Here is a 125,136-nt window from a genome sequence, read left to right as displayed (position 1 = left end):
GGAGAAAAACTATTTTCCTTGTACCGAACCACACTCTAAGTACAAACCTTAGCTTATAGAGTAGCCTACAATTGAAATAAAGCCGTGCTGCATCCTGCATGCCAAAAGGTGCAGAAAGGCTTGCCCAGTGCGATGCAGATGGGAGTTGCAGGAAGCCTAGTGCGATGCAGATGGGAGTTGCAGGAAGCTCTTCGAGTTCAACATTCTAAACGATTGTTGTATTCTGAAAGTAAAAAAGTACCAGTTCACCTTCAAACCATATCATTATCTAGACGTTTCAAAGGCAAGGAAGCACAAGTGGCTGTTGGAGCCATGCATTAACAGACAAAATGTAATCATCGGTGGTAAAACTTACAAAAAAACTGCTTGTAGCAGTTTTTGTAGCAAAAAGATGGCTTTTGTAGCATGCAAACATTTCATTTCATTTATTTCACACTACAAACTCGTGGACATGACGTCCAGAAACCAAGAGCACACGCAACGAAAATGGCACAACCAATCACTGGGGCACTATACCACTAGCAGACAATAGTAGCTTGAACGACGGCAAGCTGAAGTATTCATATAACAAACCTGGAGCAAAAAGATGTCCGAGCGCTTCATCATGGCTGTGGTAGCGTGCCTCGAATAACTGGCACGGGATAGCGGCTTTTGTAGAGGCATCGTAGTTGAAGACCAGTGTTGGCAGGCTCCCATTGCTCCCAACATAAATCCACCAGGATGGGTCCTAGGAGCCTTGTTTTCCCGTGGCTGGCTCGAGAACGATCGGTTCAGTGGCGTCCCGTGGTCCGTCCAGCACATGGGCTTTGTCATTGCTGGCGATGCTCAGAATTATAATCTGCAGCAAAAAGATGCGTAAGTGCTTCATCACGGCTGTTGTAGCGTGCCCTTCACATTTGAGCTTTTGGAGGAGGCGATTCTGGTTTATCACCTTGTAAAAAGCGATGCTAGTATTATAGAAAACCCCCGCAGTTCCTCAATGTGTCATAAAAACTATTTTAACTGAAATTATAACACAGAGAGTTATTTGAAGGAAAAAGGATTGTTTTTGGATGAAAGTGTTGTAATAAAAGGGGATAAAAAGTAAAACACAGAACTTTGGCAAGGACCTCATTACCTTTAAATCTCAATGCAATTACTTAATCGGTCCCATCTTTGACAACTGCAAAGCAGCAAAACTATTTTAACGTAGCAAAAGAACCCCACATGTCACAACATGCCTTTTCCCTTAAAATAAAAATAATGGAAGGAAGATTCATACGAGTGTTCCTCAAGTAATCGGTGCCACCGGAACAATGATTGACACCTTTCTTCCTCCCATGCAAGGCATAAATAATCGTTCCATCCAATGAGAGGCTACTATTCGCAACTCCAACGCCCTATAGGTGGCGGGGCGGTAGTTCCAAGATGGCGGAAGAGACGGGGATAGATTCTCCTGGATACCCTGTGCGCCTGCTCGCTGACGCTGTTCAGCGCGCTAAAAATGGCTTATTTGTCTACAAGTGCAAAGCGGTTAGGGAGGGATCATAATACAGGCGACGGAGATGCTGATGCACCTTAGGAAAACGAGCATGCTGTTATTTTAAAGTTGCAGAAACCTCAAAGTGCGAAGTTTTGTGGTAAGCGAGCGCATTTTAGGCACCGGCCACGTTACTGTTTGTGGCACAATATTTTTGAGGGTGATGAAGATATGTTTGCGCTTTGCATGGCCTTTTGAGCTCTAAGGAGAGAGCCGCGAACGGTGACCGTCAAGCTTCGGAAGAGCAGCAATACACAGTATTAGTGTCTTCGGGTCACAGCCTCTCAAATCGCTGATCACCGTCTCAATTTTAGTGTATTGCTACACGTAGTCAAACTGCTCTATGGTTATTGATAGAAATTTTATTACCGCAGGCTACCATGCGGTGTAGCATTATAACCGCAAGCTCGCGCCGCGCCTTTGAAGCACAATTTTCAGTGCGCGCCAGAAACGTTGCCGTGCTCATCACTCTAAAAAAATTTTTTGTAGTCCTTACACTTCTTGTCAGATATACGACACTCCGAAACTTCAGTTCGCCGTGCAGCCCACGGACGTCAAACTGGCGGCCCCAAACTTTCACGAGGGGCTTGATGACGGCGCAATGTAAGATATTAAACAGCTAACGTACGCATCAGAGTACCGAAAATCAAAACAAAAAACACCGAGGTTTTGCAGTAGGGCCCCGATTACTTTTTTTACAGTCATTTACACTTACTTAAACTACTTTAATAAGTTGCACAACTCGGCTATCAAGCCGCTCGTGAAAGTTGGTAGCGCCGGTTGAACGTCAGTGCGCTGTACGTCCAACTGAAGTTTGGGGGTGTCGGACGCTATACAAAAACTGCCTATTAATATAATCAGCGTGTTTAGGGGTTTTGTTTATTTCTCTATCAAAAACAATATTTTAATACACCGTAAATTTGTTGTGCCTTGTTATTTGGAACATTGCGGTATCTCTGGCCAAATCTGCGCGTGATAACCTCTCGCCACAAACGGCTGGAAACGCGCTTAAAATGCTTCGAGCATTTTTTTATTTGATTTGGAATTCCCTGAAGCACGTACGGGTATTCTCTCTTTTTAATGTGCTTGGAATCAATGGTCATGTCCCTTGTAACGGCCTTAAAACGGGAACCTATTCCCGATTTGTATTGCTCGACACCGTACCTGGCGCATCATAGCCTAAGATGCTTTTGCGCCATAAAACCCCAACCAACCAACTATTGCATCGACATACCCTTGCGCGACGAGTTTGCTCCTACTTATGGCAAAATATAGACTTTCCGTAGACCGTACTATAGAGTTATTTATTATTACCGGGAGCGTTTTCAATCACGTTGAGCACAGATTGAGCTGGCGGCCATGCACAAGACCAGAAACCCACAGAGTGTGCGATACACGAAAAGTCCCTAATGAAATTAGACCTCCCGGTCCTTTGTGCAAGGCTGTTGCAAAGCGGAGCACAAGAATTCCACTTTTAACGCGCTCATTTTTTTCGTTAAAACGGCTTCACGCATCAAGGCCGACAGTCCCTGCCACCGTTTCCGCGACGCCGTCGCCGCTGCCGTCCCCACTGCTCTGGTTCTCCGTTCGTCCGCGGGAAGGCGGGCGGCGCGCTGGAGTTGCGAATAAAGGGAAACTAAGGGTTGGACACTCTTCTCGGAAAGTGGCCACTTTTCGCTCGAGCACATATTTTCATAGTCGCTTTTATGTAGGGAGTAATGAGCGAGTAATTCGGGGTTAGCTCACAAAGCTCACCGTGGGATGAAAGTGGTTTGTGTACCTCCCTCCTATTTATTATTGAGCGGTAACACATCATATCTGCTGAGAGTATTTAATAAATCATAGCGGCAAAAGCAGGTGGCATGTAGTCGCCTGCTTCCTGGCAGCATTTAATAGAGAGCCTCAAGAGTGTGTTCAACTGCTAGATTTAGGCACGTGTTTATGCGTGCCATTAAACTGCAAAATTTTGCTGTGGGTCTAGGGGGCTATGGCTGGTTTTTAACGTAAATTCAGTTATAAACAGATGATTGAAGATTTTACGTGAAGAATAAAATAACAATTTTCTATAGACACCATTTTTGTTCCGATAGGATGTCATTTTTAAACGCGAAAAAGTGTATAATCCGCCATCTCTAAAGACTCGTTCACACTCTTGCAACCTAGTACGACCTAGAGAAACAAGACCGGTTTTTAATCCTATTGCGACGTCTTAGGACCAGGCACGTTGCTGCGGAGATGGTTTTAAGACGTCGTAAGAGGATTAAAAACCGCTCTGGTCTCTCTCGGTCCTACTCGGTCGCAACAGTGTGAACGGGCATTAACGCAGTTGTTTAATTGCCACTTTATATTACACCAATGACATCTGCACTTTGGGCACCGGAAAGCTACGTCAAATTAGTTATCGCAATAGCTTCAACAAGCAAGCGGAGCGCAGCATATTCCACGTTGCTTTTCATGAACTGCTTTAAAGAGCACTTTAAAAAACAAGAAAGATATTCTTTTTCAGACAATGATAAGCAAACAACAGCAGAGAGCTCCGGAATTTCCGGCAGATGCTAATAAAATAAAATTATAAAACATACTCTTCAGTTCCTTTAAAACAAGTATCAGTATGATTGAATCAAGCGCATGCGCACCTTTAAAGGTCACGTTGCTGTACATGGTAGAAATACTTGTAACGCATCCGCAGTTGTGAGTTGTTCTCGCCTATTATCGCACATTTTCTAAGAGCCATGAAAGTGGATAGCAGAATATTGATCCTTCCCTCAACAATCCTTGTGGTCGTTTGTGGTACGTATGATCTCACTTATCTCGTGTAAACAAGAACTTCACTGCTCTTGCTTTGAAAGTACTAAAATCTTTGCAATTGATATTTGCTTTTTCAAATTTCAGAAAGTGGTTTTTTTTTTGGTAACCTGAAATCAGGCTGATTAAGACTGCTTCTATAATTTTCTGAACAGCATAACAATGCTGAAAGACAAAAAGGTGCTATAATAAGGATAGTGAAAAAAAACGCATTAATGATGTATGCAACCACTGTACTGAAGTATTATAGCTAAATAGTGTAGCAGCTTTTGAATATATTTTGTTTAACTTTCGGTCAGAGCATAACCGAAGCTGCGATTTGCAGAGGAAAAAAAAACACACAATCAAGTCAAAAAAGAAAAGGGCGTTCGTCGCCCAGTCGTGCCCTGTCTCTCACAGGCTCAAACAACCAAGTCAAATGGGCTGTGTGACTTTGTTTTTGTAAGTTTGTCAGGGTTCTGGGCACGCACGTCTTCTAGCACTTACTTTACTTCGGTCTGACTTAAGGTGAAAGGAAACCTTAAAAATTTTAAACCACAATTTCTTACATTTTGAAGACCATTCATATAATTATTTTTATACGTGGCATAAAATTCAGTATTAGTTAATCCACATTAATGTTAGAGATAACATTTTGTTGGCGTCTGCTAACCCAAACGAAAATTGGGAGACCGATTTTATGGTTTTGGTCCCACCTTGGGTTTTGAAACATTTTAATTGTTCTCGTTCTTTTCTCGTGCGTGTATTTTGAATGTGTCTGAGTTTCCCCAAGTTGGTTTCGTGATTAATAAATGTTAAATTCCTTTTTTTAGAAAAACTACGGGGAAACGAAAATCTTTTTCGAGATTTAAAAAAAAAAAAAGCTACATGTTCCTCAGGAGGCTTCGGTCACTTCGATATACACTTAGGGGTGTTACGACACCCCAAGAATAAAATATGAGACAGCTAGAAAGCTATGACTTATGACGAAAATATTCTCTGGAGAAGGGGAACCAGAGGGACAATGGACAAACACAAATCTCCAAACACAGCTAGGGGACTGGTGCCCGGCGGAAAAAAATCCGCCTGGTCTGGGTGTCGAACCAGGACCTCTCAGTTACAGGTGTCGAACCCGAGACCTCTCCATTACAGATGGAGAGGTCCCGGGTTCGATACCCGGACCCGGGACCAGTCACCGCGCTGTGTTTGGAGATTTGTGTTTGTCGTTTGTCCCTCTGGTTCCCCTTCTCCAGGGGTTATTTCCGACATTCTTGTCCAGTTGGCTTGCATTTTTGCATTGAATTGCATTATAATTATGACCTATTGTATGATTTTATGTAAACCTGCTAGATTTTTTCGTTTTTTTAATGGCCCTATAGTTTCGCGAATAAATTGACTTATATGCGGTCACTCAGATCCGCCTCATTCGAAAAGTGCTTTCATGATTGTTGGGTCGGTGACGTCATCCGCTCAACACGCGTCGTCCTCTTGCACGAACTCGCAGACTTCACTCTCTCGGCGCCTCGAGCCTCAGCTTCCACGTTTACCTTCCGCGTTTAGAAGACGCGTCTTCGAGACATTGAGGTCTACGACATCACACAGCTTGTAATAGTCTCTGACACTTATCGGATTAGGCACGATAGTGATATTATTAAAAGTAAGACCCGGGGGGGGGGGGGGGGGGGGGGGGGGGCACCAGCCAGAGAAACTTTCCCAGCAATTTCATTTCAGCTGGAGAGTTGTTCCCTAACTTTATCTAGATCCTCGCGCTGCAACACGATTTGCTGAGGTAGAGCCCGGCTCGAAATGGAGGAGCGACGCTGACAACTCGGAGATGTTTGAAGCGGCATCATACAATCAGGGGATGTAATATTTTTAGGTGACACCCCTGTGGCAATGATGATGGAAAGTAAAAACATGGTTCTTGTTTGAAATATATCGTTTTTGGGAATAAATCGTTTCAGATAGATGAGGTAGTAATCTCAAAGCCCTTTTGAGATACAAAAAGACGTTTATTAAGTTCACCTCCGTCTATATAGTGGGAAACAAAATTTAATCATGATGATGGCACATTGTAGCAATTTGGTCTATGGGTCTGAACGCGGGCGGCACGGCCCGTCTGGCTTGTGTTGTGACGTCAGGTTGCTGGGAGAAATTGCTCCGTTTGAATCGGGCCATAAATGCTGGTCTTTTTTACTTCGACCGGCTTGCGACCAGCTCCAGCGATGACCACGAGATCGCAAGGGACCGACTCGCCGTCGCCTACGAATATCGCGCACGTAAATGCAAGTTGGAAGATCAAAGGGCAAGGGGACGGTAGCAAGAGTATGCATTAGCGTAGCAAAATAGCTTGAGAATGTGTGATCGTAACTTGGCGACGCGAGCTGGGCCAGCATGACGAGCCTAGAATGAGTAATATTATGGTCACGTTGTTTATGGACACCGGGTATGACTAACTTGGGCGGTTTTTGCTCGTCGCCAGAAGAAATTTATCAACATTCGAGAATTGATGACTGCAACTACTAGTGCTCTAAATATCACGAAACTTGCGAAAGTTGTTGTTTATTCTAAGTACCGATGATCATTCAATTTCAAAAATAATCTATAATGTTCATGTGTTAACACTTAATTGTATTAATAATCTTTAAAGGCATCCACGTGAATTACTGTATCGCTTCTTGCTACATTGCAGATACACGACTACATCACTGAAAGTAATCGCCCGTTTTAACATCGATAGGATATGTCTAAAGAGCCCGTACCAATCATATAGTGAAATAGCAGGAGAGAGGAGAATGCTCACATTATCAGGATTATCAGCGATTGTCAGTTATGAATGTCGTCACAAGCGTTTTACCTTTACAGTTGTCGTGTCCTGTTTCATTAACTGGCGTCTCTGAAAAAATGAAACCTTATATTATTTTGTTCTAGATTCAGACGATGCGGACAGTGATGAATTTTCGGAGGAGTCCTATTGAACGAGGGTGTGCGAAATAGGTATGATGTTTCTGTGAAGGCCTTGCATGATGTTAGGTTCTGGATAGTATAGCCGTGTGTGCTGCACAGTGTTAAGATCAGGGTATCGAACCGGTCATATTGAGGTTGTGTTCGGGTACGGGGTTTTGTTTCGGTTCGGTTCCGGTTACGCTATGCATTCAATATGTCGGTTCTGTTACCGGTTCACATAAGCCCGAACCGCTTCAAACCGGTTCATAACTCTACCTTAAGCCCAAGGCCCCCGTGGATTTCCTGCGCTAGACAAAAAGAAGAATTAAGAGCTACCAGTGGTTAAGTAAACAAAACATTCTTCAGCTCGGTGTCATTTGCACTAAAAAAAAAGTGGTCATCAGACGCCGTGCCGCGGAAACGAGGAGAGCAAAACAAATAGATGCCTAATTTTGTTTTCTCATGTTTACTTTTTATCGTAGATACCATTGCATGCCAATTCAGCAGCGACATCTTTCTCTTTTCACCTTGCTTTTTCGGACGTCATTTGATGTGTACCGCATAAAAGGCCCTGAGCTGTTTGTGGCAGTAGTGGCAGTAATAGCAGTTGTGCCAGTAGTAGTGGTAGCACTATCTTTGTGACCGATGTGTAAAAAATCTTCATTATTTCTTTAGTGCTGTAGTATGCGGATGATATTAAGATATTCAATGAGGCCCGCCGTTATGTGGATTGCCAGATGCTTTAGGCGAGTGTGTGCGCACTCGGTAACTCTGTTTAACCATTAATCTTCTCCTAAACAAAGCTAAAACAAAGGTAATAATTTATAGGCGAAAAACGCATAGCATAAATTTTTCCTATCAGACTCGTTCTGAGGTATTATGTCGTGTTAGAGAGATCCGGGCCTGGAGTCACACCTCCGTCCGTTTTGAAGATCCCGCGAATGAAATAATCATGTCCTTGTTACATACTCCCGGACTCGCCTGTAGAAGTCAAGAAAGCTGACGAATCCTGACTTATTGCTTATTAAATACTGCGCCCTAACTCGAAATCAGTCCTAGGTGGGATTGTTGTTTCCTTAAGAAAATAATGGTGGGCCTCAAAACAAGATGTTATTTTTTATTACAATGAATGTATTTTTTTAAATATTTAAAACTATAATTATTATCTTGGTCTTCTAGCATGCTATATAGACATCCTTCCAAAACTGACAGGCAATTTATTCAAGAGCCTAAGGGCACCCTCTCCGCGCGTTGTAGTCAGAGCTTATTTTGCATAGTACGAGACATGAACATAAATCTCCTGAAATATGACACGTCAGAGGTATGTGATTTAAACACTCTCGTTAGCGTAGGTATTACAGCTACCATCAGCAGTCCAACTTGACAGGAACTGATGGCCGGTAAGCTCGTGTCATCCTGTATCGACCAGATTTTAGTTCGGACGCAATACGTAATGATAAAGTCGTCAGAAATCTCACAAACATTGTTTGACCACCTTTTTATTGGATACCAGATAGTCCGACCCACTGCCTCGGCAGCTGTTTCAAATGATATAAAGTCCATTAAAAAACAAATAAAAATTGCAGGAAGATCTATTGATATATTCTTAGGGAATTCGATAACATGACCCCTGAAAACGCGAACGCTGACCCCTTCACTTTTCTCTTTGGCTTTCCCTTTTGCTTCCTCTATGTTTTGCCGCCTGCTTTTGGCCTCGCTACGGGGTCAGTTTAGCGTTTGCTAAAGGGGGACGTGTGTTCCGTTTTCCAAAGATTCTCCTAACGGATTCCCTCAGAATCTACCAATGGATCCTCCTATAGTTTTCTTTCGCCCCTTTTTTGTACTCTGCCTGTCAAAGTACGTTGACAACCTTAAATACGGTCATCCATATTACTCATGGAAGGAACCACATCAATGCCCTTCCCATAATCCCCTTCTCCCGTCACGATTGGATGACTTTATCAAAAAATCGTGATGTATACCATTCCTTTAATAAATACGTTTTCTCACTCACTCCCTCGTGGAAGGAACTGCATCCATGTCACTCGGGAAGGGAACCGCATTAATCGTTTTAACTACACGCGCACACACACATCACAACCGACGCACCACTACTACGGAAACCAAGAACGAAGAACAACCGTCGACGGTAAAGCAGCAACTGAGCACGCCCGCATTCCACCGCGCCGGGCGGCAACCCCTCCTCTCTGTCTTCGCGCCAGCGTTGCACGCGACTGACGAGAAGGAAGGGCCTAGTTTTGAAGAAAACCTGGAGCGCAGCGATGCCTGTAAGTTTGACAGCGCCTAGGAGAGAAGGAGAGGTTAACGCGTGTTGACGTCACCGCTTAGGACCAATAGGCGCTTCCCACGTGTCACCCTCTCCCCCTCCTTCTTCATCTTTCCCCGGCGCTGACGGACGCAAGAGCGCCGATTTTTCATCAAAACTAGCGTTATAATGCACCTCGTTTCATAAATATGTGTCCTGTTCTGATGCTTATTCCAAGTACATACATTCTCACGATTGATATAAGACTAAGGCACAGTGTAATGACGTGGTTAAAAGGCGAAGGTCAGATCGCGCTTGGTTGAGCCCTCATATTTTCGGTGCAAGCTCAGAAAAAGATAAGGTTTCGTTTCGTTGTAAGCGACCGCCTGAAAGTGTCAAACTACGAGCAGAGTTTGGTTCGGCTAGGAAGAGGGCAAACGCCGAAAGGTTCTCGGAAAGTCGTTCTTCCATCGCACAAACCTAGTCTCTCGTAAATGGGATTCGAGGCTATCAAGGCCAAAGCTCCCTTGATGACGTGATAGTCAATTTTTTAGGTAATATTTCTAACATTGCGGAAAACTTTAACCGCTTTTTCGTAACCTTTGAGCAATCAGTGATTGTGCCTATTAGGTATTGCGGCACGCACCGTTCTCCAGTCGAACTCACTTGAGTTTGGTCTCCTTTTATGATATTTCCTGAATCTATCGCATTGGCGACGAGGTAAATTAAACAAACTACGCCATCAAAGTCGTGGACCAGGGCTGAGAAGCAACAGAGTTTTTGGGGAGGCAAGCGTTTTCTTGATCTTCTGCAGTCGCGCTATGCCTAAGCTCGAACCGTTTCTCGGAGAGTGCAGAGAAGATTGGGGAGAGTATGCGGAGGTACCGCAGGAGTACTTTTTCACTAATAACATCACGGAAGCAAAAACGAGTGCAGTATTTTTGTCAAACTGTGAGAAACGAACGTACTGACCTTTTAGTAATCTCCTGGCCCCGTAGAGACCATGGGAGGTTGCCATTTCCGCCATTATTAGGTTCTGAATGGACATTACGCTCCTAAGCCCTCCATATTCATTGAGCACCTCTAGTTTTTCTGGAGAGGTCGTCAGCAGGGAGAGTCTGTGAGCGACTTCACTGCGTCAATACGGTAGTTAAGACTCCTCCGACTTCAATACTGTCCAGAACGACATGCTTCGACAACGGCTAGTCTGCGGAATCATTTATGACAAGATGCAGACCCGCCTTCTAGAGGATGTATAACTGACTTTTGATAAAGCGATTAAGGTTGTCCTTTTGCCATAGAAGCCGCCACAAAAGACGCCCAAGAAACTACAAAATCAAGATTTAACGACATCAGCTGTCGAGGCGAACCGCCTGTCAGGGCAGGCTCCCAAGCCAGGATGCTTCCACTGCGTGAAAACACATAGTTCGACTGCGTGTCGCTATGCTAATATGACATGCCACAACTACAAGAAAATTGACCTCTTGGCTACAGTCTGTACAGCAAGACCATGTGACGAGCCAAGTGGCGTAAACACAGGCAGGAAAGCCTCGTGGGGCTCCCGGGATTCACCAGGGGAAAGGCCAATGAAAGCTGCCTCGGCAGTTCCAGTTAACAGCCCGGATGACCCCCACAATCACGACAGTGCCGATGACCAGCCCACGTACAAGATGAGGCACTTGAAAGAGGCATGTCTTCCACCACGTATCTTAACTGTCATTGCTCAAGACCAATCCATCGACATGGAGCGGGGCACTGAGGCCGGCGTCTCCGTAATAAATGAAAGACACTTGCCAGTTACATTTTCAGAAGTGCATGTTATTCCCTTCAATATCGTCCTGAGAGGATAATCCCGCTTGTTGAATGCTGCGCAGAGGTAACCGTAAAGTAACAAAAATCGTGGCGCTCTCCCTCCTTTAGTTTGCTTGTTGTGAGTGAAACCTCCCAGACTCTGCTAGCACGAAATTGGGTTCATGCTTTGAAACTTCCTGTTGCTGACGTCTTCAACATACACAACAACACTAGGGAGATTTTCCTTCGCAAGTTCCTAGGTGTATTCTCCAAGGGACTGAAGCTGTTCAAGAACGTGGAAGCCAAGATTGGCGTCCCAGGTGGATTACAACCACGCTTCTTTAGACTGCAACCAGTCTCCTTTGCACTGTACGATCTGGTGGTCCAGCAGCTTCAACGACCTAACCGGGAAAAATTATGCAGCAAGTAAAGACGTCAGTCTGCGCGGCACACATTGTACCGCTACTCAAGAAAGACGGTCGGCTGCGAATTTCCGGAGGTTTCAAGGTTACCCTAATTGCAGCGTTCAGTTCGGTGTCGTGCCCGATTCCGAGAGACGAGGAGCTGTGGATGAACCTGTCCGGAAGCGTCAAGTTCAGTCAACTTGATCGCAAAGTTGCATACCAGCAGGTTATTTTATCTCCAGCACCAAGAAAGTGTGTGACAATACACGCATAAAAGATTACTTTAGTACACCAGGCTAACATTTGGTGTATCAACGGCGCCTGCAATTTTCCAACGAAAAAGGGAAAATCTGCTTTGCGACATAAAGCTCGTGGTCGTCTACTTTGAGGACACATTAATAGTGGAAGGGGATGACTTTTACAACGCCAGAAACCTCGAAAAGGTACTTCAACGACTGGCAGAATCAGGCCTGAAGTTGATGTGTTAAAAGTGTGAGTTTTCCTTTACAAAAGTAGAGCGCTTAGGGCACTTGATCGAGCACACCGGTTTTCACCCTTCCCAGAGAAAGGTAGAAGCAATCTTGAAGGCACAGAGCCCACAAGGCACTAAAGAGCTACAGTGCTTCTTGGGCCTCATTAACTTTTATAGAAGATTTCTGCCCAACGTATTAAGCGTCCTGCAGCCTTTGAATCGTCTGCTTGGAAAAGGAGCAGGTTGGAAGTGGTCCAAAGAGGGAGAGTCTGCTTACCAGCAAACCAAGGACTGCTGACTTCTGCTGGTGTCCTCGTGCATTACGGTTCCACAAAGTTCCTCGCGTTAAGCTGCAATGCTTCGCCTTACAGAATCGTAGCTGTGTTTAAACATGGGAAATCAATGGTCAAGAAGAAGCTCAATGCATTCGCATGACGCCGGTTAATATCGGTTGAATTCAACTATAGCCACTTTGACAAACAAGCCTTTGCCCTGATGTTTGGAATAATTTAATTTGATCAATTCTTATGGGGCAGACACTTTGAGGAAGTCACAAACTACAAGCTATTGCTGGGAATGTTCGGAGATGAGAAGGGAACAGCCCCTCAGTGCTCACCAAGAATCCAAAGTTGGGCATTGAAACTCCAAAGCTAGAGCTATGACTTGGACTACCGTTCCGGAAAGAGCCTGGGCCATACGAATGCATCATTTAACTGCCACTGTCAACCAGTGTCGCGGAATGGGAACCCCCTTTCAATTCCAATTCTATTCCGGGGAATTAGAGTTTTCGATAATTCAATTCCTTTCAATTCCTAGGAATGGAGACACTGAGCCCATTCCCACTCCTGGAATGGCTGAATCGTTCCATTCCATTCCTTTAATTCCTAAACGTAAAGATTGGCACTTGACAGCTACATTTTGTTGCCGGCATAAGCAGCATAATGCTTACATTATCAAATGCAGAGACAATTGCAAAAAAAAAATGCTGAATTCCTCAAAAAAGCACTGATTTTTGCTAAGCGGACCGCTGGTAGCAGAAAGTGTTTATTTACAATGTACCGCAAACATCTAGAAAGCCCCTTGAAATGTCGATGTTTCTTTAAGACATCGGTCTTGCGACTACATGGCTCGCAACAAACAGCAAAACTTAAATCCACTCATTTTCTTTTCTTTTTTTTTAGCTGTTTTGCATTTGACTTTTAAGACATACGCGGCCAGCGTGTTTGTTTGATAAGACCATAAAAATATCCAGTTCGTGCGTGGCGCAGGAATAAGCTATATTACTGTATTCTTCAAAAACAGCTGCACGGCTAGTTCACTGCTGGAAGCGACTCCATGCACAGCGGCAAGAACACGTCCTCTGACAAAATGCAACCACTGCGGCGCAGCACGAGGGACCGTATAGACCATGTCACGAAACCTGTTTTAAAACGCATAAGTTCACTCTTGCTTTACGAATCTCGATATTTCGTCTAATATTCAATTCAATTTTCGGCTGGTTCGCCTGCCCTTTTGCACCCCACGCATAATCATTGTCCTGTTTCCTCTTCAGATGGCGAATAAAGTTCGATGATATACGCCGACTCCACCGTGTATAGTTTCGTTGCACAACTTTCAGCGTGCAGCTTGTTTATTTTCTTCGCAACTAATGTAAAAAAATGTCTACTACAATTCCATGACTCGACCTGTATTTATCTTGTCTTCTCGTCCGAATTGTGGTGTTCCTCTTCGCGCTGATCAACTGGCGGGTTCAGGCAGCAGACGGTACCAATCGATTAATTCTTCTACCTCGATGTCGGTTGTTCGCGTTGTAGCGACGGGTCGGGAAGTGAGCGTTGACAAAACTCTTCACATCAAGATACAATTAATGGGGGAATACCGCACCGTTCGAATTGACATTTCCCGTGTTCCTTTAACAACACCGTCCAACTGACTTCTCACCGCCTCAAATAGGGTCCAGGACAAAAAAGTGAAAGCCGTTTACAAATCCCTGTAACGCCGAATTGGAGCGCAGCTCTTGAGGAGGAGGAGTGAAGGGTACTGAGGGGAGGGTAGACCCCTCCCCCTTCTCCTCCTCCTCCCCTCATTCTTTAATATGCTCCGGGGGGGGGGGGGTGTCACGTGACTTCGGGGAGGGGGTCACGTGACCTCGGGGAGGCGTGACCTGGGGGTGACCTCTAGGCCACGTGACCCCAAAGGTGACCCCCACGTGGCCTTGGGGTCACGTGACCTGGAGGGGTCACGTGACCTCGGGGGGTCACGTGACCTCAGAGGGGTCACGTGACCTTGAGATGACCTTGGAAGGGGTCACGTGACCTCGGGGGTCACGTGACCTTGGGGAGGCAAAGTGACCTCGGGGGTCACGTGACCTCAGAGGGGTCACGTGACTTGGGGGTCACGTGACCTTCAAAGGGTCACGTGGGGTCATCTTGGGGTCACGTGACCTTGAGATGACCTTGGAAGGGGTCACGTGACCTCGAGGGGTCACGTGACCTTCAGGGGGTCACGTGGGGTCACGTGACCTTGCGATGACCTTGAGAGGGGTCACGTGACTTGGGGGTCACGTGACCTTCAAAGGGTCACGTGGGGTCATCTTGGGGTCACGTGACCTTGAGATGACCTTGGAAGGGGTCACGTGACCTCGAGGGGTCACGTGACCTTCAGGGGGTCACGTGGGGTCACGTGACCTTGAGATGACCTTGGGAGGGGTCACGTGACCTTGGGGGTCACGTGACCTTGGGATGACCTTGGTTACGCCGACGGCGACGGCGACGGCGACGCCGCTCAAGCCGGGAACGGGCCCCTAAGAGCTGCGCTCTAAAAGCACGAATGAAGACCGGACAGCCGAGACGCGCGGAAGCCAAAACCTCAGTGACAGCTAGCACCCAGCTCTCCTTCTCAGTTGCCCTCACAGCAACGGTTGCGCCTCGTCTGGCGCAGGACGATCTTTCTGTAGGTCTAGTCAGTTCGGTCACACCAAGGAGCGGTGACGATAGTCTACTTCGCCTTGCGGTGGACCTCAACAGACAGCGCAGGAGCCATCGAAACCAATCCAGTGCTTTCTGAGTGTCGCGTGACCCTGCGGTCCCGCTCACGGTGCTGGATTGCCTAGGGTGACTCGTAGCGCCCGCAGCGGTCCATCGCAAGGTGAAACGAAGTATGCAGACACTAAAGTCAAAGGAAATGAGCGGGAATCCACTAGCCTGCTTGTAACCCCAACCCACTAAAACCTATAACACAAAAAACGAGCATCGGAACAAAGACCAAGTAATAGGCGGACTTACACTACGAATGCAGTATAAAAAACAAGCCTCGGAGCAAAGCGCAAGAGGAGAAGAGGGAAGTGAATTTCGCTTTGGTTTTAATGCCAAAGCAAACCCACATTTCGCACTTCAAAGGAGTGCGCACGAATGAACGTGGAAGGCAGCAGGGTTGGTTGCCTGCTAAACAACGCGCCTCGAACTATAACAAAAGAATACCTGATCATCTGTCGACGGCGCCCGAGTCAACGATCGAGTTATCAGAGCTCTGCGAATTATGAGTCGCTTCCGCTCCCAGATCTCAGTCAGTGGGCGCGCGTGCATTCTACAAACCGCCGCGACAACAACAAAAAAAGCATGACAAAAAGGACGATGAGGAGTTGCGCATGGCGGTTTCTTTCGTGCCGCTCCCTTTTCTTTTGCTTGGTGCTTGGCTGCTTGTTTCGCTCTCGTGTAACGCCATCGAAGATCGACGCCTGCGCGTCCGTCAAAGGCGCCACTTTACCCCCCTTTCCCCCTTTGCTCTTTGCTTTGACGCTTGTTTTTTGTATTGCATTTTTTTCTTCTTTTTTTTTTTGCGTATAAGTCTGTTGGGGCTGCACGCGGGCTAGCAGTTTCCCGCTCATTTTATTTCTGAGCAACTGACTCGCTGACTGGCTCGGTTTAGCTAACCGTAAACACTAAAAAAAAAAAAAGGGAAGAACCGTGCCCATTTCATTTCCATTTCATTCCGAGCAAAAGGCACCTAATTCCATTCCCATTCCATCCCCCTCAACGTTGCCGGCATTCCATTCCCATTCCATTCTGGGGTCGTAAAAATGCGGAATGATTCCGGAATCATTCCAACTCCGGAGTGGCCCCTCCGCAACACCGCTGTCAACTAGAAAATTTACAGTGTCCAAGCCTGCTTTGTCTTTCTCCTAGAACATGACTACAAATGTATTTCACTTGAAGTGTTCGCAAAAGCCACGGATCGAGATCCCGTCTTGTCAAAAGTGTGGGAAATTTCTGTGGGCTGGATCAACTTGTCCTGGTACCCCGTAGTGGCAACCTTCCTCAACAAAGACGCAATAGCTCAGCATGCAGGGCAGCTGCGTACTACGGGGTCCGAGAGAGGTCGCTCAGAGGTTGCTGATAAGAAGCGTGCTGGTTATTTTTCATGCGGGACACATGGGAATAGTTAAAACGAAAATGGTCAGAGGAGGTCACGTTTGTTGGCCTGGAGTTGATGAAGACATAAAGCTAAAGGTCGATAGCTGCTTGTTGTGCAATGAAAACTATCGAGCGCTGCAACCAGTGCCAACAGCACCGTGGTTTTTTCCCGAAAAACCGTGTCGCGCCCTCACGTCCATTTTGGAGAGCCATTTCAAGGACACCAAGGATATTATTTTTTGGTCCTCGTGAATTGTCATTCGAATTGGCTGAAGGTGATGGCGGTTCCGACACCTTCGGTGTCGGAACGTGAATTGTGAAGTGTGAACGTGAAGAGTGAATTGTCTGCGAGAAACATTTGTAAAGCATGGGTTGCCTGAATTATCGTCAGAGACAACAGCATGCATCCACAAGTTTCTTATTTATGGCATTCGGAGAATGAGAATTCCCTCCTACCACCCTGCATCTAATGGTGCCTCAGAAAAAGCTGCCCAGGCAATCCAAATGCTCAAGAATTCGTTGGTGGGACACATTCAGACAAAGATTTCACGTGCCTTCCTGCAGTACCGCAGGACACCTCATAACATTACTCGACACACACCTACCGAAATCCTTATGGCACGAAGACCGAGGATTGCAGCCGACTTACGGCATCCTGACGTCCATTCCAAGGTTCTTTTCAGACAGCTGCAACGGAAAGAACGTCACAATCACGGAGCTCAACGACAGACGCTACTACGACCAGGCGAACACGCTTGGGCAAAGAACTTTCAATCGGGGCCTGCCTGGGTTCCCGCATCGGTATCACATCCAACAAGCGCTTCTTCTTCGCAGGTTTTTCTGGAAGATGGAACCAGTTGGCATCGCCATAGGGACTAAATTTGAAGACGAGTCAGTCTCCCTCTTTAGAAGGATACGTTTACAAACATTCCACCATAATCCACTACATCGCATGTTTCGTCACCGGCAACCTCGAGCTTCCTCAGTACAACACCGCCCAGCACCCGAGCCCCAGGTACAGCTGGCCATTCCCAATCAACATGACAGCCTTACACTTGGAGCGTCCAGCACTCTTATGGCGCATTCATAATAGAAGCGGATTCGCGTTCGCGAAGCGGTTGCCGATGCGGTTTGCGAGCGACCCGATTTAAGGCCCATACGCACATTCGCGTTTGAGCGCGGTGCGTTCCGTAGCGGCAAGCGGACGCGTTGCGTTGCGAAGACCGGTTGCGCCAAACTTGTACGCACAGTTGCGTTAATACACAGTCAACCGCAGTCAAGAGCCAATAAGAACGCGCTATCGTCGCTAGTGGCTCACCAATAGTAAGCGAAATCCAAGGCAAAATGGCGGCGCACGGCGACAGCGTCGAAGCGTTCGATCCTGGGACAAACTCGCCGGCTTCCCCGACGTTTTGTCAAGCTTGAACCATCGCAGCCTTGAAAAATACAGTGTCCACCGCCCCCCAAAACGAAAAAGCAAGTGCGACCGGCGAACCGGATACGTCTCGCCTAGTCGGCCGGAGCGAACACGTCACCCCCTCTTCTCTTTCGGCTTCTGATTGGTCGAACGCGCCCGAACGCACCGCAACGCTTCGGAAAGTTGAACGAGTCTCTACTCGCTTGCGTCGCGCTACCGAGCGTTGCGGGAAGGCGCGCGTCGGTCCGCAAGCGACCGCGCCTGGCCGCAAGGACTCCGCAACGCACTCAAACGCGTTCAAACGCGAATGTGCGTATGGCGCTTAAGGCACACCGAGAGGTGGTTGGCGGCTGGCGGTTTCTCGGCTATCACGCGTGATTTTTCGAGACTTGCGTTTGGCAACCCTGTTTTGCAATCCAAAATCCACGATCCAAAGCAAACATTTTGCTCTTTCGGCGGGTGCTTTTCTTCGGCACCGATTTGAAGTCCAGGGGGCGTGGTCAATGACGTCACACATGTCAGAAGTATATTTGCTGTTATTTCGACGTAAGCGTTTTAGTTTGGATGCCGCCGACTGCATATTGAAACGTCGGTCGGCCGGCGTGTGCGTGGTCGGGTGCTCGGCGGTGTCCGCGCTTGTGTGTGTTGTCGACGAGCCTTTTGTGCTCGTCCTGTTCTGTTGCGTATCAATTGACAATTGCTGACATCCAGGAACATCCGGCTCCCCTTTTAAGAGTGTCGTGCGCTGCCTCGCCTCTTTGCGTCTGGTAGTGCTCTCGTCGACCATAGGCTACTGGCTGTCTGGGTTTGGCGTCTCTGGCTGGTTTCTTCGCCCATATGTCGCCAGGGCGTCCCAAATTTGCTTGTTTGTAGGTTCTGCCGGTAATCGCTTGTGATGATAATCAGGCTGCTCACACTCGTGGCAGTGGCCGGCGGGAGGTGCCTGCCTAGGCTCTCCCGTACCCAGGCTTCCTTTGGATCGCCTCGCATCTGAAGTTGCTCTCCGCAGTGAACGATGAAAACAAAGAAGCCATCAGGTCGGCGAGAGCAACACCAGACGCGAAGACGCAAAGCAACGCACGGCACTTGAACAATGAAAGGAAAGTCGGCAGCTGAATTTATTGTACCGTGTGTGCGAAAAGCGCGAGCTAGATGCTTTAAATGACGCCGCACGAGCGCGCCTGCAGCGGGTGCTCCAGTCATGCAGTTTAGGCTGCTGACTCTCCGCTTGCACGGCCTTGGCAGCTATTCTATGGAAGGGTGATAATAGGTCGTATTACGCAGAGGTACAGCTCCAGAAAAATGGGTACAAAATTACTGCGTCTGCGCTCTGTCGCCTCCGGTACACTTCTTCATTCGCAACAGCAGTGACCGACGGCACTGGGCGAAATTTGAGAATGTAAAACGCTCCTTGATGTTCCTGAGAGCGCGACGAACACAGGAGGCACGTCGACAACACACATTAGCGCGGACACCGTCGAGCATCCCACTACACACACGCCAAGCGACCGACATTTTAAATTGCAGTCGGCGGCATCCAAAATAAATCGTGTTGTTTCCGTCAAAATAAGAGGTAACATTATTTGACGTCCTAGACGTCGAAATAACAGGTGCCGTTATTCTGACGATCGTGACGTCAGAATAAAAATATAGAAATGACGATGTATTCCCGAAGAATGCTTAATTTGTGACTGTTAATAAAAAAATACTTACACCGGTGACAAAACATATCTTTTTGTGGACAGGATGGAACATGTCGCGGTATTTACAGCCGAGACACCAGCGGTACATTAATAGTTCAATCAATCAGTTAATCAATCAATTGGCAGTTATTTTCGGTGTTATATGATGCAGTATGTTCACAAACCATCTGGGCTATAGCCATGCTTCCAGGTTTAGACTGAGCTCGGTTGCATCGAACAGCTCGATTTTTGATAGATGCTGAAGTCACAAAATATGACTAAGCTATGGTTTCCCTATTAAGAAATTTAGACGGCACGTATAAGGTGCATATAAGTTCTTATGCAATATTATACGTTACCATAGGTTCATTGAAATTAGAAAGAAGTTTTCTGGGTTAGTTTGAGATGTGGCCTGACATCAGTTATTTGCTTAGTGTGCCATTTGCTTAGTGCTCGTTGGGAGAATTTGCTTCTGATTCATGCATTTTGCAATATATTTTTGTGATATGGACACCTCCTTACCAGACCGCGGAATGCTATTGAATAAAAATATACTATGTTTTCTTGTGAGAAATTCTATAAACACTAAAAATGTTTAGACAAGATTCTGCAAACAGCTAAGTAATACAGACTATACTATAAAGGCTTTCAAGGGAAGAGGGCGCACTTCTGCATTCGAGAAAAAACACTTGAATTGCATTCATTGCCTCTAGAATAACAGATATCACAATTATATTTCATTTCGACACACCAAAAAGGCATCAGAGCAATTTCAAAACAGGGCTGAAGCCCCGCCTCCCTACCCTTGGGCAGCCAAAAGATCCGTCGATGACGTCACTTACAGCGACTGTCTTTTGCGTTTTCTCGCTTTTAACAACACCTGCGCAGAGAATGGTTTGGGTATCCGAATTCACGGGGTAAGAATACACTAGAATGCACTTTTGACTCATTTTTGTTTCAAGAAGCTCCACAGCGTCTTGCTTAGAGTAAAACCCATGCCACCAGGCGCAAGGAACACGGACGGATAATAGCTAAAACTCGAACTAACGAAACCTCTATTCTATTGAAACTATATAATTGAAACTATGAATCACGATTCGCGTGATTTTTTGTTTCTCTGTTGAGTTGATAAAAAAGCAAACTTGGGCATTCATGTTTGTTTTGTTTATACATTAGTCGGCGAAAAAATATTCTGTTCTGGGCAAAACGTATATTAAGCGTGAACTGGAGTTACTATATCTAAAGATATGGGAAAATATTTTATGGTCTTTTAAAGTTACCCCTTGGAAATCTCGACGCTCATAAACGCTTACAGGGGCTGCACTTTACGTTCAGTCTGATTTGACTGGGACACTATGTAGAAGAGAAAAATTGCTTTTAATTATATGTACTAATTAACGACACCTACCAGGTCAAAGAGCTGCAAGAACAAGAAGCAAATACATTTAAAGGGTTCTGAGCAAAAATGTAGTCAAAAAGTTTCATTTTCCTTAACACCTCTTTTTTACTCTATGCATTTGGAACTGCCAAATATCAACCTATTTTTGGTGACTAATATTTGCAATTTTCGACATTCCCTAATTTCAGCGCGTCCCCACCACATGGGAATAACAATTGTAGCCGATGCGGCTTTTCAAAATGCACAAGCTGAAACTGGTTACGATCAGCATTCGTACTTACAAACTTTTGTGGGCACGGTAAGTAGCCCGTGATAAACGGGAGAAATATGACACCCACTTGAAATAATAAGCATAATGTTCTTTATCTCCTGCTGAATCCGGAGGCCTGATGCTTGTCCTCGAGGCTGAGAACGAGCAAAATAAAACACTGAACACGCAACTATACCAAGCACGACACTTCATAAGGAGGCAAATTTGAGGACTGCTTCAAATAAAGAACGTATTCTTATTTTAATCTTCTATGTTTCGCTCCTTGGGCTATGTATCAGCTTTTGAAGCTATAAACAAAGATCTTTATACCAAAGCCTGCTTATTTTTCTTTATTTTTTTAAATGGGATAAGGAATGAAATTTAGATAGAGAAACCGCAGTCAATACAAAGGAAGTTGTTTTTGTTGTTCACCAGCACGTGCGTTACTTTTCAATATTAATTCTTTCCCTGGCACGCAGCATATGTAGTGATTCGAAATCGAGCACTTTTCCCTCCGTGCTATCATGTAGGTATGCTTTACATAGACTGGGATCACAAGCTAACCTCAGGGCGCATTCCTTTAAATACAGCTGCTTCGCGTTTTATTAAGAAGACACGATTTGTAGGCCTGGTAGGGTTGTGTTTCAACAAAGCTTCGGTGGCCGTTAGTTCTTTTCATCTACTTAGAAAGACGTTTTCTACTTTCTTTCCGAGTTTTATTGTATCTTGGCAAAACGTTTCGATGTCCGCAGACACCCTTGCTTTTTTATACAAATATCTAAAATAAGAACGACGACTTTTATCGTTCATTGACCAAGTGATTATCAGGAGTACTTTCTGATCAGGAAAGTCGAAGATAAAAGAAGGTGACCTGGTTGTGTTCCATTTACAATTTTTATACAAATTTACACACCATTATTAGCTCACATAATGAACTGCTTGTTTTTACTGCGAAAGCATTACCTGTCTCATGGAGGGAGCCGATATCATCCGCTTTGAAACCATGCACAACGGCACCTTAGGGAACCCACGCGCAAAGCTAGCCAACGGCACCTTTTACACTTCTCTCCCATTGGCTGGCACGCGTCGATGAGTCCTCCATTGGCCGCTGCGCGTCAGTTTGTCTGGTGTCATCCTGACTGTATTTTCGCACTGTTGCGTTATCCGTAATCACAGCGTTCGCTCGCCTCTTATCGGTTGTACGGCGCGTGACAATTTATGCGGCACATGAAATAAAGTAAAGGGTTCTTCCTGCTGGGAACTACGTTGCTCTCTGTTCCTTCCTCGCGCCGCAAGCACACGACAGTTGGAACGACCGCTCACCCGATGGCGCTGCGTGTCCGCGAGGCAGCGGCTCCACCGTTCCATGCCCAAGGTCAGCGCGTTGTACGCCGTAGATTAAAGAAGAGAGCGAAGAGCGGCGTGCGTGCTTTCGCATTCACAACTCGTAAGAAGTGCTTAGGTGTACCTCGAGCTTTTCCTTTTATTTTTCTTTTTTGTCTAACAGCTTTATTTAAAATTTCTATTCAAGGCAAGTTTTAAAAGGCTTCACTTGTTTATTTTTTTCTTCAGCAAAAAGTGTGTGGATAGATAACCAATGTGAAGTTTACACATGGTTAGACTACTGAATCCCGTCCCGCTTCTTTCTAACCGTCGAAATGAGCTCGATTAAAGTTTTCTGTATGCTCAAGATTGGCATGCTTAATATCAACTAAAATCTCTATATGAGAGCCCGCTTATCTACGTTTCTCAGAAGCGGCATTTCAAGCAAAATTTAATTCGAAGTCAAAAAACGATTTTTTTAGGTACTCATTCCTTTTTAGAATATTATCAAATTGAAACATGATACCGATAGTTATAGTAGAAAGCGACAGTGTAGATGTGTTTAAAATAAATTGCATACCAACACTGTTGTACAAGCTCTCGAACCTCTGACTATATGTTATTTATTTTATGCATGTTGGCGACCATTCTGTCCAAGATCCAATTTTACATTTACATTTTTAAGACGCCAGATAATTCATATATTGCGATCGTTATTTAAAACAAATATTTTATGGTATTGGTCTTGCATTGTTTGTCTTGCACTACACTTTTTTTTTCAGCGCGAATTTTTATGTTTTCTTTTTTTTTGTAATTCCCCATGGGCTTCGAGGGTATTAACATTAAACAAAATACATAAATAAATATGAGTTCTGAGTTTGACTCGGCACGCTAGAAAAGAAATAATTAACTGAATACTATTTCTCTGTACTGAGGATGAGAAATTTTATTTTTTTAACGCTGATGTTCATTTTCTAATCTTGACAGCACCGATAAAACACTAAAAACGTCGCTTTGCAAAGAGCCACAAATATATACACCAAAAATATATCAGCATAAAGTCTGTAAGGCGAGTTAAGACCTCAATGTTTGTTTCTGTAAGTTAAACAATAACGATCCCAGCGCTGTTCCCTGGGGTACTCCTGATTGTATAATATTCTGTGAAAAGCAAATGTTATTTTATAACATCGTGCGTTCCTCTAGGGGGACAGTTTTGAATACAATTTATCACAAACATTTATGTCTGCCGAGAGCCATTACATTCTAATGGGACGGCACTGCGGAACTTTGTCGTGGGACTGCTTATATTATTGATTTTCCAGTGAAAACGAAATTATAGGTATGTTTTCAGGAATTTTATTGGAACATATGGGGTTACATAAGAACTCACATACAACTTACATTCTTTGTATAGATAATAGTATGTTTCTTTAACAAATATAAAGCACGTTATTATATTTACCATATGTTATGACGGTGCATTTAGTAGTCCTTACCTACCCTATACGCGTACATTAAAAGCTCCGCTTCGACCGATGATATTCTGGCACCAAACGTTTAAAGGGAGAGATGTCAAATAAGCAGAGTTGAATGTTGTATGGCTGCCCGCTGTGTTTTAATTTTACCGGCACCTTCTAGCCTACACCTATGTGGCAGTGAACGTGTAAGGTGTCGTCCGAATTATCATGCCCATCTTCACCGAGCAACCTAGCCTGCTGCAGGCGCTGGTCTCGCTCCATCAAGATTGTTTCGTTGACATTTTTGCGCCTACTATTCAGCTTATGCAGCTAGGAAAATGAGATGATGAGTTTTTGTTCTGTTTCTTTAAACCTTAATGTTAGTTTAGTTAGTCTAAGTGCTCCTTGCAGTTTACCCATTCTTATCGTAAAAGGCTACACAATTCTTCTTACATTTATTATAAAGCATTTATTATAAAAATTTACTTCCGGGAGCCTTTTTGGCTTTTTGAGAAAATGCCTGCACTAAAAACAGTAACGAATGCCATGCCTCAGGTAACACAGCTTTCTAGACCAAGATTTGATTTTTGTCGGTTAATTTAGGGACATTAAAATTCAAACCGTCACGGCTTAACCAAACTTCATATTCTTTGGCCAGAGTCCGGGTATTTCGGCTTTAAATTGCATAAACCTAATATAGCAGTATAGTCCTCATGGTAAGCCGAATAATTAACTTGAATACTCTATCGTATTTATTAGTGAAAATACAGATATGGTATAACTATACACTTGCTAAGGTCATTTTGAACCACTAAATCAGTTGATTTTAGAACACTTTGAAGCACGTGAGGAGAGCGGGGGTACACCAGCGTTACAACTCGCGCAAAACGCGCAAAGGTAGTGGAGGTCGAACTCTTATTTCTTACTTATATAAACGACCGTCCCGCACGTGTCTCCTCTTCCATAACAGTGTATGCTGATGATTGTGTTATTTACAAGAAAATTCTTAACGATTCTGACATCACCGTCCTTCAATCTTATATTAATAATGTCGCTCAGTGGTGTGCAGATTGGCTCAAGGAAATTAACATTTCTATCTAGAAAACTATGAAAGTGTTCCGTCAAAATAACACGTGTTCTTTCTACTACATCAATGATTCAATTCGTATTTCTGTTTGCTCCTATAAATATCTTGGTGTTCACTTAGCCAATAATCTATTCTTAAATATTCTTGTCGAATATGTCACTAGAAGTGCTAATCAATCTACTATACCATGTTTAACCTTATGATGTACCGCAGAAAAGACCACAAGCGCGAGCCCCGTGCTCCAGGGCACATCACGGCGGCTCAAGCTATCGTGCGTTAAGAGCAGCTCCCAACGCCATGAGCTCGCGCTTCTGCGCTACCACATCAGGTGAAACGGAGTTTAGGTTATCTCAAAGAGAACATTTCGCTAACACCTGCGCCTCTCAAGCTTTTTTTATACAAAACTTTAGTTCGCTAGAACCTTAAATATGCAGTCTTTATCTGGAACTCTGGTAGCACCCTTGCGCCTGCTGTTGAAAACATTCAAAATCTGGCCGCTCGTTTTCTTTTTTTTAGCTATCATCGCACAGTCAGCGTTGCCTCAATGAAAGCATATCTATCCTTGCTTAAATTATCTTTAGCGTATCTTTTTTGTCTGAGGACGACGCTTCGATCTAATATAAAACAAACTACTTTAATTGTCGGACATAAGGTACAGAAATGTCTTTTTCGTTCGGTAGCAATTTTCTTCTGCCTTGTCCTCTCGTCGTAGTGCACAGCTCGTGATCAAGCGGCGTGGTCGTCGCAGCTCCAATGACTTGTCCGCGTGCTTGCTCCCTTTTTCGGTGTCCTCGCCGCTCTGAAAATTTCGAACACTCTTTTCATAAAAAAATTATTTCGTTAATGTCTTTGTTACGAGATTTATCGCTCTAATCCCACACTTCGTGAAACATTGTTTATAGAGCCATCTTACATATTATCACGAACAATCACCAGTTATAGATAGCCATCACCCCTCGTAACATCCGCTCGTTTAATGCCCCTATTTTACCTTAACCTCAGTAGTTTGAAATGGCCTTCCCGCGCCCATAGTCTCGATCATTGGTGCTGTTGACTGCAACATTGCTCTTACTAAATGTCTTGTTCTTCCTTAGTCATCGTTCCTATTTTGCCTTGTTCGTCCATATACTGATATATTCTTGTGTTAAAACTCACTCCTTTCTGTAATGCCTTCGGGCCTTGAGAAAAAATTAACAAAATGAAACAAAGTCTGCGTTTTCCAATCGCCAGCTCTGCACCTATTACACGAGTGGTAACTTTGCTACATCTCTGCTCTCCTCAAGTGCTTCTGGTCGTTCTAAAGCTAATTGATATTGTGGTTTCGGTGATGTTAAGAAAGTTTTAGATATAACTATATCTTTATTTTCCATCATTGAACAACTTTATAACATATTTTACCATATTTTTCAACGTATCGCGAGGATTAGAAACTTATATAAACCCCCTGACCTTATAACTCTTCTGCGCAGAACCACATGAGTGTAGCTTTAACTCATAAATCTGTTAAAATTAAAAATCATACGCCCTGTATTTATTAACAAGTAAACTCAGTTTGCTATTGTATTCCAGTAGCTTGATGCACAGCAGCTCAAGCGAAGCACAATTTCAATTTTTTAACGACTATTTAACATCATTCGCCAGAGAAAATCATCCATATATATGCAAAAAAAAATTCTTTATTCCAGGTAAACCTATATTTTGCGGAACTGAGATGCTCCAACGTCAAGCTCGTCTTAATACAAGTTGTAAATTCGACCGTAAGTATAAACAAACACATTTCGGACTAAAATTTGCGTTCAAAGCCCATCCCATTAAAAAAGACTATGGATCTCCACAAAATCAAACTCCTAAGAGCACATTTTAATGCACAAGTCTGTATTTGGAAGTTTATCTTAAGTTTTTGCTAGCGTACAATTACTATTAGCTAACAAGTGTATGACACGCTACACACTGGGCAATCGAAAAAATGCTCACAAGAATTTAAGAACAACGTCGATACTAAGAAAAGGTTTACTTTTCTTAGTCCTTCCGGCCCTGCTAGGTCACATTTCAATCCTGGAAAGAAGAGCTATCACCAAGGCATTCAGTGTCTGAAAAGGGAAAAAATACCACCTCGTACCTTATAGAGAGCGAATTCTTGACATCTTAAAGCATCAGAATTATAACCGGACTACATCAAAGTGAAAAAGAAAAAAAAAATCATTCAAACACTTCAAAAACGTTTGCGTCCCTACGGTTTGGACAATACCGAGGTTCATGGCCCTGACGACAACGGCAGCGATGAAGGCCTCAAGCCGTCTTCCCTCACGCGAGAACAGTTATCGCGGAAAAAAGAAACGAGGAGGATGGCCACGACGTTACTGCCGTAACCAATTATCTGAGTAAATCGTTCAGAGAGAAAGTTCGATCGCTTCTGGAGTTGCTGAACACCGTGCTTACATGGGATATGCACACCTTAGACATAATAATAGAGGACAACCCCTTCAGGACTCAAATATTGTGGATTTGATTCACTATTTAATCTCACGGGACAAAGATTTGCTTGTTCCCACCCATTTCGATCGTGTCACGACGCTGTTGGTCAAGCAAAATCCGTCAATGAGCATAGTAAGTTATGACCGTTTTAAAAAGAAGGATGGCCAGAGCACATTTGAGCCATTCGGCGCACATCATCGACTTCGCCCACTTCACCGAAGCGTCTTCGTGAAGTTTCATCGAAGCAGAACACCAGATCTTCGCCGCCGTCGCCGCCGCCAGCACCGCCACCACCGCCACCGCTGCCAGCCTTCACTCTTGGTACTGCTGCTGTCTTGCTGTCTAAACGACTTGCCGGAAAGGCATGGAAGAAATTTTATACTACCCAAAAGATTGCTCTGACGACAACAATATGTTCTCGATATTGCATCACCGCCTAAGAGAGAAGGTCAAGGCCCTCTTGAAGGCCATTTTGTCCGTGTTTGCGTACACCTCAGATGGAAAGTTGGTCGAAGAATCCAACATCATCGATTTAATACCTTACCAGCTCTACAACCGAAAACCTCTCTGGTTGAGAGGTGCCATTTCCCCCGTAATCAATTGCTACCTGGATCTTTCACTGTTTCGAGCTCGCTCATACCAACCAAGGCCAAAAAAGAAAACATGGTGCATCGCCAAAGAAGAGGAGCAATGCCGTCTACTACAGAGTCAGTCATCGTGCATCCTTCGTTGGAGTCAATAGACCCGCGCGACACAAAGAACGGAGTATAGTGGAAACGTTTTTAGAAGGCTCTGAGACGTACACCTCGTTTAGGGAAACTAAGCGTCCTCAATTATACCGCAACCGATTGTCCATGGGCCTCAGACGGGTGTATCACGCGCACATTGTGGAAATTAAAAAAAATATTCAAAAGTATAACGATGGGAATAGCTACATTTTAGTTGTAATCGGCACGTTTTCGTGATTTTTTTTTTTTTTTTGCAGTCCAAAATTTTCAAGAAAAAAAATTAATAAATATAAAACGGGACAGAAGGTTGTGAGAGCGCTTAAAATATAGTTTCGTAAGATGAAGAAAATCAAGTTTTTATGCACATACCATGGTCCTAAATTTTACGGGAAATTAGTGAAGTCGTTTCTCACTAAGAATGCTGTTAAGCTATATTTTGTGTATTTGAAGCAAAAAGCTGCGCTAGCGGAACGTATACAACGAACCGTAATGAGTCGAGTTTTCAGTACCTTGAGTATGCAGGAATGAGGCGATCAATCGAGAGTCTTCCTAACCTCATTAAATCCTACAAGTCCAGCTGCACGGTACGCTGGGTACGCCACCCATCGCCGTCAACGAGTAGAACCAGTCCGCATTTCTCCTTCGCATGTTCCGTCTTTCTGGACCTGCCAGAAAACCCACATTTGATGATGGCAATCGCGTGCTCTTATCGAAGTAACGCCACGTTCACTTCAAGAAGTTAGAAAATATTTCACGGACGAGAAATTTATCGTCGACAGAATCCGATTATGCGTTCCAACAATCTACCACCTCATTGACCGAGTCACATCCGATCTGGCCTCGTCCTTTAAGGCACGCATGTGCTTTCCTTTGAGGCAAAATTAATAAAACACGCGGGTGACTGTTATATTACAAAGGGGAACTTGGTGAGTGCTAACGTAAAATGTTTAGTTGTAGTAAAAAATATGAATAAAACTGCGGCTAATATTTTTGATAAACTGGGATATTCTGGCTACATCTCTCTCTCTCTCTCTCTCTCTCTCTCTATATATATATATATATATATATATATATATATATATATATATATATATATTATTTATTTTTAGTTCAGTTTTTAGCGAGGGTATTCACAAGAAAATGTATATGAACTGCTCTGTAGATTTCCTTTTGATTTCAACTCGCTTGTTTAGTTGTCATCTTTACATCGGTATTATCCGTTCTAGATACATTCAAGAAAACAAATTAAAACAACATTACGCGATGTAGTGTGTTTAATGTTTTTAATGCACCATTCGTGCAGAGATTGGGGAAAAGTCATGAATGCAACTGATCAACAACTAATGCTTGAGGTCGTGCTCTTCGGCTGAAATTACGCAGTTACGGCTTTTGGTTGTGAAAAAAGCAGACCAAAAAACAAAAGGCGGGATTTAAGAATATTATTCGCTTTACGAAAAACTACGTTTAATTTTGTCTAAATCAGTTTAAATGTGAGCGCAATCAAAGCCTCGCTCGTTGGAATGTTTAGATTGCTAGTTAAAGCCCCATCTGAATCTAGATTTCTTCATTGATTTGCGTTTGTAACTTCTAAGTTTAAAATAAAAAAGTATAATTTTGTAGCGATTTCATATGTATTCAATAATATGATTATTCCCTCCTTTATTTTTATTCATAGGCTGAAGACGAATCGATATTCGAGATGTTTAAAAACACAACCAAAAGCAGTGGAAGGTCTCTGGACCCACACCTCACTCTCGGAATGTTCACGGAATGGGCAACTAATCAAAGTTTCTTTAACAATAGTGATGTCGTCTATTTGATAACAAGGTAGGTGTGCCTTTTTGTGCATTCATGTGTAAGCGCGCAATAACGGAGAGAACTACTTTCAGTCAGAAAATTTTTGACTTTGTCATGGCGTAGCGACTGGAGATGAAAGGTAAGACTTGCTTTATAAAAAGGGCAAATGACACAATGTCGCAGAGCTTTCGTAAACATATTATTTTGAACTCTAACATTTTCGTCGCACAGTTAATCAGTTAGACGTGCATTTCAAAAGAATTTCACGAAGTAGGTCAAGCCATCCATCAACCCGAAGCAGCGCGCGAATACGAACCTTGCTCATTCGTTACTAATTTTTTTTCTCTGCAATATGAACGGGTAGATATTATAATCTTCCATTTGCAAACGTACCTACATGCAGCACTACTTCTATGAGCCTATGCAACCACTTTCATTGATATTCCAAATCTTTACTCTCGTTTAAAATGTTTTTTCCTCAATGGTGTATAAATCAATTAGTCAATTCATTCTTAAAAAAATTAAGTGTGAAGCGTCTTAATGTATATGAAATTTTATTAGAAATTAGTTTGAAACAAAGATAAATATTTAAAGTCATTAAAACATCGTTACCATAACCGATCTCAACAATCTTTCAGGAACTACAATATTCAAAGAGCCGCAGCTTTTTTTTTCTGGGTCTATGTGCACACGCAATTTTTTTCGCTTGATTAGGGCACAAATGGTGGTTTAATTGTATCAATTGTGAGCAGAATAAAACAGATGAATGCCGTTTTTTAGTCTCGCAACAAAACGTCATTCACAGCAATACAAGCACAGCTACTCCCAACTAAAAACTGAGTTTTGCGCTACCGCCCATGCGGAGGGCAATTAGGGTAGCCATGTTCTTTAACAATGAGAGCGTCATTTTCATTCACTGTGTCCCGAGGGAAACAATGGTGACGGCCGCATTCTATAGATGCGTTAGGAAGAAGAAGATCTTTCGCCGGTATTATACAAAGAAAAAAAGAACACTTGACGCTTACGGTGGCATTTTATTTTACCTTCAGTATTCAGACCAGCAATTGTCCGGTGTTACCCAAGAAAAAAAGGTAAATTTGTGTGCCTCGGTTAAAGTTGAGGAGAAAGTTGTTAATTATTTTTAATAAACAAAGGGTGTTTGAAACTCGGCGTGCAACTGCCTGACCTCACACTCATCTTTTTGCACTCTCCAGGGTTGTAAACGAAAGGTCAGAAAAACATACAAATCTTCGAAAGATATGTATTATATTCAATCCGCAATATACTACCGAAATTCAAATAACATCTTTAGTCAGCAACAATCTAATGCGAAGCACTCTGTTCGCTTAGGAAAAAACCAAAAATATAAATACATAAAAATAGCATTAGTGGTGACTTCTAGATAGCAAAATATAAGTTAAATATTTTCTCGAATTCGTGCTTTCACCAAAATTGACAGCTAGCAAAGCATCCGTTTAGATGCGTTGCGCAAAACGTCTAATTAATTACGGTCAGACGGGCAAAGAAGTGAAAAATTATAGTGTAGCACGAACATGACATTAAGGAAGCTAACCTGAGTTGTCCTTTACAGGTTAAACCATAATCGTCACATGAAAAATATTTATTGACCGTAGAAATTAGTGACGAATATGTCTTTTCGTAATTCGCATAGCAATCTACGAACATAGATTAACCTTAATTGATTTTCTAAAGACAAATGTTATTGGAATGATCCATTTTCGTAAGCTGCTATGCACAGTCTAGGATCTCTTTGCTGGGATGTATGCAATGTTCTGGCATCTCTGTATTACCGGCAGCCGCGTCATACGCCTACGGGGTGTGTTCGAGGTGGCGGATGGCACTTAGCTTGGATGACGGCAAGACATTTTCGGGCGTTCCCGCTGCAGTTCAACAAATCGCCAACTTGTGAGTCAATATCGTTTCTATAGATTGCTCTTATAGTGCCTTGGGGAGGTGCACCAATCAAGACACCCTGGTGTTTATTTTTGGGCTCCTTAAATAAAGCTTATTATTAATTTAGCATTATTCTTACAAATATTAAATCCCATGTCACTCCACCTTAATAACCTCTAAAACATTCTAAAAGTAACCGCTCACATAAACAATAAAGTAATAATGAATATAACTGCAAGAAAAAATGTTTGCAGGTTTTTACATAAGTTTTTGGGATGTAAACATGAAATAAATACTATTAAAATCTCTACAAGCTACAGCCTTTCATTTTGCCCTAAATATTGTTCATAAAATGATAGAAGATACTAAACATGAAGACACATCATAATTGAATCCGCATGCTTGAGTAGACACGCTCAACGTCATGAATTATTCGCTTTTTGTGCAAAAGTGTAATTAAGAATTGAACCGTCACAAACCCAAAATTGTATTTTTTTATATATCTTATTCGAAGAGACACAATCTGCATTATATTGAGCAGCTTGTCAAGTCAAAACGACTGCTGTCTACGAACACCAGGCTGAACTGACATCATTATTACTGGGTCTTTTGAAATGGTGCATATTTACGCACCCCTATTATGCTTGATCACTTGCAAAATTATACATTTAATTCACAAGTTTAAACAATAAATTCCTCGTGAGCCTCGCTCGTCATTTAAACGTAACCTGGACCACTTTCTGTACTCTGTAAGGGTCACATGGTAACATGTATTTTCCTGTGTTTTATTTACAGGTTGGGAGTTAACTGGGACGATGATAGGAATAAGAAGGGGTGTACTCCTCAGGATGGTCATGTGATGAGCAGAAATGGTGAACCCACCCAGTATCCAACCTTCTCAAATTGCAGCAAAGACTCGTGGGATGACCGGACTCTGATGTCTCTTAGGTAATATTCTCATTTTTGTTGCAATGTTTTCGTGTGTGTTAACCAGGTGCTATTTTAACGCTCTAAACATTGCGTTTAACTACGTTTATTTCAATTTCAATATCGCTGTTAGCAAATAACCAATTCGAATTACAGGACTTGTGTCACGCCGATTGCATGCATTTCCTCGTATAATTGGGGTTTTAAAATAAAAACCTATTTCAAGAGAATGCATATTTTCTTAAGATATTATTAAGTTTGTCCGCCAATAAATCTTACATTCACTTCTTGAAAGATTTTTATTCTATAGACATTTTGCCAGAGCTGTCGCTATCCGAATTGCGTTACTCGTTCTAAACCTTAATCGTTGACAGCGACGGGAACAATATGGAGCCTAAGGTAACTCCGTGAACCAGTTCGGCTCTTCTGTTGAATTTTGACCCAGTCGAAATTTCTTAGATCGAATCAGTTTAACTTCTACAGTGCAGATAAAGCTACATTGTTTTGCATGGTTTATTCTTCATAGTGGGCCGCCTTTTCCTCGATTTCTTTATGAATCATCAAATACGGTGAAAGAGACGAGTGCAATGACAGGTGCAGATTCAACCACCCATCTCAAAAACTGGTCTTCACAAATACACGAGAGTAGGCGTCTTGTTCGCACATGTAATACTGGTATTTTTACGTTGGTGAATCAAAGTCGCACAATTTCTGCGAAATAAACTATCAAAAGGTTCAGAAAAAATCACAAAATTTCAATCTGAAATTACAATTATATTTAGGTTTATTGCTGCGCCAATCTATTAATTCAAATTGATTTGAAATGGCAGAGTGTATGAAAAAAATTATATTCTCAAAACAAGAACATTAAGCAGTATTGAAATTCACTATCCAGTGTTAAAAACATCGATTTTGAAAACAAGTTTATAGAATGTTCCGTTTAGAAAAATAACAATTTCCTTTTTTTAATTTTATAAAGATTCAAATTTTCCACCATCCATGTAACTTCATGCCCTAGAAAAGCGATATTGTAAATTTCGAAGCAACGTGGAAACGAAGAGGTTCGAAAATTTTATGCTTACTGCTCTAAATAAAGAACTCAAATCTAAAAAGATTTGAGATTTTCCAGCGAGTTGAAGTTTCAGGCGGGTCGTATTTTTATACAAACGTCAAGGCGCTGTTATAGTGCAACGTCTCTCGCGCGCATGCGAGCGCTGACTGAAGTCTGCTGCGTCACGCCGGTTACGCTGGGCCCATCAAAAAAACCTTACCGTCTACAATTCAACCTGCTTCAACTTCTGCGATGTCCCACTGCCGTCGCGGCGCATGCGAAGAACCCTACCTCGAGCGCGCGCTTTTCCGTTTTTCTGCGAGGCGCCGTCACGCAAATTCCAGTACTGCTATCTGCTGTGCTGTGCTCCATCCTAACCAAATGCATTGATAGTTTTTGTTTTGTGTGTGTGTGTGTTTGTGTTTTCTTAATGCGATAGCATTAACCGTCCCATGGTGGGAACCGACATCATCAGCATTTGAAGCCTGTCGTCCGTAGCAGAAATCTGATGGATAGGATTCCATTGGCTGGCGCGCGTCATAGTTTCAAGGAACGAGGCTCCCATTGGCTCTCGCCCGCCGTATTTCCATGGAACGCTCCCAGAGATGCCCTCTCCATGGCGGCGCTGCGGCCCGGCCGCCCCTAAGAAAAAGCGGCTGGCCGCGGAGCCCGCAGAGCCCGCACGGGCAGACTTCGGAGTGGCTGCACGGCCGACCACAGCGCAGCGCGGCCACTTCACGAGAGCCCACGCTCGGCTGTCGGCAGACTTGTACGTAATCCGTTACAAGTAACGAAATTACTTGTAATCCCTTACATTTATCAGTAATTTAGTAACGGAATAATTACATATTTTCTAGAGTAATTTTAAAGTGATTCCCTTACATTTTTCACGTAACGGATTCCTTGTAATCCGTTACATTTTTTTTGTCAGAACCAGCCCCCCCCCTCCCCCCTTTCCAAATGAAGTTTTTTGTTTGTTTTTTTTTGTTTTTTTCATTTTTGTAAAGTCGAACGCAGTGACACTGTCACGCGAATCGACCAGCGCAAAGGGAGGCTTGGCACTCTTCAGTTCCGCAAAGCCTCTTTTTGCAATACCAAGCCCCTGAATCTATCTTTTTTTTAGACCCTAACATCAATGTCAAAAAATCTAAATAAGCAATTCTACAACAAAAAAAAAAAAACAAAGGGGGGGGGGGCAAGTTATTTTCGCTTTTTTTAGTCCCTTTGTTTTTTCTTTGCGATCGAAGACGGGGAGAGGAGGACACCAAGTGATTGTGCGCCTCTTCGAGAAGCTCGAGGAGGTAAGTGCACAGACAATAACTAACAATGTCCTTCTCGGTTATAGTGGCCACGACCATTTTCATAATGTCACAACAGGTGACAACGCTCCGTCTACCCTACCCTTTTCGTGAGTCAGCATTTTGCGAGCACTTAGAAAATGGTGATTGGGGGGGAGATCGAACGGTGGCGCTAGCTAGCGACCGCCGTCGGAACTATTCTGCGGGAATAACAATCCCGCCGCTAGTATTCGTTCAGCCATGGAGGTCGAGGACTTGAGGCTCGTGAAAGGTATGTGGATAATATTTATCTGCTCGAAAAGCATCTGCGTAGGGGTAGCATAGTCTCTGCTTGTCTCATCTTGCTTTAAACGTAGCCGCATTCTCGTTGGGATCAAGTACCAACCCACGGGTAGGCGCTCGCGATCGGCCGCGTTGCTCCGGCTGCGCGCGCCAGGTCGTGCGTGACTGACGCTGTGTGGCGATGTTTGTGCGCTTCCTAGCTTGGAGAAACCGTATTCACGAAACACACGCATTGCTTTTCAGTGTCCATGTCCCTTGCAACGATCAGCAGCCACATCGGCGAGAGCAACAGGTGCCTCGTTGAAGGCGAGGACGTACTGAAATCTGATAACGTGACCGAGCGCAGCGTAATACAGAACACACTGGTGAACATTATAACGTAGAATGTGGCTAATTAGACTGCATATTGGAATTAAATGTAAGAAGTTGTCTTTTTCAGTTTAATTTATCGGTTATTTAAAGGTGCACGGTTCACGATGAAATATCAATGAGTTCTGCACGACGAGGCCTTAGTCATACACACATTTGCATTGCTCAATCGAAATTATAGGAATCGCAAAATGATTCACGCAATTGCGTAAATATCACAATATCGAACTGATACTGCTACCTAATATGTTCCAGTGTAAAAGCTAGCATTAAATGAAATAGTGATCAAATGATAGCAGTGCCTCTCGGTGGCTTCCGAAGCCTCACTACCCGGTCGCGTGATTCCTTCGGAAGATACTCCGACGGAACGGTGTTCCGTATCAAGAACATCATTTTGTGCCCTGTCGTGAAATAAGGTGGGAATATTTTGCCGGCAGCCGGCACTACCACTCGAGAGAAAATAAAATTGCGGGGAGTTTCGAACGGCAATGATTATCCTAAAAAAGATCAATATTAATCGCCAAGGGTTTCACGAGGAAAAAAAAAAGTTCTACCCTGATTTGAACCTGGGCCCCACGGCACGTGCAACGGACACCTTTCCACTCAGTTACTCACGCAACGTAAGTTCCTCTTTTGACTATTCCTTTTACACGAAACCCAATAAAAACAACTACCGGCCAATTTTTTTATTTTTTGCTCGGTTTGTTGTGCCGGCTGCCGGCAGAATATCGACTACCTATGAAATACAATGTACGGTTTGAACGGATGTCGATGCAAGCGTAATTTACGCGCGTACATGCCTCGTCCATTAGCGTAATTTGTTTGGAAGACATCGCTTGAGAAGTGACGATCACACCACGTCGACGGCACTCAAGTTCTTCCCTACTCTTACTTATCCACTGCGATTTGAATTGTTTGTTTTTTTCGGCAGAAAAGCGGTGATAACTGATTTCAGGCTCTAAAGCATGCACTGAGCACTGCGGTGCGCAACAAGAGCGTACTATATTCCAACAAACCTGCAGGGAACGCGGAGACAACACGGCAGCCAACGGCAGCACACTGGGACGCCGGAGTAGTTTTCCACGCAGGCGGTATTTGTTTTGGTGAACGCAGCGCCCCCTATAGTTCGATCTCCTCACCAATAGTCTTCCTTTCTTGTTCTTAGTCCTGTTTTGAATCAGAGTAGCGATGTGGGCGAGTTGGTTCATGCTTAGAAATAATGGAAACAGCGCGCAAACGACAAGGACGGGAGGAAAAGGAGTACACAGGACGTTTTGCCTGTGTACTCCTTTTCAGGCATTTAATGCCTGTTTTGCCCCAGCAGGACGCATCTTATCTCAGGCAGATATTTTTACAAATAAAACATAATGGTGGCTGACGTAGGCTTGATATTTTGGGCTTGAAGAGAGTGAAATTCGTGAGTGGGGCCATAGCGCGGCTTACTTAGTAGTCTACCCTCTGCTGCCCGTGGCATCAGCGGACGTCTATCTGGAGAGCACCGGAGTAAACTGTAATCGGTCCGTGCTCCGTGCGTTTTTGAATGGCACCAAGAAAGTTACACACGGCAGACGTGCGTTTACATTTCCTTGTTTTAATCGACGTTCTAATTAATTGTTGTTATGAGTGTCCTTTTTCTTTTATTACTTATATTTATATACTGGAAACATTTTTTTTTTATTGCCCAACATCTCCAGTGAGGCTCGAACTGTTCAGAACCAAAGGAAGAAGAATATCGAGCCAAACCTTATTTATTATTTAATTATCACCTTACTGTTACAATTATGTTTTGCTATTGATGACTTCTACAGTTTCGCGATTTAAACAATGGAGAATTTTTGTAGATCGGTCCGATGACTCCGATAATGATATCCGATACTTCACCGCCGTCTTTGCGTATGCATCATATCGTTATCTGGTACCGTTATCGCGGCTATCGAAGGTATTGGAAGGATCTACTAAATCTCTCGAATAGCAGGCAACAGCTGCAACGACGAAGCTTTGTTCTAGATTCGAGGTAAATAGTAGTTCCCTTGCTTCGCTGAAAAAGCTCAATGCAGAGCATGAAGTATTCGTGAGGAACAACATTGCACTCCCCTCCAGTGCCTCAGCTCAAATGGTGTTCAGCGTAGCGGTCGACATATTGAAAAAGAAATAACGCAAAATGTCTGACGAGATTTTCGAGAGCGAGCTGTTGCTCAAACTACTCAAGGTCATTAAATGGAACAGGTGGCAAGAATAAGAACTTGAATAACCCTCGTCCCTTTGTTTCTTACTTGAGGAGAATAATGTTAAAAGTAACGCCACGAAAGTAACGGATTACTTTTTGGGGTAACGGTCAGTTACTTCCATGGGAGGGAAATTGTAATTGTAATAAATTACAATTTAGCCTCGAGTAATTGTAAATGTAATTCCTTACTATTTTTCAGTAACGTGTACAAGTCTGGCTGTCGGGAGGCGCCAGCGGATCGCGATCCAAAGCGTCTCGGGCGGCAAGAGGTGGAGGCCCTTCGACAACGCGAGTTTAAAGCAATAGGTCGCAGGCAGCATGCTTTCGCTTTCACAGCTCATAAGAAGTGCTTAGGTGTCTTCGGAATTTTCTCTTCTTTTATTTTTTGTAAGCGTTGGGTTTTGTGTGTGTGTGTGTCGGGGGGGGGGGGGGGGGAACTGGATGTACCCAGCACGCAGAAAGATGGCGATGGCACTGCGTCTGCATCTCCTGCGCCGCAAGCGCAGTCGGTGCGAACATCTCAACTGTGTCGATGCCAATTTGCTCCCGAATCGTTCCGATGCTTTTTCTTTTTAGAGCGCAGCTCTTAGGGGCACGTTTCCGGCTTGAGCGGCGTCGCCGTCGGCGTAACCGCCAGGTCACGTGACCCCCCCAAGGTCATGTGACCCCCCAAAGTCACGTGACGCCCCCCGAGGTCACGTGACCCCCCCCAAGGTCGCCTCCAAGGTCAAGTGACACCCCAAGGTAACGTGACCCCCGTGGTCACGTGACCCCTCGATGTCACGTGGCCCACAGATCACGTGATTCCAGGTCACGTGGCCCCAGGTCACGTGACCCTTTAGATCACGTGCCCCCCATGTCACGTGACTCCCCCATGGTCATTTGACCCCTCCCTTCCAGGGTCACGTGACCCCCTCCCAAGGTCGCGTGACCCCCCGGAGGATATTGAAGAATGAGGGGAGGAGGAGGAGAAGGAGGAGGAGGTGTCTACCCTCCCCTTAATACCCTTCCCTCCTCCTCCCCCTCAGTACCCTTCCCTACTCCTCCTCAAGAGCTGCTCTCTAATTCGGCGTTACAGGGAGTTGTAAACAGCTTTGCAATTTTTTCCTCGGTCTCTATAGTCATTACACTTCGTGTAAGAGACACAGGGATGTTGCCGTATAACTTCGAGCAGCTTCTCGAGCACGGTGGCCGTCCCCTCCAGCATGGCTTCAAGGCTTTCCGCTGGTCGTGTCGGGATAATGTGCCGCCATTTTCCACATGCAGCTGCTGCCCGGCAACCCCGCGAGAAATGCGTGCTCATCCCACGGCTTCGACGCAGCCGGCGTGAAATGACTGCGAACCCATCTCCGCGCTGACGACGACTGCGCTCGTCGAATGCGGCCGATCGCGTCGGCTGCGTCAGGACGCCGGCCTCTAGTCTAGAGTGTCTGCTTTTCGTCGTCAATGTAGCCTCATTGTGCCACGCGCTCAATCGTGCGAGCCTTATGTTGGAGTTTAAATGGCTTGATATAGTTCGACATATTCGGCGCGGCCGCCAGTGGTGCTCGGCGCTTGCTGCGCTGGCCACGGTGATGGCGAATTCACACTGGAAGCTGATCCACGTTCGCGAAGCGGTTGCAGACGCGGTTCGCGAGTGACCCCGTTCAGACACAGGGAGAGGCGGTTGGCGGTTTCTCGGCGATCACGCGTAATCTTTTGAGAGTTGCGTTTGGCAACCCTATTTTAAAATCCAAAATTCACTTTAATCCACGATCCAAAGCAAAACTTTCGCTATTTTGGAACTCTGAATATTTTTCTTCGGGATGTTCGCACACAGTTCCGGGCAGCGAAATAAGAGGCATGGAGCCGTAAAACTCGCCTGCGATTCCCTCGACTTCGTCCACAAGCAAAGCCCAGCTAAGCGCACCTTGCTGACTCAGAACAGGATGCCCCCCGGATTATAGAGAGCCCTTAACAGCGCCTTAATAGTTAGCACGTCATCAGAGTTTTGAAATGGTAGATAAGGCCATTCATCCCCACATATTTCAATAACTTAAGATGTAAAGTAATCATAATATCATAATTTAGAGCAAAGGCTAAAAAAAATGATGGGTCACAAAAAGCAAATATATTGCTTGTATTCCATAATTCCCGTGAATAAAATCCACCTTTTGTACGGATGGCAAAAACGTCACACGCGTCTTCATATGACTGAACAATTCTGTGACGATTTATGTAAGATTTTCTTATGCATTGCGAATGTAAATTATTATTTCATTTAGTTTAAGTTATTTTACCACCGAAATTTCACCATACGTATACTGCGTATACTCTTGGTTCCTGCGAAACTTAAATTAAACCCGATTTTCGCGGGCAGACTTACGTTGACGATTTTAACCCTTTAGATAAACAGGATATTCCAGGATATCCACGCATGCTTGTATCTTTTGATGGGAATGAGGTCCGTGCATTGCTTGCTGAGGTCAGCGAATTTCGAACTATTCGAAGGTTTTAAGAGCGCATGATTAAAATAATAATATTACGCCACTAATAATATACTAATTGCATAATACCTTTCTAAGTTCGTAATTAATAAACTTTGCTGCCGCAAATTTCTCTCTTATCGCATCTGCTAACGTGCGCGACTCGTATTATCTTTGCCGACAGCCTACCGCCATGCTACAAGTTGAACATGTCCCTGATATCCACTTCAGAGAGAACACCGTATACACTTTTTAACTGCACGGAGCCATGCAAGAATATTACCGAAGAAAGTGAGAGCAATCTACTCAATTTGGTAAGATTGTATTTAGCGCATTTTTAAACTATTACTTTCCACCCCTCGTTCTATAGAACTTCTGAACTAAAAAAAAGTGTTTATATATATATATATATATATATCCCTTGAGGGCACGTCTCGGCGTATTACACAATAATTATTTAAATTCTTCGAGTAAATGGTAATGAACAATTAGATTTGAACCTATGCCGCAACGCAAGCCGGCGTAATTTCAAAAACTGCAATTGTTAAATAATCTAATACATAACAAAAACTCTAAAAACGATCCACGTATGGGCATATATGTGAGACAAACACTGAATTAGAGCTCTTCATACAATTTTCGTTCCGACTACTATAATTACAAAAGACAGTCAGCATTTTTTTTTTTTTTTCAATTTAGCTTGTTCGCTTTTGTAACAGCCCTAATTGGCGAGAGATTCCGTTCCGCAATTGCCAGCCGTAGTGTTGTATTTGCAAAAAAAGATGCACAAATATATTTAATTTCACACTCACTGTCAACTCGGGGGGAAATTCGGTTCGGGGTGTTGGGAATTGTACCGTTTTCCTCTTCGGGTGGTAATAATATATCTTATAAGGAAGGAGTAGTCAGGAAAACTTATCTCTCAAAGGAAGTGTTTGGAGGCCCGCACAATTATGAAATGACGTGACGCTGCCATATGAAGGATAATCTAAAAAATATAAAGCGCACCTTAAAGGGTATCCACACGAAGGAGAACTCCGCGGACGGAGGTCGTGACGTCAACAACCCGGGAAACTCCGTCCCCGGCTCCGCCGCGTGCACCGGCGGAGCTCTCATGCTAAGAGTACGAAGCCTCCGCGCCTCCGCCACGGAGGAGAACGGTGGCGCGAGGCGTCAAAAAGGGATGGCGTATGTCTCACGTGATGCGAGCTCCGCGGAGGAAAGGGGCGGGTTTCTCCTTCGTGTGGATACCCCATTAAAGGGACACTGACACCCCAAAATTGTTTTTGCTTTACTTTTTGCCATGCGATTTAATATGGTGTCAGAAACCTCTCCAATCAGTATTTTCTACCGCGTCACGTATATTTTAATTAAAGTTAAAGAACGCGACTGCTGGAAACCGAAATCGAAACTGGACTGGGGAGGAAGAGGAAACGTAGAGAAGGAGAGGGTTGCCGGAAGTGACGTGGCTACACCTGCCTCTCATATCTTGTAATATCTCATGAGTGGAATTAAGCTTTTTAGCAGGTTCTCTCTGGCAACATTATTTCGCAAGCTTAATAAGCTACCGTTTACGTTACCTACTGCCAGACTCCTAGGCTGGCCCCCTCCCCCCCCCCCCCCCCCCCCCCCCCCGGCCTGAACCATCCTTTTCCTCAGAAGTCTGAAGTTAGGTCCGAATCAGACTCTAATTTATTACCAAATAAATCCAATTCCATGTCATCATCTTCACGATGTTTTGAGCCTTTAATATATATCCCTCAATTGGGTCTAGTGCGGTATCACACTCAGTATCTTGTGCATTTGATAAAGCTTTAAGCTCGTCATCTGTAGTTAACTTTACAGTGCTAGGCTATATCGCAGGTATGTCTCCAGAAGAGCCTTATATCTCTGTAGGTAAATTCTGCACTAGCTGGTATTTTTTACTTCTGTTTGTTATCTTGCCAGTTATTTCTAGAAAATGATTGCACCAACTTTTTAAATCTTTGTCATTGCTCCGGGTGTTATTCTAACATAACTCCTTTAGAGGTTGAAACTATAACTACCCCTAAACCTCCAGACATTTTTTTCTAAATCACCAACCGCTGAATAAACCTTGCGCCCGGGTCTAGATATTTTCTGCACTTCTTCTATGACTGGTTTGCCTCTATAGTATTTCAAATCGATCTTCAACATAATAATCTCAGCACGCTGTTACCGCGCTTTCTTTTTTCCTTTTTTCTTTCCTTCGTTTTTCCGGCCGTGCAAAGCAGACGAAAAACCCGCACCTCGCACGAAAATCGCAAAAGTGAGGAACTTCGTGTTCGACCTTTCAGCGTTTCTCAAACTCTTGCTAAATCTTGTTCGTGAGACAATCGTTGTGCGTTCGGGCAGGAGAAGAGGCGACGAATCGGCGACGTCTTCCTGGGAATCAGCTTGGATGTCGGGCGTGTTGTACGTAATAAACCCTAATTGTTTCGATATGCAAAGGATTTCTCTTATGAAGCTAGACAGATTCGCTGGTACCGCCAACAACTGTTCTGAAGTAGAGGTCTCACGCTCGTCGTTCGCCGCCACCACTCAAAGCCAATTCACACGACAGACCGAATCGCGATTTTCGCCTGCTGACCGCGTACCACGTGACCGACACATCACCCATTCCTGTGATCCACGCCTCGTCCCGACACCTCCTAGACAGCAAAGCCTGCGCGTCACGTGACATCACGTCACGTCCGGGAGTCCGGCATGGGCGCTGATTGGATGCGAGTGCCGCATCAGCGTTCACGTGGGGCTCGTTTCTTATCATAGTCCCACGCGGACGCTGACGCGGCACTCGCATCCAATCAGGTCCGGTGCGGGACTCCCGAATGGGACGTCATGTGACGTAACGCGCAGGCTTTAAAGCTGTCTAGGAGGTGTTGCTCCACCGTTGACGCGGGAGCTCATAAAGTTGAACGCCTTTTAAACTCCCGAACATTTGGCGGAGATTGAATTGAAAAGCGTTTAGTTTGACAACGGTACAACGTTCACCTTTGTTTGTTTTTTCTGATTTCCTTTGTCGCCCGATTCCTAGTTACACGAGTGAAAGAAATGGCGGAAGCTTTTTTCGGCTCACGCGACGCAAGTTCCGGTACTCCTCCGGGTCCGTGTGAAGAATCTCCCGTCAAAACTCGTCTAGCACGCCGCGATAATTCTTGCACGTCCAATCAGGTTTTTACCGACCAAGAGATTTCTCCTATCTACGGTGTGCTTGAGTGCTATGCACGAGCACGGAGTGCATGAAAGCATCTCCAAACGTCCCTCCGTGGGCCCAGAAATTCCTCGCTTCTACACGCCCAACCCCTCCCCAGCAGAACCATGCCTGTGCCACTCTCATGCCTTGGATTAGTAAAGCTATATGGCACTTCGCGCGAAGCCAATCACGGTGTTTTGTTTCGACCTGCCTGTAACAACGGCATATGATTCTTTATCACGGTGGCAAACGTCGATTTCTCTCTTGGACAAACGCGCCAAGGTGCGTTGTTGGAGTTTCGCGGCAATGTGGGGTGGCGAACAGAACAGATTCGGTCCGTCCTCGCTGGCGTCTGCTCGTCATATCCTTCGTGTGGATGCGCTTGGGAGACGGACGAACCGCGGACATGTCGTCACGTGATCAATCCTCCGTGAATTGGTCCGTTGTGTAAATCGGCCTTTAGTTGCCGCTTTGTTCAGTCGTCCAGCCTTCAACGCCATGTTGAGAATTACGCAAGTAATGCACAAAGTGCTTCCGCTTCTCTGAGCAACTTTTTTTTTAATCAACAAATTTCCAGTTCTTTTGAAACTACAAAAAATGGACGTCCGATTTCTTTATTTTTTTTATTATTGAGTGTGTGCATTTAATGACCCACGGCTTTCATTATATTCGGTGTGTTCGCCTAAATCATAAACAGCCGCACGTGACCCCGGAGAATGGAGTGAGCGAGATCTACACTTGCCAGTTTTCGATCCGCGGTTTTCTGGCGGAAAGGAAACGGATTTCGAGCTGCAAATTGTGTTCTGGGAAGTTGTGCTCTCATATTGCATGCTCAAAGAAAAACTTGGCGAGCATAAATACTCTCTCAGTGTTCCTTTAATGCCCTACTTTTATGCTTTTATTTCGTTAGTGCGATAACTATGAAATGGCGATCTGATTGATGATGCATATTCAATTGTGACCCCAGAGGGTCGTCTAGGATAACATTTTTTAATTATTGTATAGCAAAGTAAAGCTCACTCTTAGATACCTAAGTGCGCGGCTAGACTTGAAAATCATTTCCCTAATGTGGTTGTTTTTTTTTTGTCGCTGCTGAGGTGAAGTCTTAAATACTTTTCTAATGTGAAGTGACCAATGCTAATGCTACTAGGTTACAGGAGGTGGCACTGCTCTGAACGTTTTTAACTTGAATTTTTTCATGTTGATGCTCATCTGTCACTCATGAAACTACTGTTCGGTAATGTTTGGTCGTTTTGAAGCGCAACTTGATCATCTGGGCTTGCGATCGATATTTAACTGACGCAGTCATCTGCAGAAAAACGCACAGGGATGATTTTATATTTGCTAAGTCATTCATATGTTAAAATGATAATAGGCCTAAACGATTCACTACTGGACTATACTACGTTTAAGGTAACTTAGAAGGCATCTTGTTGTTAATGAAAGTGTAGTAGGAGCAATTCTCGAGGAACTTCGTGATTTCATTATTTATGGATGGATAAATTATAATAAGTGTTAGTTTTTCAATGAGGCACTGATAAGGAACTCTATCAATCGCTTTCATGAAGGCGAAAAACATGATGTCAATTTGAACAGTTTGATATCATTTTGCAAGTTTGCAGCTACTAATTTATAAATGTATTCAACAATTGTGCGCTTTTGTTATCTCCAATTTTTAAAACGTGATCATTAACTAAAGCAAGCGGGTGTCTATCGCTCGTTTAGGATTTATAATTATCCTAAACTTTACAGGGTTGATAGGAAGAATATTTTTAGGTCCTCAAAAAATTTCGCTCTTGTTTGCGCAATTGCTATTTCCTATTCCTTTGAGTAATTTCAGTATTTTCCCAAAGGCGCATAATGCTTGGTGTATATGATTGCATGTAAGATTTAAACCAATAAGTATTGATAATGTTTAAATGAAATGCCGGTGAAAAAACTAGATATTTCGATTTTTATTTGATAGAAATTTTAGTGGTGCATGTTAATATGTAAACTTTGAAGGCATAGCTTCGTTCTTGACAAAAATGAAGAGATCCTGCCTCACACTGCCAACGACAGGCACAGACGCAGACCAAAGTGTACTGTTTTGTGTGGTGCTCCTATTTCAAGCGATGTATTTAGACATGACAGTATCAGTTTTGCAAATTAACAAAATTTCTGAAGAGTTTAAAACTAGTACTTTCATCTAAAAAAAAGTAGATCAAGTGCATAGTCTTCTTTAGACACAGAGTAGTAGCTCAAAAATAGCAATGTAACACAATTATGCATTTGTTTTCAAATGAATCGATCAAGATCGAGGAGGCCGGGAGAAACGCTGTAGGATAGCTTGACGGGTCGTTGGTTTCGTCAAGTTGCTTTCTCAAATGGTGGGAAAGAATGAGCGAGATGCAAATAAACGTTTTGAAATGTACACAATCAAAGTTTTAGAGCGCCTTGATTTTAACCTCATGGGTCAGCGTTAAACAGTAATAGTCTTTTTTCAATAGCTTTATTAGTTTCTGGTCTTCACACTCGAAAGATTGTTTTGTCTCAATGTAAACAGGATCTACTTTATTCATTCGAAACTACATACATACTAAGAGGCCCTATTCCCGAAAGTCAGGAATGACCAACTAGGCTGTCACTTTATTTTACTCAGTTTTAGTCTCCAAAGATACAACTCTTTTGCAGTTGTTATTTTTACTGAAGTGTTCGGCAAGAAAATACCAAGACTGGAAACTCCTATGGTTGTAACCTAGTTTTGTTAACATAAACAGATTCTACCCAATATTATAGAAAATTGCGAACATCAAATTGCAATACTCAGATGCGGAGGAAGTCTAAAATTAAGTAAAATAAATAGGGCTACGTATTATATTTCAAATGTGTGAATAAGAGGATTAATTTCTATCAGAAAAGAAGTTACGGGCGTATCACTTTCCCGATAACTAACAATAGGTGATATTTTGGCGATTATCTCATAATAATGCATATATAGATACAATTAATTACTTCGGAAAACATTATCTTGAACTAAATTGTATGCAAAGTAATTTTACTCGTATAATGAAACAACAGTGCGCAACACCCAAAAAATAATACACAGGTGGGATGAGGGACCGCCTATAGATTCTTTCACGGGAACAATTTCTGTGTCCCTCAACAGAACCAAAGCACTTGCCAGTCTAAAACAGGGCAGCAGGATTTTATTTTTTTAAAAACTGAAGTACGCCGGAAAACATTCAGGTGCAACTGAACGTTAAACTACGACATGGCTTGGAGTTTGTGCTGCCTGTTCAGAAACTCGAGAAAGAAAACGGACAAAAACTCATGGCGCAAATTTGTACTACTACAGGTGCTAGGAGTTGTAATAGTAGTACAGGTACAATAAAAGCCAAGCAGTAATGGCAGAAGAAAGAATATTTTCGCAAAATATGTGAAGAGCGCGCTGGCGGTTTTCTATGCATATTGTGAAGCTATCTTCATTTTGTGAGCAAAGCCAGCAAAATAAAAGCTCTGGCTACCAAATCGAGACTACCGTTTTGCCTACAAATGCCAAGTTTAAGTCGGTATAGGGAGTGAAAAATAAAATCAAGATGATTTAATCCTAATTTACAGCAAACCTTTTCTAATTATTTAGATAATTCCTTTGTAGAAAAATAGCCTTGAAAATATACATTTATTTACCGTTTGAACAAATTTTGATTCTTTTACGTGCATAAATTTGTTCTAGCCATCAAAATAAGTTTTGAGATTCAGCTTCAAACAAGTAAAAAGTAGTGCTCTTCTTGGCAAAGAGCAGCGTTGACATTATTTTCTCAAATATACTTTGTTCGTCAGTTACGGGAGCACTATTGTAAGCAAAACAGGACGGGAGAGAAAAACAATAGTGTACGTGCATACACACGCACACGCACACACATGAAGGAACGAAGAGAGATTTTCAAAAATACAGACACAGACAGAGAGACCGATGCGTCTAATGTTAATCTGGCATCGGCAGTATAGCCCGCTTGACGCCCCTGATCTTGCCGCTAGCTTTTACGAGATCGTAAAAACCGCATTTAGCGCTTTGAGTTGTGCTCGAACTCAAAAGCCAGTATTCTATGTTGGTTAATAATTTTGCTGCTCCTCCCTCTTGATGCAGCCTAGAGAACGTTCATATTTTGTTTATGGCAGACCACAGAAGCGTAAGCAATGGCCAGATAATACTTCGGCTGAATGCTTTCACAACAATTAATTAAAAAAAAAACGGTCGCAATTGTTTCCATGGGTATTTTCTGTATTTAAATTCAAAAGTTGCTTAGGTATTGATTTTCCGATGTTTTCAAGCAAATAGACTTATTTCACTGACTAACACATTTAGCTGATCCTGATCTAGAAAGCGTCTGGGGATTGTTAAGTCGCAAAAAAAAAATTATGTTATTTCAAATTTTATTTAAACCCTGATAAACAATGAAAGGTTAATAATTGCCTTAAAACGTACCTCCATTTACCGCGACTTTCTTTTTGTACACTGCTGCCTGAGACCGGCGCATTAAAAACAAATCCTTTTGACAGGTTAGAAAGACATTTAATACAGAAGAAGTATTTTGAAATAAAAAAAATTAGGTAAATTTGAATGAAATTATTTCCCTGGTTTAAACCAAATCCATTTGGTTTAAGTCCAATAAATTTGGCTTATATACTTTTATCATATACTTTTTCTACAGTGATGCACTTCGTGATACATAGCTTGCTTCAATCACGCAAAACATAGTCGCTGCGCTTTATGTCCTCTCATTGTGAGGAACTAGACTCTAGGTGCCGTGGCCTCTGCTTAGATTTTTACATCTAGTCACTGGTATAAGCCGTACACTTGAAGCACCCGCACGGGGCGTTTCGAGCGTTGTCTCCCCCTGAGAACCGGGCTTTTGGAAGCTACTCATCTCGATATCACCGGGGTGTACGGAACTTTTTGTCCGCATTTCTAATTTTAAATCTTGACTTTGCAACAATGCCAATGACAATCGCGCGTTTCCTTGTCAGCATCGTGCGTGAAACATTGATGTAAACTGTTTATCATAGCTAATCGTATGGTATATGATAAGCTTCTTTTTTTATTTGCAAATTTATTGCTCGCTAACTGTGAGGTTATTTTTTACTCAAGATTTTGTGCTGTTTTCTCGAACTCAAAGTGGGCAATGCTAGGTTATATTTTATTAATTTCGTTGAGTAGCAAAAGATATAAAGAAAAAAAAAAACACCCGTCGAAGCAGCCTCATGGTTAAGGCACATTTCAATATAATAAATATAAGCACATGCTATCCAGGACTCTAAAGCCTCGTTTTCAGTAACGTGTCGCTTCACAGCCAGATTTCAAAACTTTTCCCAAGCATCTCGGAAGAGATGACTAGAGAGCTTATCACAAACATTTGTAGGCTCTCTCGCTGCTACGTTTCATCCTTCGAAGACAGCGGTCCAAAGCTGTTCATAGCAAGCGCGGTGCAGGTGAAGCTTCGACAGGCCCTTTTTCATCAATCCCCAGATATTTTCTACGATCAAGTTCGAGGACTTCGCGGGCTATTGAAGGTGTGCAATACACAAGTCCTCCATCTTTTTTTTACGTATATCAATGTAAATCATATAAAAAAAAGTTTATTTGACATCACCAAGCACAAAGTAGAAAGTAAAAATTGATGTCTGGAGCACAGACAAAAGGCCACAAGACTGCGGTTTGACTGGAATATTGAAGCTGGACTGGACGTCTGCACCGTGCAGCTGTCTTGCTGCAAGACAAAATAAGTAGAGGAAGGGCCCGTTCAAAATAATCGGAAGCTTGACGTTACTTAATATCTCTCCGAAATTCTTTTTTTTTTTTTTTTTGAAGTCAGCCTTACATTAATTTTGGTCATGGGGCCGAGACCCTGGCTGCTTATGGCACCACAGACGTTGATAGAAGAACGCCCGCTCCGTTCAACTTCCTGCCTGTATCTGGCGCCACAGCTGTAATTTTATAGACACAATTTAGTTAGTAGTTATTGTGACTTATCCCATATCTAAAAGAAGCCGTGAAAAAACCTTTGCGTTTGTAGTTATGGAACCACGTGTTTTAGATGTTTTCATAATTTGGATATGTCGGCCGATTTTACCTATTTTTGTTGGCCGTATAAAGTGCCTTAAAAGCGTTAGTTTAAGTGCTGGAAAAACGCGTCAATATTCAACTTTTTTTTTTGGAACGCCTTAAAATACTGCCACTATCTTATATCTTCCTAAAATGAGTTGATTTGGTTTTCGAATATACTTAGCAGGTTTCTTATTAAACAATATGCTTATTCTCACTACTTAAAAAGTTAATAACTGAACTTTATCTAATGATTTAGCTAATTAGTTTGTTTCTTGAAATTGTGGCGTCCGTTGTCGCTGGCAGGTTGTCTCCGTAGATATATAATCTTTTTTTTAGCCACCCTATTTTTAGGGATTTTTGATAGATTTCGCTAAAACACCCGTATACGCAGCATACGCTCAGATACAGTGATTATTAGATGCTCATTACTGATGCGCATAAAGCGATAGTGCGTGTACATAACAGTTTGAGTAAGTAAATTACTCTCCAAGCTGTTTTTTTTTCTTTTTTATATATTGAACATGCGTATAATCTAAAGCTACTATTTATGTGAATTATTTCGAAATATCTCAAAATACTCGTTTGGAACCAGCTCAAAGGCAAAGCTTTTCACAGGACATCAATTAGAAAATACCTATAACCAAGTTTTTCTGATTTCAATTTTTTCATTTAATTTACCAAGCCATCAGAGGCGAGAGAAGATTCGAAGACCCTGGATATCTGTAAAACTAGTTGTTGCCCAGATTACAACAAACAGTTTCATGAAACGACAAAAGGAGCTCCGGATGGAATGCCGTGTGGATCGCATCAGGTGGGCTGTTTTTTCTTCTCACTATTCCTTGAACAGACGCACAATTCCCTTCAAAGTATACACGAACTCTCAAGATAAGTTCCAAAGGTGGGTAAATAGTACTCCAGAAAAAGAAAAAAAGATACATACTAAAATACACGTTCAATAAAGTTGCGCGCTGCCTGCAGTAGTCAAACTGAATTAGAATCATAATTTATTGTGTGAACTAAAGTTTTAGACAAACTAACAATTTATGAAAAACCTGATGCAAGATAATCGAAGTTGAGTAATACCGGACAATATAACACAGCCACTGAAAACCCCAACATTGATGCTTAGTATTTTGTCGAACGCTTCTTGATGGCGTAATCGGCAATGCCAATAATCGCCTGCTGCGTGCTGCCATCTTCGCCAAATGTGCCGTTCAAGGCAATTTGAGGGTGCACAGTCTTCTCCGGAACATCAACGCACCGCATACATTCACAGTCCAGTGACTAAGCAGTTTTCGAACAGGTAATAAGCTGGAAAAGTGCAGAGGCAAAAATAAAATGTTTAGTACGCGGACGCGGTCGTCAAACATTCGTGGCCTCGTCCCGAGGCGTGCTTCTCCTCGCTTTTATTTTTATTTTTTGTGATGACGTAGATCTTTAAAATATCTAGAGCTTCCGCATAGATCATGTCTGCAACAATTGTTAGTGCAGTCATCAAATATTTACAGCGATGGCAACCACACGACGCTGTCGATTTTGAGATAAGAAATTACAAATTTAGATCCCGGAAGCGATTGCAAAACGTTGCTAAAAAAAACTATATATATTGCGGGGCCGTCCGCTTGCGGAAAATGGATACATGGTACGCAAAGAGAAAGAGGCACGCGGTAGGTGGGCGAGCGTCTACGCCATCTATGAGTAACAAGAAAGTTTAACAACAGATCACAGCTTACAAACTTTTACTGGCTCAAAAAAAAATTATAAATACAGGGTGTCACAAAAAAAATACCGGCCCAAAAGTAGCGGCAGAGGTCACAAACAGATGCCAAAGTTTCAGCCCGATCCGATACCTTATTCAAAAGGTATAAGGGATTTTTTTTTTTTTATTTCAATGAGAGAATGGAGCCCATTTTTGCCCGTTTTCGGTTTCTGTTGCCCATAGAGCCCCATGTACTCGAAAACTCCGTTGGCCGCTATTTTTCCTTTAAAATTTTCAGAAAATCACATAACTTTTGAATAAGATACCGGATCGGGCTGAAATTTTGGCATCTGGTTGTGACCTCTAGCGCTACCTTTGGGTGGAGAATGAGCGTTCGGCGACGCCTAGATTATTTTTGCGGTAAACAAAACTATCTCTTTTTTTTTTTTTTGTGACACCCTGTAGAGTAAAGCGCTTTGGCAAGGAGGGTACCATTCTGCCATCAATTTCGTTGGCACACGATGGAGCTTTAAATTCTTGTTTCTAGAAATTGTTTTTTTTTTTTTTCTTCTAAATCTGCACCTACGCAGCTTTGAATTTTGAGGATGATATCTAGAGATCATTTCAAAGCAATTGCAAGTGTACACAAAACATTCGGTGCCAATAGCTTTTTCAAAAAAGCCCACTGTAGACGAGTCACCTTGAAGCCGAACATGAGCGAGCCTCAAAAATGTGTAGGAAAGAGATTCAGGATAACAGGATAATTGCGATTCAGGATAACAGATTCAGGATAACAGGATAATTACGTTGCGTGTATGTTTATACGGCAGGAAGTTTGACGGCCACGATGAGCACCGGGGCAGACTTGCTAGAAACAGAGTCTTAGCTGAAACTGGGGAACGAAAGCATTGCCAAATCCAGCGCGCGACCTGAGCGGGACACAAGCCACGTCTCGAGCCGCTCGCGCGCACCACCCTTCGCACTGCTCTTTTTCACCAAGTTTCAGCTGAGATACTGTCTCTAGCAAGCCGGCTTTGGTGTCTCCGTTGTAAATAAGAAACTTAGCTGGTGCAGTGGCACTGCTAGACTGTGGTATAGCCTCCTCTATACTCACGAAACTTGGCAGTTAAACGATGGAGCCATAGTGTGCCCGGTCGCAGATTTGGAGCACGAGAATTTGGTAGCACAGAGCATCAAAGAGCCATTTCTCGGGGAAGTTGGACGTCAGCGCACAGCTTTTGCAGCTACTAGGACCCGAAACACACTTCATCACTCAGAAGAAGTATGTTTCAGCGGCTCACCGCAAAGGGGGGGGGGGGGGGGGGCGCCTGTCACGTGGCTCTCCACTCATCCGTCGGCTGCCGCTTCACCTTTTCCATTTCGGCAGCCGCTTCTCGTGGTGATCTGCCAGGCTTTGTCAGTATATAGGAGGCTATGACTGCGGTCTTTAGCATGCATCACGCAGCGGCAACCGTCATACTGAACGGCCCGCTGGTACGATGCAGATTCGGATCATAACAGGCAGGGGTCGGGATTGAACACCTAATTCCTGGGCTCTGGAGCACGAACTTTCGTTAAACGCGTCCCGATCTGCAGGGCGTTGACACCCTCGACCATCAGTCCCCCGGAAAAAACGACAAATACATCGAGGCAAATGCAGAGACTGCGTGGGAGAGGATCACACTATACAGTGGCGGTAAAGGCGGTTTAGAAAGGCTAGAAAGTGTTAATTGTAGAAAATAGAGAGTGATGTAAATGGATAAAGAAATTGAACGGATAGTTATTAAAAGGAAGGCGCCTACACAATCGAAACAAGCAACCAATGTTATAAACAAATGCTTTATTATAAGGAATACACCTCACACGACTCATTTCCGTTACTCCACCCGCAAACGGGGACGAATTCTTTCATAGAATGATTGATACCCCAGGCTCAAAAGGGCTCATGCACACCGCTCTCCGCGCCGTCAAGTCGTGGAACGAACCCGCCGAAAAGAATCCTGTGCGCCTTGTCTCCAAGATCATGTTTGAAAGCTCTGCACTTTTTTATTCATTCAATCTGCCCCGTCGTTTTCTCTTTACGGTTAAAGGGGTAGGGAAACGAAATTCCTGCTCTCATTTTCTAGATTGAATGTATTGCATGTTGCACCCTAACCTCAAAAAACACCAGTTTTCCGTTGAAAGGCACAAGAAAACTAATTTTAAAGCTATATAAAAGATCTTTCAATGCGCACCTGGTGGGTGCATGCGGAGCCTATTTGGGAGATAATCTAGCAAGGCTGGGGAACTTGCTACGTAGTCGTGACGCCGCAGATCCCTTCGGAGCAGCGCCGCCCTTTGGAATTTCAACATGTTCCTTCTTAGCTTTCCTCCTAGCACACCTCACAAATCGCGCATTGAACTAAACAGCCCAAGAATACGGAAAGGAAGGACTCCCCTGTGATCGAGCCCACGTCGTATAGCACGAGCCCGCCTCGATGGGCCCCACGGTCTCCCCACCGCAAGACCGCAACGCCAAACCACCAGCTCACCGCAAACACATGCTTCCCAAGCCTTTCCCTCTCGCCCGTACGCTCTCGCCACCGCCATCTCAAGTGTCTCCCCTCCGCATTCCCAGACAGCTCTCCCTCGCCTTCTCCGCTGTGTTCTCGTGCCGTTCCCACCGCTTATTTCGCTTTGTGTGACAGACCGCCTTCGCCTCTAGCCCTCTTAACATGTAATCCTTTAAACGCTTCAATAAAGTCCCTAATTATCACTTCTACGCCCTGCCTCAGCCCTGCCATGCCTCACATATGGCGCAGTCGACTTCAAGAACTTTAGACTAGCTTTCGAGTCTTTCTAAAAGTCTTTCTCGCCCTTGAAACCTTGCCGACTCGCCCACTCGCCTCAACCAGCCAACGCCCTGTTCGCCTCTTCGCCTCTTCTCCCGTCCGTCATGCCGCTCATCAACTGGGAGGAAGCCACTGCAGCAGAGCTCTCCGGCTTCACGGCGGATCTCATCCGTGAAGAACTTGGTCGACGCCAATAAGACAATACTGGCAACAAAGAGGAAATTATTCAGCGTCTTCTAAACAACATCGCCGAAACAAAGTCACTACCCGAAGCCAACGCCCATGGAGTTCTTCCGTCCGACTCCACTTCAGCGGGGCAGCCAGGCGCATCAACCATGCCTACCTTTACAGCCGATCCCCTCCTCAATATGCAGTTGTTGACTGCATACCTACAACAGAGCCTCCAGATCCCGGCAAGATCCGTGAACGTAACAACCCTTCCGGATTTGTCTTCTACGATCCCTAAGTTCAGCGGAGACGGGGGAATTTCCGCTCGCCGATGGCTGAAAGACCTCGAGCGCACCCAACAACTTGCTTCGTGGGAGCCCTCAACCCTGCTAGCCATCGCGCTGGGGAAACTCCGAGGACCAGCCCCCGATGGGAAAGTCACAACCGGGAAGCAATTCAAGACCTGGCCCGAATGGAAAGAAGCCTTCCAGGCACAATTCGGCGAACAGCTTTCCCTCATTCAGTGGCAGACACAAGTGGCCGCTCGACAGCAAGCACAGGGTGAGAGCCTCGTCAATTACACGCTCGCCAAGCTCAAGATCATCGCGAGGTGTCCCGTCACCCCAACCAACCTACAGCGACTCGAGTACGTGATTCAGGGTCTCCACGATAGGCAAGTCGCCACCGCCATCGCGGTGCAGCGTCCAAGTACCGTGTCACTCTTCATGACCATCGTCACGGATCTTGACCGCACCCTGGATCACAATCGAAGCCCTACGACGCCCCTTGCACCCAGAGCGTCCGCCGCTCCAAAACTGTCCTGGCCTCGACCACGCCCATCACCGCCTTTCGCCGCCGCGCCCGCGCCTCTAGTAAGCCCCGGCACTACTACATCGCCAGTCCCGCAGCCCCAGCGACCGCAACGAATCTCAACACTTCATGCAGTTGAGCAACAAAATGCTCGATACCGGGACATTGAAGCGAGAAATGGAGCCCCAGCCTTTCGCTCAGGACAGGACTTGGCAACAGCCATTTGTTACAACTGCCAAAACCCTGGCCATCTCGCCAACAAATGCCCCCTGCGTCGATAATCACAAACCCCAAATCAAGTCACCCCAAGCACACAGCCTAACGCCAAAGCCTTCAGCATCTATGCTCCTGAAGAACTCCCCGGCTCTAAATTCGCATGCATGATCGTCCCCGTCACAGTCGCTGGCGTGGGCCCGGTTGATGCATTTCCCGACAGCGGCTCGAAGATGAGCATAATTTTTTTACATCTCGTCAGACATCTGAACTTGCTCCCTTAGAATAAACCCCCACTCGTGGTGGTTGGAGGAAGTTCTGTGACCCCGATCGGCTTCGTTTGCATTCGCATCTCCGTCGGAGCCATATCCGGACTGTTGGAAGCAGCAGTTTTACCCCAAAACGCCTTGCCATTGATCTTAGGGGAGGACTGGTTCTGTGCGTCACAAGTGGAGCTGCTCGTCCGTCCTCCACTTCCATTGCAGCTTCACCACCCAGGCAACAACATCATCATCGACTGCCAGGAAAATCTTTGGCCGCGAATGGCCAACGCAGTCTTACTCGAGAACTCCGCCCTGAGTAAGTCTCGCATGCCCTGTGCTCCTGACGGACTGCAGAATTTTTCAATCTTCCCATAAGAACAGCGAGCATGGTCACCGCTAGGAATAACTGCAATGCACATAGCGCCTTGCCAAGAACCACAAATCAGTGCGATTCTGCCCCAGCCGGCGGTAATCGGCGCACAACTAATCTCCGATGAAAGATCTCAAGTTGAAGTCATTCTCGAACGACACGCACCACCCTTTACCACCAGTGATCATGACTTCGGGCCATATGAAAAGGTGGAGCATACCATTGATCTTGTGCAAGGTGCACAGCCCTACAACCGTCAGCCGGACCTTACAGAATCTAATCTCACGGTGCAGCACCGGCCCGGACGTCAGAACGTGGTAGCAGACATGCTATCTCGCCTTTCTTGTGCTACGGTCACACCTACCACTGCGCTTGTTGACATGCAAAGAGAAGACAGTGACTGCTCCGTTATTCGCGAAACAACTCACCTCGAGCGGTGATGCTAACGGCGAGTACCTCATGCTAGACGACGTCCTCTACCGCCGCCTTTCCGCTGACCTCAGCGTCATCGTAGGGCCGGTCAAAATGCGTCAACACGTCTTGGAACTTTGTCATGATGGCAGCGGACACATGGACCTCACTAGAACCCTCGCCAAGGTCAAGTGCCGCTACTGGTGGCCACGCATGTCAGCGACCGTCTCGCACACGTCGAGTCATGCCTCACCTGCCAGCTGAACAACAGGCCTACAACGAAATCGCTCGGACTCATGGGCTCCATGCCAACCACCGAACAGCCTTTCAGCATAATCGCAATGAATCACGTCTCCATGTGCTCAGCCGACAGTTCCAAGTACATTCTGAATGTTATCGACTTCGCTACTCGGTACATCGTCCCTGCCGCAGTAGCAACCACGTCGGCATCGGAAGTCATACGCCACCTCCACGAAGTATTCGATGTGTATGGCGCCCCTGACCACTGCCAGACTGACCACGGACGTGCATTTGAGTCCAGGCAGTTCCTGCGCTTCATGACCCATCATGGAGTCACCCTGCACTATTCAGTGGCTTACAGAGCAGCCAGCAACGGCCTCTTTGAAAGGAACAACGCAACCCTCGTCGTAGTGCTAAGAAAGCTTTGTGGTGCTCAGCCGGAAACACGGAAAAGGCAGCTTACGCAGGCTACCTTCACAGTGAACACTGCATTCAACGCCTCGTTGCAGTTTTCGCCCTTCGAGCTTCTCTACGGCTATACGCCCAAGCTCCCCCGCCAACGACATTGCACTGTGAACACAACCAGCCTTGAGGATCGTCTCCTGAACCTCTGCGCGACTAGGTCGCAGGCTTCCGCCAACGCGGAGAGTGCAAGAGATGGTCGTCGTCAGCGGTACGACCGCGCACATCGCGAGCAACAACACTTTCATCCCGGACAGCTTGTTTGGTTACGCCATCAAGAGCCTGTCGGAACCACCTGCGAAAAGATGGCACCCCGTTTTAAAGGGCTCTACCAGATTCTGGAACTGAAGACGCCGACAACGTATCTTCTACAGCGTGTCTCGTACAGCAACGACGGCGTGTCATCAAGCCGTTTCATCACCCGTACGTCGACGAAACCCTGCTCGAGCCCTCAGGAGAATCTCCGCCCGACAGCCAAGACGTACTCCTCAAACGGGACAGTCAAATGGTTTCCCCCGCGCATCCCGAAGATATGCAAAATGACTCCCACCTAACAAGCCCCGACTCCATTGACCCAGTCGCGGAAGATCAAACGCCTCTAGCGCGCTCAAAGCGTGCTCGAAGGCCTCCTTCCTGGCTTCGAGACTTTTTGAGTGACTAATGCTCTCCCAAGTGGACTTGGACAGCTTTGGCAGGGGTGGGATGTGAGCGAGCCCACGTAGACCGACACGCGCAGCGGCTCTGTTTACCAACACGGCCGGAAGGCCGCGCATGCGCGGTAGCTATGTGGGCAAAAGCGACTCGGCCCTCCGTGTTTTCGCCATTGCGTTGTGTGGCGTGCGCTCGCTGTTGACGTTGTAGGGACGCTTCTAGCTTTATTTGTGCGTCGTATTTCCTGGCAACGCATGTCGCATGCTCTGTCCGACTATTTGAGCTCGCTACCCGAGCCTGAACGGCGGCATATCGAAACAAACTATGCATGGACGGCGCTGCCTACGAGGATCCGTACGTCGTAAACAAGGCCTGCTGGACTTCCGACGTGAAGTTACTGCCACCGAAGTCGATGGCTCATGTCGTCATTTATTTAGTTTTTTCGCCAAGCCAGTTCACGGCCGACACGGAGCAGGCATACAAGTATCTCGAGGCCTACGATTACTTCGAGTCGGTTTCCGCACTGCCGGCGGGATCAGCAGACCGTGGGTCTGCGGAAGTGTATTTATTAATTAAATAAATACACACAGCGTCTTCGAGTCAAGGTATGCTATTTTTCCTAGTCTCATGACCACAAGGCATGACAAGCAGGAACGCTTTGTCCGTTCTGCAGTCTGGGCGGTAACACGTTACAAGTAACGGCGTTACCAGGAACGCGTTACTTTTTTCAATAACGTAGTAACCTACTCGTTACTTTTTCGACACAGTAACGGGTAACGTACTTACGTTACCATTTCAAGTAACATAGTTAGGTTATTCGTTACTACAATTACACTTCAAGTTTTTTCTGTGTTTGAGGCGTCAAGCCATGTTTTTCTTTGCGTTTTTTCTCGTCAGTATTTAAGTGAAACCGCAAAAAGAGATAAAGTAAATATGTTCTGTTTCTGCATAAACATAATATTTCTTGATATATGAGCTTAAGCATACCTGTATCGTCAAAATCATAAAACGTGTTAAATCATAACTTAAAAAAAGTAACGCAGTAGTAACGTGCCTTACATTTTATCGGTAGCGGTAACGCGTTCCTTTTATCTTTAGGCAACGTAGCTCAGTAACGCGTACCTTTGATTTGCAAGTAACGAGTAACGTACTTCGTTACTTTTTTTTTTTTTTTGGCGACGCCTACAACACTGGCGTTCTGTCGCCGATCCCCTTCTGCTTGGTAGCACGGGCGTAGCGAGCCTCCGATAAGCGCTTGGCCGGTGCTTTGTGCGCGAACACCGTGGGAACAAAATCCGGGTGGTCTCGATCAGACGACGGTTTCCCTGTAAGCAAGCCTCGGGACGGAGATTGAAATGGAAGCCGGACTTGCTTCCAAGAAAGTTCTTGCCGCACAAACGCGCGAGGCGACCATAATTTTCGATACACGGATATTATCCACCTTCTATGACTTTCAGAGTCTGCCGGGAACTTGTAGAACCTCACTCCGCTACTTTTCTTGTACATTTCGGTGAGATTAACGGCAACACAGCTTCGCGGCATGCTGAAATACTATGACGCCCATGCGAAACGTGCGCTCTTTTGCCCACACCCTTCGGCTCCGGCGCGATCGCAGCGCCGCCGCAGCGCCGTGACGTCAAGCCCGCGTGTCGGTGTTCTCGATGGGCCCCACGGTCTCCCCACCGCAAGACCGCAACGCCAAACCACCAGCTCACCGCACACACTATGCTTCCCAAGCCTTTCCCTCTCGCCCGTACGCCCTGGCCACCGCCATCTCAAGTGTCTCCCCTCCGCATTCCCAGACAGCTCTCCCTCGCCTTCTTCGCTGTGTTCTCGTGCCGTGCCCACCGCTTATTTCGCTTTGTGTGACAGACCGCCTTCGCCTCTAGCCCTCTTAACATGTAATCCTCTAAGCTCTTCAATAAAGTCCCTAATAATCACTTCTACGCCCTGCCTCAGCGCTGCCATTCCTCCACCCCTCTTTCTCGGACCCTCGTTCGTGCAACCGGAAACAGCCATTCTCCCCATGAAATTAGGCCGTCGCTCAAATCTCGAACAAAAGTTACTTTCCACACCCCGTTCAGCCCTAAGCTGACAGTGTTGTAAAAGCTACGTGCTTCTTGGGCCAGCCACACGCTGATCACCCCACAAGTAGTTCGAACGGCTCGGTTGTAACGCGCTGACGCTATTGACACCACCACAATGCTGACAACGCCACCAAGGGCGAAGCGCGTAACCACGCCAGCATTGGTACGTCACGAATGCGGGGAATCTTTTCTTTCTGTTTTTGTTTGCGCCGGATATCGCATGACGCATCGCGCTCTCCGTTCGCTTTTCTTCGAGCGCTTGCGCGAGTGCACCGTTTGGAACGAAATATATAGCCAGTCGTTCCAAATACAAACTTGCGATTATTATTTACGGTTATTATCCGTCATGCTTGACTCAGTTTTGAACCAAATTTGAATATTTAAATTTTTGCTTCCGTACCCCTTCAAAGCATACGGAAATAATTATTCAACTGTAATTAACTAAAGCAAGATTTGTATTTTACTCAGTCGTATTTATTGTCCCTGCTGAAATAAAATTGTGTGTGTTTGTGTTTTTTTTTTTTTTTATGATATGCAAGTTTTAGAAAACGCAGGCCAAATCGCTCCTGCAAAAACTACTTATCACAACAAAAAAAGGCTTGTGGCGTTTTGGTCCTGGGCCAGGGGCCCATTTAAGAAAATTATTAAAGTCCCGGATAATCAACTTGCTAATTATTTTTTCGTAATTAACTTTTTTAATGTTGTGTTTAAGGGCATGGCTTAAATTAGAAAATTGCTCAGCATCATCGAAAACCACCAAATCAACAAATTGCAGAGCGATAGAAGGCCACGCGAAGCTTGCCTTCTAGCGTTCGCGGTGCCGTCGGAGCGCATCTCCGCCCCGACGGCACCGCGCCCCGCGAAGAGATAGTGCTACCAACTTTTGCTGCGCTGTCATCGCGCGACGCAGCAGAGTCTGGTTGCACTATCTCTCCACGCGGCGCGGTGCTGACGGGGCCGAGATGCGCTCCGATAACAAACCGAAACTTAAAAACCCGTTGAATTTGTGCGGTTTTTCAGAAGGCCGTAAAATGCTTCGCGTGCATTCTATCGGTCTGCAATTTGTTGGTTTAGTGGTTTTCGATGATGCTGAGCAATTTTCTAGTTTAAACCATGCCCTTAAACACAGTATTAAAAAGTTAACTAGGCAAAAATAATTAACAAGTTAATTATCCCGGACTTTAATAATTTTCTTAAATGGGCCCCTGGCATAGGACCACAACGCCACAAGCCTTTTTTCGCTGCGATGAGTAGTTTTCGCAGGAGCGATTTGGCCTGCGTTCTCTGAAACACCCTGTATAAATATTTTCTAGAATTAACTAACTCGTTTTTGTGTGCCTATTGTATAGTGTGTGAAAACAATAAATGATTAAGGTGATCCTTGTTTTTAGATTAAAAAAAAAACAGTGAGCCCCTGCTTGCTGTTACGCTTTGATAAGTTTTATGAGTCCGAAAGACTTCGAAAGTTAATGAGACGAGCTCCGACATTCTTGTTTAGATGGAAAGTGTTATCAAGACACGCTATCCTTAGTTTATTTTATAGAAAAACTAATCTGGTGCCGTTTTCCGTTCCTACACTAGACTGGGAAAGGTTTTATGCAAACATAACATTCCCGCGTGCATGACGGAGAAGGAGCGCGTCTTCGTACTTCTAGAAGATTCGAGTTTACTCTTTCTCCGAGTGTAAAAGATAAAAAGGCCATCATGACCTTGCTCAGTCAGTCTCACACTAGCTCACTCTCGAACATTCCAGGTCGAATATTCCAGATACCGAGAGCAGTAACTAGATAAGAAGCCGATCGCGGTCTTGCAGACTCACTCAGACTCTCCTGACGACGACGCATTCTCTCTCGCGCCGTCAGTTCACCAGGCGCCGTACCGAGTTTGCTTACAAGAGAGCGACGCTGTTTAAGAGCAAGAGCAGGGCATGCTCAACGACGACATCATCCAGCCTGCAAGCAGTCTGTGGGCTTCCCCGGTTGTGCCAGTCAAAGAATAAGAACGGAACGGAAGAATAAAACGCCTATCCACTCCCTGAATTGACGACACGCTAGACCGGCTTCTCCAAACCAAATACTTCTCGTCGATGAACTTAAATATCGGCTACTTGCTGATCGAAGTCGATTAACGGGACCGCGAGAAGACCATATTCGTCTCGCCCGACTTCTGAGTCAAGACCAATAAAGTGTCAACGCTGGCCGGTAGAACCTCCACCGTCGTCACGTCCACTTTCAACCCGAAGACAGAATATGGATGTGCACATCTATGGACCGACACGCGGAACGGCTCTGTTTACCAACACGGCTGGAAGGCCGCGCATGCGCGGAAGCAATGTGTGCAAAAGCGGCCCGGCTCTCTGTGTTTTCGCCACTGTGCGTTGTGTAGCGTGCGCTCGCTGTTGACGTTGTACGGACGCCTTTAGCTTTATTTCTGCGTCGTATTTTCTGACAGCGTATGTCGTTTGCTATATCCGACTATTTGAGCTCACTACCCGAGCCTGAACGGCAGCGGTATCGAAACAAACTGTGCGTAGACGGCGTTGCCTTTGGGAATCCGTACGCCCAAACGAGGCCTGCTGGAGTTCCGACGTGAAGTTTCTGCCGCCGACGCCAATGGCTCACCTCGTCATTTGTTTAGGTCTTTCGCCAAGCCACTTCACGGCCGACACGGTGCGGGCGTACACGTCTCTCGAGGCCTACGATTACTTCGAGCCGGTTTCCGCACTGATGGCGGGATCAGCAGACTGTGGGTCTGCGGGAGTGTATTTATTAATTAAATAAATACACATAGCGTCTTCCAGTCAAGCTATGATATTTTTCCTACTTTCATGACCACGAGGCACAACAAGCAGTAACGCTTTCTCCGTTCTGCAGTCTTGGCGGTAACACGTTATAAGTAACGGCGTTACCAGGAACGCGTTACTCTTTTCAGTTACGTAGTAACCTACTCGTGACTTTTTAGACACAGTAACGGGTAACGTACTTACGTTACTATTTCAAGTAACGTAGTTACGTTACTCGTTACTACTACCCAAATCTTAAAGTAATTACACTGCAATTTTCTCCGCGTTTTTAGACGTCAAGCCTGCGTTTTTTCCGTAAGTATTTAGGTGAAACCGTAAAAAGAGATAAAGTAATTATGTTCAGTTTCTGCTTAAACATAATGTTTCTTGATATATGAGTTTATACATACCTGTATCGTCAAAACAGTAAAAAGGGTTAAATTATAATTTAAAATGTAACGCAGAAATAACGTTCGTTACTTATTATTGGTAATCCGTTCCTTTTATTTTTAGGTAACGTAGGGAGGTAACGCGTTCATTTTATTCGCAAGTAGGGAGTAACGTATTTCGTTACTTTTTTTCGGTAACGCCTACAACACTGCCGTTCTGTCGCCGATCCCTTACAGAAATATGTATGGACAGTTCTAGGACGTACTATAGACCAGCGTCTATAGGGAGAACAAAAGGCATCTATAGGCAGACCACGACCTCTGTTGCCTCCGTGAAGTCGTCCTATGGCTGCCCTATAGAATATTGGCCAACGGACGTTCTATGGACGTCCTATTCTATGGATGATGTGTTGTCATCCTATACCCTCTCTATGGCAAGGCGCCATATAGAGTCGTAGGGACTCTATAGGGTGTCTACACAGGGTCTTTACAGTGTCTATAGGGTGCCTGCAGAAAACCCATACGAAGTCTACAAGGAGTCCATAGGGAGTCCACAGGGAAGCCATACAAGGTCTACACAGGGTCCTCATGGGGTCTGCAGAAAAGCCATACTAGGTCTACCGGGAGTCCCTACAGGGTCCGCAGAGAAGCCACTCAGTCTGCAGGGGGTCTGCTATGGGGTCCGCACCGACCAACGTTTCTAGAACAAGACAGTTGGGAAACTGCTAAAGAGTTTGCTCTGAAAAAGCGGCACTGATCTGTACTCGAAAACCAAACTAATTGCGATCGCAACGCCACCATTCCACCCGCAGCGGCCACTTGGATAACTGCACGACTGCGTGTGTTGGTTTGGGACTATCGATATTCGACAGCATGTGACTGTTCTGCTTTGGCTTTAATCGGCCACTTCGGCGCCGAAACATATACGGTAGAAGAGGGGTTTCAGGGATGATAACCCCCGTCTCTCAGGCGGACACGCCGCGAATTGCCACCGAAGTTAGGACGCACCCAAGTTGGGACGCGCTACCTGAAGTCGCCGGTGAGGCATGGCTGTAAAAAAAAATATTAATTGTGCCGCGAAACCCTGTAAGCTAAAAGTATGCAAACATCACGCTCTTGTCATTTTGTACTGATCTCCGATAAAGGATTCTACAAAAAGAGCTTTTCCCCATTTGTTTTTACGCAAAAACGTGCTCTGTAAAAGTCATTTTAAAGAGTGTAGGGTCCTTAGGGGTCTGCAAAGAAGCGATACAAGGTCTATAGGGAGTACGTAAGGGGTTCACAGGGAAGCCATACAGGGTCCACAGGGGAGCCATACAGGGTCTACACGGGCTCCTTAAGAAGTCTGCAGAGAAGCCATACAGGGTCTGCACGGAGTCCCTACGGGGTCCATAGAGAAGCGACTTTAAGTGATGGTGGTACCGCGGTGTGGGAATCGCACTCCCTAGCTCCTAAATGATTGGCCTCATAATAAAATGGCTTGCCTACACTTTCCTGACGTGAAAAAAAACATAAAGTAAGTCTCTGATACTGCGCGTATATAGCAAAACTACAATTACTTACGCGTCGCGCGCAGACCCAGCCTAGTATACCGCTTTTTAACGACGATCATCCAGATGACCGCAATTTTGTTAGGCACCAGTGCGCCCCCTATGGGTTGTGAAAGTTGCGAATATCTACGGGGGCCGCAGCGACCCACATATACGTACCTCCCACTGAAAAAGTAAAAACATTATTCCGGCACATACTAAACACTTCCATCTCCACAATAAGTATACCCTGAGGTTGGATATGCCTCTAGACATGAATGTAACATATTGATACCCGGAACTTAATTAACAACTCTTTAACTCGGACACCTCGCTACATTTAAAGAAAACGTCTACCCGGCATCACTTTGTTAATGCACCAATATATAGCTCGCACCATAGAGAGGCAATAGGATGACCATAGACTCACCGGGACCATAGAACGGTAATAGGAAGGAATGAAAAGTTTTTCTTTCGCAAAGATTTCTATAGCGTTTCTGTGTCCATTCTGTGGCAAACCAATCGTACATAGACGGTCTAAGAACTGTCTACAGGAATCCAAAGGATGGACAAAGAGGTAGTAGAACGGCAAAAGTATGGACATAGGACGTCCGTACATATTTTTGTAGGGGATCCCCTTCTGCTGGGTAGCACGGGCGTAGCGAGCCTCCGACGAGCGCTTGGCCGGTGCTTTGTGCGCGAACACCGTGGGAACAAAATCCCGGAGGTTTCGATCAGACGACGGCTGTCGTGCACATAAGCAAGGGTCAGGACAGAGATTGAAATGGAAGCCACACTTGCGTTCGAGAAAGTGTTTGTCGCAGGAACGGTCGTCCGCACGAGGCGACTATTATTTTCGATCCACCGATATTATTCACCTTCTGCGCCTTTCAGAGTCAGCCGGGAACTTGGGGAAACACACCCCGCTACTTTTGCTCTACCTTTCGGTGCAACAAACGGCTACACAGCTTCGCGGCATACTGAAATGATATTGACGCCTATGCAAAACGTGCGCCCTTTTGACCACACCACACGGCTCCGGCGCAATCGCAGCGCCGCCGCAGCTCCGTGACGTCAAGCCCGCGGGTCCGTCTAAAAAAAACCTCGAGAAGCGTAAAATTAAAATAAAGTTTTATTAAGCAAACTTATACCACAGCCAAAAAAAAAAAAGAACGATCGTTGAAAAAGCAACAGCGAACATCGCAGCGTATTCGGCCTAGCATGCTCGGGAGTGAACAAGGGCGAGACTGATTCGGCAAGGTCATGTTGGCCTCCTTATCTTTTACAATCGGATAAGAGTAGCCCTCTATCTTCTAGAATTCTAGAGAAGCGTTCATTTTCGGTCATGCACACGGCGAAACAAAAACCATACAAGACTCCCTAAAGTTCAAGATTTACGCAGATAATATTAACGCATTCTTTAAGGCGAGATCTAAAAGAACACTTGAAACATGCTATTTAGCCCAAATAACAATAAAAAAATATTCCATTCCTACTCACTTTTATGGAGTGTCTGTAGAACACGTCAATAAGAAAATATTTATGGCATATGGTTTTGAAAATTTTAACTTGTCGACGCATACACAAACTCTGCTTTGAATAATCTAAAGCGATAGGATGCCTATACGAAATTCATAAACTCCTCCCAGCTTGTTTAAACAAATTACTCTATTATTCGTTATGTGATTGAAGAACGTCATATGGCGTAATAGTGTGAGGTACAACAAGCAAGGTGACCTACAACAAAATAATAGTCTTTAGAAAAGATTACTTCGTATGTTTTAACTGCTTTCGGGGGCACCGGCATTACCTACGTACAAACACACTCTTTAAAAAGGCGTCATTAAAAGCTGTCAAAACGAATTAATTTTAATTGCTACTGCCGATATACAAGGCGAAGCTCCACCTAAACCCGAAAAGTCTTATCTCATATTGAATATGGGGGAAAAACTTCACACCCAGAAAACACCAAAAATAAGAACCAACTAAGCCAAGCCACGATTCAATCACCACGTTTATTCTTCGTTTAATAGATCTGAATACCATACCAGCATTCAAAACTCCCCTATCATATTCAAGAAAAGGACGCAAGAGCACTTGGTGCAGAGCGATATCGTTCTGGAATAAAAACGAAGATCTAGTAGTGAGATAAAAGAAATATATATAGCGTCTATATTTTTTCGTGTTTTGTACTGTTTTAAGCCGTTCTAATGGGCAAGATACTTCATAATATGCATTTTGCCCTCTAATTTCCACGATGCCCTGTCTAATACATAACTTTAAAGGGGCTTCTAGGCCAAGTCCATCTGCAACAGAAGCTTTTCCCTCTACCTCTCTTCTCCCTTTCTGTTTTTTGGTGAAATATAAAAATTACCTTGTTATGGGCTTAAGCTGAGCAAGTTGGTTCATTGCTTCTGAATGGGGCCAGCTGAACATAAAAAACTCACAGAGAAAAATATAACATTCGCACCGCAGGACCAGAAACATTTAATGATGCCTCTTTTTCCTTTTCTGTTAGTCCTCGGTTGCGGTTTTCTTTTTCTTTACACTAACTTAGATTTTTTTTTAATTCTTTACACTTGATTTAGGTTTTCTTTTCTATATTTTTCTCTGTGTGTTTTTCATGTTCAGCTTGCCCCATTCACAAACAAATAAAAATTACAAGCTACGACACATCTGCCTAATTATCTGCGGCACGCACACAAAACCACCCCCCCCCCTCCCCCCCAAAAAAAACAATAAGGAAGAAAAACGACCGGTAGTCGAGTGATGCATGACGATAGATGTCGCTTGCGAACCTCCGCAATCAAAAGGCGAAAACGACGAGACTTACGCGCATACAGTCATTCCCATTACATAAAATCTGTCCTTACTTATTTATTGTATTTTTGTTCATTGAGATGTATGCCCTGAAAAAAGCAGGGTATTTTCGTATGAAGTGCGCCAGTTTCACTTGCAAGGTCATTCTGTGAACTGGTGGCAACGTTACTAAACCACTCAGTTGGTAAACTGCCGTAGAGACTGCTCTGAAAAAGTGGCCCCACTTTGTCCACCAGAATCGAGCTAATGGCGAACACAACGCCGCGATTTCTCCCATAGCGGCCACTCGAGGAACTGCACTTTACTTCTATATTGGCTTTAATCGGCCATTTTGGCGCCGAAACAGATCCAGCGGAAAAGGTTACAGGAGAGCCACCCCTGCCTCCCTAGCGTACGCGCCGCGAATTACTACCGAAGTTAAAATGCACCTAGGTCGGGACGCGCTACCTGAAAGGACCGCTGAGGCATGGTTGTATAAAAACAATATTAATTGTTCCGCAAAACCTTGCAAACTAAAGATTCTAAAAACATCACGCGCGCTTCATTTTGTACTAAACTCCAAAAAATTTCATACAAAAAGAGTCTTTTCCGTTTGTTTTTACGCAAAAACATGCTTTCTAAAAGCTCAAGGTGACCACAGTACAGACAAATGATAAAGAGTGGCGCTGTTGTCGTATTTAGCTAGGTCTCGGTGAACGCCAGCGGCCCAGGTTTCGACGGCGAGTTTCCCAACTGAGTGTTCTAGTAACGTTGACTGGTGGTATTATATGTAATACAGGGCTGCTTAACAAATGCAAATAAATTGAGGTGTGCCTTCTGCAGACAATATGGGAAGAAATATTGTTATTCTAATTATTATCATTTGAACTTGAACGACTACTGAAGCGATATAGACTGCTTGGATGTCGGTTGCCCACAGAATGTGTGCATTCGTCCTAACTCTATGCTTGTGGGTGCCGTTAAAATCCTACAAAAACGTACAATTTAATGTGTGCCTTTCCACAAGGTTTCACCCCAATTATCTGTCATACACACTTAAAATTTTAACACCCTTATTGGTGTAAATGGCTTGTCCTATGGGGAGCACCCTTATTCGTGTAACAGAACACCTTAGGAAAGGGGCGCAACTCTTAGCACCTTAGGAAAGGGGTGTGATTTCCGGACACCCTAAAAAAGGGGTGTGATCTTTTCACACCCTAGAATAAAGATGTGATTTTTCTAACACCCTTAGTCATGGGTGTGATTTCTAACACCCTAACAAAGGGTGTGATTAATGTCTAACACCCTAACAAGGGGTGTTACTTTCTAACCCCCCCCTCCCCCCCCCCCCCCCGGTAATGTCCACCTCTCAGAAATTCCTGGGGAGAACCCTGCTTGCGACATTTATTCTTTCTAGCAATGGTGACGTAAGCAAAACTCGACAGGCTTGCAAAGACGGAACGACCGGAAGTTACTTGGGACGCAAGCGGCAGTTCATGTTTTTAAGCATGCTTCCAAAGTACTTACAAATAAGAGAGCGATCTCATGTAATCCGTGATAGATCCATAATCCGATTCGGGCAGCACAGAACGATTCGCAAACACAATGCCGGGTATGAAGGCGGTCGCTCACATTCAACGGAAGCCTCGCGGTCACCGATCAGCAGCTCTCTGTCGTGATAGATGCACAATCCGATTCGGGCAGCACGAAACACCGCAAACACAATGTCGAGGACGAAGGCGGTCGATCACATTCAACGGAAGTCTCGCGTCCGCCGATGAGCAGGTCTTTGTCGAAACTCGTCCAACAAACACAGCACAATAATTCCATAGACTCCGGCGAAATAAAGGGCCAATAGATGAAAAAGTTGGCATTGATGTATTCCGGCCGTTCACGACGAAAAACCACGGTCGCGAAATGGAATCGTCAGGACCTGCTTGCACGAAAAAGAGAACACTGACGGACGCTTTTTGTAAACCGGATTCACGTGGTCCCTACAACTCACCATAAACTGGCAAACGGCGAAGGCTATGACCCCAGTAAGCCATCAGCGCGTCAGAGCGAGTCGCGTGACGAATGTTCGTCCAAGCGTTTTTGTCCTACGGAGAGCGGTCACGTGTTTCGCTCCACACCTCTGATTCGCTAGAAGCGGCCTTCGCACTCGCTCACAGCCACACGGACACAAAAGAAAGTGGGGAGGCTTATCAGAAGAAGAGGTAAAAGGGGGGTGGACAAAGCTTCTAATCTCCCTCTGCTGCCTCCTGGGCTGCACAGGGAGGGTCGCCTTGTATGTGGGACCTTGAAGTTGTTGTTCGAGTGGTGGTTCCCTTTCGAAAAGTGTGGAGCCGTGGAGTGGCTTATGCTTTCTGGGTAGAACTCGTTGATCGTCGTCTTGTTTATGCGTTTCAATTCCTTCTTCCTTTTTCCTTTTTTCTTCATGTGTTTGGAAGTGTATTTATTAATTCAGTCAGGTGAGTTTGTGCTACCCCCCCAAAAAAGGCGCCACTGTTTGTTCTAAGCTTCAGCGCAGTTAAAAAGAAAATGAATAAAAAGATTAAGCAAAGCGGAATTTGCTCGCTTTTTTCCCAAGAAAGACTTCTCGGGCTAAAAGCAAGCAGATTCCGTTTTGGCTAATCTTTTTTTTATTTTTAACGTCGTATTTTAGGTGGCAAAGAAATAGAAATACCTCTCCGGCATAGCCGATTCACGCAGGATACTCTCAACATTCAACTAAAAACGGCGTCGCGTACGTTATGTCAGGATATCGTTGGCGCGACTCATCCCATCCGTTAAATATTGGCTAAACCAAAATGGTGTGGGCACAATCTTTTCGAATAGATCCAATATCGGTGTGTTGCCTGGGCTGTATATTTACACGTCGTCGGTCACCTTTTGCGAGCGGAGATGATTTTTTAAATCGAAGTTGAACTGATAAAACTGATGCACGCGCGACACGTAATTTTCGGCTCCTCTCGAACAAAGACTTCGATCGGAGTTGAAAAAAACATTCTCTAGCACTTTCTAATAATGCGCGCCTTTGTGTGGCGATTAATTATATTCGATGTTGGTACCACGGTACATCAGCAACCGTTTCATCAAAGCAATAAACATGAACGGTTATTAAATCATGGGTATAATCGACAGTATCAACATTACGCCCGTCTCACACCGTGTGAGTGAAAAGTGTGTGGGCGTCCGTTAACCACTAGACCGAGGACGGAAGCATAGAGCACTGCTCATCGCCATTTGCGCCAGGTTTTCGGGCAAAAACCGGTAGGAATAAATGGCCTCTCCTCTGGCGTGAAGAAAAACGGCGTCGATGCAATGATATTGACCGAACAGAGGGGAAAGCGGATTTGTGTAAGATTAATGTGACGCGCATTCTTGCACGTTCTTGTTGGTGTCCTGAAGTTTTGACGGGACCCGGACCGATGCATCGCTACATAATTCCAAGCAATTTGAGCTACATCTTGGTATTGCACAAAGTATAAAATCCACCGCTTAAAGCACATATTAGATAAAAATTCAAGCTTGCTAATGCAGCGACATTTTTTTTTCCGACTGATTTCATAGCTTGCTCCTCAATTTGGGGCACATGCTGCTATACCGCGATGACGATCAATCGATGTCACGATGTCCTTAGCGGTACCTCTCGTAGACAAGGGTTTCTTCGACGTGATTAACTCCGACTCCTTGAAATCATATAAGTCCATCACACCCTTTCTACACGTTATGAACGGGGGGTGCTGCGACGAGTGCGTACACCCTTCGAACACGATTTTCTGAGCATATTTCAAATTGTGGGTGTGATGGGGGTGTAAGAGGGGTGTATGTAGGGTGTAAGCCTTCTTGTACACCCCTGTTACACCCACCAATACTCAAAATCGTGTAAAAAGGGTGCAGGAAGGGTGTAGGAAGGGTGTTGGTTAAAACAAACACCCTTTTAACACGATTTTGGGTGTTAAAATATTTACTGTGTATACTGCGGAAATACAAAACACCTTGCAACATGTCTGAAAATTTAGGTAAAACTGATTATCCATTAGCCTTTCCACAGTTCCGTGGGCTCAGTCTGTGAAAGTGTTCTTGCACCCGCCTAATTTGGGAAAGTTTCTGATCTGGGACGTCTAGATTACATGTATATGTCTTAATAACGAACTGATTGTAAAATTTCCCAGGCGACACGTAAGAAATTTATTTGTTCGTCATTTCATTTCGTAAATATTGTTTAAAGATGTTGAGTTTGTGAAATATGCCAAACCTCTCGTTTTCTGCCTTCTACACAGGTATGTCTTCAGCAAGTGTGCGTCAACCTGCCGGAACAAAGGAGGGAAGTTAGCACAGTTCCAACGAAAAATGACACGTGACTCCAAATCAAAAAATCACTATGAAACCTTAGACATGCAACGTGCACACTTTCTTTACGCGAAATAAACTATTCGCACACTTGAGATTACTGTGGTCTGTCAGGGTTCTAGCTAGCACTCGCCAATCTCAAACATTTGTGCGCACATTCGCGCGTGCGTGTGCGTGCGTGTGTGTTTGTGGGGGGGAGGGGGGGGCGTGTATTTCTGGGTGGGCATGTATTTGCGTGCATGTATGTGTGTGTGTTTGTGCGTCCAAGCCAGTTTCTTCCTGCTTGATTGCGTGTTCGGGCGTGTCTGTGGATGCATGCGTGCGCGCATGCGTGTGTGTGTGAGTGCGGGCGCGTGGGCGTGCGTGCGTCGGTACTTGAGTGTGGGTGTGTATGTGTTTCTGCGCCTGTGTGCGTGCGTAAGTTGGAGCATAATAAATGAAGGGCCTTCTTCGTTGTCGCGAAATTCAGTGGACTTTTTTTTTTATTTACCTTGCTTTCTTTGTTTCCTGTATTCGCAAGTGTTTCCCGTTGATACTAAATTTGATATCCCTCCTCTTTCGGGATTATCTTTGGGAGCTGAACCCCCTGGCACTCTGTCGCCGGAAGAAGGGTGTGTTGAAGAGGTATTCATGAGGCAGCCATGGAGCTCCCAGGTAATTGCCTTCACCGATATCGCTAACAACAGGAACAACTGTTTGGCAGCTCGTTTCCGAAGGGGATTCTTTTGCAAACCTCACTAGGTCAAGTTTGGTCATTGCGAGTGTTACATATTTTGATTCTATCAGCTGGGGTCATGTAGGACATATCGAAGAGACCTGGCCCTTGGCTGATAAGTTATTAGCCCGGGGGTCTGGCCGCAGATTTCTTCTACATAGAGTACTCCCAAGCAGCACTGAGTTGGCCAGTCATCGGCCAATGGCTGGCTATGGTCCTTGGCCAAGTGGCCAGACAGTGGCCAGAGACTGGCCGGTGACTGGCCTTTATCTGGCCATTGGCCAATGGCCACTGGCCATCACCCATCGGCCAAGCACTGGCCAATGAATGGCCACTCTCTGGCCACTGGCCAAGAGACCATCGCCAGACATTGGCCATTGCTTGGCCAAAATCCATGCTGCTTGGGCTGTTAGTCCCAAGTTGACCTGGAAGGAACGTGGTGGTCTCCCAGCACTTCAGCTGTAATAGTGATAGGTTAAGGATTAAGTGGCGAATCGGTATCACAAAGTTGCATATGACTCCGCTAGCTAGTCGCATCAACTCGCTTCTTGACGTCACTGACGTCAAGAAACTATCGTTTTTCAACAAAGAACGCGCTGTTTTAAACGTTGGCCCCGCCGACGTGAACGACGGGTTCTCAATGTTGCCTGGGTTTACGTGACAGAGCCGTGGCCTTATCCGCTTTTGTGCACGGTACACGGTAGTAACGATGTGAAAAATGAACCTTTGTCTCGCCGTCCAGTTTATCGCATTCACGTGGATGGGGGTTTATGTTTAGAGTACGGAAAAATGGGCACAAAACCCGTTTTCAGTAGGAAAGGCTGTCATGCTAAATCAGTAAAAACCGGTGTAGATAAATCTCTAATCAGCAACGCACTGGACGAGATGTCTACATATTTTATGGGTTGTGCGGCTGAGAAGCAGTGGTCAAGGTTAGACCATGCAGGCTATGACAGTAAGTTCATAAAAAGACAATTAGAATTGCAGCAAAGGGTAAAACAACGACCAGAAAAGGAAGCGAAAAAAAACATTATATGGTTATTTCGTATTTTCACACAATTTCTCACAACCTGGCAAATGTGTTAAGGTATTTTAACACAATTTCTCACAACCTCGCAAAGGTTGGTGTAGCGTTGAGGTCCGACATTAAACTGAACCGTTTGACACCGTTTCAGACAAGTCAGGACGTATGTCAAATAGCGCCCCGCGATAAAACGGTTGATTGCAAGGAAGGGGTGATCTTTGAAATACCACTGGAATGTGGTTTCACGGCAAAATGTGTAAATGATAAATTGGTAGAGCGCAAACGAAATGTAAAAGTAAACGCATCCATTTCAGAGATTGCTAAATACATTGGAGAGTGCAACGATTGTACGCGGTACTTTGGTCGCAAACTGAAGTAGTACACAGAGAGCGTTACAACACTAAGAGGCTCATAAGTCAGACAATTCTTATAAATCCATCGGTAACTCTAACAGCCGGGTTCCGAAAGGAAGTTCCCCGCAAAAAAACGTTCCGGAAAAAATGTCCCTGTAAAAAAATGTCCCCGAAAAATGTGTCCCCGGAAAATATAAAAAAATATCCTCAAAGGGATATTTTTTCCGCTTTCCTGGGTTTTTCCTGATTCTCATGGCCTTCAGGAAGTTCTGTCATTGTCCGGTCCCAAATGACCTGAGTCCACACTCATCGAAATGCAACGCCGTTTTCACAACCTCTACGAAATGTACGCCGCTGGGGCAATCGGAATTGAAAATTTCATGTGTGCCGTCGGCCGTACGATCCGCTTTTGACTTTTGTTTAGGAATCTAGAGCGTGACATTTGATTTTGTAACATTGCTTCTCAACTTTTTTTTTTTTTTTCTTTTTTTTTTTTTTTATTTAGAAATAAACTTTTGTAACACTTCTAGCCAAAACCAAATTATTTTGTTTGTGCGAATTTGAGAGGCACTTGTGTACCGTTTCCAAATAGGTAAGAAGCGCGACACTGTCAGCACCAACAAACGATCGCTAGTTATTATTTTTTATCGTTTTTTATGGAAACGTTTCGTCAAAGTTCTTATAGGCCCTGAAAGTGCTTATTTTGGAATATAATGCAGACGGTAAAATTTTGTACCCATTAATACTCTTTCTAAGTAAATTGTGGAAGTGCGCCGATTTCGTGTTCGCGCTAGCAGTGTCGCGATGTGTACCTCGGGGAATCGTATATTTCCTTATTTGTTGAGGCCGTTTTGTCCTACTTGCAACACGGTGCCTTTTTTCCCAATGACATATATTTCTTTCTTTCTTTCTTTCTTTCTTTATTGGTTTCCATTTCATACAGAATGGAGGAGGCCGAGGAAAAAAGCTACAAATGCACCTTGTGGGGCCCTCGGCCCACTTTAAATGATGGCAGCATTGGACTCACAAAACACTCACACACAGTAACAAAACACTTCCTGGTCAATCAGATTCACTCATTCGATACAGCTCCACACATTAGTATACAGTTGCAATTTAACATGATTAGGTCGGGTAAGGAACACAAAACAATTCTAGGAAATAGCTTGTTTTCATCTCAGGCAGTTCTAAGGGCACCGGTATCAGAAAATGAACTTAAAAGATATCTCAGTTCAGAAGGGGTTATAGAGGATATATCGGTGCCAGCCTCCTCAAATGAATTTAGTAGTCGAGGCAAAGTATTCTTAAGCATTTGGTCACCATAATTTGTCCGAGAACGAGGAACTATCCATGGTTCTGGAGTTCGTGTGTTATGCGAAGGTTGCCTTTTTTCTAAGTTTCCTATTTCTAAGAGTGTAGAGGTATTTTTCCTAATGCTATAATAAAATCTCGCATAAGCCTCCGTCGGTATATGTCATGAACTTTTGGAATGTTATATTTCTTGAAAAGGTAGTCAGTATGTTCGGTGTATGAGACATTGGCAATAACGCGTATCATTCTCTTTTGCATTAAGTGTAATTTATGGAGGTTAGATTCTGTTGTTGTGCCCCAGACAAGATGGCAATTGTTAATATGAGATACAAATAGCGTATTGTAGATTAATAATTTAACTGATTCCGGAAGAATATACCTATTTCGATTCAGTATACCACCTATTTCGATTCAGTATACCAGCTATGACCAGAGCGCCCGAAGGCCACGAGAATCAGGGAAACCCAGAGGTAGAGGATCTTTCGGGGACATTTTTTCCTACTTTCCACCTGGAGCAATAGTGGCAGATGGGAAACTTGGTGCATGACTTATTTTGGCAAAATGGGCCGCGAGACAAGGACAAAGTAAGTAATACAGCACGAGGTGCTTCGTGTTGTCTTACTTACTCTGTCCCTGTCTTGCGGTGCATTTTGTCAAAATAAGCCACCTGGGGCTTTTTTTTTTTCGGGACATTTTCTCCGGGAATTTCTTTTCCAGGGACATATTTTCCGGGGACATTTTTTCTACACCCGTATCAGTCAAGCTTCGATGCAACTCGGTAGTACTTCCAAGTACTTTCTTAAAATGTCATGTTTTTTCTTTTTTTTTTCTGTTTTCTTTTTTACAGTTGTAAGTGAACATGCAATGGAGTCATTTTGCGGGCAAGGGATCAGTTGGAGGACGGATCAGTCCACGTTTGGATAAAGCACAGCCTTTTCAGACTCCGGCTGGAAAGGAAGTAGGTCGGTGGGATCGTTTTTCTTTTTTTTTTTTTTTTCAAGGTTTCAAGTTTTCTGTTTGGGATTTGGGTCACCTTTTACCATTCAAGTAAAGGTCAGTATTGTTAGGATTGTATAACAATGGTTGACTTTGTGACGTCGGTGGTCGGTGATTAGATTGTAGATATATAAGGCTTTGAGGAAATAAACGCAGTTGCTGTGTTTGATACGTTCTTTTCCCCTGTCTTTTTTCTTTGACAAAGTTTCTCAGCATTTACCACAGTCTCGGGTATTCTATATCATTATCAACATCCACCAACCCTTCTGCGCACTCAGTTTTTTTTTTTTTTTTTGTCCAATTTAGTCATCGTCAACGTGGTCAGTGCCCCCGTTGGACGATTACGGAAGTTCCTCACGACGAGAACGACGGAAAAGGTGCCGATTGCTTATCTTCATTTATTTTTACAGTACACCAGCCCTTGAGACTTATGGTACTTGTTTTTGGAAATGTATGTGTTACAATTGAAAATTCTATTCTATTCAATTATTACTTTAAGGTAGCAATTTGGGCCAGTTGGTTCATGACCACCTAAAGAAGCGCAAAAAATACAAGGACGAGGAAGTAGACAGAAAAGAGCTCTTCTCTGTCTACTTCCTCATCCTTGTATTTTTAGCGCTTATTTAGGTATTCCATTATTTTCGGTGTTCGCGCTTGAAACAGGTCACGTTGCAAAATCAGAGCGATGTGAACAGTTTTACGTACTAGTTTTGTCTGACCGGGTAAGAATTCAACTGTGATGTGCTTGGCGTCGAAATGCTCCCTGACCTTGCTTGGACAATCGTGTAAGCCTTGGCGCTGGAGACCGCCGCAAGCTTTCTCTATTGGCGACTCCAGCGAAATCGACGCTGCGTAGCAGTTACGTCGAGAAGCTCAAGAGAAGAGGTCGTTTCGACTCCGTCGTTTGCTATCGCTGCTTGGTTCCCGTAGGCAGAATAAAAACAAACAACGTTTCCAGTAATTATTTTTATCCTTCCGCCGAGTCATTCCTACGCACTGACTACAAGAAAATTTCTGTTTCCAAAAATCGTTTCTTTTCTTTTTTTATATGTAACACCGATTTTAAGCTGCAGTGCAAGAAATTTATGGTGGTACATGGGCTGAACTACGAAAGCGACCTCCTTTCGTCCTCTATTTTGCCTGACCAGCGCGCCCCCTATAATTCACTGGAGTCGTGAATACCGGTCCCTTATTTTCTTTCGTTTAGCGCTCGCGCCTGTTACAAGGTTTGTCCAAAAAATCGCAGTGGTGTGAGTGCTTTTGTTATGTTTTGCTGTGAGGTGACAGTGCTGCTGTCACCACTAACGATACACAGCGTTAAATAATGGAGTGGCGAAAACACTATGCGGCCTCACCGAACTCCGTCTGGCTTGCTGCTCGGTTTTAAAAATTAACTATGTCGACTGATGTGACGCCTTCCAAGATGTATTTATTTATCCATGAAACTTGCACCCTTGCCAAGTCACACCGTGGTGACAAGTCGGATTGTAAAATCGCACAAGAAAGAAGTCCTGGAGTCACACTATACAGCACGAGGTAGAATATCTTGTGGGTAGCACAATTGCCCCGCGTGCAAAATCTCTGTCGCAAAAATCCCGCGTCATTAGCCCCACGTTTCGAAAAAAAAAAACGTTTAATTACCCCCTGCAGTATTCACCGCGTGCCAAGAGAACCGTCCTCCACTGCCCCGTCCCACCCTCTTCGTGCTTCAATCAGCACTGTTCCATGTTCCATGTACAGGGTCTACTAAAGATATTTTAAGTGAAAGAAACAAATAAATAAGGTTTACTTGAACTGCCGAAAAAATTAGAACGACGTACAAGTGGCCGATTGCATAAATCGGCATCCCTAGCGATGCACTCCTCTGTCATAAAGGCGTACTCAGACGCAAAATTGTAGATTTTATCTACCTAGATGAGTACAAATATTTTATTAGAACGGCGTAAGAAAAATGGAACTGATCTTTGGTGTTGTGATAAGTAGAGTGTGGTGAGCTGCGGTTTAATGGTTTTGACAGAACCGACTTCGTTGAAACTGTGAATCCGCTCGTGCTTCAGAGTCAACGAAAGCTTCGATTCAATGCTTATTGATAATAGCTGTAACTGCATATGTTTTGCCAGTGACTGCTATTTTTTTCCTTATTTTTACTTCTAACGTCACAAGACGTGAATATGTTTAGGGCACACCTGAAGAAGCGGGAAGTTTTATCCAGTGATTCCTTACTTCAGTCCCGGGTACGGCATGATTTCGTTACACAAGCTCGCGTACACACTTACGGTGTCTTAGTTTAAAGCGGAATGCTACGTTGTTACGTTGAGGACCCGGCCAGCCGGCACGAGGGATTCGCGTAATGGGCTTCTGAAACCAGGGCTTTTGAAAGCGGGGCGAAAAGGACACGGCGTTTGCCACGGGGCATTTGACACGAGGCTTTTGACATCGTTTGCTTTCGTGCACCACCTAAAATCTTCTAGAACTTCACATCGTATGAAATAACACAGCTACCTCTGCTACCTCGAAATAACACAGCTACCTCTGCTACCTGTTCGAAAAGTAGCGAACTTAGCTCACTCCGTTCGCCCCTACAACGGACGCTGCCGATGCAGCCATAGGGTGGAGCAGACGATAGGCGCACTACTTTTCGACAGCGGAGGCACTTGAAGAGGACGCATTACGCCTGTGGGTGGAAGCATCTACTGAACTCTAAACCTGCCGCCGACGTCAGCAAAGTATTTGGGATAGCGCTGTATCTCGACGCTCCTCGCCCGCTCACCTGCTTTATCCTGACTCCTTCAAGGTCGCCTTTGTGGTCTGCGACAGCCTGTTCTGCACAGGCTGTTCCCAATATTCCTATCGTCACCGCGGACGGTGCTGCGTCCTTTGCAAATGTTTATTTCTCAGCCCGCGATACGTGTCACCGAGCGGCTAAGCCAACCAGCGGCAAGTCGGTAACGGCAGGTCGGCTTTATTTACGACTGACATTTCCTACTGCTGGTAATTCAACCAACATGACCACGGTCGCTGCGCTGCCACACAGTTTTCTGCGGAGGCAATATTAAATGCTATCAACAGTGTCTATTTTTTTATTATGAGCATCACACCGATATCAAAAAGCGGCCGAAAAAGATATGGTCTGAAAGCACAATATAATGTCACTTTTGGCATGACAGGTTCGTACTGTTTCACGCCGGCTCGAGTGGGTACACTCCTGTCTGTTGATTGTGTTTACGTTTCCGTAAACACCAGGCGAATATTATAAGGATTCTTTTAACACAAAATGCGATTTATCAGCCGATATAAATGAGAAAGCCGTTCCAAAGAACCCTCACGTCAATTTCACTGTTAATTGATGTTTAGGTGACCACGTCACACGACCTAGAGTGAAGTGGTGCTAATTTACGAGACTTGACTACATCATGCTACCTCGCTTTACGTGACGTAAATTTCTGAGAGCTGGTAGTTTGTCCTCAAAACATCCTCTACTTTCCGTTTTTTGTCTACGTGACAACGTTTTTTTTTGTTTTTGTTTTTTTGCTTTTTAATGATGCAAGAGGAAGTCTCTGCAAAGCAGACCAAATTTGTAGGTGGGCGGAAACAAACTTTAAAGCAGCGAAATGGGAAGCGTACCGTGATTTGAAGGACAACACCGTCGATGGCACCCGATCGGCGAACTCTCTCTCCAAACGAGAGCCTCCGACAAGCGACTGGCCGATCATAGGCTCAGGCGTATGTTAGGTGGTCACTTGTCGCGTGCCACTAGCCGTTCGTACAACTGCTGCCCCTCGGACATCTTAACGCGGTTTCACTTTCCTTTCAAATCCTTTTATTTGTTTTATGCTAAAAATTATATTGTTAGCAAACATCGAGAGCCGTAATCACATAGTCTGGCATTATAGTACTAAATTCATCTCTTAAACATCTCTTTTAAGGGGTTCGACAAAGGTCTGTGAGAACGTAAATAAGTCAGCGTTCGAAATAGTAAGCGTATGCTGATACTGCTTCAGTCGAAAATATAATCATCGACCCGACGACTCTTTTAAAACATTCTTTAAAAAAAAATAAGATTCGGACATAGTGATTTATTTTACCGAATTATTTTTCTTAGTTATATATTCACACCGTGTCAGGTCGTAAATGTACGAGCTGTAATTCGTGTACCATTTTGTTCGAATAAACTTGAAAATGTGATTAATATAACGCAGTAGTTAAGGGCAATGGCACCGCAAAAACCATATTGTCACTATAAAAATTTCCGACAAAAAAAATTCCTCTGGCAACTAAACGCTGATCTCGCTCAGATTCAATTTCATTTTTGTTATCTTTGATTAGACAAGATATCAACGGCCAAGACAATGAACGACGCCAAATATACGTTAAACATTTCTGTCAGGTCTTCCCAACGTGATGAAAAAAGATTTCGAGTTAATACCAGTTTCAAAGGGAAACCTTTATATCATGTATACGATTCACTCTAAAAGGGTTGATAAAAGGCTAGTTTGTATCTGAACATCTAAAAGGTATTAGCGCACACGTGAGAGGAGAGAAAAGATACAGGAAACAGCGCTCTTTCCAGTACCTTCTCTCTTCTCTCACGTGTGCGCTAATACCGTTTCGATGTTACACGATTCGCTTTATTTAACTTTATTTTACATAAATGGAGACCCCGTTAGAGACATTAAAGAGAACCTCGACTTGATATCTCTAAAAGTAATTAATTCACTTAAGTAAGTATTTGCCCGAACATATCTTCCTAATCCAATCAGCACAATAGTCGAAGTTCCACAAACGTATTTTTCAGTGTTCGTAAACACCAGATGCCATTATTTAATAATTGCCTATAAGCGCTGCACGTGTGGATAAAAGTTAATGCGCATGATTTTGAAAGCCCTTGGCATTTAAAGGTTAAGGTGCAGATTCCACATTCCCAGTTGTGCGAGCAGTCGTGGCGAAGCAGCGCGCAGCTATTTCTGTTTCAGTATCACATAAAGGCCTACCAGTCTTCACAAATGACGCATTGTCAGCACACGAACTTTAATTTAAACGCTTAAATATCATATAATGCAGAGCCGACTGCAGAAAAAAATTAAACGGATCTCATCCGATTATTAGGGTCATTGTAGAGTTTGATATATCAAGCCTTGGCGTGGGCTAAACAAACTGCAGTGCTTCCACCTCATAGACTAATAGCCCCTCCCCTGGCAAATGCCGAGCGCTCCGCGATAGCAGTCGTCGAGCGGTCGGCCTCCGTGAGTGATCGGTCACGTGATCCATCCCAGTGGCACGCGCTGCGGAGCAAATCGAGCGTAACGCTCCCAGCGCCACCGCTTCCAGAGCGTCTGCTCTCGTTTTTGAACAGTTGCGGTTCCCATTGCTATCTTGCTGAAAGCATGAAGTTCTGATCGGAACTTTATACTTTGACAAAATATTGATTGTTTACTACTTGATTAACGGTGACCCCGACGTTAAGACACAGTTTATTTTTCCTTGCGGTTATATAAGCCCGATGAAGAGAACTAAAAGTACTTGTACGAGCCGTGGGATACTATTAAGCAATACCAAACCCGTATGCCGTAAAGCGATCGTCATCTCCGAAGGCGACTTTCATCTGCGGAGTATTTGGCGTGTAGTATTCTAATTATTCCAATTACATTACAGAGACCACAAAACAAACAAACGACATAAGTAATGTTTCTTCGTCTATCGTGGGGTGCTGCGCTGGCTGGAGGGTGGCTCGTTCCCGGTGCTCACAGGGATGCTCAGGACTCGTTGATGAGTAAATAAATATATATTTACAAACGAAGAACAACTTTTTACAGGACAAAACAGAAAAATGTCGCGCTGCTGATGCCGCTCGCGGCAACCCTACGCCAACAATAGCGCCTCGGCGCCAAGTCCCTTGCCGCGCACGGCAAGGCCTCTGTCTCGCGAGACAGAATACGCGGAGCCCTCGGGACCGCGGGAGAATAACGTCTTGCTCCGCGCACGGGCTCGTTCAGACTCAATTTCTCCAAAAGGCGCGCCGACATCTCGAAGGGACTCTCTCCCCGGAGTCGCCGACATGGCCCTGACAAGGTCGCCTCCCCAATTACCACGGCGGCAAGGGCGACCACCCGCGAACAGAGGTTTGTTTACTTCCCACGCGGGAAATCTGCTTCCACTTTCGGGAGCTGGCCGCCGCTTGCCGCCAAAGGGAAAACGTGAGACATCGGGCGCCTCCGAAGGACGCTTCGGGTGACCGCGCCGCCAACTCCCCGAGCTCTTTCGGCTAAGCCCCTTCGGCCATCCCTACACGTCCCCCCGAAAACTGCGCTAAGACTTCTGGACTAGCCAGCAGTTACAAAAAACAGGATGGCCGAAAACCCAACAAGAACACAAAAACAACCCTCTTAAACTGAGGCGAAAAATAAAAACAACAAAATACATGGCTGGAAATAACGAAGCCAGGCACCTCTAGCACCAATTGCTATATAAAACTGAGAGAAAAAAAAAAGGACAACACTTCTTAGTACACTCCGTTTCTCAGCAGGCCTCTCGAGGACCTGTACCGCTCGCAACAACGACACCGTTGGTGCCGCAAGAGCTTCCGCAACCAAAAGACCAAAACATCAATAAATCACGGCGAACCAACAGTCAAGGGAAAACTGAAAACGCTTGGTGAACACTGAACAAAGCTGAAACGTTCGATTACGCAAAATAAAACACAGCCACGCTCCTCTACTACGACCTGCTAAATGAAAATTAAAAACAGGAACAACACTTCTTTCTGCTCGTGGAGACAAAAACCTTGATCACCCACTTAACTCTAGACTCTGCGGACCTGTCTTGGTCGCACCAACGACATCAAAAGCGCCGCAAGAGTTGCCGTAAACAAAAACACAACAAACAAAAAGCGCGCAAACGCTACGAAGGTGTAAGTTCAATGGCACCTCGCAAGGGCCGCGGCAGTGATCGCTTCCCCACATGCACGCCCGCTGACACCGCGTGTATGAGCGCGACAAAGCGCTCCCTTGCCGCCCTACAATCACCCCCTACTCGGGCACCTGTGTCGACTGTCACGAGGACAGCGTAGCTCGCCAGAGCTTCATTAGGCCCACGAAGGCGTGCTCGGCTCGGCCTCTCCACGGAACCGCGTTCGGTACTCGCTTCGCAGTCGGTTTGGTCAGAGGAAGGACCAACTCTGCGCCCATGGCGCGCCATCGCCGTCCCCGCTCCAACATTGCCACCCCACGGCGATTCGTGCTCCTGCACGTGCACCTCCCCGCGCCGCCCACTTGGTGGCACCCACGGTGTCACACCCTCACCACAAGGCCCGTCGTGGGGACACCGAAGTCCAATCTGAACAACTGCAGTAGTCCCCCTCGCGACATCGGCATCTACCAGCCTCCCCAGTACCGGGACCGACCCCTGGCTCTCCGGGAGCTCCTCCCTTCCAGCTGCCCGAACGCAGGAAGACCCTGGTTCGCAAGCGGCCCGATCGCCCTCAGACCCCACGGCAGTCTCCGGTCCCAATACGGCACGATCGGCCTCGAACCCTACGACAGTGTCCGGTTCCTGGAGAGCGCAATCGGCGTCGGACACCACGGCAGTCAGCGGTGCCAGTACGGCACGATCGACATCGAACCCTCTGACCCTGTCCGGTTCCTGGAGAGCGCGATCGGCGTCAGACCCCCCGGCAGTCTCCGGTCCCAGCACGGGACGGTCGGCCTCGGACCCCACGACTGCCTGCGGTCCCGGTACGGCTCGATCGGCCTCAAACCCTACTTCTTGGAGAGCACGATCGGCGCTGGACCCCACGGCAGCCTTCGGCTCCTGAACGTCACGATCGGCCCCGGACCCCACGACTGCCTCCGGGTCGCCTCGCGCGTCCGGTTCTGTCTCCCTCACCACCCGAGCCTCGGGCGCCGTGTCTTCCGCTGTCCGATACTGCGGCTCTTCACGGCGCTGCCTTAGGAGCCGCGCTCTCGCTCTCCGCTCCTCCGCCCGGAGTTCTGCCTGTCGCACCTGCCGCTCCAGCTCCTTCGTTTTTTCCCTCGCAAGGGCTAACCGAACGCTCATCGGAATCGCTTCCCTATGCGACCTCTCGTCGCCTCCGTCCTTAGGGCTCCCCCTCCTACGCAAGCTACACTCCGCCATGCAGCTAAATACGCGGGTGTCAGCCGGCGACGAAAGGGAAAGCGACCACGTACCTGCCGGTGCTGTAGAGCCCACGAAAGTCGTTGACGCCGCCGAACTCGCGAGTCCCGGCGTCGATCACCGCACGCAGAGTCTGTTCAGTGAGACCCGGCTGCCGCCGCTGAAGGCCTCCGGTGTCGCCAAGCTGCTTGTTGACAGCTGCTCGTTGTCTCGGCAAGTCCTGGACACCGCCACACTCCGCGCCAGCACTGGCCTCGTCATCTTCCTGGCACACGATGTTGTCGAAGTGGCCGACGACGTCCACGATCCCCGTCGACTGCGCCAGTAATGTTTCTTCGTCTATCGTGGGGTGCTGCGCTGGCTGGAGGGTGGCTCGTTCCCGGTGCTCACAGGGATGCTCAGGACTCGGCGGTTCAGTAAATAAATATATATTTACAAACGAGGAACAACTTTTTACAGGACAGAACAGGAAAATGTCGCGCTGCTGATGCCGCTCGCGGCAACCCAACGCCAACAATAGCGCCTCGGCGCCAAGTCCCTTGCCGCGCACGGCAAGGCCTCTGTCTCGCGAGACAGAATACGCGGAGCCCTCGGGACCGCGGGAGAATAACGTCTTGCTCCGCGCACGGGCTCGTTCAGACTCAACTTTTTCCAAAAAGAGACACGCCGACATTCCGACGAGAGGCCGGATCTCCCTCTCTCCCCGGAGTCGCCGACATGGCCCTGACAAGGTCGCTTCCCCAATTACCACGGCGGCAAGGGCGACCACCCACTCCCGCCTGGAAGGTTTCGTTTACTTCCCACGCGGGGAAATCTGCTTCCACTTTCGGGAGCTGGCCGCCGCTTGCCGCCAAAGGGAAAACGTGAGACATCGGGCGCCTCCGAAGGACGCTTCGGGTGACCGCGCCGCCAATTCCCCGAGCTCTTTCGGCTAAGCCCCTTCGGCCATCCCTACAGACATACCTAGCTCTTCATCCGAATAGGCGCGCACAACGCCTTCGACGTAACGCGGTATCTTGGGCCTCTTCACTGGCCATCCAAATGACTCGGCAAACACTCCGCCGAGAACGGCTGCCTCGTCGTCACTCGAGCTGGAGCTAAGCTGGTATCTTCGTCGCTGTCAGTGCGTTTTATTAGACCTCCTGAAATTAACTGCAACGATGTCATCGCCGCAGTATGCTCGGGCGAGTCGGTCATGACGAGGGGAACGAAAACAAACGCACCAAGAAAGCCCAACCAGCAATCCAAACAAAAAAGCCACGAAACTCCTTCACTCCCCCGCGGGAATGTCGATAACGAAACTGAAACGTTGCGAGAAACGACTACAGATCGTACTCCTCCGAGAAAGGCTGTGCGGAGAACTACTCTGGGCCGCTCGACGCGCTCCGCCACTTTTCCACGGAGCGGTTGGAGCCGCTCGGCGAGCACCCCACTGGCTCCAGATCTACAAGCGGCACACGGAGAGATTGCTCTCATCTCGCGAGGGAAACAAGAATCCGCTCGGCGAGCGCGCGCCGAGCGCTCGCTATTTGCCAGGGGAAGGGGCTATAAGCGTTGCGGCATTCGCTTAACTTCCTTTTTTATACATAAAAAATATATTCCTGCTTGTTTGTTTGCTTATTCGTTTGTTTCTTTGGTAAATCGGGTTGCGCTAGAATTTGTAGTTTAACTATTGGAGGGTCTACACTAGAGCACATTCAGAAGTATCTTTCGTGCATATGGTGAGGAAACAAAACCGCGCCGCGCATCTGGAGTTTTTTTTTTTTTAGTCGGAAATTTATATCGGTTTAGGCTTTACAATAATACTGTTTAAAGTTAATATAAATGCTCACCCAGTTCAAAACCCACTCCGTGATAAGGGTGTTGAATCCGATACACCGCTAACGATACAGAAAACGAAACATCAATCGATATTTGAACTTCGAACTTTGAACTTTATTTCAGCAACATTATGCGGAGGACACCGGACAAAAAGCTAACAGACGCTAGCTTGACTGGGTCCGGTGCCCTTGCATGTACTATCGGGGAAAAATGAAATGCGAACAGAGGAGCGCGTGGCTCGCGGTACAGGCTGCGCCGCCTGGAAGTGAGCCTAGGAGCGAGGGTGCGTGGCCTACTCCGACGTGTTCACGCCCCTCCCTCTGCGCTCCCCAAGCTTCAGCAGTGCGCCTCTTAGTGCGCTGAAAGCTATCACCGCTATCTTTGCTGGCTCAGCGCGTGCGGTGCAAAGAAGCTCGCCGCACTCGCCGAGCAGGCAAAGATAGCGGTGACAGCAGTGACAGCTTTCAGCGCACTGAGAGGCGCACTGCCGAAGCTGGGGGAGCGCTAATCGAGGGGCGTGAACACATCGAAGTGGGCCACGCACCCTCGCCCCTAGGTTCACTTCCAGGCGGCGCAGCCTGTACCGCGAGCCACGCGCTCCTCTGTTCGCATTTCATTTTTCCCCGATAGTACAGCGAACACAATCATATTTAAACAATCCTAAATATTTCTTACAATATTCAAATCAAACAATTTAAAATGTTCCAATAAAAATTTTAAAATCACCGACATTAGAGAACATTTTTTTTTAATTTAACAACACAAAAAAGTGCGCAATGTTTTCTTAGTTATACAATGAATATCGATGCGGTTCATTACAATGTTGTTAAGCAATGTAGGTAGATTATGAGCAAGAGACTGCAGTGCATAATTTGTACGGAAATGGGGAACCTTCCAGAATTCTCTACGACGAACATCGAAGACTGATTCATGCTCAGTCAGGTTTGCTAGCTGTGACAAAAAAGCAATAAACTCCAAAGTTGAAAAGGCGTAAGAAAATAGCAAACGATAGTCATAAATACAAGAAACTTTCATGATATTGTAGCTCAAATATAATGGTTCAGCATGTGTGTCGTACGGAACATTAGCAGTGAAACGAATAATTTTTTTCTGAAGAATTATTAGTTTGTTGACGTTACTTTTGGTCGTTGTGCCCCAAACTAAATGGCAGTAGTTGATTTGTGAGCCGAACAAAGCATGATAAATTTGAATCTTAACTTTTGTAGGCAAAAGAGAGCGACAGTGACCGATGATGCCAGCTACCTTTGCCAGTTTGCGAGTTAGAAATTCTATATGATGATCCCATTGCATAAACTCTGAAAAAATTATGCCTAGCGTTTTATGATGACTTACGATTTCAATTTCCTTGTTTCCAATCTTAAGAGCATAACTAGCATCAATATGTTTATTTGCAGGTCTAAAAACAATCGCTTTTGTTTTGGTAGTATTTATTTCGAGGCCATTTTTTTCTGACCATAAGAGAAACTTTTCTAAGATAACATTACCTTTAATAATCAGTTCATCGATATTCGTCGCAGAAATAAAAATACTAGAATCATCTGCATACATTATAAAACGTGAGTGTTGACAAATGTTGACGATGTCATTTATGTACACATTGAACAGAAGTGGGCCAAGTATGCTGCCCTGCGGTACACCAGACTTCAATAGTTGCAAAGATGAGGTATAACGATTTATTGAGACACACTGTTTGCGATGTTGTAGATATGACTGAATGAGTGCCAAAGACGTGCCCCGTACACCATAACAGGAAAGTTTATCAAGAAGCGTTGCATGGTTAAGAGAGTCGAATGCTTTGCTGAAGTCAATAAAAAGTCCCAGTGTCATCTGACGTTGCTCTATATTTTTTAATATTAGTTCTTTCTGCGTTAACAAGGCGCATTCCGTAGACTTTCCCTTACGGAAGCCAAACTGGAAGTCAGTCAGCATTGAATGTTTATCAAGAAAGTTATCTAAACGACGCAAAATAATTTTTTCTAGCCCTTTGGAAAATATGGGTAAAACAGATATTGGCCTATAATTTGTAATTACATTTTTATCGCCTCCCTTATGTAAAACGGAAACTTTCGCGAGTTTCATGTTATCTGGGAACTTGCCAGTTGACAAGGCCAAGTTAAATATATATACTAACATTGGGGCAATTATATCAATCACAAATTTGACGGACTTTATTTGTATGTCATCAATGTCGTGACTTCTGCTATTATTAAGTTTCATAAATACATTTTAAACACATCTGACTCGTCAGTAGGGGCCAGGAAAACAGATTCGTCTACTCGACTCGAGATAGACGAGGAAGCACACGCATTGTGAGTGCGGGTAGGTAAGTTTGTAAAATGGCAATTAAAATAATCAGAGAGCGGTATTCCCGATACGTTTGCACCAGATATCGAAAGCGTATCTATTGATTGTTTTTTTTTTGTTACGTTGAAGTACTGTGTTTATGAACTGCCATACAATGGCGGGGCTCTTTTTGTGCGCGGCATGAAAGAGACGTTTGTGATAATCTGACTTTGCCTTTTTTAGTGTAGATGTAAGTTGATTGCGATATTTCTTGAACGCAGTATTATCATCGTTATCTCTTGACGGGAGGTAGGTCTGATACAATCGATTTTTTTCGTATCATTGCTAAAATAAACGGGGTAACCCATGGTTTTCTTATTCGCTTTTTAGTCGTGACAGTCTTGTATGGAAAAGATGCGACGTAAATTGACGTGAATGTACTTATGAACTCATCATACGCGCTGTTCACGTACTTTCTCAAGAATACAGGGCTCCAGTTAGTTTCCATGACTGTGCTTCAAAAACACCGCAGTTGGCGGTCTGTAACAGGTTGAAAGGTAAAATGTTTACTAGCGCCGCTGGATAATTGGTGAGTTTTAACACATAAAAATATAGGTAAATGATCGCTTACATCACTATTAATCGTACCTGCGCTGGCAACAACAGTGTTTATATTTGTAATAAAAACATCAATAGCAGTTGATGTAGAATCGGTAATTCTAGTAGGAGACGAAATGACATTGTAAAACCCGCTACTACTGAGAGTGTCCTTAAGTCGCGACAAAACAGGCGAGTTCTCCAAAATATTCACATTTAAATCACCACCAAGAACAAGCAAATAGTTATTAGCACTAACAATATCCAAATACTTTTCAAGAAAATGCAAGCAATTATTCAGATTGCCAGCTGGAGGGCGATACAATACAGATAGTAGCTGGCGCCCATGTTTCAGACTTAGTATCTCATAGTCATCTGTGATTTCATTAAATGGGTCAAGTATTTCACACTGAATATCTTCTTTGACATAAATGCAAACCCCGCCCCCTCGTTTGCCACTCCGGTTTAAGAAAAAATGATTGTAGCCAGATAAGATAAGAACATCGTCTTCGCTTTGGTACCATGTTTCGGAAAGCATTATTATTTTAAACATAAAACAAAACTGGTGTAAAAGTGTAATAAAACTATCCGTTTTACATTTCACAGAACGTATATTTAAATGCAAGATAGAGGTCATGCCATCTATTTCTGCGTGCTGCTTTACTTCATCGGGCAACAAATTTTCTTGGTAATCTGTCATGTGGTTAGGTTCGTTTGGGTCCCCCCGACAGCGCCCGAAACAACGTTTCTATCTTCGCTTCCGAAACGGCGTGACGAAGGGAGCGGACCAAAAAACTGCCTGAAAATACTGCCCTCTGGCCAGACAGACACGCTGTTTACGGCCTCAAATACATCTTTATCAACAAGAACGTGAAAAGATGCGTAATATGGGAGTCTCGTTTTTAGCTTAGTGCAGGTAAATGGTTTACCTTGTAGAACAGGTGCGACGAGGTCTTCAACGTCCTTGGTTGTTGTTTCAGGAGAGAGCCTTGACACAAATAGAGCACTTTTTTGGGGGGCAGGGGGAATTGCAGATATCTTGGATGTTTTCGTAGTGCCGACAGATGGTTTAACGGGCTTGCGGTACGTGACACGAGTGAAGCCGTCCTCATCCATGTTCTTTCGCCGAACAGCTTCTTGGTGCTCCGTAGAAGCAGGGGACCCAGAACGACCGGTGGTGCCCACCGAAGCGTTACCTCGTGGTGCTTCTCGATGCATCTGTAGCCTCTGATGTTGGGAATGCAGAGGCGGAAACGCTGCAGCAGTTGAGGCATACGAAGGCAAGGTCAAAGTACCAGCGTCATCACTCGTTTGCGAGGCGTGTTGTTTCACAAACAAAGAAACTGTCTCGTTGAGGCGCTGTACCTCTTGACGGAGCGATGCATTTTCCGCTTTCAATCGCGCGAAATTGTCGACGAGTTCTTCGAGCACTGTTTGAATGTCTTTTTTTGTCTCCGGTGGGGGAGTGGCGTTCCAATCTTTCTCGGTGCCGGGTGCAGCATGCCTTGGCGTCGTTTGAGGCGTAAGCTCACCTCCCTCTTGACTCGTTCGCCTGGTGCATTTTGAGCATTTGTATCGGCTCACGCCTTCTTCCATCAGCAGGTCGTAGTCCTCGTTGACGATGTCGACGGATTTGCAGTGAAAATAAATCGAGCACACACAGCATGCGATAACTTTCTGTCGATGGTGAAAACCCGCGGAGCAGCTGCCGCACGCGTCCTTCGGGCTCGGCGCCATCTTCACAGACTAAACACGTTGAGCGTAGGAATGGTACGTAAACGGGTTAAACTGTTTAAAGGACCACTGATAATCCACAATAAACATTTGGCTGTCTCAAACAACTGAAAGTAACCCCCGGTGATTAGCCTCGAAAGTTAGAGACCGAACACTCCGTCATTGCGACAAATAAATAATAATTTTCAAAAATCACAATTTGAACTTCCCGCGGCTGTTAACAACTCTGAAGTGGCGACAAATGAGCTCAGAAAAGCACAAGTGTCATGCTACACAAGAGCCTGGATTGTAGGGAAAGTCGAACTCAAGCCGTGGGGAGCGTTTGCTATTTAAGGGTGAGCGCTTCTCGCGTCAATGGCTTGTGAGTAGGCATATCCGTTGCGTTGTCGCGTGGAGAGGTGAAAAGCAGGCGGAAAGGCAGCCACACTCGCAGGCAATTAACGCGTTCGTCACCTCCCTGAAGTTTCAAACGCGGCCCATAAACCGCGTGACCCCTATCCAGCGGTTGAAAAGCCTCTGCGACACAGACGTCCTATACCACGCTGTGGGATGTCGCGATCCTGACGGTTGGCACTAGAAGTACCGGTAAAAAGCGCGATCGAACACGAGTGTCGCTGACGTCGCATTGCGGTGGCTGACGTCACATTGCGGTGGCCGACCTCCTGGCCGCTAAGCCTTTTGTAGCGTGTCAAGGTGGGGAGCCGCCTGCGGCAGAACAGGCCAGAACCAAGTATACATAGAGTTTGGCCAATGGGAGGCGTTGGCAGAGCCAGGGCGTGCACCAGGCGCAGAAAGTGAGCTTCACCTGCTCTCTTGGCCAACCAGAAGCCGAAAAGAGTCCCTTAGCGGTGGTAGTGAGAAAGTGTTTTAATCAAAGGTATATGTTGGTATATGATTTTAGTAAGCGCGTTGAAGTGAGGCGTGGTAACCCTTTATAATTGAAAATAGGATGCACTTGGTGTTTCGCTCATGTTCATGCGGAAAGATGTAAGAAACGAATGCGCCGCTCAACTCTGTTTTATTTAGGCAGAGTGTGACCGCTCGGACGGCAGATTTGCGGCCCTCGGCGCTTGGCGTACGGAGTATGTCGATCGTTTTGCTAGTCACGCTCTTCCACCATGATTTTGGATGACCATGATTGAAACATCACGTGCACTATATTTTCAGTCACCGAGAGTTACTCTGACGCACTCATCAAGTTTGTTTATCGCGACCACCGCCAGGGTAATATTTCCGGCTTCTGTTTGGCCACATTAAAATTTGCGAAGACGCCCTAGAACACGCCCAGCCCGGTTTCGGCCGATGGCGCCTCCTCATTTGTCACCTATACTTCCCAACGAATGGCCAAACTCTCAACATATACGGCTCCGGAACAGGCGTTTGTCACGTCCCTCGCCGCTGCTGTGACATAGCCAGGATTGCGGACGGCGACAGTATGACACCCCAAGCAGCAGGAATTTGGCCAAGCATTGGCCAATGGCTGGCGATGATCTTTTCGCTAATGCCCAAAGAGTGACCATTCATTGGCCAATATTTGGCTGAAGGTCAGTGGCCATTGGCCAATGGCCAGAGAAAGGCCAGTAATCGGCCAATCGCTGGTCACTGCCTGGCTACCTTCCAAAGTACCACTGCCAGCCATCGGCCAATGATTGGCCAAATCTATGCCGCTTGGAACTTCTATGACGTCATGAGGCGGAAATCGAGGGTCCACTTTTTGGATGCGGTAAAAGCAACATTCGGAGACGCGTTGCATGCACCATAGTAACACGTTAACGTGAGTGATTCGTATTTTGTTCACGCAGATTACGTTTCAATTTTAGCCTTCGCCTGGATTGGCTACTCTGGTTGCGATTGAACGTCATATAGTCCAAAACCAAACCAGGCAAAGAAAACACTCGATAATATCTTCCTCGGAGTGCGAACGTTTTTTTTTTTTTTTTTGCTCGGAAAAAGTTTAAACAACAAAACCTCCGGTAAGTTGCTTTTCTTTTTTTTTTTTCTTTTTGATAGTAAAGCTAGTTTAGCCGTTGATAGTCGCCCTATTCAGTTGCAAGCAGAGAGCGCAGTGCCTGTCCATGACACTTCTGGGTCCTATTCTTTTATACTTCATGAAAGAACGACTTAGTGGAAGCCCAGGAGTGGTAAAATTATTAGATTACACTAATTATTTTAATTAATTACGAGGACGCTCCTAACGTATTACTAAATTGTGATTTGAGAATACTATATTTTTTGCCGTAAAGATCACCGCAAATGCGGAAGTTATAAGCCCGGTGGAGACATATTTTTTAAAGGCGTATTGAGGCGCTAAAAAAATTATAGCGAATTTTACTGGTTTGCTGGGTCATGTAACACCATCCGGCAGCATTTGAAGCAACAAAAAATAACGATTTTAATGTTCTTATTGAACCTTTAGTAAGGACAGCAGACCGTTCACGATTTATTTGCGGAGCAGTAGGCCGCCTCTGGTCTCGAGGATTTTGGTGGCAGTTGTAAACAAAACAAAACATGAAAAATTTACTCTTTGCAGCTTCTGATTGTGTAGTACATGTCCCTAGGGGTATAAAATTACTACTTTACAAAATATCTACACCACTGTTCAGTCGTAGAAACCGTTTTCACAATCAATGCCAGAGAACTTGTCTCAATAAGGAGGCAGCACACATCTACAAGATAGATTGAAAACACTTTCCACAATACGACAAACGTCTTACCATAGCTTTGCTGCAACGAAAGATAAATTAACCTAGGTGTTACAGTGAATTACAAAGCACAATTTAAAACATAAAGAAAAATAAATTAAGATCACTGAGAATCATAAATGTCACAATCAAGGTATATATGTGTCTAATTTCATGTCATAATTTATCTTTAGACTGCCCTTAAGTTTTTGGTTGTGGTTATTTTTATAAATGTTTGGTAAAAAATTTTACCTAATTTCATACACCGTGTTGATCGCACTGAATTTAGAATAAAGCTTTCTCTGTTGTGTTGTGTTGAACAACTATGTTTGCGCGTGACATACAAGCCTAATACACGCAGGTGCACATTCTAATGAATCCTTGAAGCCATAGTTTTTTTTGTGTTTTTGTTTTCATTTTTATAGCTTCTAGAAGACTCAAGAACGGTGTGCAGAAAAAGAATAAGGGTAGTACAATGTTGGTCCTGACAACACATTTTGTGCATCAAGAAGAAAAAAAATATCATATATTGAACCTCCCCCCCCCCCCTCCCCCTCCCTGATCCTCGGAATTCGTGACCCTCGATATTTCTTATGTTGTTGCGTAAAACCATCTGTATCGAAATACAAGAATAAAACAAGTGTACCCGCCTTGACATTTTACATCAATGCGTATTTCGGGCGCCGACACGTCGAAGGGAAACAATGATATAGTTGCCCAACACTCGGAAGTCCCTGTCTTTGTTTAGGGCTCTCATGCACTAAAGCATTGCGTCTTGAAAGAAGTTGTTGCAAGACTTACAGCGGGCTCAGAAACGCAGGATATAATTCTTGCGGATGTATTATTGCTTAATTTAACCTTTATATTTTGAAGAAAAACAAGTTGTGTGATGCCTGTACCGGTTTGAAATGCCAGGCGAAGCTCAGAAGCCACTGCACTTGTAACAGAAATATCTATAAGGAAGTGAAGTAACTTCGGTGCCTTTCAAGAACAAAGCTTCAAAAGTCTGCATTTTTTGTGCTGCGCATTTCGTAGGTGTAGTGTGCATTCATTTCTGACAATTAATTAAAGTTCTTTAAGATTTTAGATTGAACTCGCCAGTTTCTACTCAAAACTGCGTAACTAGCCCAAAAGAGACAAAAATGAATGATAGAACACACACTACAAGGACGGACGCTGTCATACGTTTGCCTTTTTTCGTCCTTGTCGTGCTCCTGGTGTTTAGATGGTTTTGACTACATTTAGTAATAAACAAGTTCTAAATTAGGGGGAAAAGACCTTGATTTATATATATTACATAGGATACAAGACCAAGGATATCGAAATAGTTTCCACTTTTATACTTGGAGCATTCACAAATTCACCTTAAAAGAAGGCCGACGTCGAGTAAACATGAAGCATTATTAAAATGTATTGTATTTTTATCATATTTATGTGATTCAATACAAATATACATGGTTTAAATAACTGTAGATAAAAAGTAGTGATTCGTTACAACTAGGTGCCTTCTAGAACGTGGCAGATTGATTGAGCAATTCATCCGATCAGTGGTAAGGTTGCTGAGAAAATAATTACGTAAATATAGAGCTCAATTAACAAATTTTTTATTGTAGTAATCCTCGCCACATAAGAGCAACAACAGCTTGAACGTTTTCTTTGTTAAAAATATTTATTTCACGTTTCTGAATTTTAACTTCACTGCAATCGAACATAACTTTACTTGCTTTCATTTCTCTCATTTGCGTTTTGATTTTGTTACATTCATCGTTACGATCAAAGTGGAAGGTGGAAATTATGCTAAGCCCTCCGATTTGCTTAGAAAATAACTTTTTTCTCGTGTTCAACCTAATATAGTTTTTCTTGAATAATATTTTTTTTATATAAATACAGTACAAATGAACATAGAAACCATCAAACAATAGACAAATTGTAAGTACAAAATATTTTCAAGATTATGTTTCCGGGAATGGTTTCTTTTATTCTGCCATATTAAAACTGGTCAGAATTAAATAAAAATTTAAATCATATCGATTTTTATTATCCGCCCTGCCCTGATGCCACTTGTTCTCGCAAAGATTATGTTTGCGGTAATGGTTTATTTTATTCGGCCATATTAAAACTGGTCGGATTTATATCAAACTTTAAATCATATTGATTTTCATTATCCGCCCTGCCCTGATGACACTTGTTCTCGCAAAAGAAAGAGCGAGTAAAAAATCCGAGAAGTCTGAAGTCATGTCCACAAATTTGGGCATCTCCGCACCTTCCGCAAGCTGTCTCAATCAATAAACAATATGTTTGCGGCTCGTATTTTTGTTTCCTACCCACGCAGTTGGCCAAATTGTTCGTTAGAGCAGATAGCAGATGTTTGTCGCAGCAGTTCTTTGTGCCTGTTCTGACCATCGTTTAAGGGTGTGCAAAATTTACACTGCTCTGCCTTTCTTTCATTGTGTTGGCTTCACAGTGCCTGTCCTGCCTACGGTAAGGTGTACGGGTACTCGCGCAACTTGCCGTCCTAGTCTAGACACAGCCGACGCTACAAGCCGACAGGACCAATCACTCAGCGCCACAAGTGTACCATCGTGGTGTTTGCCAAGCTCCTGTTTGTGCTCAATCATCGTTGAACCAATAATAAATAATAAATGAAGACCTAGTGACTTGCTCCTTTGACGCTGCTTGATTTGTCCCATTACTTCGGTGCGTCTGCTGCGTCTGCACTTAAGCTGAATCGAAGCATCGAAGACTTGCGAATCTATGCACGCGCACCTCTACACGATGAAAGCAAAATGGCTCAAAGGACCAGAACAAAAAGCGCTGATGAACCACCACCACCTCAGCCAGTTTTCAACCCTGCTGCAGCCTTCACATCTTAATAAATGCGCCAAAAAGTATTCCCGAATGCTGCCCCTAGTCGCTCCTAGTCGAACATTCACGTGAACCGTGCGTGTACGTATGGCAGGGGTGGATCCAAGGAAGGGGGGGGGGGGGGGGGGGGGGGGGGCGACAGGAGCGACCGCCTCCCCCCCCCCCCCCTTAAACAAAGTCGACGCCCCACTTCCCCCTTCTCGGATGGCAATTTGACATGGGTGGACCCCCCGGTGCACAAGAAAGAATGGGAGAATGGTATCCTTACAATTTTTGCCCCCCCCCCCCCAAAAAAAAAATAAATAAACGGAGTTCTAGATCCGCCTCTGACGTATGCCTGGGTGACAAGGCATTTTTAAGGCCTAAAAGGTAGTGATGCCTATCTTCATGCTTAGTCTGTTTCAATATGAGAAGTGCTGAGAAGGCTCCGACACGCAGTTCCCCGAAAATTCAGCGTCGTCATGCGGCTCAGTGCAATCGCAATCCTTTTCCTGGCTCCCAGAAAACAAACATTAAGTATCCGGATCCTCGCAGTGCCTCGCGAATTAAGTGAAGTGACGGCCGAGGTGCTCCATAATCTGTTGCGCAACTACATAAGAATAATTCTTCACCCCCCCCCCCCCCCCCGCTCCCTTCAAATTCAGGCAAGAGTGCTAAGATTAGATGGTAACGCGGCGTCACTATTCGCACACTAAATCTAGCGGGGAAACCTATTCCGTTATATTATTTGACAATACTATCAGCCTCACTGCGGGGATCATGATAGGAGTGAGCATCTAGGAAAAAAAATGGAACATCATCATTCAGATTCTGGCACGCACACGCAGAACACCGTAAATTGTTATTCACATACCGCTACGAATATACAATCATTCTAATCATTCCAAAGCATTTTCAAGCTGGGCGACACACACAAATACTGCTGAGGTATACAACAGTGATAATAGGAATAGCATCAATCTATTTCTTACATATTTAGACTTCTTTTAATCTTCAGTATACAGATGGCTACGACAGTTCTCTCCAGCAACGCATCCCAATACCTTATCGTTCGGGGAAAGAAAGCATTTTTGAAACATTGTTTTTCTTTAGCTTATCCATTCTAAGTTTTTCATCTAAAACCATGTAAAGAGTTTTCAAGCGTTTGTTTCTGCGCCTGTTTTCCAGCGTGCTGAAACCTGCTTTGATATAAAGTTTTGGTGGTTAATAGTACATCCGATACTTAAAAAAAAATTAACCGAATTAAGTACATGAACTGCGACGTCGTGTAACACGGCAACTTCACATAACACTGTGATGTTACATGACTATGACGTCATGACACAATGTGACGTCGCATGGAGTTACATACTGTCAAAAGCACGCGGTGCGCAAATAGCAGAGGAACTCTCACGCTGTTGTGTTATTTTTTTTTTTTTGTCACGCTCTATTTTACGTGCTCTACTTTAATTCGAGCAGTTTTATTTTTAAAAGCCGTGAAAGGTTCAATAATGCGGTATGTGCAGTTAAATTTTAGAACCAGGGGGACATATAACAGGAGTCAATTAACATGACAGGTAGAATTATTATGTAAAATGTGTTCATTAATTATTTAACTATTACAAAAAATGAACGTGAGTTTTGAATTAGAAACGCATCATTAAGAACAACAAAATTAGCAACCATTAGATACCACTCGAGCAACAGACACAAGGTTGGCGGTGCGGAAAAAAAGGTGATCCAATTATTAGCCGCGTTTCCGCACCACCAGCCTTGCGCCTGTTCCATGAGTAGTCATTTTAGAGCACCTCTGCGTTTTTCACGCGCATCAAGTTGTACTAAAATTTACAAATCTAGTAGTTCTCGATGATGCTGGGCAAGTTTCTAACTTAAATCATGTTTTTGTTTACTAATTCAAACATTGAATAAGTAATGGTAGTTATCCGACTTTTCGTTATAATTAGCTCCTCTATTATGTCCCCTTGGCGTATAGCTCACCTGCAAAGGTAGCATTAGTGTACTTTTCGAAGGGATTTTTTAGATAATTCTGTCCCTAATAAAACCATTCTATTTGTATAAAATCAACCATAAAATACCTTTACATTAAATTTTCATATGCTGAGAAGAATTATATTTGTATTGCAGTGGCCTCCCTTTTAATGGAAAAAAAAATTTGCCGTCATTTTTGGTGGAACGAAGCGATTTACAGCGCGCGTCCCTGGTTTTGAGAGTGTACGTTTGTGTTTTCCGACTGCCCTGATCTCTTGGTTTTCTAGTCAGTTTGCCTTGGCAATCTGCGTAGCCGCAACTCCGGACACTGGTGGCGGCTAAATTGCTGCGTTTTATTGTTCATTTTGTGTTTGAAGGCGAATATAATTTGTTGACGCCTTTGAAAACGCATTGTACCATTTTTGAAAACTAAACACGAAACATAGTTCTAATTTCCCCGCTCCTAGGTAAACATATCACTTTTGTTGCAAGTTTTTCCTTCTCAGCCAGGACTGTAACCTATGCATTGGGTTCCGTGTTTTCGGATAAATCTGAACAACTCCAAAAAACACTCGACTGTAAATTCATCGCCAGTTCGGATTTATCCGATAAACTCCCGATTTCAAGATCAAGAAGTAAAAATAGCTGTATTCTTCTAATACATATTTTAAGTGCACAGAATCAGTGGTTCAGTTTTCTTTTGGGATATCAGATAATTTACAAAAGGGGTTATCTCTTATTTCGTAGAGCCTAGGTCAGGATAATGTGTAGTTATACCTCTTTTTTACGATAAAACTCAGTGTGCGTGACTTTGGGTTTCCAAGTGGAACCATACCATTTTTTTGCTTTTTAGTGAAGGCTATGACTTCTTAGATATTCTTGGAGGGGGGTAAGGATGGCTGAAATATTTATGTTCCTTGCTTCGATACCTCCGTGCAACCGTGGAGTGAAGTGGTGGAATAAGATTAGAAGAGAACTAGTTTCACAGCGTTATATGTGAGTTTCTAGATTTTAAAGCTTCAACCTTCACTGAAGCACCACTGGTTTGCAGGTTTCGTCGTAGGATAGCATAGTATTACCAATCCTAAGGACGCTAACGACAAATTCGACTGAAGAAATACCATTTTATATTCAAGGGTTCTTGTGAATTTAGGGCAGAACTTTACGAAACCTGGGAACGTTGTGAAATTAAAATTTTAGGGAAGGAGAATTGAACATCTAACAGAAATAAAGACCGATAAACTAAAATGTTTTTACAAAACACAAATTGCCTTCATAAAGCACCCTCCGAATTTCACGAAATATCAGCTTCGAAAGCACAGAATCCTACCTTACTCCCTTTAAATAAGTAAAACTCGATTCGGCTTTTTCTTGAATATCCACCGCAAATATATTCAAGTGTGTACTGTCGTAGTCAGTACCCGAGCTGCAAAGAAGACCTGATGCGTGTTGGTGGGGCCGGGCGGTCTAATTCGACTGATACACTGTACACCAGTATTGCGTTACCACTAAGCTTGTAGTCGATAGCAACCTGTTCGTCAGCAAATAGTTCGCTACACATATGTGGGGAATTCGTCTGAGGACAAAAATTGATGATCTCTAACAATGTCTGGTGCACGGCACATAGTATGAACAGTGCTAACCAAGTTATTGACTTTTATGAACATTGGTGGTACTGGTCAATCAACGAACACATGATGGTTCAAAAAGGTTTTATAAAAAAAAAAGCAAGGAAAGAGCCCGCGTGTTGTCGTTTACATAATTTCGCAGCAAAAATTACGTCTCTAGTTCCCTGCCCTCGTGTGCTTGTACTTATTTTAATCTGAATTGGCAATGCATCGCTAGTAAAATTTGAACCCGATATAGTTGTGTATTACCATTAATTCTCAATAAAATTAATAGAAAAACCAAGGAGGTTTAGACCATCAAGTTGCTAGACAATAGTACTTTTCCGCACGCGCGTGGCGAAGGCATTGAAAAACAAAATCAGTGTATTTCACAGTCCTAAGCACCTTCAGTTTTTCCGACGTTATAAAACACAAACATGGATAAGGGTATACTTATAAAGCGAGCGGAGTTGACAATTGAAAAACATTATTTTCGACCAGACTCTAACACTGCTTCAAATTAAAAGTTCAAGTAAAGTTAATTTTTTTTGCAGGATGGTACAGTGTAGAACGTTTTCTGTTCATCCGTCAAAGCTCTATTGCTGTCAGCAGTCGGCAATGAAAGGTCTTCGGTTGCCGTGAACGTAACGAATTTGTCCGACACTGCCTAAACGCTAGAAAATAAAGTTTCGATATAATTACCAATAATAAAAAATAAATGAATAAATATACTTCCATTAATGCATAACTAATTCAGTTTACTCTTATGGCAATTTTTAAATAGCTGGAATATTTATAAAAAAAAAAAGACAAACGCTTTTTTTGTGACGTACGTATATCCTGTTTTCTTTCTGCTGCAGTCGACATGTTGTTTCTTTGTTGAAACATTTTACCCATTTGAGGATTGGCAGTTCACTCTAAAGGTCGGCAATAAAGTGTGAGGGAAACAATAGTCAGTCGTGTTCGCGGATTCGAAAGCTTTTACCCAAGATGAAATCCTGGGTTCTGTTCATGACTTTGGCAGGCACTATAGTCGGTAAGTCAAGAGCTTGTCTTTGACTAAAATGTAAATACGCCCATCAAGTCCTCTTTACTTTAAACTCCTAAATTAATTTCTTATAATACCTGCGCGAGGCAGTTAACACTTACAACGGACCATTGTTCTTCGTTTTTTTCGGTACTGACGAGCCTAAACATTTACCGTCTAGGATCGTGCTACGAACAAAATTTTCAACGGTTATAGGACTTTAGATGTGGGTTTCAGGAAACGCTAACAAACTCTATCTTTATAATATCTGTCGGTATCAAAAACGTAGTGTTAAATTGTGTGTTTTGCTTTACTAGCCCTAATGAACAGCTTGGTGAACATTATGGCTCTTTTAATGCGAAAGCATTAAATGGCTCATAAGGCGATCCGGCGTTATTTGAGCTTGAAGCCGGCTTTATCGTTGTCTGTAACAGCGATAAACGGCACCTAAATTGCCCTGAATGAAACAGCACCTAAAATCCCATTGGATGCGACGCGTCATGTGGCTTCATATCAACGCCATCATCGTTTCTAAAGGGTCAGCCGAACTGCTGGTGGCGCAGTGCAAAGAGTAAAAAAAGTCAAAACAAAGAAAAATAACGGATTTGAAATGAAAATTTTGTATATTTCGGTCTGGGTGGGAATAAAACCCGGGCATATGAGGTACCAGACGAGCGCGCTTCCCCGACGCCAGGACGGCTCCGCGCTTCCGGCTGACTAAATCTGTGCCCAGTGCGTGTGTTATGCTTTACCCTTCCCGCACGTAAGCATTCTTATAGCGAGTTCGTTTCACACGCACTGGCACGGTTCGAGTTCTCTCCGAGTGCATCTCACTCGCAGAGTGTCGCACGGAGAACTGTCCTCAAACAAACTTGCGGAATGCACCGAGTGCACAAGACTGATGCGGCAGCCAACTATGTTGTAGAAAGAGTACCGACCTCAAATCGAAACAAGCGCATTTCTGTTTGACGTGATGGGTGGGAATGCGAGAGTGCAGTCCCTACGAACGCTTATCTATCAACTTTGGTCGCTGCAACGTGTAGTTTTTATTTGCGATGACTTCAAGCAACTCGGCTGTCGTAGAGATATTTACAGACGGCGTAAATTTCCGCAATCGGCGAACTACAAAATATCTGGGGTTTAGAGTGGAGAAAACTGATGATGCTGTCTGCGCAGAAGCTTGATCTGTTTCAGCATGTTATTACGCGTGAACCACTGAAAGGATCTGTTGGGATGTCCAGCAAAACGTTTCGTGGGACTTTAGATTTCGATCGTAGATGCAGGTGGATCAGATTTTAGCCTTGGTGTGGGCATCAAGAACGAGAGCTTCCTCAAACAAAAAATGACGGGGCAAGATAGCTGACGTAGGTAAATGCTAAACATGGTGTTGTTGCCTAAGCCTCGGGTAAAGTCACTAGGTTTAGCTTTGTCGGATGTTTATTGAACACTCACAGGTTTCTACTGGGGGATCTTTGACGACAAATGTTCCATTTTTCACCCGCACACGGATTGTGATAAAGATATCGGGGGCAGCTGATGTGTTTGTTCTGAGCATTTATTTACACACTGGTAGATTTCAGGGCCTGTACGGCAACAAAGCGACAAGAAACTTTCATATAAAGCACGGGTTGTCAATTACTTCCTTCATAAAATATTGATTGCGTTTGATTGCGTTGCCCGCGGGATACGATTTGTATCATGAAATAAACTTTTTATCCGTTCGGTTCCGCTGTAGGAAAGAGACATCGTAGCAGACGGTCCTTTGTCGTCTGCTCCCGCTCCTCGCCGGAGCGGGGCATCACAGGATTGCTTTTTGGCGCACGCTCGACTTTCTCGGTGCAGAAAGCGCATGCACGCGTGGGGTGACGGCGGTGAAACGAAATCGATGATTGCAACCACTCGTGGAGTGCCGACCGAAACGAACCCGCTCCACGCTGCGATTGGGCCCGAGTGGGCACGAGTGCCGTGAAACGAACTCGCTAAAAGATCGACGACCAGCTCGGGCTTTCCACTTTTTCCCCGTTTGCTCCTCTACCCCTTCTAACTATCCACCGCTGCCTGTTTCCTCCTGCCGCATGGTGAGGAGGACCCCCTACCTTGCAGAATCTCGAGCCTGGTCGTCGGCTTTTTGAGCGTCTCTGTCGATTTGTTTTTATTGACGTTATTATGACATAATGAAATTTCAATTTTAACGTTCGTGCAATAGCAGTAGACCCTGCACTTTCCAGTTTTAACCAATAAACACCGATAAATATCCGCCTGTTGAAAATACCAATTCGGTTAAGACCGAAAAACACCGGTGATTGACTATTTTCAGAGCGCAGCTCTCAGGAGCCCTTTCCGGCTTGAGCGGCGTCGCCGTCGCCGTCGCCGTCGGCGTAACCACGCGGTACATTATGGGTAAATTTCCCAGCTAAATTTAGCACAAAAATTTCCCGCTAAATCTAGCAGAAAAAGTTCCCCGCTAAATCTAGCGAAAAATTTCCGCCCTAAATCTAGCGGAAACATTTTCCCGCTAAATCTAGCGGAAAAATTTCTCTGGGGGTCACGTGACCAGGGCGGTCACGTAACCCCCCCCCCCGAGGTCACGTGACCTCCCATGAGGTCACGTGACCTTGGGACCTTGAGAGAGGGGGTCACGTGACCTCATGGGGGTCACGTGAACACCCCCCACGAGGTCACGTGACCTCCACCCCGTGGTCACGTGACCGCACCAAAGGCCACATGACCCCCCGCCTCACTACCCTTCCCTAATACTCAAGAACTGCGTTCTAATTCGGCGTTACAGGGAGCTGTATATTGCTTCCACTTTTAGAGCGCAGCTCTTAGGCGCCCGTTTCAGGCTTGAGCGGCGTCGCCGTCGCCGTCGGCGTAACCAAGGTCATCCCAAGGTCACGTGACCCCCAAGGTCACGTGACCCCTGCCAAGGTCACCCCAAGGTCATGTGACCCCCCCAGGTCACCCCAAGGTCACGTGACCCCCAAAATCACGTGACCCCCTCCCCGAGGTCACGTGACCCCCTCCCCCGAGGTCAGGTGACCCCCGGAGCATATTAAAGAATAAGGGAAGGAGGAGAAGGAGGAGGAGGAGGGGTCTACCCTCCCCTCAGTACCCTTCCCTCCTCCTCCTCAAGAGCTGCGCTCCAATTCGGCGTTACAGGGAGTAAGTTGTAATCGGCTTTCACTTTTTCCCTGACTCAAACCAAAAAATGCCGGAAACCGCAAAGCCGTTTCCGGCTTGAGCGGCGTCGCCGCCGTCGGCTTAACCGCGTGTTGCATTTTGGGCGTTTTCCATAATGACGTAATGAGGGTCACGAGAGAAGAGGAGGAGGAGGAGGGAAGATAAAAAGTGAGAGCCGTTTACAACTCCCTGTAACGCCGAATTTGAGCGCAGCTCTTGAGGAGGAGGAGGGAAGGGTACTGGGGGTGGGTCACGTGACCTTGGGGAGTCACGTGACGATGCCAATGACGTCATCAGTGACGTCACTGATGGCGTCATCACTGACGATAACGATGCGAATACCGATGACGTAATCAGTGATGATGACGATGGCAATGCGGATGCCGGTGACGCCATCAGTGACGTCACTGATGACGTCATCAGCGATGATGACGATGACGATGCGGATGCCGGTGATTTCATCAGTGACGTCACTGATGACGTCATCAGTGACGATGATGTCATCGACTCATCATCAGTAATGATGACGATGACGATGCAGATCACAGTGACGTCATCAGTGACATCACTGATGACGTCATCAGTGACGATGACGTCATCGAGGGCTCACGTGACCTCGGACCTCGGGGGGAGGGGGTCACGTGACCTCGAGGGAGGGATTCACGTGACCCTGAGGGAGGTCAAGTGAACTTGGGGGGACACGTGACTTGGGGAGTCACGTGACTTTGAGTGTCACTTGATCTTGGGGGTCACGTGATCTTAGGGGTCACGTGACCGTGTGGTGACCTTGGGGGTCACATGACCTTGAGATGACCTTGGGGGTCACGCGACCTTGGGGTGACCTTGGTTACGCCGACGCCGACGGCAACGCAGCTCCATCCGGGAACGGGCCCCTAAGAGCTGCGCTCTAAAAGTAAAAGCCGTTTACAACTCCCTGTAACGCCGAATTAGAGCGCAGCTCTTGAGGGGGAGAGGGGAGGGTACTGGGGTGGGTCAACTGACCGGAGGGGGGGTCACGTGACCTTGGGGGGTCAGGTGACAATGACAATGCCAATGACGTCATCAGTGACGAACACGATGCGGATACCGATGACGTCATTAGTGACGTAACTTATAACGTCACCAGTGATGATGACAATACAGATGTTGGTGACGTCATCAGTGACGTCATCAATGATGACGACGATGACGATGTGGATGCCGGTGACATCAGTGACGTCACTGATGACGTCATCAGTGATGATGACGATGACGATGCGGATGCCGGTTACGTCATCAGTGACGTCACTGTTGATGTCATAAGTGATGATGACGATGACAATGCGGATGCCGATGACATCATCAGCGACGATGACGTCATCACTGATGATGACGATGCGGATGCCGGTGACGTCATCAGAGACGATGACGTCATCTGGGGTCACGTGACCTCGGCGGGGAGGGTCACGTGACCTTGGGGGGTCACGTGACCTCAATCGAGTCACGTACTTCGGGGGTCACGTGGCCTTGGGTGTCACGTGACCTTGGGGTGACCTTGGTTACGCCGACGGCAATGCCGCTCAAGCCAGAAACGGGCGCCTAAGAGCTGCGCTTTAAAAAGGGGTCACGTGTTCTCGGGGGAGGTGACGTGACGTCGGGGCCGGATCACGTGACCTGGCGGGTCACGTGACCCCCCAGAGAAATTTTAGAGTGCAGCTCTTAGGATCCCGTTTCCGGCTTGAGCGGCGTCGGCGTAACCGCGAGGTCACGTGACCCCCAGGTTACGTGACCCCCTGAGGTCACGTGACCGCGTGGTCACGCGGTCACGTGACCTCACGTGGCCCTCTCACGTGACCCCTGAAGTCACGTGACCCCCTGAAGTCACGTGACCCCCCTCAATGTCACGTGTCCCCCCTCAGGTCACTTGACCCGCCTCAGATCACGTAACCCCCGAGGCCACATGACCCCACTGAGGCCACGTGACCCCCTTCAGGTCACGTGTCCCCCCTCAGATCACGTGACCCCCTTCGGGACACGTGACCCCCGAGTTCACGTGACCCCCTGAAGTCACGCGACCCCCGAGTTCACGTGACCCCCCTGACGTCACGCGAGCCCCTTAGGTCACGTGACCTCAAGGAGTCACCTATCCCTCAGTATGCTTCCATCTTCCTCCTCAAGAGCTGCGCTCTAACCGGCGTTACAGGGAATTGTAAACGGCTTCCATTTTTAGGGCGCAGCTCTTAGGGGCCCGTTTCCGGCTTGAGCGCCGACGGCGACAGCGACTTGATTTCGCGGGGAAATTTCCCCGCGAAATCAAGCGGAAAAATTTCCCCGCTAGATTTAGCGGAAATATTTCTCCGCTAAATCTAGCGTAAAAATTTTCCCCGCTAGATTTAGCGGAAAGAATTCCCCGCTAAATCTGGCGGGAAAAATTCCCCGCTAAATCTAGCGGAAAAATTTCTCCGCTAAATCTAGCGTAAAACTTCTCCCCGCTAGATTTAGCGGAAAAAATTCCCCGCTAAATCTAGCGGAAAAATTTCTCCGCTCAATCTAGCGGAAAAATTTGTCCGCTATATCTAGCGGAAAAATTTAGCGGGAAAATTTCCCCGCTAAATCTAGCGGCAAATATTTCCCGCTAAATCCAGCGGAAAAAGCTGCATCTGCCATTTCCCTGTGGGACTCCTGCTGCTGTCTCTGAGCATCTTGGAGCAGGCGCTCCAGGGTCTGGTTCGCCGCAATTCGGTCCGCATGGACCAACTCCTCGATCCGCTGGACATGCGACTCGAGGGCCCGGACCACTCCGGGTGCGTCCGATTCATTCTCGGAGCTCTGATCATCGTCGTTGGGGTGAGGCGCCGCAGACTTAGGCGGCATGGCGCTAGTATGGTGGCGGCCAGGAGCAGGAGGTAAAATCCGGACGTGTCTGCCACGCTGTAGAGAAGGGGGGTCTATCCGGAAAAGAACTTGATACCCCCTGCCTCGGTGCCTACCCTTCGACTGAGCCCCCCTCCAGAGGGACGAGCCTTAAGTAGGCCCGGCCCCCTGGCGACGAAACCCTCTCGACCCACGGAGAAGTGTGCGGTTGAGCCGAGAGGGGACGTCGGCGGGGTTCTCAGCCGTCGGGAGCCAGCGTAGCCACGACTGTTTATTCGTCAAGAGAAGTGTGGCCGCAAGGGCCTCGAAGTACGTCAGGGTGCGTCCATGGCCCCTGGTCAAAGCAAATACAAGAGCGGCGTTGTCGCAATATAGCAGGGTGCGGGGCGGGGAACACAATAAAGCAAAAAGCACCGCAAAAAGTTCACGTCGGTAGATGCCCGGTGGGGATGAGCAGATGACGGCCACGTTGCCCTTGTCGGCGCATATGCCTAGTCCGGTGAGGCTGGCGTCGGAGAAGGTCACATGCTGTACTGTCGGGGGCACGAAGGGGACCGCGGCGGGCAGCATAGTTAATACAAAAGAAAAAATCTGTACCCATTCTCTTGATGGGGGTATGCCGGTTGCTGCTGCTCTGTGGAGTGGTCTTAGTGCGTGAAAATATCCCTGGTATAAAGAAAAATAAAAACCCCAAAGTCCGGCGAGTCTCTGGTAAGTTGGGATGTTCCGGGGCACCTCCAGGATCTTGAGTGTTGCGAGCAGATCTTGGTACCGCTTCGGGGTGTGCCCAATGGTTCCGGCGTGGCCGTCAAGTAGGAAGCCCAAAAACCGGATGCGCTTTGCCGGTATGAATTGTGAATCGTCAGGGTTGATTCTGAAGCCACAGGTCACAGGATCTTGGACGAAAGCGTCTGTTGCTCGTTGGAGGTAAATGGGGTCGGGATGTGCAAAAAGAATGTTATCAATGTGTGACCAACCCCACAGGCCTCTTGCTCTGGCCTCCCTCGTCAAGGCAGTCGCCAAGTGCTGCATAATGAACGGCGCGATGCGTATTCCAAACTGGAGTACGGTGTAGCGGTAGTATGTCCCGTCTAGGCGGAAACAGGTCAAAGGACGGGTTTGTTGATGCAGTGAAAAATGGTAGAAGGCGTCTTTTAGGTCCACCTTTGTGAAGTAAGGGGACTTTGGGAGCGGGCACTGGGTCAACACTCTGGGTAGGGGTGGTAGACAAAAGGCCGCTGATGGGAGGTGAGGGGTCAAGTGGGAGCAATCAAGAACAAATCTTGATAATGTCGCAGATTTTGGCACCACTTGTATTGGGGAAAGGAAAGGTCCCCTCTTAATTTTTTCTATAATCCCCGCGCGGAGCATGGAGGACACTGCATCACGCAACACCGGTAACTGTGTAGCCGGTGGTTGTCGGGCGTCGAACACTGAGTTCTTTTGGGAACGGATGGTCAAAGCCGCGGGGTCATAAGGAGGGTTATATCCAAAAGTGTGACTCACGAGGTCCCAGTTGACTGTGGGCGGGGGGAGGCTGGCCCGTACTGGTGGGTGCGGGGGTCCGGCTGCCAGGAACTCTGGTTGGCGGCTATGTTCGTCGTCCTCGTTGTTGTCATTGTCAGAAGGGGGGAAAGGCTTGTGGACGTCTAACCATCGCAGAATGCGTAGGGCGGCGTCCTCGAGGCTTTCATTTTCTTGGGTTGCTTCGGTGTGTGCCTCGTTGGAGGAAGGTTCCGTAGTCTGGCTCTCGGTAGAGGTGACTTCTGACGGTGTCAGCTCTTGTGGCGTGGTTTCCCTGTGAAGGCCAGGTAGTTCCAGTTCTTGTTGGTGACTGGGTAGTCCGGACTCCCGGATAGCTCGTGACAACAAATCCTCCGGGAGGATGACGTCTTGGAGAATGGCCAAAGTTGGAATGCCATTTACCACCGCTAACACCGATTGGGCTTGACCCAAAACAAGTTCAAGTGGGGCGGGGACTCCTGTGGCGGCATCAAAGTGGTGGAGGAGTTCTTGGCACTCGGGGGGAACGACCGCACTGGGGGGAAGCGGTACTGGGAGCATCGTAGTCACTGTTGCATTCATAGCTTCGTAGGGAAGGCCTTGACTGAAGCTTTCGGTGCTTGGTGCAGGACGGGTCAATGGGGAAGGCCCAGTGGTCGTCGCTTGCTGGGGGTACGCCTGTGCGTGGCTGGGTTCTGGGGGAAGGCCCTGGAACTGCTGTGCCTCGGCGAGTGCACCAGGGCTTACTGCGAGAGAGAGAATCTAGCGGGGAAAATTTTCCCCGCTAGATTTAGCGGAAAAATTTCTCCGCTAAATCTAGCGTAAAAATTCTCCCCGCTAGATTTAGCGGAAAAAATTTCACGCTAAATCTAGCGGAAAAATTTCCCCCGCAAAATCTAGCGGGAAAAATTCACCGCTAAATCTAGCGGGAAAACTTATCCGCTAAATCTAGCGGAAAAGTTTAGCGGAAAAATTCCCCGCTAAATCTAGCGGAAAAATTTCACCGCTAAATCTAGCGGAAAATATTCCCCGCTAAATCAAGCGGAAAAATTTCCCCGCTAGATTTAGCGTAAAAATTTCTCCGCTTAATCTAGCGTAAAAATTCTCCCCGCTAAATCTAGCGGAAAAATTCCCCGCTAAATCTAGCGGTAATATTTCCCCGCTAAATCTAGCGGAAAATATTCCCCGCTAAATCTAGCGGAAAAATTTCCCGCTAAATCTAGCGGAAACATTTTCCCCGCTAGATTTAGCGGAAAAAATTCCCCGCTAAATCTAGCGGAAAAATTTCCCCGCTAAATCTAGCGGAAAAATTTCCCGGCTAAATCTAGCGGAAAAATTTTCCCCGCTAGATTTAGCAGAAAAATTTCCCTGCTAAACCTAGCGGAAAAAATTCCCCGCTAAATCTAGCGGAAAAATTTTTCTGTGGGGTCACGTGATCCCCCAAGGTCACATGACCCCCCCCCCCCCCCACCCCGAGAACAGGTAACCCTCAGTACCCTTCCCTCCTCCTCCTCTAGAGCTGCGCTCCAAATCGGTGCTACAGGGAGCGGCTTTCATTTTTTTCAGCTAGGTTTAACGGGGAAACTTTTCCGCTAGATTTCGCGGGGAAATATTTCCGCGAGATTCAGCGGGAAAACTTTTCCGCTAGATTTAGCGCGGAAAGTTTTCCGCTAGATTTAGCGAGGAAATTTTTCCGCTAGATTTAGCGGGAAAATGTTTCCGCTAGATTTGGCGGGGAAGTTTTTCCGCTATATTTAGCGCGGAAATTTTTCCGCTAAATTTACTGGGAATTTTTTAGGCTAGATTTAGCGGGGAAATTTACCCATAATGCACCGCGCGGTTACGCCGACGGCGACGGCAACGCCGACAGCGACGCCGCTCAAGTCGGAAACGGGCGCATTAAAGCTGCGCTCTAAAAGTGGAGGGGAAGGAGGGGAGGAGGAGGAGGGAGGGGGTGGAGAAAGGGAGGAGGACAAGGGGAAGAGGGCAGGAGGAGGGAGGGAAGAGGGGAGGAGGAGTGGGATGAGGAAGGGGAGGAAGCGGAGGGAGGAGGAGATCAGGAGGATCAAGAAGGAGGAGGAGGGGAGAAAGAGGAGAAGAGGAGGAGGGGAGGAGAAGGAGGGGAGGAGGAAAGGAGGCGGAGGAAACGAGGAGAGGAGAGGAGATGCCAGCTTCACGTTGTGCAGGAAAGTGGTATCACCATTCATAAATCACAGGGATGCACGTATGAAAACATGGTGTGCTCGTTACCCAAGTGTCCATCTACATGGGTACGGGTCCGTGCTGTACCCATCGATCTTTATCGCACGTGAGACGAAGTTGGTAAATTGTGTGCCGCCAAGATCGACAACGGCTTGCTCGTGGTAGCTCTGTATATCTCGCCTACAGCACTCACCACATATTTCGTGCAAGGCAAAGAACTTCATGCCAGTAATGCAGGAAAACATCCTACAGTCCCCGAGGGACGAGCACCCACTGTTGTGCTGTGCCATCTGTGATGATACAGCAGATGTACCAGAGGCGGAGAGGAGGAGGACGGAGGGAGGAGAGGAAAAGGAGAGTAGGCGGAGAGGAGGAGGAGGGGCATACCCTCCTCTTTATACCCTCTCCTCCTCAAGGGCGGGAAATTTACTGAAAATTTCGCGCTAAATAACAGGGGAGCAGGAGAGGAGGGTATGCCCCTCCTCCTCCTCCGCACTCTTCCCACCTTCTCCTGAAAAGCTGCGCTCAACTTCGGCATTGCAAAAATAGTAACCTCTTTCTCTTTTTCGAAACTCCTCCCCCGTAGAGCTTCGTCCAACCTGTTATCTCGTGGATCCTGTCTATTTAGAGGTCGCTGTGGTTCTTGGAGAACACTGCCAACATCAGTGTGGTCCAGGTCCACTATTTCAAGAGAACGCGTCTTTTCGCCTGGGGAAAGGAGATGCGTTAATTGCTATCTGCTCAGATTCCAAGGGCTTTTGTGGGACAGGTTCGGTTTGATGTAACCCTGTTTTGCGTTCGCTGGAACGGTTCAGCGTTTCTGGGTAGAGGGGTGCATACGTTATATCCACATCATACTCACAGAAGGTGCTTTGAAAAGCCTGCCACTTCCACAGTAAAACGCGAATTATGTGCGTATCTTTGGCGGTCTTGAAACTAAAATTAGGGCTACAGCTACAAAAAATAACAGATTCAACGTTTGATGTGCCCATCGAGCTCCTTTAAAATAATGAACCTCAATTACATTCCCTTTGGGAGAATTTATTCAAGATGGCCAAGAATATGTAGAGACGCAATCTGTTTTCACCGGTAATCAATTTTTTTGCATGGCCATGAGTCGTTCCACCTAAATTAGAAAATATATAGACACCGAAACATAACCGCTGATTTTAGAGCGCAGCTTTTAGGGGTCGGTTTCCGGCTTGAGCGGCGTCGGCGTCGGCATAACCGCGAGGTCACGTGACCCCCCTCCCCCAAGGTCACGTGGCCCCCGAGGTCACTTGACCCCTCAGGTCACGTGACCCCCAGGTCACGTGACCTGGGGGTGACCCCCCTTCAAGGTCACGTGACCCCCCCCCCCCCCCCGGAGGAGATTGAAGAATCAGGGGAGGATGAGGAGGAGGAGGCGTATACCATCCGCCGATTTTTCTCCTTACTAAACATAGCAGAATACGCCTACGAAATATAAGTAGTTCTACAGCCACTAGAGAGGTGCTCAGAATACAGAAACCTCTTGAGGCAGCTCACCACCACATCGAGTGTATTTTCCAGTTAAGTTTGTTTCAACTCCTATACGCTGAGGAAGCCAATCAAAATCTGTGGTAATAAGCAGACTTTAAAAAAATATTTTATTGTTCACCAAGCACCCATCATTCTATACTAATATCTGACAAAAAAAATGAAAGCCGTCTACAATTCCCTGTAACGCCGGATTAGAGCGCACCTCTTGAGGAGAAGGGTGGAAGCGTACTGAGGGATAGGTGACTCCTTGAGGTCACATGACCTCAGAGGGGGTCGTGTGACGTCAGGCAGTCACGTAACCTTTGGGAGAGGGGGGTCAAGTGACATCGGGGGGTCGCGTCACCTCGGGGAAGAGGGGGGTCACATGACCTCAAGGGGTCACGTGACCTCGGGGGGGGGGGGGGTCACGTGACCTCGTGGGGATGGCCACGTGACCTCGCGGTTACGCTAACGTCGACGGCGACGCCAACGTTGACGCCGCTTGAGCCGGAAACGGGCCCCTTAGAGCTGCGCTCTAAAAAAAAACACTTGCATGGAACTTTCTTTCTTGAGCAGTTTTCAGATAAGAAGTGCTCTCTGATAAAATAATTCCAGCAAAATGAGCGCACTAATTTCCAACGCCTCTTATAGAAACCGCCATTCTATGCGCAGAAATTTGGCTGTGGTTGCGCAATTACAAACTAATATTTTTTTATAATCCAAGGGAATGAAAGACGATACGACTTCAGGAGTGGTGCAGATGATAAAGGCTGAGTAGTTTATTCTTTTGCGGATTCAGAGACGCAGGCATTCTCGTCAAAAGCTTTGAGCGTGTGGCGATCATATATAAGCCACGGCAGCGGAGGAAGGAGAAAACGACAAAACGGGCTCGAACACTTCTCGGGTGGTCAGCAGGGCAGCCATGTCATACTTCCACAGTAAGGAAAATCAACATGTAAATAATTTATATAAAAATGGTTAGAATATAACGCAAAGCTCGACCCGTTACAAGTGGTTACCCGGACGAGCAACATCGCAACTGGACGCACCGAGATGGCAACAAATGTCCCTGCCCTTGTTTATCCACCGCAGGTAGCGGCCCTCTTAATCCGACTGCCACCATTATGGCCGACAAGTCCATAATTATTGTTTGCTCAGGTGGAATCACAGTTCGTATTAAAACAAATCACCGATCTAGAACACAAAATTTCACCGCGTGGTGAGCGCACTATCATTCACAGATGCTGCTGAGGTCCGCGATATCATCGTCGCGCCTCCTCCAGTGACCCCTTACGATGTCTTTAAGGACAAGATTGTCCATTCTTCAGGCCTCTCTGAGCAATGAAGACCCCAGCGGCTGCTTACTGCCAAGGGGATAGGAGATAAAACAACATCAAAGCTTCTCCGCCGAACGAAACAGTTGCTTGCTACCGCCACAATCGACGACGCACCATTCCGTCATCTGTTCCTCCAACGTCTTCAAAATGATGTGCGCGTGACATTGTCATCAGCTGAAAGCGCTACCGTAAAGGACTTGGCGAAGTTGGCCCATCAGATTCTCGATGTTTCAAACCCTTCAGGTGTAAACCAAGTAACACAACCAGAGATAATTCCTGCTAAACTTTTCTCAGCATTCGTCGCGTAGGCGAGCTCACGGAAAAGGTATCTTCCCTTCGATCTTTGCGTTCACCTCTTCGCCGGACAAGTCGCTGCCCCACTCGTCATTTCAGTCAATCTCATTGCCCTTCCACACAACAGTGCTGGTATCATCGCACCTTCGGCACTGACGCACGAAAATGTACCTGCCAGAAGAAGGGAAACAATCCAGCCGGCTACTAGGGACAACCAGTGATACCGGTCAGTTACGCAGTCGTCCATGTTTCGTTTTCCTTACCAATAAACACTCAAAAGCACGTTTTTGGTCGGCACTTGTGTTGAAGCTTCGGTGGTACCACCATCTCTTCAAGAACGCGGTAACAGACAACCTTCGAAGCTAAAGGCCGCAAACGGCCCCACCATCCATATATACGGGCTGCGAACCATCGCCATCAACCTTGCGTTGCGTCGCATCTTTAGTTGAATGTACATCGTTGCAGGCACACAATACCCCATTCTCGGAGCAGACATTCTGCAAAACTTCAACCTGATAGTCGATGTTCGCGGCCGCCGTCTTTTTGATGCCATAACGCATCTGGCAGTACCTGAAGTTCGAATGAAACTGCAGCCGATAGGACTTGCTCCTCTCCTCTCCGTTTCCGATTCTTCATATGCCAAAGTCCTCCAATGGTTTCCAGTCATGGTTCGTTCCTGCACTTTTACCACCTATGTACAGGATAACATCCAGCATCATATTGAAACAACCGGCCCTCCAGTTCACGCTCGACCGCGGAGACTCCCTCCCGACAAGTACTGTACTGCCAAACAGTCCTTTGACCACATTCTGGAGCTGGGCATCATAAGTTCCTCCTCCAGCCCGTGGGCATCACCGCTCCACATGGTGCCATAATCCACAACAGTGGACTGGCGTCCTTGGGGGAGCGTAATGTCACCGACGGAGCACCGTGTGCGATAGGAAGACGTGGAGCGCTGCTGGTAGGAATGCGCTGTGTGTAGGGATGCTTTTGAATTCCTACACGTAAGCAGTCTTAAGTGACCTCCTGTAAATTTGATCGTTTATAATCGCGGAAAACGCTTAAGCTACCGCTACTTGAAAGGACATCGAAAAAATGCACATAGAGTGAGAAATCGAAACGGGAAAGAGAGAAGCGACAAAAAAAATAATCGAGTTCTGTTAATTTTTTTATCTTGCAATTACGCAGCAGAATCGCTGTAATTCGGGCCAATGTAGCACGCTTTTTCTCATTTGTGCAAAGATAAACAATATAAAAAGTGCAAGTTGCAAGTTATTTTAACATGAAAATCATTCCACCCCCCTTTAAGGTGGAGCCATGACTGCCGCGTTCCGTCAAACTCATCTGCGTTTTTTTTTTTTTTTCCAGTATTTTTTTTTTTTTTTTTTTTTTTTTTTTTTTTTTGCGCGGGGGACCATTTTTTTCCGCTAGGGCAGGGAGTGAAGGCTCGAAGCACAGATACACGACGTGCTCCTCCGCGCTCTCTCCAACCTATAAGGGGCGCACCAAATAACTTTTGTATTTACATCACTAGGACGTTTGTCTCAAAACAGATGTAAGTTCTGAGCCGGCGCGCACAAGCAGAACAAATTGCTCCGAACTTAAAATGCGCGTCGCGGCGTAAACATTTCGTTAGTTAATGTTGGTTTGTATTCCGCGTGAAGTACACTGTGCGACGAGTGTGACCTATCCAGGCGCTCTAAGAAATGTTTTGGAGAGCTTGTGTGCCCTTATTTGAATGAAAATATAGAGTGCACACGCGGCTTGGTGGAAGTTTACTATGATGAATTGTTTACATGGGTGTCTTCGACAATGCTGTACGGAACGGAGTTCCAAGGAACGTCGTTCCTGGAACACGGAAGTTCCATCTCGCATCTGTCAAACTGGAACCCGAACTCGCTACGTTTTCGAAAAATCAGCAGGTGGAACAGTGTTCCTTTTTTATTTATTTCCAGTTTACCCGCCTTTAGTAGGAGTCTACCGTATAAACCGGGATATAGGTCGAATTTATTTACAAAATTGGACCTGTAAAAGTCGACCCTCGTCTTATATAGCCGTCATTAGCGGAGAAACAAAACTAATCTCGCAACACTGAGTGTCTGAAGCCGCCGTTTTGTTTTTCGTTACAATGACCTAGCACTCGTCCACTGGTCACGATTCACTTTCACTTGTTCTCCTTGGTTTGTTGCATCTACCGTTGCCGCTCCCAGAGCGATAATGAGCAGAAGTAGAAGAGTGTTCGCGGTACCCTTCAAGCAGAAGGCAATCGCCTATGCAGAGATCCACGGGAATCTTGCAGCGCAGCGAGTGTTCGGTGTATCGGAGAAAAGCATACGCTATTGGCGAGGCCAGAGACAAAACTGGCGGCGTGCAGCAAGGCGAAGAAAACTCAGTTTCGTGGAAGGACTGCGGTGTACCCCGAATCGGAAACAAAGCCGTCGAGGTCGCTCGTGCCTCCGGGCTTTCGAGGGCGCAATTCAAAGGGACGACGTCGCCCCTTTGAATTATGTTAGTGAACTCGTCGTCGGACAAAGGTTCTGGGGAATCTGGGAAGTAACGCTCGCGTAGTTCCCGTTTTATTGAGCACGAAGCAATGCAATTAAATAAATGTGCAGTGTTTTCTCGTCCTTCCATATACTTGGCCAATTTCGTTACGAAGGTAAGTTTGCAGTTTCTTGCCATAACATTTTTTTCGCTTTTTGCGACTTGTAAATTAGGGGATCAACCTATATTCCAATTTATACGGTACGTTGCTTGTTGTTTTTTTATCATCGACGATTTCAACCTTCAACTTCAATGGAAGGGAAAGTGTACAGATTATTTTGCCACAATATTTCATTAAATATGCGAACGTAACTTTAATTTCACATGTTTCTTCAGTCTTAAAAAAAAAAACGAAACAGGAACGCGTTCCTTTAAAGCCGCTGGAACTTGCAACGAGAACTCTTTCCAAGATGGAGGCGGAACGAGGGACGAGCCCGCTCCAGCTTTAGAGGAATACGGTTTTTAATTTCAATTAAGGTATGGCTCTGGGGTCGAAGTTTTAATTTTGACGAAAAAATAAATGTTTTGGGATCATTCATTTAATGAAAGAGATCGCAAACGGTAAGCTTGGAGGGGGCTTTCTTTTCGAGTTATTGACCATGGAAGTGGCTGAGGCAAAAGCAGACGGTATTCCCATAGGTCGCGGATTGCATATTTAACCACTCGCTATTATTTTCTTTTTTTTTATCAAAATAGAGCATTTGTAACATTCGCAAATTAAATTTTATTAGGCTTAAAAATATAAAAACGAGTTATATTTATAATACATTTTTCTTAAATGTTCGGTTGTTATTTTTGTGTTATATCGCAACATTGGGAACGCTTCAACGTGTCACCTATTTAAGGCCTTTTAATTACCTTAATATCACAAAAATCTCACATCTTGTCTCTTTTCAGTTAATACAAATTCAATATTATATGTGCAAAATATAATTTGTTTCATATATTTGATAAACGAAAGTTTAGAAAATCTAGCAGATTCGGGATCGACTTTTCTAAAACCAAGTTTATTATTTGCTCTATTTTTGACAGAGTCAAGGTATTATCATTTCTATTTTTCCGAAAAATAAAACACAATACAGAGTATTTTGTTGATATCAGCACAATTAAGGCTTTAACATTACCAGATGTGAGTTGTATTATTGCGAGCTTTGTTGCGGAGTAATATACTTTTGGGCTCCGCATTACGCCCGATTTTACTTATTTTAAAGATTGCTTTTTACTTAAAGCAATCCCAGGCAGCACACCAATGTTGGACCTACATTGGGCCAACAATGGCAAACGCTGGCTCCGGAGGTTGGTCCAACATTGGTATTCTGGCCGAGCGCAACTTCTTCCAATGTTGGCCCAGCCATTGGCACCAACGTTGGGCCATCGTTCAACCAATGTTCCAGCCATCATTGGCACCAACGTTGGGCCATCGTTCAACCAACCTTCCAGCCGTCATTGGCGCCAACGTTGGGCCATCGTTCAACCAATGATCCAGCCATCATTGGCACCTTTTTTAGGCCATCGTTAAACCAATATTTCAGCCATCGTTGGCATCCACACTATGTCGACATAGTGTGGATGCCAACGATGGCTGAAATATTGGTTTAACGATGGCCTAAAAAAGGTGCCAATGATGGCTAATGATGGATAAGAAACAGGCCAGGGGTTCTTAAAACTCAATGTTGGAATAACCAGGATTTAAACACATTGCCATCATTGCATGGCCAGCATTAAAGATATGGCATTAACACTGGGACATGCCAATGAATCAGCTTGACTGCAGATAACGGCCTATTCAATGATTGAACTTATATACCAATGATGGCATAGCCATTGAATTAGTGTGAAAGCCAAAATTGGCATAGCCAATGATCATTGGCTATGCCAATTTTGGCTTTCACACTAATTCAATGGCATGTCCCAGTGTTAATGCCATATCTTTAATGCTGGCCATGCAATGATGGCAATGTGTTTAAATCCTGGTTATTCCAACATTGGGTTTTAAGAACCCCTGGCCTGTTTCTTATTAGCAGCCCACTGCAAGAAAAACATTCTGGGCACAAATGGCAAGGTCGTCCTATGCTTTGTCTGCGCACTATTTTATCTGGCGAGCAAATGACTATTTCAAGGTCAATTAATACTTTTTTCGGAACTTTTATTGAAAGGGGCTAGGGAGGAAGCTCAGCGGGGAGCCTATGCCTGGTCCTGGGGAAGGTCCTGGGGCGAGTCCTGGGGCTGGGGAGCCATTACGGCTTCCGAACGCCTCTTCCTGCAGCCTCCCCTGTCGCAAGACCCTGGCAGCCACTTCAGCACCATTTTTAAGCTGACGATTCTTCAATTGTTAGCTTCGCACTGATGGCATCTACGAAAAGATCCAAAGGTCAAAGATCAACGCTTTCAAACCCACATTGGTCTTAGTAAAGCACACTCCCAAGCAGCACTTCAACAAATGTTAAGGTTTGAGTGTCCCCTAAAAAGTCCCTCGCTCACGACTTTTCAGTCCTTGCGGCGTAGCACCCGTGGTAGCCGATGATCAGGGGTCTACGATGTCAGGGCCGAGGTCCGGACGTAGGGACGAGGCAGTTGACCGATGGCCGAAGGCTTGAATCAGGCCCCATACGCCGGTGGCAGCCTAGGACCAGGTGTCCGCCAAGGTCTGGGCCGAAGGACGTAGCGACGAAGCAGTTGGGCGTTGGCCGAAGGCTTGAGTCAGGCTCAGAACGTCTGTGGCACGGAGTGGCAGCGGGAGTTCAACTGCGCCACGCATGCAGTCTTGTCTACCTCCGGAAGGTTGGCGCCCGGACTGCGTGAGAAGTGGGTTGTGGGTCGGGCCTCTTGAAGTCAGGTCACGCCGACGGAGGTCCGGCCTGGTCGCGTCTGCACCGTCCTTTGTCAACCGCCCGAATCCCCTCTCGCGCTCCTCGCATGCCCCCACCTCGTCTTCTTCTTTCTCGTCCTCTTCGGCTGGTCGCGGGATCGCTCATTACACCAGACTAAAGCCTGGTTCAGACAGTTGCGTTTGACTGCGTTTTACTGCGTTGCGGCAGCGAGAAACCAGGACATCCCTGCTGCTTATATCGCGTGCCAAGATGATTCCTTGAATTGGATTCCACGCTTCATACGAAGCACAGATGTGCCGGTGACTCTCTTTCGGTACTCGACGCAACTCAGTCAAACGCACTCAAACGCAAGTGTCTGAACCGGCCTTAAGCCAATCAATTGGCGACGTGCGCGACCGAAAGCGTCGCTGTGGTCGGCCTTTCACGATTGGCCCAAAAGCTGACTATGACGTCGGAAAGGGTATACCATCGACGGAAATAAGAAGAATGAAGGAACTTTAATTTCGACGGTGTTGGCAGTGTTCCTTTGAGAACGCAATGATTTCAGGCTTCCACCATGCTATTTACAAACACCATCGAACTTGTTGTTCGCAAGGTAATGACGTGACAAGGGGGAACCATATGAGGGCGCCACCAAAACATCTCGCCGCTAATTACCAACGTTGGTAGGCCACTGGCTAAGACAGGCAATTGGTGGCCAGCTTAAACCAATCGTTTATTTTTAACCTGTCACCGAACACGGTTTTTTTCTGCGTGGACGTTCAAACTTGCTACAGCTCGCAATGCATACAGCGTTCTAATTCAGTTGCTAACTTGCTCTGCGTGTGAAAACAAAAGAATCGTTCCCCCCGGAGGCATAGCTAGAGATTGTTCTCAGCGTGCGCGATCAGCACATTAAAAGAACTAAGCCAATTATATATAACATTGGTAAGCCACTGGCTAAGACAGGCCAATGTTGCCCAGCCTAAGTCAATCGATTACCAATGTCGGCAATTGATTGGCTTATGCTGGCCAACATTGGCCTGTCTTAGCCAATCGATTACCAATGATGGCAACTCATTGGCTAAAATAGACCAATGTTGGCCAGCCAAAACCGATCGATTACCAATGTTCGTAACCAATTGGCTAAGACAGGCCAATGTTGGCCAACCTAAGCCAACCAATAGCCAACGTTGTTAAGGCGTTGGCTGAGGTTGGTCAATGTTGGCCAGTCTAAACCAATCGATTGCCAACGTTGGTAAGCCATTGGCTGAGGTAGGCCAATGTTGGCCGGACTAAGCCAATCGATTACCAACGTTGGTGAGCCGTTGGTCAAGTCAGGCCAACGTTGGCCAGTATATTCCACTGTACCACCAATATTGGTTCTACGATGGCCACATTGGCCCAATATTGGACCATTGTTTGCCAATTGAATACCAATGTTGGCCCGACGTCGTGTGCTGTCTGGGATAATATTTGGTAATTAAGCATACCACGCAAAATCTCGGCCAAAATAAAACCTGTGCGAAGAAACAGTCACAACGAACTACTGGCAAGAATCAAGCTTTGATTCCAATCATACAAACAAAATACTATATTTCTTAATTGTGTCCGTTGAAAAAGCCTAATCACAACTACAAATAAAGAACGAAGCTAATAAATATGGGAGGTTTTGAGAAAATCGGTTTTGAATTTCCTGGGTTTCAAAATATTCGTTCATTCAAATTCATGCAACTTACCTTAAACATATCTGTGGTGACTGCGAAATACGATCGTCGTCTTTGTCAGTAGGGCACGAGCTGGGTCACGGCAGCTCGTGCATTCCGTTCTTCGGCGCGCTGGAATCCTGGCAGCTGGTCATGACCCTCCGACCTACTGTATTTGAATAAACCCTCAGTAAGCTCCTCGATTCGAGTCTACTACACTGGCGACGAAAGTGAAGACCAAAGCGGACTCAACGGGAGCACGGCAGAGCAGCAGCGATCGTGGTGGAGAACCAGACCAACCGCTTCCGTGATCCAGGGACATTCGACGTCGAAAAGGAGAACTGGAAGCTTTATCAGATAAGGTTTCAAGCTTGTCTCAACGTCACTTAGGTCACTGGTGACGCGGACAAGAGAAACTTATTGATCGCTTTAAGTGCTCCCGAGAGATTCAAGCTGCTCTACTCCCTAATCCAACCATGGAGCTTTCTGGAGACACCGTATCAGGAGCTGCTCAAGAAGCTCGAAAAACATTTCACACCTAAGAAATTTAAAGAATTCGAACGCCCGAAGTTGTTTTGGGCTCATCAGGAAGAAAATGAGGCAATCAAAGACTTCATAACGAGGCTTATATCAATCCTTATTAAGTGTGACTATGAATCTGACACCGACGCCAGAAATTCCTCGCTTTTGACGGCATTTATGGTAAGTCTCCGTGACACACGCGTCCGGCCAGATCTGGTGCTCGAGAAGGACCTCACTCTTGTCGTCGCACTTCGCTTGGTCAAGTCAACCCTCACCGCCGAAGCAGAATCCCAACGGCTAGACCGAGGAGACCACGCTGCGCTGCTCATTGAAAAGGTGAATCCGCCAACTTCTGCACCTGTCAAGTATTTTCGATGCGGCAACGCCAACCATTCGAAGAGTTCCTGCCGCTTCCGAACTGAGTCGTGCAATGCATGCGGCAAACGAGGCCACATTGCAAAGGTATGTCGATCAGTGGAGACAGCTGGCGAGAAAGAGGAAATGGTGAAAACAATCCCCAACGTATTCCCAACTCCAGAATCAGATGGCAAATTTGTCACTTGCATTATTCAAGGAACACCCGTAAGGTTGCACGTGAATATGGGATTTAAGCTGGCATTCCTAGATACTGACACGTGGCGGATGATAGGGAAACCCAGCTTGCAGAAATGCGACTACAACCTCTTCTGCTTCAACCAGAAGAAAATCACAGTCCAGGGACGGTGCTTGCTTCAGGTCACGCTTGGAAAACGCTTTGAAGAGCTAGGAGCATTAGTAAATGACAAGCGACAGACCAACCTGCTAGGAAGGACGTGACTCCTCAGGCTGAAGATTGACCTAAACAAATTGTTTATTCGATCTGTGGAACTGGAAGTCAAAGCCTCGCTTCAGACAATGTTGGCAACATTTCTGACCGTGTTCTCTGGCGACTTGGACTGTTGCACTAAACTTAAAGTGCAACTCCAGTTCAATCCTGACACGAAACCAAAGTTCTTCAAGTCCCGCCCAATACCGTTTGCTACTCGAGAAGCAGTAGAGGAAGACTTGGCCAAGCAAGTCAAGAACAACGTTCTCACACCTGTGGACTTCTCGCAGTGTGCCACTCCGATTGTGGTCGTCCCAAAGTCGGATGGATCGGTTCGAGTCTGTGGTGACTTCAGTGTCACCGTGAATCCTCAGCTTGACGTACCCCAGTACCCACTGCCACGTCCAGAATAACTCTTCACTAAACTAGATGAAGGCAACAAATTCACGAAGCTGCACTTGTGAGAAGCGTATATCCAGCTAGAACTCGATGAAGAGGCTAGAATTGCTCTCGTGATTAACACGCACAAAAATCGATTCCAATTCAACCGGACGCCCTTTGGAGTCGCCTCCGCCCAGCAGTGTTCCAGCGCACAATGGACCAGGTGATTGCATGGCTCGAAGGTGTTGCCTGTTACCTCGATGACATCATCGTCACTGGGGGAGATACTCCTGAATACCTCCAAAATCTTCAACAAGTGCTCCAGCGGCTACAGGAATACGGCTTCACGCTCAAGAGGGGAAAATGCGCCTCTCTTGAAGAAAAGGTCGACTACCTCGGGCAAGTCATTTCCACCGACCGCTTCACGCCATCCATGAAAAATATCTCGGATATCCTAAATATGCCAGAGCCCAAGATCATAAGCCAGCCAAAAACTCTCCTCGGCATGGTGCAGCATTACAGCAAGTTCCTTCCGAACCTTGCTGACAAATGTGCGTCACTGAACAAGTTATTGAGAAAAGACACCATTTCGCAGTGGAGCTCCGAGTGCGTAGATGCGTTTGAAAACATCAAACAACAACTGACGGCTACGGGGGCCCTAGTTCACTTCAACACTGATCTGTAAATTTACCTCGCGGCGGATGCATCGTCGGAAGGCGTGGGCGCGGTGATACATCTCGAGATCAATGGCAAGGAACATTCCATAGCACATGCTTCTAAGACACTGAATTTATCAGTTTGTGCTTATGCACTAATAGAGAAGAAAGCACTTTCCATCATTTTTGGAGTCTGAGTTTTACTAGTACCCTTGGAGACGCAAATGTGTACTTTATACTGACAACGAACTTCTGACAACCATCCTTGGCCCCTTGAAAAGAATACCCGTGACATCGGCGAACAGATTCCCAGCGTTGGGCCCTCATACTAATTAACTACAGCAACACCATTGAGTATGTGCCAACGGCAAAGTTCGGAAATGCAGATGGGCTTTCGCGTTTCGCACAAGGTCCCGACGAGGAATTCGACAAAGAGGCGGCAGCGGAGTTTTCACCATCTCCTGTGATACACAACATCTCTTTGCGCTTGACACCCAGAGTTTGTCTACGTTACCAGCGAAGGCAAAGGACATCGCCACGAAAACTGCGTCAGATCCTGTCCTCTCCCGAGTACACGCGTACATCAGTCAGGGCTGTCCAGGAAAGGTGACGGACTCCAACCTCCCGCCATTCCATAGACAGAAATCGGAATTAACCATCCTCAATCGTAGCATCCTGTGAAATTCGCGAACCGTAGTTTAACGCAAGTTTCAGCACCAAGTAATAGACCTTCTTTATGAAGGACACGTGGGACAAACAGGAATGAAGATGTGGTTACGGTCGTACGTCTGTTGGCCTCACATCGAGAGACATTGAGAGCACGACGCAGCAATGCGAGCCCTACAGCAGTGCTTGCGATAACAAGCCAAACGTTTCTCTTCACCGCTGGGAAGCTCCGGAAATCCCGTGGCAGAAACTTCATGCTGACTTTGCGCAGCTAGATCAGCAGAGCTATCTTATTGTCATAGATGCTGTTTAGCAAATGGCCCGAGGTTATACCTATGAAATCCATAACAGTGGCAGATACCACCGACGCTTTGCCGGAACTTTTCTCTCGTCAAGGCCTGCCACAACAACTTGTCGCCGATAATGGGCGACAGTTCATCAGCTCGCTATTTGAAGAATTCGTGGACAGCGGCAGAATTACTCATCTCTTTACCCCGCCGTGTCCCCCCAAGTTCAACGGACAAGCAGATAATTTTGAGAAGACATCGAAGACTGCTTTTCGACGTTTCTCCGAAAGAGAGAGGAAGGCAGCCATCCGGTACTTCTTGCCCAAGTACCGGATCATCAACCACACCTCAACGGGAGAGCCCCTTGTCAACTGCTCACGAGCAGGCCATACCGGACGGTTCTCGACTTATTGAAGCCTTCCAAGGTATGGACCCATGACAAAACGGCAAAGAAAGACGAGGGAGCCGTTACCTTCACAAGAAGCAGAAAAGGGGGGTAAAACATCATCTCCACAAACAACACTGGATAAAAGGTGTAGTCACAAAAAGAATTGGCAACGTCATTATGATGTTTCAGATGAAGATAACGAAACCCGTCGGGTTCATGCAGATCACCTGAAACCAAGGTTGACATATGACGATCCCGATTTCAATCT

General features: G+C 45.5%; 1 pseudogene; it reads left to right on the top strand.

Annotated features, from left to right (window-relative positions):
- The first annotated feature begins 4,221 nt into the window (after nt 1–4,221).
- On the top strand, nt 4,222–72,112 carry LOC115326975 (annotated as a pseudogene).
- Nucleotides 72,113–125,136: the final 53,024 nt, after the last annotated feature.

This window comes from Ixodes scapularis, unplaced genomic scaffold, assembly GCF_016920785.2.
Source record: "Ixodes scapularis isolate PalLabHiFi unplaced genomic scaffold, ASM1692078v2 PGA_scaffold2__306_contigs__length_199485367, whole genome shotgun sequence".
NCBI lineage: Eukaryota > Metazoa > Arthropoda > Arachnida > Ixodida > Ixodidae > Ixodes > Ixodes scapularis.
The sequence above is the reverse complement of the archived record's forward strand: the minus strand, read 5'-3'. Positions and strand labels throughout refer to the sequence as shown.